We start from the raw sequence: 144,179 nt of genomic DNA on the forward strand, positions 1-144,179 counted from the left end.
TCATTATAAGGTATGTATGATACTTACAGTATTATTCATATTTATATTAGTCATTTATTACACACAAATGTTTTTACATGTCTACTAAGAATTCTGATATCCCTAATTTTTAAAATTGTAGATTATAGTAATCAATCAGTAGTCAATTGTATATAATAGTCCATCCTAAGTAAATATTACATGCTTGTAATTTATATTTAAAATAAAACGTTATTTTATTTTAGAGGCCATTAGGCATTTATAGGACATTGCATCTTTTTACAAGTCAATGAAAAAATCCTCTAGGAATGACAATAAAAACCATCATCTGTCTATGACTGCCCAAAAGGTTCACTTGACATAACCTGCAAATAAAAAGTTATTATACTATTAAACAGCTAAAACAGGATAAATCTAAAGACCTAACTCAAGAGATGGTGAGTGGTGCTTTTGTGGTTATCTTTTATTTAGACAAAATACAGTATATTCTTCATTTAGGGACAATGGCCTACAACTATGCAGGAAAAAGGTGAACATATACTTATCCTTTCAGGGTCAGCATACAGTACACCTTTAATAAGAACCTGTTCTGTTTGCGTCCTTGTTCTTGTCCAGAAAGTGATCATACTGTCTGCGAAAGGAAAAAAGGAAGCAAACAAGAGCCTTCGTTTTCACAAGCTTCTTCGTATCAGGGCCCAGTTGCAATAAACTGTCCTAACCACATGATAATCATTTGGGTAACTCTAGGGTTTTTACTCCTTAATTGTTTATACAGAAAGCTGAGCGTTTGAGATCAACCTTACAGCAGGCCAACTATAAATGTAGGTGTTCTGTCTCTAATCAAAGCCACATGTGAGAACCACCAGCCCTTCCTCGCAATCGTGAACTGAACTCATTTCAAACACTTTTCTCACGTGAAGTACTTGATTGTATATCCTTACACACCTCCAGCCCCAGCCCCCAGATCTTACATGAACGTCCTGGTAAATGTGACTACTGCTCTATGCATGGCATGCAATAAACCAATGGTAATTATGGTGGAGTATTACAGTTTTTAAAGTTCCCCATATCAATAAAAGCGAATCTAAAAACAAGTATCTTTGGTGTTTTCGAAGTCCCTAATGTGGTGACAATCGTTTCCAACCAAACTAGCCATTTCTAAAGCATGCTACTGTGAAAAATGATCTTACTTATTTACTTTGTTAGGTTAAGAAATCACCACAGTTAATGAATGCAACATTACGCCTGTGTGAAAACTGCATCCACACATTGTGTCCTATGGGGTATTCTGTGTGACTAGGCCTATTTGTGCTGGTTTTTTGGACTGACTTCTTTCATTACAGATGCACAGACACATTTGCGGTGGAGCCTGGTTTTGCTTTTGTACCTCTCTGCTTGTGAAATCTGTTGCCTTTCCCCAGAGTTAATCCCTGGCCATAATCTCAATCAGCTGTGAATTTCATCAGCATGCAAAGTCATGGTGCATGAAAGTTAGCTCTTTTTTTAAGATGCTTCTGTTTTTTTTCTGTATGGTACACTGTGGAGACATACATCTGCAAGAATAGAATTAACTTTCACCTGCGGTGGATTAGGAAAACTAATGATATTCATTTTTAAAACATATAAAAGAACAGAAAGGTCAATTACAGTACACCTAATGACTCATTTATTGGGTCTGATGTTCTACCATAGGATGGTACACATTTCCACGAAAGATTTAAAATTCACAAAAAGATTTAAATTGCATTTAAAAGATTAATAGAGATAATTCTGAGATCAATTTAAATACAGTTGCACAGGATGGAATAACCTCCTAAGAAGATAAACCTTAAAACCCCCTAGACAGTTTCTTTATTCAAACCACCTCAAGGCTTTTATTATTGAATTTTTAGGGATAAAAGTCTGTCTACATTTAAAACTGAAAAACCATTTCCTTCACTGTCATTCAATTACCTCATTTTTTATCCTTACTTAGGTGTGCTGTTATTTAGGATGATTAGAAATATTTGTATTACATCTGCCTGCTATTTAACCTAGACTGTCTCATATGAATAATAGTTTCTCTAACCTCAGTTCTGAAAAATACTGGATTTCAAACACACATACAGTAAGTTACATTTTCAAACTTGTGCAGAAATATACATATGTGGCTGATTCACATCCATAATTTTATTTTTCAATATGGCAAAGACAATGCTCTGTCTTCACAAATTAGAATTGCAGAGCCTTTTGTCTCTCTCACACAAGGGAATTATTTTAGATATTTGAAGAATCATAAAATGTTGACTTTTAAGTTCCAGCACTGTTGGTATCCTCATCACTTGCTACACAATGGAGAATTTATCATTTTAAAGCATTTTCAAAGAAAACCAGGATATATTTGGAAGTATGGGAGCTGTGTAAATCTTTTGATTTACAATTCTGCTTTTTTATCAAAAGACTTTCTGAGATGAGCGTCTATGGAACTGTATAATGAAGGATACAATGAACCAGACAGCAACGTTACCTTTGGAGAGGCACCCTGGACTCCTTAGACTGCTCGCCACAGAAGACCAAAGATCACATTGTTCTAAGAAGTGACCTTTTTCTAAGCTGGTGGACAGTAGTTATGGTGGTTCCTAAAAAACTAGGACAAGCACCTTAAAAAAACAATATGGACAGAATCAATCTTTGTGACATTGCCTTTTGTCTTTAATACATTTGTCTTTAAAAGTTTCAGAAGGAAAATTAATTGTTTTCCTTATTCACATAGAATGACCATGCACTACATTTAATATAGTAGCCCCAGTAGATGTCTGCAGCATTCGAGTATGATTTACAAGCAGACATTTTGTCATAGTTTTCTTTTTCCTTTATTCAGCTCTTACTAGTACAACATGCAAATGTGCCCACATTGTTTTGAATAGACTCCAGGGATCTTCTACAAATGAACTTTACATTGAAAGGATTAATCAGATTAAGCTTACTGTTCGGACTAGACAGAGGTTTCATTATTTTATTTATTATGCTCCCGCAAATAGGTCTATTTCTGATTGCTAATGACAGCTTACTTGGGATTTTATTGGTACAGTAAATGAGTTCTGTTCACATTTGGAATGACTTCCATCCTCAATGCTTGTTTACAAGAAGCCTTGTTGAAGCAGATCTTCAGGAATTGCTCTTTGTGGCCCTCTGTTGGATTAAGAAGAAAAGGAAAGTGCTTTGAGATTTAGGTTACCTTAAAGATTCTGTGTATAGAGGATAAGGTGTTGTCAAAATCTGCAAAACCATAAAAGCGAAAGAGGTTCTTGAGACCTTAGCAGAATAACAAATCATTCTAATCACTGATCATTCCAAGACATTTCAAAATTCTCACCTTTCAGTTTATGTTCTTCTGTGTTACGTCCCAGTGTGTGTTGTGTGTGTGTTTTTTCTATGTTCCACACTGCTGACCCTTGATTGTTCTCCCTTCCCCATTGGCCCACCATCACTCCACTGTTTCAGTATGATGTCATCATTAATTAGCCTCAGCCAATCAGAACACATCTTATTCACTATATAACATGGAGGCTTTCAGAAAGGAGAGGCCTTTCGTTTGACTTAGGTCCTGTTCGGTTTTGGTTATCGCTTCGGTCCTGGTTATTGCTTCGGCTTCGTTTGTTGGTTTGTTTTGCTTTGTGTGTGTGTATTTTCATATAGCTTTGGCTTTGTTGTTTTGTTGGTTTTACGTTAGTTTCTTTGTACTTTCGTTTTTTTGTGTGTTCATCCTTGTTTTGTCATTACCTTGCCCCAGTGTTACATGTTCAGCTTTTGTGTTCTTTTTGTACCCTGCTCCTATTTATTACTCTTGTTTTCCCTTATTTGTCTTCCTGGTTCACTTGTGTTTTTGTGTGAACTTTTGTATATAAGGTTAGTTTAGGTTGTTGGGTACACTTACACACTTAGTTGATTTTGTATTAGTACACTAGTTTAGTACGGGTGAGTGCCGTTTGTCTTGTATGGTTTTGGGTAGTCAGTGCAGGTTAGCTAGGGTGTTGAAGACGCCGAAGACCGTGTGTTTCGGGGTTTCTTTTGTAGTCAGATTAGCTTTCCCTCACTGTCCTAGCCAGCTCCATTTTTGTTTATTTTCTTTCCTTTGGCACCACTCTAATTCCTTACCCTTATCATGCTTCCTAGTCCCTCACCAAAACCCCCCCCTGCTTCCAAAAGAATTATCCTAAATGTTACACCCCTTTTCCCCTAGACACTTGGGGTCGTAACATTATTGGGGGCTCGTCCGGGATATCAAATTCCCGTCCTAAGGATTTTTTTTTGTGTTGCAGAATTTTGGTGTTGGTACAGGATTTTGATTTGTGGATTGTGTTTTGGCAAGGTAATGTAATTATGGCTACTTTTGATTTGCGAAAGTTTGTGGAGGAACCTTCCTTTGAGCAGCTGGATAAGTGTAGGAAGGATGAATTGCGCCAAATTGCTGATCACTTCCAGATTCAGATTTCGACGCAAGCTCTTAAAAGGGACATCAAGAGAGCTGTGGTGGATAGGTTGGTGGCGTTAGAGGTCATTGCATTAACGAGCAAGGACGCCGGTTCTCCTGGGGCTGGTGCTAAACCTGCTATGATGGTGGAAGAACAGGACGAGGTGCAGGGGGTGGCTGAAGACTTAGCGGGGGCTGAGGTCAAGGCCACCTTGCCTCCCTTTGAACCGTTCTCTCCGGTCTCCACCAGGTCAAAAAGCGATACTCGTCTGAAAGTTCGTTTGGCCCGCTTGCACATGGAGGCGCAGGAAAAAGCCCAAGTACGCCAGGCAGAATTTGACTTGCGCCTTGCAATTCGTAAGATGGAGATCGAGGCGGAGAAAGAGGTTAAGCTCCGAGGCCTCTAGTGTGTCTCCTTTGCAAGATCCACTCTCTACCACCTTTGATGTAAGTAAGCACATTGCTTTAGTTCCTCTGTTTAGGGAGACGGAAGTTGATTCATACTTTGGTGCATTCGAGCGAATTGCCACATCACTCCATTGGCCTAAGGAGGTTTGGTCACTGCTTTTGCAGTGTAGATTAGTGGGCAAAGCTCAGGAAGTTTGTTTAGAATTATCCTAAATGTTACACCCCTTTTCCCCTAGACACTTGGGGTCGTAACATTCTGGAATAAGGAAAGCCCACAGTCCATTTCTAAACATTTCATTTAAGCTCTGCGAACAGCCCCAGAGAGCTCTGCTGTTCATCTGTTCCTGGGTCTGTTTCCTTAGTGCACTCCTTATCTTGAAGTTCTCTAAAATGAAAACTGAAACCACAACAAACACAGGGTATGTTGCTTTTAATTAAAGTATCATTCGAATCAGCTGGAGGATGATTCATCTAGCATGTAAATTTGTTTACATTTTAAAAGCTTACCAGCTCCATTTAATTTAGATTTGTAATATGCAACATAAAACATTAAGAAAAAGCACTGGTCAGAAAACTGAAGAGGTAAGTTATTGAACAGTTCTATTTTGATCAGAAGTAAGAACTTTTTTTCAGTAAAGCTAGCAACGCAGGCAGTGAAGACACAGCCACAGAGATGGGAGGTGTCCCTCCTTATTACTGTAAAGCAGGGTTGTCGTGGGATAGAAAAGGAAATGCGACACAGATACGTTGCTGTTGGCGTCACAAAGGCATGCCTGTCTCTGCCTTCACAAAAATATCATTAAAAGTTTCTCAAACCCTTGGGAAAAGGAGTAACAAACAGTCATAATTCATAATAGTAAAGAACAATTTAGCTGAGAGAATGTCTTTGGTTTTAGCTACTAAAACACTTCTAGCATGATTCCATGTCATGCAAGATTGGTTTATATGAGGCCAACTCTGGTGTAAACAGCACATAATCTCTTTGGGGCTGATCAGCGGGCCAAAACTCATTAGAAACCTTCCTGGTCTTTATTAGTCGATAGCACGCCACTTTCCACCATACCCTTGAGCCACCACAGCAACGCAGTAGCTCAAAACCTCATAGGCTCGCATGCTGAGTAGGAGATCAATAAATAATTGTCAGGGCAGACAGACAGAGTTTTAAAGGGCCAAAGTATTCCCCAAGTGGAGAGTCTTTCTGGTATTTTGGCTCTGGCATCTAACAAGCTAAGCCTTTTCTCCAGGTTTCACCTTAATTGAAGACAAACATTAAACAAAGCCTAATAGACAGCCTTCTGACCCCAGTGCTCTAGGGTCAAGGTCATATAGCTCACATGAGAGTCAATCTTTAATGACAAAGTGGACTTTCTAGGTCCCTAGATGTCAAATTCCTAAGCAGCCCCTCTTGAAAGCTGCAATCTTTCAATTAAAAAAGAAATGGAGTTCTTACTTAACTATTTGGGCTCAAATTTCACACCGAGTTAACTGTGAGAACAGCAAAAGCAGATGCTGCAATTTAGGACCGATAGGTTTTCCCAGAAAGACCCTTTACTAGAGAGAGTCTCACACTATGACCCACAGTTCAACTTTCAAAGCATTCTGTTGCAAAGCAAAATTTACTACTCTGCTCATAAATCCAAATAAATGTCTAGCTAATTTTCCAAATCCATATTTACAAATGCAAATATTTAGTTATCTATACCTGAATAATGTCTTGCCAGATGTGCAATGTTTTTAAATATGAAGGGTGAAAATCTAGTCTAGTCCCTTAAAAATATGTTTTATTACACAACATCAAGTTTATAAATCTGAGCTGCCTTGAAATAATTCCTGAAAAGTAGAATCAAATACAAAATAAGGCAAGTAGAAAACTCAATGTTTTCAGTGAGAGGAATGAAAGTATTTCATGGAAAAGATAATTTGTGTAATTGTGTTCACAAGTTGGAAATCAAAGAGATTATTAATTGATTTAAATTATACTGCCTAGAAAGCCTTTTAATGAATCTCAATTGTATTGAAATAAAGAAGAGACCTACTGTATAGACATTCTTTACTGTCTCAGGTTATTGTGTTCAAAAGACAAATTAGAGACACATCCTCTAATTTGCAGTCATGCAAATATAACCTACAATATACTCAAATCATATGTTGTAGAGGAAGTTGTAAGGTAGCATAATAACTCAAAGGCTTCTCCCATGATCACAAAGTATTAAGTTATCAAGTGAGATACATTATGTTTACTAAGGCATTAATTTGAAGATGTATCTGATAAATACAATTTATGCCATCATTAAAAGAACCACAACTTTACTATAATTGCCACTTGGACAGATCCCCAAAATTTTGTAAAAAATGTATGGTAATTAAGATGCAGAGTTTACCATGCACTATTTTAAAAACCAATTTATGATGTAAATACATTTCAGCACCTAATTACATTTTTGTTCATATCTTCTTAATAACTTAATGTTGTTTTATTTTTCAATGGAAATTCTACCTGAACTTAACATCAGAGGCTAATGAGTTAAAAAGTTATAATCACGATGAAACATATACATTACTTTGCACAAAAGACATTGTTCAACTCAGCTTTGGTTCAATAAAGTAAAGCTGATGTTACTTTTGTTTGTGTTTGTTTTTCAAAATTCAAAATTTTTAATGGTTTCATACATGAATCTATAAGTAGCAAATTTAAGAATGGTGCACTATTACTAATGTCATAAAATGTAGTGTAATAAAAAGTATGTGTTTCATAAAACACCGATAACTGGAAATGGGAAATTCCAAGAATTACTAACCTTTTTACAAGAAAGTGTTAACATCTTTTTCTAAAATGACTAAGAAGATGAGAATATTGTACTTAAGGTTACCACTAAATAATTAAGGGTTATTATCTGCAATCTATTATTAAAAAGGTGGAGCTGTAAGTGTTAAAACAACAACTTCATAAAAAAAAAAACATCAGACTTTCTACAAAACAAATGTAACATGAGCACTTCAAGGAGAGGTGTGACTAGGCTTTGAAGAATTACAATAATCTCAACAAACTTCACCCATAGCAATTTCAACTGACCTTTTTTCAGTTATTGTTGGATGTCACAATTACACTGGATATCAACTTATTAAACCAAGAAGAAATATAATATTTGTTATAGAGAACTTCCTTTGTCTGTTTACCTGCTGTATATACTGTAAGTGTTTCAAAGAAAGTTTGAATTCCTCTCTACTGACAACTACTGAAAAAATCCACTCCTTCAGCCTTCAGTTAGTTTGTTTAGCCATCTATCATAAGAAATTCATATGCAAAACTTACAAGTCCTGTAGCTTCTCAGGGGTTAGAAACTGGAACTTCTGATCAAGAAATAATAGTAATAAATAATGCTCAAGTCACTATGCCCACATTGTGATTAAAGCCCTATTTATTACAGTGGAGTACAGAGAACTAGTATAATTCCCCACACACACTCAGAGTACCCATTCGATCACTGCCAGCCCTACTGAAGTTAAAGGGTCCAGTTCAAGGGAGACTGCCAACCATGCTCATATTATTAAAATTGCACACAAAATCTTAAAAAAGAGCCCTCTCATTCACTCCTTTTAGAATATACTCTCCTACCCTCTACAATGAGGTACCAAATCCCCTGGATAAAGACTAAGAGGGCATTTACAGTACTTCATTATACCTGAAAACATTCAATTGTTGAACAATGAAAATATTGTTTGGATATGGGAAAGGATCTTGTTGTTGTTTTAGACACTTTACCAGTTAATTGTTTGTTATGATACTGGATTGAGTTCTGTCTGAGCAATGTTGTTAACTGTTGTTGGTATAATGGTATTGTACTGATGCTGTATTGTATTATGTGTTGCGAGCTCTTTGTGTGCAAGACAAATTCCCTTTGTGGAAATAAATGTTAATTCAATTCAAATCATCTACAGGAAAATTACAAATACTGTACAGTAGGAACACAACCGGAACTGAACAGCAGCGAAGATGTAACAACAAGTGAGGAATGACAGTCAGTTTCTGTCTAAGCAAATAGTGGATTGTGGATCTGTATGATAAAAGTCCAGTCAACAATGACGAATGCTCCTGTCAACCAGCTGGCTCAGGTTTGCTTCAGGTTTGGCTCTCCACACCTTGGTCGTGGCCCTGGTCCTTATGCAGTTCTTCTGGAGCTGCCAGCTTAGAAGATGCATTGGCATAAGTGTGGTGGTTCTCCAATCAGGCAGCATCAAGTCCCTGGGCTCTTTTGTGAAGTAGTCCATGGCCATAAAGATGGATGAATTGCTGGCTTCCAAGGGGGCAAGGACTTCCACATGGAATAATTGCAGGGGCGTGTCATGCAAACATCACAGGTTCATTAAAACTTCCCTTGATTAACGTTCTGGAATTTTTGCTTTCCTTTAGTTTTTTTTTTGCCTTTTTTATAGTTTTATATCCCTTCAATGTCACATTGATGCAATATTATGCAGGATATTGGCAATTACATTGTAAGATGAACAAATATTTTACTGTAGTGTTTTTAAGGTAGTAATGCTCTGCACATACTGTACCAAGACTCTTTTATCCTCATCAGGATCAGTGGGGTAGACCAAGGGTACTCCCAGAGCTCAATCAATGCTGTACTGATTTCCATAATGAATGGTGAATGGTCTGCCCTACTCTGATGGATACACCTTGGCTTGGGTCTGGCCTGATCATCATCTCCTTCAGGGGTAAATGTCCAACCCCACCTCACTATCCTGCTATGTTCACTTTTCTCATTTGGCTCAAGGTCTTAAACCTAGTACTCCTATTGCCTTCTGAAGGCTGAGGAAAGCTCTGACTCAACTTTACTTATAAACTTTACAAACCCCGGCCACCTAATTTTTTTGTAAAAGCATTTTGTCTGTTATTTAAAATGAACCACCAGAATGCGGATGTCCACTTTTACTGAAATGTCTGGCCTAAAGTTTTGCTCTGATGCTGGTGATGGCTTCCTCACCTCCATTAAGTTAATTGGAAGATCTCTTACCTGTACTGTTACTATCAGAAGCCAAATTACAGTACGTGCAGATACTGAGGTTTGTATTTTTTGTAAAGCAGGTTATCTGAATTGCAACTTTATCAATTTCTGAATTGAGTCCATTGGTGTTTGCTCAGTGGTAACGGTTGTCTTGTGCAAATACTTTCACTGATCTAACATATGAGTAATCAGCTACTCACTGAAAATGTTTAAATGATGTACTGTATCAACTGAATCATACTGTCTAAGTCAGATAAGTTGGCTATGGATTCTGGGACAAAACATAATACTTACCTAGAAATGTATAAGCACAATCCTTTGGTTATTCTCCCAAATGTGTATAAATTAAAAAAGCATCCACCCAAGCTTTAACAATAATAAAAATACTCACACAAACTTGGACACACAGCGACCGTGGAGCTAGTGCCTATGGCAAAGCAGATATCCAAATTCCAGTGATGGCGCATTCTGCCAGGAAGATATTTCACCTCATCTCATTTTCTAACCACTTACACCTGGTGAGGCTCCAACGGTCTCCGAGACTGCAGACAGAAAAATCATTTTCACCGCTTGTACCCTTGATCTCATCCTTTCGGTCACTACCCATAGCTTGTGTGACCATAGGTGAAGAAAGAGACATAGATTGATCAGAAAACCAAGAGCTTTGTCTGAAAACTCAGCTCCCACTTCACCACAACAGTATGGTACAGCGGGTGTAGTAATGGGGGATCATGACCTTACTGTGGTGAAGGGGCTTGAGTGCTCCAAGGAGGCTTAGAGTTATAATGTCAGGAGCTTTGCTCTCCTGGTAAGGCTACCCTTGGCAAATTAGTCTAAGGTGAAGGGTCAGACAAAGAGCAATCCAAACTAGATTCGCATAATGATTCTGTTAAGAACTGCAAAGCGAAGGATAGGGATCGGGGGCAATACCAGTGTGATGATGGCCTTTGCCAGCCAGATATGTATAATGGAAAATTATCCAATCTCAGCAGGCTGTCATGGTGTTAAGAGATGAGGAGGATAACGTTTACCCTTCCACACTTCCTGTTCCAATCTTTCCTGACTCCTGAGGAAGCATCTCTGCTTGGGAACTCAGATTTGTATAGTATCTTGATGGGGGTTTGTGTGTGTAGGATGAACATTGTTGGAACTGGAGAGCAACGAAGATGCATCAAGAAATCATCTGTGCAAAACATATTACATATTACACAGACAAACTGTATGACTGTCAAACTATCATATTTATAATACATTCCTTTATACAGTTAATACAAACAAACATTCCTACATATATCTTGCAAAACAGTCTCTCCTTGCTATATATGTTGGAACGCTGATAAAGACAAAAAGCGTGGATATTTCCAGTTTTGAATGAAGCGTGTAAAACATTACAACTCCAGCAGCAGAGGCTCGATTAAGAGGTAAAAATGTATACAGTACCATCGTATCAAATCAATATGACAGGTTTCTAACACAAAAGGCGAGTCTTTGGTTCTCGTGTTTACTGATTTTGTTAAACACAATATGAAGAGTCAATATTCAGAAAATAAAGTTGCCGTCAGAGGCTTCAATTCGAGCAAGCTGTTCCAGCAGAGATCCACGACAGGTCTTGTCTCCAACACTCTGGCAAGCATTCCGGGGAGGTGGGACTTACAGCCTTATGCGCGCAGAGAAAGTGCGCTGGATGGCTTTAGAGGGCTGGATGCAAACTTCCTAAGGTTGGGACTAACTGCTTTGAGTTGGATGCTTTCCTGCACTAAAACTGGATTTATGTGGAAATTACTCTGAAATGATCACAGACAGCTTCCTTATAAATAAAGGCTTTTTAGATTAGATTAGAAAGGGGGATTACTCAGATAAAACCATAAATTGTAAAAGAGTTTTTTTGTTTCTTTGCTTAATTTTTGGCTATAAAATAGCGGCTTTACATTTATTATCATCATCATTATTATTATTATTTTAAGCAAACAATAACAACAATATTACACAAACATCTTTTCTTCTTAATCTTATTTGGAGGTGTTGTGTAGGAGGAGTTTGTTTAAACTCGGCGAGACAAGGACTTTTTTCTCCCCTATAAAAAGAACATTGGAACCACTCAATTCATTGAAAAGCATCGAATGAGCCTGACCGCACTGAACAGGTAGGCATCCAAATTAGTGGGCTGTGTGTTCTTATTCGTGTTCAAGATACTGTAAAGGGTGGTCTGCTAATATTCTATAATATTATAAGTTAATTGTTTTAAAAATGTTAAAACCGGCAAACAGCATAGCTCTACTTAATAATTCACATGATTGTATTTGTTATATATACAGTATTTTATAGTACAGTATAAACAAATAATTCTGTTTTTTCCTCGGTAGTATTACTGTATGTACAGTACATATTATGCAAATACACTGAAAAGGCGAGAAGATAAACGTTGTTTCATTACTTAATTATTTTCCATATATATATAAAGACTAGTGAGTGTTTTATTTTTGCGTTTATTTGATATAGTTTAATAAACGTATCAACTGATTTCTTCGCTGCTCTGGATGAAAAGAAAGCATTCTTAAAAATGGGTTGTACTAAGTCAGGTAGTCTAAATAAATACGATTTAAGCAAAGTAGCGCGTGATTTACGAGCTGTTTTAACGTGTTAATTGCGGTGGAGGCTGCTGCTCCATGATTTGTTTGAACCTGGTCGCTTACAACCATAACTGTACAATACACCAGAGCGCTAAACGATTTAAATAAAAAAAACCTGGTCTTGAATTATTATCGTTCTAAACTTTTAACTCAGAATCCTTTAAAACAAGCTTATGCAGAAATACATTCTGTTGACTTTTTAAAAGTTATGTTTAAGGGACTATGGAGTTTCCAAACTTTAGTTTTACAGTATAACGTGCACACTAGATATTTTGCAGTGGTTGAATATACTGTATGACCATTTAATGGTCAAATAGTTTTGAGGTTTAGTGTACTGATTAGAAGGTATTCAGTCTGAAATTGTCGTAATTTAGGTCTTAACTCTAAATTAAATGTTAATTAAGAAATATTTTTAACCTTTATAATAAAGTCATAATCATGCGTCCAGCGGCCACATAGGCCCTAGAGAGCTGGAAGGTTTTGTGAAAATTATTATTATAATATTTTTTCTCAGCTCTTTCCTTATAGGTGATCATTTATTGGAAAGGAACAAATAAAAAGTTAATTCCACATTGAAGAATAGAAAGGAGAAATGCAATTTTTCGGATGTAGAGTCCTCTTCAAGTGTAGTCTCTACAGCCAAAAGTTGTTTCTTCTTTCTTCTTTCTACTTTTCACTGGGTAATTAATCTCTACTTGTTGCTTTGCAGCCACCACATGCTGATGTACTGTAGTTCCACTTTCAAATTTCCTGCAATACTATGTATTTTCATATTTACAGAAATAAATCAGAGTCATTGGCATGACAATTTGAAAGTGCTTAGACCTAGAGAGGTACTTAGCTGTTAACAGAGAACATCATACTAGAAAAAGAAGTGTTGTAAGCTATTGACCTTCCTTGGAGATCATGCCATTGGTGACCCATACCTTTTTTAATCACTGAAATATGCAATATAGAAGAATATTGAATATGGAATATACTGTATAAGAACTGCATTTAACTAAGATACTTTGCATGATAACTGAACGTTTTGCATTTCGTAGTCTGTGAATCGAAGCATCGACATTAAATACAAGTCCGTAGGTGTACAGTACATCAAAACCATGACAAATCTGCTAGCTTTATCCATTTTTCCACAATTAAAATAAAGCACCTGACCAGTGAGTCTTTAGCCGCGGTATTGGCTAGATAATAAGTAACTAAACAGACTTGGGTCATCAGGCTTGCTGTTTTTAGTGCTCTCATGTTTAATCATTGCAATAATTCAATATACACAAGTTTCTATAGCACTTAGCATTTCTGGGAAAGTGATTATTATTGTTGAGAACAGCTGTGAAAACATGGCTTAACACTGGTGTCATACTGAGCTACATATCATCCACTGAAAAAGAAGCCACACAGCTTCATGCCACTTAAACTTAGACCACTCTAACCTGAAATTGAAGATCCGCAAATAAAGAAATGAGAGGCCTTCTGGACACCTCATTTCTAATTTCCTGATTTGTTTTCATTTTATCTATGATTACAGATGACATTTGACATTCTTCTAAATGAAAATGACATGAAAATGTGTAGCCTGTTGTTCAACATTTTCATTCATAATAAAAGTACTTTGCATTTGAAACTGCTGTTTCTTGAATGAAGCAGAAGGAAATGATGCTTCATGTGAAGTAAAAACCTAAGAAGGTTACAGACAAAGGGAGACCATTTCATTCATTCTTCTCATTAATTTGTTGTGAAGAGTTTTGCTGAGGGAGACTGGAATAAGGTACTTTCTTTAACGCATCTCTGAAGTAGTGACTTCTGGCCAATTAGCTACTAAAAAGCAAATGACATATGTGATGCAAATGGCTTCTCTCCTTTGTAGCCTTTCTTCCTAACTGTAAAAACTAAAATTATCCATCACCAAAGAAATTCTACAATTTTATAAAGCAGACAGATTTTTCTGCTTTATATCAACATACAGTGCTGCCAATTAAAATATTTTTTTAAACATTTTTTGTCAGTATACTGTACATCTAGAATTGTGGGACTTGGTTATGTTAGACTTTTATTCTAAATATTATTTTATATTATTGCCCTTAAAAGTAGCATCTCAAAGTGTTTTGCAGCAGGTGTGAAAGAAAAAACAAAAGGAAAAAACACTTACAAGAACAGTGAGTTACAAAATAAGCACAAATGAAAAAACCAAGCAGTTTGAAGTGCAGAAGATAAATGATCTTTACAAAATCGAACATACTGTACACAGACAGGAACTAAGTACTGTAAAAGCCTTTCTGAAAAGAAAGGTTTTGAGGCTGGATGCATTCAGGGTTGGTGATTCTCTGAAATATCATCATAGGACACAGTCTGGTGATATTTCTGAGATGGAAGATGTTTTTACAATTTTCTTCACATGAGAGTCAAAAGTCAAGACAGGATCAAATATTACTCCTAAATTCTTTTATTTTGATTTAAATTCACCACAGTGTCTTCCTAACAGTTAGGGTTACTGCATTGGGTTGCATTGGTGACAGGAGGTGCCGAGTAGCATGACCATAGTCTTGTCGCAGTTTAAATGAAGGACATTTTCAGTTATACAGGATTTTATATCAGAGATATATCAGAGAGTGCAGAGACAGCTACAGTACTTCAATTTCAAGTTTAGTTTGGGCATAGCTTTTAGTGTCATCACCATAGAAGTGATAATTCAGACCATGTGATTTTAATATCTGACCAAGTGAGCATCACATGTTAATGCTGACTAGCAGGGGGCCCAGTATCGAACCTTGGAGAACACCAGCCTTAATGAACCATAATCCCCACAAGAAACTAAGTGTAAGCAATCAGTTAGATAAGAGGTGAACCATTTAAGAACAATGTCAGAAGCTCCAAATTCCGTCTGAAGACGGGAGAGTAAAATGTGATGATTAACAATGTCAAAAGCAGCACTTAGGTTTAGGAGAATTAGGATAGAGATCCAGAATCAGCAACCAAAATAAGATAGTAACTTTAAGAAGGGCGGTCTATACTATAGTGTCTATACTGTGTAACTGCCTGAAACCAGATTGGAAGGATTTGAAGAAGAAATAGTATGTGTAATGAGGTGATTGTTAAATTGTATTGCAACAGCATTTTCTAAAATAAGATATATTGTAGGATGAAAATTGTTTAAGTTGTTATGAGCCGTGTTTGTTTTTTTAGGCAAAGGCATAACTGAAGCTGTTTTTAAAGCCCTGGGTGCCACTTTAGTGCTAAGGTACTTCTTTATTAAGTTGAGGACAATAGGACAGAGGGCTGGAAAAGAGAGATAGTGGGTTTCTTACGCAATACCAATTTTTTAAGGCATGCAGCATAAAGTAGAAAGAAACGAAAGAGGAGAACCTTAAAAAATATCAAATCAAGTTGCTTGCTTTGAAAATTGCTGTGCTAAAACAGTCCTCGCATTATATTCCAATTATGCAACAACAGGATTCAAATACACTGAAATGGAAAACCAAATTAGAGTGGTCTTGCTGTTAGAGAATAATGAAGGACAATCAAGTAAGGGTTGGTAGAAGAAAACAATACTCAAAGTGCAGAAAAACACTGACATGTTAGTATTCTAGTTTTGCTCACTGTCTTATTCTTTGAATCAGCTGTTAGTGATTTAGTTTATTAAAAATATCTACAGTTATGTTTCATTACATTCATACATACAGTTCTTTTCTTTACAGCCAGCAGTTACACAGTTGTGAGCCTGGTCAGTACCTGGATGGGAGTCCTCCTGGGAAAAGCTAAGGTTGCTGCTGGAAGAGGTGTTAGTGGGACCAGTAGGAAGTGCTCACCATGCAGTCTGTGTGGGTACTAATGCACTAGTATAGTGGTTAAGACACTATTCTGTTAAAAAATGCAGTGCCCTTTGGATGAGACCTAAAACCGAGGTCGTGACTCTCCAAAGTCATTAGAAATCCTAGGGTGTTTCTCTAGGATTCTCTGGGAAAAGATTAGGGGTGTAATCCTGGAGTCTTGGCCAAACATTCGCCTGGCCTTTACTGATCTTGACTTCCTAATAGTCCCCGTCTATGAGTAGGCTTCATTAATCTGTTCTCCTCCCCACTGATAGCTGATAGTGAACTGGGGCACTGTGGGTGCCGTCACATCGCCCACAATGGTGGTGGTGGAGGGGAGTGCTCTGAGTGTCTGTTCAGAGTGCCAGCCATAGAAGCACAGAAATCACTTGCCGATCTTTTTTTACATTCAGGTGATAAAACAGACAGGCAGCTCTCTCATCTTCATAGCTTCCACAACAAATTCCCACAAATTTGAAATCTGGGAAGATTTGGGAAGAAAAAAATGTTTTGAGCTACATATCGATGACACACTTGTTGTGCTGATTCTGCCAGAAAGAAAAGTGTTCTTAATTGTGCAGCTTTCAGCACTCAATTAAAATAAGACAATATAGTCAATATGTTGACTGTTAACAACTAAGAGCTATAAACTTCTAACAGTTGTAAGTAAACACACTTCTCAACCGCTGTCCTCAAATATATGAAGGCTAATTCAGCTGGAAGAAAAGAACCGCAGAATGAGCTCCATGAATTAATAGGAGTGCACATTTTGAACGCAGTCTGGGAATTAATTTTGTTGATTTTATGAGTTAAGGCACCTGCCAAAGCACATCTGCAAAATAGAAACATCTGGAAATGCATTGTATTACGACCAATAAGCTAGTAAATCTTCACTGGTATCTTAGGTCATTTGAAATTGTTAAATAACATTAGAAATATATTGGAAATTGGAATTGGATCATATATTATGTACATTTTATACTTTGTTCATTGCAAAGCGATTGAACATGCTTTCATTTTAGAAGATTAACTGTGGTTCTATGATAATGCGACTGGTGATTTCTTCTGAGGTTTGCAGGGACAGAACAACTCTTGGGACGCAAGAGGAAGTGAGTTTGAGAAGGTAAAAAGTCAGATAGTGAGGAGGGAAAGAGACAAGGAAAGGAGGTGTCATCTATTTAATACTAAACTTTCAAAAACTTATTTTAATTTTCCTTCTGTGTAGTAGAACATTAATGGCAAAACATTTTTTGCTCTCGTGTGACATTTATACTGTAAGCTGCATTCATCACGTCTTTTTTGTTTTAGTTTATAAGATTTCATACAGAAGAGAAAAATACAATTACAATTACATTGTCAAGTCATTTTTAATTTTAGATTTTTAAAATTTAAAACAGAATAGAAAAAACAGACAATTACAGATACTGTGAAAACACCTATAAGTATAAAAAGGAAGTCTGCAGTAACAGAAAGAAAGACAGGAATGGAGGAAAATGGTCTTATTAAAATGAAAAAAATGAGCTCATTCAGGAACAGCAGTTAGTATTATTTTAATCAGTAGGTACATTGTCTTCACAGCTGAAGCTGTGTGATAATGGCTGTGAATAACATGTGAATGGAAGAGGGCACCTTCCCCTTATGAATTCCTAAATGAAGCTGAATAGGAATCAGGTGTACCCATAACTAGTCAGAGTAATTGAAAAAGGATTTCCAGGTCATTTAGAGTTTCTCTCTGGAGCCACATGGTGTGAATTTTATTTTTTCTAAATTAAGGAAGTGCATCGTGTCTCTCTTCTCGGAGTAGAAAAGGTGGTGGCAGCGTTCAGCACGTTACCAGTGTAATAGGATCAGACCTCTGATCTGAAGGGCTGGAAATGCTAATATGGCAGATTGTGCTAAATGTCCCCTGGAACTGCCCTGAAGGGTGCAGCAACAGGAGTGCATGACTGCTGTAGATTAAAGAAAAGTACGTGCAAGATAGTTCAGATGCCCAGTCTTTATCTGTTAAATTCACATCCAACTCCTGTTCCTGTGAGGTTTTTAATAAAGGAAGTGTGAGAGGGTCCTGTGAGAGGATTATGGTGTTTTTTTTGCAAATCATACCCTAACTGCCAGAATTAAACTGAAGAATGGAATCAATATGGGTCTTTTTCAAGGGGAAGCAGAGAAAAAGCAGCGTACTTTATTGGGAACAGATATAAATAATGCAATTTGTTTTTGAAATTGTGTTTTTTTTTCTGGCAAGTGGGAAAAGTAGAAAGAAATATTATTTATGCATGTGTCATTAACAGATTTAATACTGTTATTTAGTAAATGTGATTATGTTGAACCTCGGTTCTTTAGACTCGTTGTTAAGCTGGTGTGATGTCTGAGATATCAAGGTCTTGAAAAAAGATTGAATCTTCAATTATATTGACCTACAGTACAGTAGGTACAATGGCCGATCTGCCCATGGAGCAGCTGGCTCTGCTTGTTAAAGCAGCTAACTGGCAGATGTGGTAATTGTGGATATACACTCTGATGTCAATTCCTCAGCAACTGATCTCAAAACATTGGCATCTCAAAACTGCACTTTGCCTTCAGGTGAACAAAAGGAAGAGACAAAGGTGTTGAATACACAGTGAAACAGTGCCGAGTTTGGAACTCAAGGCCCCTGTCCGGACTACCACTCTTGGCATAGTCTGTCTTCCAGAAGGATTTGAGCAAAATATTGACAGAAACACCAAAAGCTTTTTTCCCCACAATCAAAACCATTCTCCCTTCCCCTAACCCCGATGTTGATTCAACTCCAACCATCCCACAAAATTAACCTGAAACAGTGAATCAGGAGGTGAACGATGATGATGAGGGTGATGGTTGCTATGTTCCAGGATTGTGGTGCACCTTCCGTGGTGCCATGGATCTGAACAGTAGGGAGGTCTATGAGCGAAGATAGTGGAAAGCAAGGGTACACTGGGACTAAGGAAGAGAATTCAGCTTCTGCCAGCGGAGTGCCATCTGTCTTTCGGCAGCAATAATTTCTGCTGGTTTGTTAGGCTGAAAAGGAGTTGTTTCTCAATAGCTGGAATGTAAGAGAACAAGGAAATTTCTTCTTAAGAATTATGGGTCATGTTGCTTGTATTCTGCAGTATGAATGACCTGTGGAGGGAGCTTATCTCTGTCAAGCTTCAAGAAAATGCAAATGATTCATTGACCTTTTCTTAACAGAAAGTGAACTTGACCTCTTGTACATGGTGAAATCATATGAACTAGTTCCCTGTGTATGCTCTGTGTGTGGAGTGCATGCCCACATCCTGGGAGAATGTGGATGTGGTTGGATTTCAGAGATGTTTCTTCTCTGGTGCTCCTGTTGAATTATAACTCTGGTTGGACTGGATGGACTCGATTGCTTAAAATTACCATGGCAAACAAAATAGTTCTTTCTTGGGAACATCCCTATTTCCCTCCATGGCAGTTTGTTCCTGGATTTTCTAGATGTTATTTTTATGGATTCTGGCTGAATAGGAAATCAAGTTAACAGGAGGAACATTTGGACTATGATGCCTTCTTCTTTTTGCTAACATTTTTCCATCTCCATCCTAACTTAGATCTCTTCTGGTTTTCTAAGAGATAGGTCCCTACATCCAATCACAGCCCTTCCTCCTTTGATCCATGAATGGTCAATTTAAGTCAACTTTAAAAACCTTCTTGTTTTGTGTTATCATGGCTCCTTCAGGTGCAGGAATTCAGAGAAAGCGACTCCCTTATTTTCTCAGCCTTGAGCAATGAGACAAAAAAGACTGTCTGTTACTCAGTGAGATTACACAAATGAAAGTCTGTGCTGCTTGTTTTAAAGATGTGAGGCAATAAAAAGGGGAAAAACATGAACACAGAGTCGACTGAAGAGCAGAGAGTACAGACGAGCAGGAGACAGAGGCTTTCTTATGGGATACAGCAGGCTGTCTGATCTGACACAATCTGCAAGGAGGAGCAAAGAAGACAGAACTGGATATATGTTTTTTTAAAGGAAAGAGAAGGACAATTCAACTGGCACATGGACAAAGTGGAGGAAAGGTCAAGCTAAACCCCTTAATAGACCCTAGATTGTGTGGATTGGAATATGTGCATGGAGGTCACTTTGTCTAAGGACCTGCTGTACAGTATAACGACAATACCAGTCCAGGTACTCACATACTGTGCAGGAACATGGACCAGGTGCGGCAGTCTAGTGATAATTAAGCCAGACAGAAGAACTGGAGTCTCTCCAACACATGTGCTACATCTTATCATGGAGGAGAAAGAGTCTTGTGAGGGAAAACACAAAAACATGGAGATAGTTAACAGAGGGGTTACGGGAGGGAGAGATGAGAGTGACAAAGCGGAGAAAGGTGAATGTGACTGGAGAAAAAAGACAGAAGAAGGGGAATGTACAAGAAAAAGGAGAGGTGAGAGGGTAAAGGGGGTGAGTGAGGGCAGTGTGGAGCCGAGACGACAGAGTGACATGGGGGAAAGGGAGGAAAGAGGTTGGAGGAACAGAGGAGACGTTGGAGGAAATCCAAGTAGTCTGATCCAAACACTTATGCACCTGTGTGCCTCCTCCAGCATTGTTCTGTTTTCTGTTTGTTAGTCTGTCACAGACAGTCAGGAGCATAGGGAATCAGAGTAAACACAGAGCCAAACAAGCACACAGCTGGGGCAGGTAGCCAGTCCAGGTCTTGGAACGGCCAGACAGAGACACAGACCCAGGGAGAGCCAATGCAGTTTGAAAGCTCAGTACTGTACCAGGGTAGTGTACTAAGAGCTTGCAGGTCCTAGATTAACTATACTGTACTTCCTGATGGTGAGATATAATCCAGGCTAATAACAGATACAGTAGCATTCTATAATACAATTAAATTGTAATCTGTAACCAAAATGTAACTTCAACTAGATACTTAAACTATATTCTGTACTAATACTGATAATTGCCTAGACAACTACACTACTAACAACAGTAAGAAAACCAATTTGATCAACTACTGTATACAGTACTACAGTCTGCATTGATACACTAATCATAAAATACAGTCAACTGCAGTAATCATACTGTAAATCACTGTGGACATTACAGCCATAAACTACTGACAACTGCACTATATACTGTATAAATCAGTCAACACTAATAATAAGCTATAGTTCAATAATATGATCGATAATAAATCACTCTTCAGTAATCATAAACTACAGCCAACTGCTCTAATCATAAACTACAGTTAACTGTACAAATTCTAAATCACGGCACTACAGTCATAAACTACAGGCAACTGCATTAATAAACTACAGTCAATTGCATGAGGTATAAATCACAGTCTGCAGTAATCATAAAATGCATTACTGCTGTGATGTATACATAATTCATACAACACTGCTTCAACAGTAAAATTCTACCTGGAGGAGTAATAAATGACAGCCTGTAGCAATAAGAGTTCTGCAATATGTATTAATAACAAACTCAGCCTTTAAACTTTACAAAAATAAGTTAAACAGATTATGTTCACAGAAATGGAAAAAAATAATGAAGTCCAAAGTGCTGGTTTGTCTGATATTTGGCTGGTATTGAGAAGATATTTAAATTGTATTATTTTCTGTTTTAAATAAATTTATTTCAGTATTGTTAGTTATACTATCTAAATGTTTCTATTTAGGTTTATTGTGGGGGGGGGGACATTGTAAATTGAATTAAAATTAATACTTTTGTTTCTGGGTTTAGTAGTTTCAAGCATTACACATCTTGATGCCCTATGCTGTACAATAATGGTAGATCTTACCATTTTTTTAATATGGTGTGATGGAACCAGGTGGTGTTGCTGATATCAGATTTCCTACGTGTAGATAATGTATTAGAAACTGACCAACTAAAAAGGATGTTGTTTTGTAACAGACCTATTTGTCAAAATGTCCCAATATTATATAGGAAACAAGAAAAATGTATGGCTGATGTACTGTACCTAAAAGTTCATCTGGACACATTTATTTTCTTCTCCATCTCTTCAGGTGGTGCGGGTTTAAAGAGAAACCACAGTATACTGTAAAATCTGCAGACATACAGTACTGTCAGACCACCCTGCGGTAATGGAAAAACAAAATGTTAATGAGTATCATAATGGCTTGTTCACATTACAAAACAGTTTCTCACATGGCTGAATAGGAAATAGAGTGACTGTTTTTTACTGGAAAAGATAACAGGAGGCAAAAACTGCAAACCACATCTGTATTAGATCTTAGCTACTTATTATACCTCTTCCAGTTATGTGGTTTCACAGGAAATAATCGACCAGTCTCTTATTATTTCAAACTAGTGTAATCAGGTGTTTCACTACACTCTGATACAGTATTATTATTATCCTGTCTGCAGGGAATGCCCTGTCTGTGCTCACCTGCTAGATCAAATTGCCGACGGCAAAACAGGAGAGGTCACCTTGCATGTACTGTAGTTCTCAGAGGGTGTTGAAGTTGGAAGGGTATTTAATTGCCATCTGCCATGAAACTGTTTTTTTCTGTTTTTTTTGCATGACTGCAAGCTCTTAGTTTAGCTGTTTTGGTTATGTCTGTGTCCCCCACAGAGAGCTTGCAGGGCTAGCTAAGGATAGCTGGATGCACATCTCGTGTCTGTATAAAGAAAGCTGCTTCTTGTCCAAGGTGAAGCTTAATAAGTCAGAAAGCTTTTCAATACAGAGTGAATTCAGCCAGGATGCCAGATTATTTGTCTTCTTCCCCAGTGGGAAATTCATGTTTAGCTAACTTTCTCAGGGAGGGGGCCACTGCTGCCTCTGGAGAATCTAAGAAGAGAAGATATGTGGCCGAGTACTGGTTCTTTACAGTTTTCCACTGATAATGCATGGGCTCAAGTGTACTGTACCTTGAGGGTCCAACTTCCCAAAACATTTTGTTCAACAGGTGACACAGCTGGAATCACCTATGGAACTGGAATGAAACGGCCTACCAGGAAGATGAAAAACCGTATAGAGAATTTGTTTGGTGTAGGGAAAATTGTTTATGACAGACTGTGTTTATTGCGTGTTTACTGCTTTAAGTTTATGTTCTTGCTTGCACGCTGCTTTATGGACTTCAGACATTAGATGGGACAAGTGGTGCAGCTTGATGCGGGGGTGAAAAAAAAACAAATTAAACACAATTTTACTGGTGGTTTCCTTTCTTGTAATTAACTGTGCATTGAAACTTTTGCTGGCTTTTCATTTTTAAGTAATGGAATCACCACTGCTAAGAAGTATAAATCATAACAGCTATTTGTGAAAGATAACTCATTTTTGTGATGAGGGCTTTGTTTTTTTGTGTGAAAGCAAACCGCTCGAATTGTACGTTAACCCAAGCAACGGCATTTTAATCTCGTCAGTTTAGCTTTCACTCTTCTGCTAGCTGTTTGATACAACAATAGTCGTTTATCAGGACATGGTGCCCCATTTCCTGGTGCTTTTTCTCAGTATTTTTGCTTTGGAGAAAACTTTGCTTCTCATTTTCTCTAAGGCACTGTTAAAAGTTTGTAAAAATTCCTCCGAGAGACAATTTAGGTTCAGACAAAGAGATATAATAAATAATGCAATAATAAAGCTATAAAGGAATTTATTTGGAGAGGAACAATTGTAATATAAGAGCAAAACCTGTAACAGTGTTTTTTTGTTTGTCTTATGATTGATACAGTACCTAGGGGAAAACAGTCAGTTTATTTTTTACCAGCAGCATTGTTGGTGCCTGAAGGAACTCTTACACACAGTTTATCCCGTACTTCACATTTACTGACTCAATGTTGGTTTTATGTTTATAAAAAAAACTGTTTAAAAAGAATTATGCAGATCATTATGAAAATGGAAGCAGCACATGAGCCTACATAGAATGAGTGGATGTTACTATGGTGATTTTAAATTATGACCTTAAATACTGGCCTGCTGTCGTCTCAGTCATACAGCCGCCTGAATAATTAATAAATCAAACACTGTACAAAGCAAGGAATTTAATCTACTGACTATTTAATGAGGGAGCAACTAATGTCTGTTTCAGAGGTGAAAGAATCCATTAGTAAGAATGTGATATGTGTCCATCTTGTGTAGTTGCAAAAGCAGGACAGATCAACATGAAAAGCAAACAGGTGCAGCCACTTAAGATTTACTGTTTTCTTTTTTTGTTGCATGGCTGCAGTTGGTTTAAAACATGTTTAGGGTGCTGGTTGTATATTTTTTAGCAGAGTCCAAAACTACATAGAACACCCTCAAAGAGCAAAGACTACTGAAGATATGAAATGAAGGTAATTGGAATCCAGTGTAAAAGGTTTTCTTTCTAAAGTGACCCTTTGTCTGAATTTGGTATTCTTACAGAGGCAAAAGAGCCACATGTATGAAATCTTTACAATGTTGTACCAAACGGTATACATTGAATCAGAGTCTGGACTCATTGTAGAGTTTGTGTGTGTTCAAAATGTGCTTCATTACTCCGGAAGGAGAGAAGCAGGACAGAACCTTTTAAAAAGGTTTGTGTGCAAGGGACATCAGTGCTAAATAATAACATTTGATGATGATGATGATGATTGTTATTAATAATAACTTTATTTTACATAGCGGTTGATGGAAAGGAAAACAAATTAGGAGAAAACAGAGCTGGCACAATTAAAAACGAGGATTGGAGTGCAGTAGAAGATTCAAAGGGGCAGACATCAATCAAAGTGAAAGCCTTCTTCTGAAGGCTTCTGAAGAAGAAGGTTTTGAGTCTGGATTTGAAAGTGCTCAGGGAAGTTGACTCTCTGATATCCTCAGGTATAGAACTCTAGAGCTCTGGGGTATAACAAGAGAAGCCATTGCCACCCATAGAGTGTACACAGTGTGGTCTCCTGTTTGTCTTGGGGGAGTCAGAGAAACAGGGGTTTGCAGGTGGGGAGTACGGAGATAAGAAATCAGTTAGGTACTGAGGTGCTACGTCATGAAGAGCCTGATATGTGAGCATGAGGATTTTGTAGTAGACAAGACACCTGTTAGTTAGCCAGTGCAAGGGACCTACAGTAAGGACAGTAGTAATGTCATCACTTGCATGCTGCCAAATTGTGAATCTTCTGATACCCCAGCGAGTAGGGCTTTGCAGTAATCAGTTCTAGAGAAAACAAAATGCTTGTCCCTTATAGCTTTTCAGCTATAGTCAGAGCCCCTTCTTACCTGCTGTCCTTTGTTCTCCTGTGCCTTATTTATCTACTAATTTGCCTCTCTCCCTCACACATGAAGAAGGCTCCACAGCTGAAATGCGGTTTACCTGTTCCTTTGCAGCCTACACATGCTGACACAGCTACCTACTCGCACAAAGGATGTAGTCTGTCTAAATACTGCGTCGTTACCAAAAAAATAATGAAGTTTAAATAAAGGGTAAACTTTAAAGAACAGCAGAATCTTTTTATTTTCTTTCTTCAAGGAAACGCAGATACCCATTGGCAGTTTTAGAAGAGTTGTGAAACGATCTGACACATCCTTAGTACTACTGCAATTATGACTCATATGTGGAAATGTTAACATTTTCAAGCTGCTGTGCATGGCATGTTTTTAATGTTACCCCTGAAAAATATGCCATTAATTAGTTTGATGGGTCACAGAAACATAGGTCGGTTTGGGCTCGGCAATTGAATATTATGAGGTGTGAGGGAAATGTGACAGAATTTTCAAATGTCAAACCATCTTGGAAAGCCTGGAAAGCCGGCAGAGTAAATAAAAACTATTTGAGAATGTGTTTTGTGCTGTCTGTAGATTTGTAATCACCCCTCATTTCTATCATACTTTGCAAGTGACAGTGAGAGCATTTTGATATGATTACATAGTGCAGTGTGGGTAAAATATTTAGTATGGTGCAGCATTTTGTTCCAAAATTTTATGTGAGTTTTTACAAACTAGAACACAACAAATATATGTAAATAAACATCTTATTTAACCCCAAAAGGCATTTATGAGTTGTCCACCCTTGTTGTCTTCTTACAAAAAAGACAGAATTAGCTCCATGTCCACTATAGCACAGCAGTAGAGTAATGATTAGGGCTCTAAAGATTTAGCTGTGAATTTGTGGGTTCAGATCCCAGGTGGGGTGCTACTACTAAGCCCTTAAACTACAGTAGGCACTTTACTTAGATTGCATCAGTAAAATTTCCAGCTGGCTCAGTGGATACAAATGTAAGGTGCTTTGGGTAAATGATTCACCCAAATAAATTAATTGCAAAGAATGTGTGACTGGTAGTTTGCCATCACTTACAAAAGTGACCAACGTGCACCTATAATTCTGCTTTCTGCCTTACAAACTCCGAGCTCCAGACTGCCTGATGTACAGTACTTTCATATTCTCCTTAGCTCCTGTGAAATTGAATCCAGCAATGATATCTTCTCTTAACACGAAGGCTAGTACAGGTCTCCACTTCAAGTGCTGAAAGACTAATCATTAGGTCTACTGCACCCTTTAGATGACATACTGTAAGAGTTAGAAATGTACTCTGTGTAGCTGTATCATCATGGATAATGCCTTATTATTATGATCTATTAATTAGTGGTACTTTATCCCGCACCTCAGTCTGCTTTGCATTAAAGTGGTGGGTAGTGCTTCTTCATACAGTATGTTGTTGTTGTTAATAAATGGGTAACTGAAATTTTTCATCTAACACCTTTGAGAAACAATTTTTAAACAGTAGGAAAGCATTATTAGTAGCCTGGCTGTTGCTCTTCTCTGTTCACTATCTGAAACAAGATAGACTCCAACTCTTAACTGCCACTGCTGGGTAATTAATTGTTATTGTAAGTAGATTTGCATACACAGATGTGTGGAGCTGGAATAAAATTGAATTTGATTTATGCTTTCCAGTACATTTTTTCAAGAACAGCTAGGTTGATTCCAAAACTGTAATCCAACTTCTTGTTTCCATCTCTATTTGAAGTTCTGCTGAAATTAAGGGATGGGATTTGGTTTGGAGTATCGACTGACTGTGCTGGCAAGAATTTGCCTGGTTCATGGAGATTTTGTTATTTTTGCTACGAAAGCTGATGCCCTGAGTTCAGTTGACAGTCGCTGTCTTGCCTGTGAAGCGAAGGACAGACTTCTCCTCCTGCATTCAGTAATAGTTCTTTAATCATCTTGGAGGTGCCAGACGCAGTCTGACTCCTTGGAGTTTTTGGCAGATGTTCTGCGAGATTCTGCAGTTAGAAAGTGTTGTAGCCCCATTAATAATGTTTCACAATCGGAGTGTTGGAACTTCCCCTGTTTTTTTTTCTTCCGCCTTTTGTTTGTTCTTTCAGAAGATCTGTCTGGTTGATCTCATGAACGGGCCAAGCAATGTGGAATAATTTACCAGCATTACGATCCGTCTGATAATTAAGTTAAGCTGTTATTGTTTCATTCTTGTGCATGCAATGCTGTCGGAGGAAAATTTGTTTTTTAAATAAGTATTCCTTGTAGTAATTACATAGCTTTATGTTGAGGATCTCCTATTACCACCAGACAAGCAGATCTATAACAAAAAAGCTTTCTTCTTGTTTAACCACTTCAACCAACATCTTGACATTATTAAGTAGAAATAAATGCGTCTTTGTTCAAGACATTTGCTGCCAATACAATAGATCTTGTGTGATGTGTATTTTGCAATGGTTCAATAGGTGCACCCAAAGAGAAATCTACTGTACTGTGTTATATGAGTCCAAAATTAGACATTAATCTGAGATTTAGCTTTAAATTTATGAATTAGGACTGGAGGAAAACATACTGTTTATGAGGAAGATCTCTATATTTAAAATCATTTAGTTATATGTAAATATAGCAGATATGAATATAGAATATGTTTGTATTCTTCCAGGTGTTCTTTAAGCACCTACATACTGTATTTGAGAAATACTTGAAGTGCACTCATTAATATTAAATTTGTATTCATATACTCTTTTATATTCAACATGTTTTGGAAAGAAAAAGAAGGAAAGAATTTGCTGTGTTAGCAAATATCAAAGAAATGTTCTTTAATATTTGTTTAATCGCAGAGGAAAATTTTCTAGTGGAGGGTTTTAGGTCTTGTCATTGTTTTAGTCTGTCTCATTTCAAAATCCTTCAAAATGGCAGCACTCTGATCAAACAGAGTTAAAGACTCCACTGGTCTACTCTGCTTTCCTGTTTTTTGTGCTTGTGGTCTTAAGTTACTGACCTCCTAGCTCCCTGGCTCCTTTTTACCATATCATAATAATTTACTCTGAACAGCCTTTTCTTGTTGTTTCAGAAGTAGAGAATCCTCATGCTTTCCTAACCCGTACGTTACACTTGAACTTAACATCACTAGGAAACTGTCTCTTTTTCCTGACCTTTAGTTTTTGATATTATGCCTCCATGAATCAAGTGTTTGGCATTCCATTTACAGCCATACAGTCAACTAGTAAGGAATTTCCTCAAATCCAGTTGCCTGTTAGTCATCTCTACTAAAATGATGCGGGGAAAACAAGAGTAAATAAAAACATCATGGTAAAAGATAGTTGCTTTTTCCTTTCAGAGTACATCCCAAAGAAATGGTCATTTCATACCACAGGTTGTTTTGAATTAGCTTTAAGTTTGCAAAATGAATGTTTTTCATCAGTTAAAATAATTATAAAATCTGAAAAAAAATGTCAGACTTTAGAATCTGAAATGTGTTTGGCTTTTGTGCTTGTGTTAGCTAAAAAATGTGACAGTGAGACGCATCTAAACTTTGCAATACATTAGGAAATAGCTGTACATACTTAGTGCTTCATTTATCTCCTGGAAATTATCAATACAAACGTTAAGTATTATGAGGACTTAACTTAAGTGTTCAGAAGTGTTTAGAAAAGTTTCTTCTACAAATAGCCTCTTAATATCTGTGCTCTAACAATCATTAATTGTTTCTGTTGCTCCTTGGCAGGAACTCGCGCTGACAAATGCATTGTCGCATGTAGCGAAAGCATCAAGTTCAGATGGGTCTTTCCCAAACTCCTGGGATCTTCATGGGTTGAATGTGGAAGCACCATGCTTTTCACCTCCCAGTCCTTCCTGCCAGCGACTGTGGCTCGTGTCTCTGGACAAGTGTAAGGCATGTTTAGACTTGCACTTGGGATTGGACTCCGTGAGCAGTAAGCAGCCACCTGCAGCGTGGAAGGGAACTCCACCTATCAGCCTGCCTTTGGACCAGAGCGCTGGGCAGTTACTATGCAGTTTGGACTGGTTGTGGTGGTGGTTTTCCTAAGCTTAATGGATTATAGCAGCAGCCTCAAGGTCTTAAAGGGAAGGAGGCAGAGACGAAGTAAGTGAGCTCACGTTGACTTTTTATGTCTTCTTGCTTCATGTTCTACACATTAACATGAACATATTGTTACAAATACGTGTCATAAGGTAGATAATAGTATATGTATGATATATCTGTTGGTCCATGTATTATTAAACTATCCAGCATAAATCTACCTAAACCAACACAGATAGAACAATAAACAGACAAACCTGTTTTCAAAGGGCAAAGAAACTCTATGTATATACAGTAATTTAAATGATGGTTTATAACTTTCCAGTACAGGGTCACACATACATAAACTTTTGTTTTTCTATAACAACCTCTATTTTTAGTTCTGTTCCATTGTTTATATGTGTACGCCTTTGCAGTTCATGTGTAGCTTAATTGTTATAGAGAGTGTTTATGGAGTGTCTTAAAATGATAACAAGCCAGAATCTTTTGTGTGTATACTGTCCAGATTAAAACATTCTTGGTGCTGAAGCGATGGTCTACTTACTTAGCACCTTTTGGTGATTACTGTAACTTCATGTTTTATAAAACAATATACCATATAGATAGCACCTACTGTACCTCCACACACCTCTTGCAAGTATACTGTATAAGCTGCCTCTTTGCTGCTTGTGATCAGAGTGCATACCTGTATTTTACAAGATACAGTGACTCTCTTTTGCTATACAAAGGATTATGTGGGTTTTTTTATTTATTTATTAGGTTTTCTTGCTGTCTTGAGGCCACAACTGAAAACTGTGCTTACATTAATAAGGACTTGGCAGCAAAAAAATAATCTCTGTGATGGAAACAAGCGTGCTGTGCCGTATCAAATACCAAATAGAGCAGTAGAATAGGGAACACTTAACCAAAACGATTTTTATGAAAAAAATGTGGTGGTTTACTCTTTGATGCAAATTGGTTTTGTATCTGACCCCTTGTTCTACTTGTCATATGTTTGAGCACGAGAAGCTGTTTTGTGTGTCATACTCCCCCTGCAGGAGAAACACTAAAGTGTGGAAATGTGTGCTTTTGTCCTCTTTTCAATTACCAGCACAGCTTTGCAGTTGTAAGCGCTTAGAGGACATTTACTTGTCTATTTATCAATAAGTACTTTGCTTACTCCACATAAAATTTGGAATAATTATATTAAAGAATTGTTCTAATGTTTTTGTGTACTAATGTCTAATTATAAAAATCCTTTATTTTAAAAAATACTTTTATATTTTTCTGATGAAAATATGGTGTTTGTTGTGTCGGTTAGTTCTAAATGTTAACAAATCTACCTCAGTAGCCTGCACAATTGTGGTTCAGGTAGTCAGAGAATTTTTGTGAGACCTAGTAATGTGTTCAGTATGGAAACTGTTTGCTATGCAACGTGTTTTATAGTCTGACAACATAGCACAGGGATTTATTCTGTCTGAGATCACTTGTGCCATGAAGACTTCACAGAAAAGAGCAAGCTCATTCATTAATAAAAACACTGTTTACAATATGGTAATGTTACATATCTTCCCTTACAAATTAATAGCAGTTCCTCATAAAATGTACAATAAAGCAGACATTGCTTCAACATTGCATTATTTCTAAAACTGTCATGCTTATGCTGATGTCCAGTCTGTGTGGGCTGAACGAATTGCTGTGCAAAGGTTGACTTTGGATGGCAAAGACAAACACATTTGTGATAATTTTTAACTGAAAACTACTCTCTGGACAGGTGACGCCTTGCTTTCCTTAGTTGCTTGAAGGATCGCCCTCACTCAGAGCACATTAGGAAATTGGTCTAAACATGCCGGGAAGCTGAAAATCCAAGTCCCGTCTGGGCCCCGGATGACTGTAGCAGTGGCTCCAGCTCCTAAGCTCGATGAGCTATTTTTATTATGGAATATCAACAGGATAATACAGAGAAGTGGACTAGACTGCAAGGAGACAGATAAATTCTAAGATTTTACAATCAGCAGTCTCCTGTACTGTATATATTGTATTAATTTTTACAAGAGAAATGCATTTAATATTATTTTAATCTCACACAGAGCCTCTCTTTCCTACTTCTGGGAAGCCACAGGCATGTCTGGGTTTTAGGCTACCCAAGCTCCTAATGAGTTAATTTAATTATTAACTTATTTGATGTTATAATTTTAAAGAGGCATAAAAAGTTAGATATAGTAATGCAATTGTTCAGTATTTATTAGTCCTGATACCAAGGACTGAGCTTGAGCACAAGCAATTTTTATAAGTTAGATAACAGATAAGCACTTGTCAAGAGTGAAGTCAGCCAATCAACAGGTAATAGATTAAAAAGGTCAAATATTTATTACACAAGCCATAGACATAAGTGCACGATACATTAACTAATATTTACAACTGCTCTTTATGAGTAAAGTGAGGTCTTCAAAGCAAAACATCACACCAGCCTTCCCTGATCCCTTACATGATCCTAATGCATCTGAAGGGGGCTGCATTACTTGAAATAAATATATACTTAAATACAGCAATGTTCCCTCTAAGCTGTGCGCATGTGTGCGCGCATACAGGTTATGAAATCAGCGCAAAAAAAAATATGATTATAATAAAATAAACATGGTTGTCATTTGAAAAATGTTAAATTGACCACATGAGACTGACTGCGAGAGAACCAACTGGGCTGTGTGCGCTATTATTGCTACTCGATAATCGTAAGCTATACTCTATGACTGGACTCATTGAATCACTGTCCCGGTCTTTTGGATCTCTATGCTTCTATGAGAATGACTATATTAACAAAAAAATAATTTGGTAATGTGGTATGAAATTTACATACACTCAATTTAGTGCGCACAAGTTTTTGTCACTGGTGCACAACTTTGTTGCGCACAAAGGCCATTACAAATTAGAGGGACCATTGCTTATAAATATAAATAAGACTGTTTTCATAAACTAAACAATCCTCCTCAGATGCCTGCCCTCTAAACTGATACCAAGGCGACATTTAATCCCTAACAGAAAAAGCATCCAAATAAACAAGCCTGGTGGTCTTAAAGAGGAAACTGAAATAATTCCACAGCTATGAAAAACATATCTTCTTTACCTCCATTTCTAGTTTGAGTCCCTTCCACATTTAAGACCGGATACGTTTCAGTCTGTCAAGGAGGAATCCAGTGGCAAACATTAGTGGCAAAGTTGGACCTCGTTCTCTCTTGCCTCGTCACATCTTCCCTTCTGCAGAGAACTCCAAAAGGAGAGACACAGCAAAAGTCACAACCCTTAAATTGTAGTCAAGCAGTTGGGATCGTAGGATTAATATGATTAAAATGAATATGAAAGTACAAGAAAATATTTATTTTCTTGTACTTTCATATTCATACAATAACATTTGATCATACAATAACAGAAGCATACTTTGTGTTCACTCCAGTGATTTCAAGTGACACAAAACTGGTCCCCGTTCACTTTAAGTGAAATTGTAAAAGGCACTATTTGACTATGTGTCCCTTTCAGATAAAAAACTGCTTCCACTCCTTGAGCTCATTAGACTCTTTGTCTAATCATTACAGATGCTTTGAGTTCTTGCCTGTTCTTCAGATGTTGTATCTTCAATTATTTATTTAATATCACCCAAGAAATATGGAGGCATTTTCTACTACATAAGCAGGGAAAAAATGTTTTTGTAAACTTCAGAATTCTTTCTGTTGCTGCAAGCATTAGTTACATTAGTTATATTGTTAATAAAGATTATTGAGCAAGTTCCAGACATGACTGAAATACTGTACATATTCCTTAAAGCAAATCTGTTTTGACTTTTGTCCCAATACATTTTGAAGGCACTGCATATGCACTGCAAACTGCAAATATACACTGCAAACAACTGTTCCTTGTTGTTTGCCTTTTTAAAGACAAAGTTGGTGATTTTGACAGGCTGGGGGATTTCTGAGACTTTTATAGCCATATAAGGAGAGCAGAACTATCTGCTCTCCACTCATTTGCGAATGTTGTCTAGTTTGATGAGTTTGTGAGTTACATTTCTGATCAGATGGTTCAACTGGGACAACACATTGAAATAAATACACTCCCCCCACTGCAGCCAAAGTGGATGTACAAGATTATAATAATAATTAATAATTGCTGTTACTTATATAGCACTTTTCTGGACACTCCTCTCAAAGCACTTTACAGGTAATCGGGACTCCCCTCCACCACCACCCATGTGCAGCATCCACCTGGATGATGCGACGGCAGCCATAGTTCACCAGTATACTCACCACACACCAGCTATCAGTGGGGAGGAGAGCAGAGTAATGAAGTCAATTCATAGATGGAGATTATTAGGAGGCCATGACTGGTAAGGGCCAATGGGAAATTTGGCCAGGACGCTGGGGTTACACCCCTACTCTTTTCGAGAAACACCCTGGGATTTTTAATGACCAGAGAGAGTCAGGACCTCGGTTTTACATCTCATCCCAAGGATGGTGCTATAGTGTCCCTGTCACTATACTGGGGCATTAGGACCCACATGGACCACAGGGTGTGCCCCTGCCTGCCCCACTAACACCTCTTCCAGCAGCAAACTTTCCCAGTTTTTCCCAGGAGGTCTCCCATCCAGGTACTGACCAGGCTCACACCTGCTTAGCTTCTGTGGGCTGCCAGTTGTGAGTTGCAGAGTGATATGGCTGCTGGCCAAGATGAGGGACAAAAAGAAATTTCCAGCTTCCACATCCCTGGTAGACCCAACACACAACACTATTAACCAAAGCTGATTATACAGTAGGTTTTGATTAGTTTGTTTCCTCTGAACTATGCAAGGTTGTGGCTCTCCAGGACCAGGATTGGGGACAAAACAAAGTGTCCAGCACCTGGTTTTTGATCTAAGAGCCTGTAGCTATAAAATGCTTATTATTCAGTACCAGCTGTTTCTTTTTCAGATTTTGGTCTTTGAGACTGGGCATGATTTGTTTCACCTTTTTACATTTTTATTATTAAGATCAGAAGGGTAACAAGAAGAAGCCACTTGACCCATCCCGATTTTCTGCTTGTGGTGACTTCATGCCTAAATGATTTCAGAACCTCATCTAGCTTTTTCTCAAAAGATCCCTTAGAGTCACCTGTAACAGCACAACTCTGCAGTTTGTACCAGACCCCCGCTGCTCTTCTTGTGAAGAAGTGCCTGTTTCATTAGATTCCGGTGGCATCTGGTGTTCATTTCAGTCTTGTGACCTTATCCTTATTTTATTCTTGAGTTCCAAGCACTGAAGTTCCTGTTGCCCTTTTTTCACTTGGAATATGTTCTTTTCAATTTGAACAAACAAAACCACAAAAACATCAGCAGTCTTGGGTACAACGTGCTGGGAAAGAAAAAGGAAAGAAACGGGCCTGTTGAAAGAACAAGATCGTGGAGGTTAAGCTCTGCTGAATTTCTGACAAGAAAGAGCTTATTTAGTGGAATGTGGTAAAGCTCACTCTTACAAAAAAATGCAGAGGAATGTGGCATTAAGAGCATTTTAGATTTTATTTTGGTTTTAAAATAAGAGGCAATAAAAGAGGAGGGATGAATGTTACCATAGCAGACAAAAGTATTTAAGCATTTTATACACTGAAAAAAACCACAAAGACTCTGAGACTTTGTTGATGTTGTGTAGCATTCATGGATTCTTATATACTTCTTTTATTTAAAGACTATTTATTCAAATGCCTCTTTCCCACATATATTGATGTTTTCTTTATAAAAAATATAACACCTTTTTAAGTTTTAATGGAAAACACACCAATCGCTGTTTTGTGAATTATTTGTATCAGTGGTTCATATCTTAGCTTTCACCCATTAAACATTGGCTTGTGAAGGTATTGATGGATTGATTGTTTAAGAATGTCGTCACTATTTGTTCTTAATTCTTTTGCCAAATCTTTTGAACTAACCCGATTCCCCAAGGTGGTGGCAAGATTACTTTCTGAAGACACTGTATATTGAATATTTGGAAAAATGATCAGCACCTCTTGAACAATTGCAATATTGCTGTTAAAACCACATTTTGTAATGCATTGAAATGTTTTTCCCTTTGATACATGATACACACCTTTTAAAATTTAAAGGGGAAAATACATTTATTTGCATAATAAAAACTAATGAAAAATGAAGAATGGAAAAATCATGTTTTCTGAACTATTCACCCTTCAGTACTTTGTAGAACCACCTTTTGCTGAAATTACAGCTTTGAGTGTTCTTGGAAATGTCTGTATCATCCTTTTTTTTCTCTAGCTCTGTCAAGTTGGATGGGGAACATTGGTGAACCCCAAATTTCAATTTTTGCATATTTTGCCAGCAACTATACTATATCACCCTGCAACTCACAACTGGCAACTCATTAAAGCTAAGTAGGCGTGAGCCTGGTCAGTACCTGGATGGGAGAATTCCTGGGAAAAATAAGGTTGCTGCTGGAAGAGGTGTTAGTGGGGCCAGTAGGGGGCGCTCAACCTGAAATCTGTGTGGGTCCTAATGCCCCAGTATAGTGATAGGGACACTACACCGTAAAAGGGTACAGTCTTTCGGATGCAACGTAAAACCAAGGTTGTGACTCTCTGTGGTCATTAAACATCCCACGGCATTTCTTGAAAAGATTAGGGGTGTTATCTCAGCGCCCTGGCCAAATTACCCCCTGGCCTTTACCAATCAATAGCCTCCTAATAATCCCCATCTATGAATTTGCTTCTCCTCCCCACTGATAGCTGGTGAGTGGTGAGCATACTGGTGTACTATGGCTGCCGTCACATCATCAAGGTGGCTGCTGCACATTGGTAGTGGTGGAGGGGAGTCTCCATTACCTGTAGTGCGCTTTCAGTGGAGTATCCAGAAAAGCGCTATATAAGTGTTAGGAATTATTATTATTCTCCTGTGCTAATTTTTCTCTCTCCTTCATTGAGAATCCTTCCACAGATTCTCAATGGGATTCAAGTCTGGGTTTTGTTGGGCCACTCAAGGACATTCGCCTTCTTGTTCTGAAGCCAATTAGTGTCTCTTTGGCTGGGAGCTTGGGGTCATTGTCCTTCTGGAATGTGAATCTAAGCCTAAGGTCTTTTGCTGCCTGAAAACAGGTTGTGTGCCCCAGTCCTTGCTGCTGAAAAGTATGCCCATAAGATGATGCGGTGGGATGCAACCACCATGCCTCTTGGTTTGCACAGTGTTATGTGGGAGAGGCTGTGATCAATTTGCACCAGGCTTAACTCTTTGTGTTTAAGCCAAAGATCTTCAGATCTGAGAATCTTTTGCCACATGGTTTCATGGTCTGCCTTGTGCCTTCTTGCAAACTCCAGGCTTGCTATTAACTCTTGCCTAGCTATTCTCCCACTGAGACTAAATCTGTGCTGCAGAGATTCTTGTCTTTGGGTTATCACTGGTCTTTTTGATTACTTGTCTGACCAAGTTTTCATACCCCTCCCCTGATTATACCTCCTCATATTTCTATCGGTTTAATGCGGACAGCTGCTGGGTCTATATGGTAGGGTTCTTATTCTGACGTGCACTTTCATATGAGGAACCATATATAGATGGGTGTATTTCTTCTTAAATCATGCCAACCAATTGAACTGAGCACAAGTGGAATCCATTCAAATTTTAGAGTGATCTCACAAGGAAATTAGATGCATCTGTTTTTAATCTAGAGTTTCAAGCAGAGGGGGAGAACACTTATTAAACCAAGACACTTTCTTTTAAATTACCTGTGAGAAGTTTCCAAACCTTTCCGTCTTTTTATTTTTTACCTATATAATGTCAAATATAAGAGACCAACTTACCCTTGCAAGTTTAGATGGGTAGAACAATGAAACACCATCATCATGAACTCACCACCAGTCCATGATAATGTATAATTTCAGTGTAAACATGGCTGATCTTCTGCAGAATGTGGTCACTGATCTTATGATTCCAGTTCCATTTGTAAAAGGAATAACATGCAATTGATCACAATTTGGAGGTGTAAAGATCCCCTTTTCATGTCAGAACAACAGTTCTGGTGCAATGATTAATACAATGACAGTATGGACCTTCTTATGAGCTGCAACCAGGATGACCAAGCACACTCTTCACTAGCTCCACTCAAAGTATGGTTAGAGAAGATAAATGCGTCAAACGTGCTGTCACTGCAAGCATTTTTCTTCCAGTGTACAGTATTGTCCACGAGCTGAGTGTTTGCAGTGTATAGGTAGAATCTAGAAGTATTTTTCAATTGACACACCTAAAATGACAGGTGGGTTGCTTTCTTATGCAAATAATTTGCTAAATTCAGTAATTTAGAAATTTGAGGACCCTGTAGCTCTTGAATACTAGAATTGCTTGTCCCTGGTCCAACTAAACAAAAATAAAAACTTTAAAATATCCCTGGTTGTTCACAAGTTCTCCAAAACCAGTACCTGTATCTCCAAAACCAGTAATCCTGGTTTATGATCCATATCATCACATGTTTCTGTAGGTGTGTGAATTGGGAGTGAATCTATTTCCATATTTTTGTTGCCAGGGCAGATGTCAAACCATAGCCAAACAGACTCCCAGGTTTTCATGAGCCGTGTTTCTTAAAATGAGGTCCTAAAAAATGAGGTCTTTTGTGTAATTTTGTCGATCAAGTTGATAAAGGGTGCCTCTTTCAGAAGAACCATTGATCATGTGAGTCTTATGCTTGGACAAAAGAAGCAAGATGCAGACAAGCTGTTTTTAAATAAAAGTCCTAAATGATTTACACATTTTCAACATCAACCTTAACTACAGTATGGCCAGGTTTTAGTGAGTGTACAAAAGTAACATCTCACCTTAGAGGTCATGCTCTCATCTCCTCTGGAGCAGATAAGCAGGGGTAGATAAGACAGAAATAAATTACAAGAAAATAGTACCATAACATTAAATAAGAGGATGCCATTTAGTCAATTTAAACCTTGGGTTGAAGTATCTAGGAAGGTGGTAACTGATTCAGGGATCTTATCCAGTCTTAGCCAAGATTTCAGCTTGAACACCAACAGGTAGCCTATTGCAGAATTCTGCAGCTCTTTACCTAAAAATGTGCCATTTTTTCTCATTTTAAATGCAGTATCCAGAGTTCTCACATGCTGAAACACTATCTTTATTTGGTATTACACTGTCTCATTACATTTCTTTATGCCTTCGAGGATCTTGAATACTATTTAGTGAGTGCTTAACTAGAAGACTATTTATAAAATAGGAACTTCTGCAGATGTGGGCTCACTTAAATACCTATTTAAAAGTATGTCATACAAAGCATGTTATTTATTGTATTTATTGTATTATAGTAATTTCTTACATACTGTATGTCTCAGTTTATGTCTCACAGGCTCACAGAGCTCACACCTGAAGAAGGCTTCACAGCCGAAATGTTGTGTTTTCTCTCTTCTCTTTTCAGCATGGAAGAAACCTATTACTTGTTCCTTTGCAGACTATGCATGCTAATGCAGCTACCCCCCTGAACTAATTATAAAATAGTTAATTTATGACAAATACAACATGGGATTTAGAAAGTAAAGGTCTTTTTTTTAACTTAATACAGCTAACCTCCAGTTTAATGGATTAAAAGGAAAAGGGGTGTCTGTTATTGCCAAAAGTCTGATAAATCACGAATGTGTTAGTGGTTTTTTTTTAAATTTGCTAAATCATATGTAACATAAACAACACCCATCATAAGCAATTCACTTTTTTTCACCCCACAACACAATATACAATATACAATTGCTATCAACACAGTCAGTGAAAGTTTTCATTTTTATCATAGATATACAAGCTCTTTATTTCATGTTTTGTAAAAATACTATAAGATGCACTAAAGCCTACAAAACACAAACAATACCAACTCTAAGCAATTTACCTACCTTTGTAGGATACTGTTATAATTATTACCTTAAAACCTATGTAGTATTTATTTTTGCCCTCTTTAATTACTTGTGCATTTTACAGAACATTGTTAGATATTTTTAGTATTTTTCTGTATTTTTAAACATTTGCTAAATCATATGAAACATAAACAACACCCACCATAAGCAATCCGCCTGCCCCTTTGAAAAAAAGTATTTTAGACCTATTTAAAGGTGTGTCGAAAAAAGGATGTTATTTATCGTATTATTAGTTTTTATTTTTCTGGGATTTCTTACATATGTCTCCATTTAGTGTACTGTGCATTACTGCACTGTAATTGCTTTTTGTAAATGCATGTATACTATTGCATCATGTTACATGTAGTCTTTTATTCAAACAGTGTCAAACTGTGAGGCAGTACTCTTGTCCTGAGGTCAAAAAAAGGGGGTCTTCCTACAGGTCTCTGGGAACAATTAACAGTCTGTGCAGGGGAAACAATAGGGCTCTTCCCTGAAGGACTCTGGGAAAGAATAAACAGCCCCCGCTGGAGAAAAATAGCAGTTAGCAGAGGAGCTGCGCTTCACCCTGAGCTGGAGACAAATAGGACTCTTCCAGCAGAACATTGGGGAAAGATAAACAAGCAGTATTTCACTATAGCAACACATGGCTATACCGGCTGTGTAGTCGAGAAAATAAGCCATCACTGTAGAAGGGAGAAGGGGTTTGCCATCTCTCATGCCTTCAGCCTTCAGCCGTGTAAGATTCAGTCTCTCTGGGGCAGAGGCCAGGGCAATCTGGCAGAATTTGTCCTTGAACTTTGCTCCTGGTCATCACCCTCTCCTTCCCCACTCAGCACTCCATTTACCCCGTCTGGAGCAGAATGCTGATTCAGCGCTGCTGATGCTGTCCAGTGACTGCTGGCCTCCTGTCAAACGATTGTAAACTGCCTGCCACCATCTTGGGCAGAGGGAAGCTTTGACAAAGAAAGACATACTGTACTGTAAGCCACCGGAATAGCTACGCAACTTGAGGCACAACCCTACACAGCATCACATGTGATATTTATTAAGATGCTTTATCATATGTTTAAATTGAAAAATGTCTGTCTTAAAAAGATTAATTCTCTCATTCAGAGCAATAAATATGCAAGGTAATTTTTGGATCAAAAACCGGTTAGCAAACATGAAACAGTGCACTGTCTTAAAGGGCATAATTGTTCTTTGGGTAGAATACCGGTGTGTGTCTTAGCGGTGTGTGTTAGGGATATAATTTAGGACCATTGCTATTCCTGATTTATATAAATGATTTAGATTAGGAAATGCAATTAAAATAAGATGATACAAAACTAGGAGTGCCAAACACAGAAACAGAAGCAAGCAAATTATAGAACGACTTTGACAAAAGCATGAACTGGGCAATTTAAATTTAACATTGACAAATGCAAGGTAGAAATGTACTGTGCTTGTATGGCATGAATAATGCTAAAATGAGGAAAGTTACACACAAAAAAGATCTGTGTGTTTGTAGATTCCTCAAAGTCTATGTGGAAAAAGTGTGGAAATTAAATCCAGAGAAGTCATGTTTAAGATTTAAAATACATGAATAACATCTTATTTAGAATATAAATTGTTACAGTAAATACAGTACATACGTATACATATATATGTACAATATAATAAGCAAAAGGTGTATGTTTTGACCACCACAAAAAGGATAGAGTGGAGAAGAGGTCCAAGAATGATTCCTGGTCTCAGGGTATTGTTATAGACAGATTATTTAAATGAACTAAATCTCTTCTATCTAAAACAAGGGAAAGTTAGAGGGGAATTGAACCACGTACATAGAATAATACCATATAAGAGATAAGATAAGATCACTTTATTGGCCATATTCAATTTCAATTCAGTTTGTCTTTTTGCAGACCCCAACTTGCTCTCCATAAGACACACCAACAGGGAGAGAAGCTGGGGGTCAGAGGGCAGGGTCAGCAATTTATACGGTGCCATAAGTACAGTTGAGATTAAGGGCCTTGCTCAGGGGCCCAAAACAGTAGGATTCCTCTGCCGGCCATGGGATATGAACTGGCAACCTTCCAGTTACGGGGCACATCCGTAGCCACAGAGCCACTGCACCGCCCCGTAGTGGTAGGGCTACCCCAGAGGACTAATTTAAATTCAGTTGTGAAACGAGGACATGAACACACATTGGGAAAATGAAAACATTATTTAGATAGATTGGGCTTGAATACAATCATTTGTATTGTCCTACATTTTTCTAAATGTACTGTTAAAATATAATAGTGTGATTTTATTTTTAACAAACTTGCATTATTAAAATTTCTAATGTGGAAATTTCCATGTATTGTACTTTTACTCTTGTATACTTAGGATGAGCAGTGCTCCAACTTGTTTTGTTTTTAATAGGGCTATTGTACATGCTGTTTTATTGGGGTGTACTTTTTGTGCATTCTGTGAGCTCAGTGTTACTGAATCTTTGCTTGTGTGAGCCTTTGTGGCACTGGAAAAAAATGCAATTGATTTTTTAATATGGTGTTCTCTTTGTTAAATAACATTTTTTATCAAAACAGGCATCTTAAAACTGTATGGTATAAATACAGTATTTACCATAGCTCTTTTATTGAAGACACTCTTCAAGAAATGGTTGTTCTTGACTTTTATTCCAAAAGATAAAAATAAGAATCAATGCAAACCTTAGAGCAGCTGCACTGCTTCTAATTTCAGTCAGAACACGTAGCCGGGTGGAGAAAGCTATGAAGAGAATGAGTCTGGTTGTGCAACAGACTTGTTTGTATACTTGTTTACATGATTGATTCCAATTCAGTTTTAATACAATCCACTATATACTTATGAATAACAGAACCATTTGCCTCTATGAAGAACATCTCAAGCACACTGCCTTGTGATTTCAGGACTGAACATTGAAAAGTGAAGGTCAGAAATGGTAGCAATATTATAGCCCCCACTTGTGCAATTCATATAATGATACTGTCCTCACTAAGTAAAGATAGTGTGCATGTACCTTTTGTTGAACGCTTGTCTTCACATCTAAAATTTAAGGATTCCAGGAAGACAAATTGGATCTAAGAGCAGATGGCCTTAATGATCTGTTTTTCCTGTATGTTAGTCTTTACATTTCACACATTTTTGTGGTTTAGGAAGCATTTATAATTTCATAATGTTTTGTATTTACTGTATGTTTTCATGCTTTAATAATTTAGTAACTAACATCACGTTCCCTTCATCCCATTCATTTAGGAAAACTATAATAAAATTCCAATTTTAGATCACAATGTCTTTTATAGTACACATTCTTTTCAATGACTTAGCACACAGGGTATAAAACATGTTGTTTGGTTTATATTACATACTTTAGATACAAACATAAGTGTGTGTACTGTATATACACTGCTACAGTAAAAAAAAAAGCAGAGGTATCTCCAGAGGTAGATCCACCCAAATTAAATGTTACAATTTTAGTGGGTGTGTGTAAGACATCACATTCCTCCTACTATCCACAGATGCCAACAGCAGTTAATGCAGCTGAAAGACAATCATACCTTTTGTAAGGTCGTCCACATCTACCCATCTTTGCAATAGGACAACATGCTGTGAAAAGGTCTAGTCTGCTACTACTTTACAGGCCTCTGGAATAATGAGACATACCATATACTGTATAGTATATTAAAACATTACCACTACTTGTGACAGGAGATGTCACTCCTTAGGGAGAATTCGTTTTCTAACCATCTTATGCAATTCAGGATCGCTGGGGGGCGTAGTCTGTCCTGGCAAGAAGCACGCACGAGACAGGATACTCCCTGGGCAGGATACTACATCTGGGCTGGATGTGTGTCTGTGCAGGGTACACACAGACAGGCACATACTGTACCATATTCACATCACAATTTTCCCAGAAGATGAGTAACCTACCAGTTTGTCTTTGGACTGAGAGAGGAAGACGGAGCACCTGGAGAAACCCACATGAACACATTTTACTTCATTACAGAACATATAAGGAGAACATATGAACTGTACACACCCACCCCAAGAAGGTCCCAGCACTGTGAGGCAGCAGTGCTAACCACTGCACCATTGTGCTGCCTTCCTGGAACGTACCATTCTGTAACATTTTGGTATTGGTGTGTATACATCTATTGCACCTTTGCCATGCTCCTGTTTCTATCAGTCTGTCCTTGTTTTCCTTGAACAAGTTGTCCTTGTTCAGCTAAAGGCGCCCTTCTAGATGAAAAGACTATATTAAGGGGCTTTGCTTCTTTTAAACAGTAAAAACAGTGCTGTTCTGATGAACCCCAAATAAGGTGAGGTAAGGTCAGTGCAATCATGGATAGGGGAGCTAACAGCACAAACTTAAGCTTTGAAGATTCTTCTACCCCTCCATGAAAAAGTCAGGCAGTCTTTTTTATTTTCTGTTTTTCTGCTGTAAATAAGATTGCAGGGCAAGCATGATGCTCCTACAGTAGTTTGATCCTGAAATGGCCAGAGGGGCTTCAGAATATATTTTTGCGTGTCTTGCAGTGGCTTAGGTTACAGAAAAAGGTGCTGGTGTGGATATTGGCTGTGGGTGGTTAAGGGAACTGTGGGCAAAGAGTGGGGTGTGCATTAGGAGGTCAGTGGTATTCATTTCTGGGTGAAAAGGGTCCAGCTGAAGAATCGTTTTGTAAAACAGAGACATTGTATGTAATGGCCTTGGGAAAAGAAAGGGGAAGACCAGTGGAATGTGGTTCTGCTTGAGGGAATTCCTCTTGGGGCTGATGTTCTGAGGGCTGTTTCTTGCCCATTTGAAGGCCTTGTCGATGAAGTGTGAGGGATATCCCCTGTCGAAGAAAAACAAACAAGACCCCTAACTTCCAAAACCAAGCCCGTAAAATGCCACTTTTAACATTCTTTGTGCTTTGTACACATACTTTGGGTTTCTCTCTATTTAGGCAATATATAGAAATTGCACGAGAGGAAATGTTTGTTGTTTTTTGGGGCTGCTTGGACTTTAATGTGTAATTAAAAAAAACGTTCGAGTGGGGAGCTGCGTCAGAGTGTGTTGGCTGCAAAGGAGCAAGTAAAGGTTAATTCCGCACTGAAAAACATCTCGCCACGGAATTAACCTTAACATTTTCCTTTGCATAAAAAAATGCCACTCAAAGAATGCACTATATTTAGAATGGGCTATTTGTAATGTGTTTCATAAGACCTTCAATTAATGATTAGCTGTTATTTGTGAAACTTCGACCTTATTTTTGTGAAAATAGACCTTAACATACATTTTAGGAACTGGTAATCTGATAGTGTGCAAATGTCTGCTCAGGTTTGAATGTGCAGCTATTTTTAATGAGTGACTTATATTAGGTGGCATGAGGACTTACTGTATATCTGTTGAAAAACTGTTGAAAAAACCATATTATATTTGTTTTTTGATTGATTATTCAGTTTCATTTACTTATTTATATACAATATAGGCACTTTAGGTCTGTAGGAAATCACAAATTCTTAAATAAATTCATGTGCTGTGATTAACTGAAGTACATTGTATAAATCATTGTTCTGTGTAATTTCTAGGTATCTATGAAAGTGTTTTAAGTTCAGACGTTGTTATAATGTTATACAAATCATGTACATGTAGGAAGTTAATAATCTGACTTTAATCAGTGAATAGGCTTAGCTCAATGTAAAATTCTCATGACATTTGCCATACAAAGGGTCCTTCAGGCTGTTACCATGGCATAATAATGACACTAACAGTAAGCTAGGGGATATGGGATTTACCGCAATTCTGTAATTAAGTAAAATGTGTACAGTTTAGTACTGTGCATTGAATAGACCTGGTCTCATGCTTAGACATACAGTATGGTGTTATGCCTGGTTTACCTGCTGCTCTGATAATATAAATCTTTCCCCAAACCCTCCATGGTAATCACTCAAAACTGGAAAATTGTTCTGAGCATATTTCATTGTTTACCATACTGATTTTAGCAACAGTAGTGATTAGCTACATGATGTATTAATGTAATGCTGTCTACAACAATATATTGTCCTATTGCCAATCCATGATCAGTACCATTGTGCTCAAAGAACAGAGAGTTTGCATATACAGTAGACTTTGGTTTTATTGCCGCAAGTTTTAGTGTAACTTAACTACCACTGTTAACTTTAGGAACTAAACCACTTGTCAGTTCCTCATACCTGATATTTTGTCCTGGAATAATACAAATTTGCATGAATATTAAACACTGAATCTTTAACTGCACAAGTCTTAAAAGTTTCAACTGCAACACTGATGCAAAGCTTCACAGTGCAAAGCTATTTGAAATTGTGTTTTATGCTGTATTATGCGTTTTCTATCCGGTTACTTGTAAAATTTTTCCTGCCCACATTAATGTCATGCCAATTAAGTTGATCCTGCCAAAATGTCTTCCAGAACAACTGACTCATTCTGAGAGTGTCGTGGTAAACCAGTCTGGCACTCTGCTATACAGAGCAGAAACCTTTGTAAAACACTGTGCACTAATGATTGCTCAACACTTACTGTATATGCAAAATCAGTGATAGTGGGGTTACCTCAAAATAGCTGTTTCTGAATTACTCTTCACATTGTTTTAAACTGAGAGGTATCACGCGAGAAGAACCGTATTCAAGTGTGTTCTCTCATTAAAACTATTTCCTGCAGTTTTGGAAAAAAAACATGATCATTTCTTTTTTTCATAGCAATCATTGATTTAAAGATGTACAGTATCTGTATCTAAGGAGGAAATTTAACATTGACATCCAAGTTTCAATTTGGTAGACTACTGCTACAGTATCAGTGCAGTGTCAGTGCTTCATTGGCAAATGTAAAATAAGATAATTATGCCTTTTATGATTAACTGCCAGTATGATTAACTACATTATACAGTAGTTATACAGTAGTTTGCTAAGTGTGACTTTCATGCAGCTAATCTAATTGAAATGTTTGGTTGCAGTTATGATTATTTTTGATAAGGATGCTGTTACACGCTTTAACAGCTTTTAATGGGACTTCATACAAGGTATCTTAGAACTTTGCTTTGGATTATTGCTTTGGAAAGTAAATTACCATTTTAACACCCACCTTACCTTCAAGACTACATGACAGATGATTTCCTGGTTTCAATATATTTAGCATTTAAGTGAAATACAGCACTGATAAATCTTAATAAATGTCTCATCAGTACAAGACTGCCTAGAAACAAGATATGTATCTTCATTATGCATCATCATGTGCATGAAGGTCAGCTGTGATTGTCATTTATTATTTACTGTTTTGTAATGTACAGAGTACATTCTGTGGTGTTGTCTGTCGTGCTTTGCATGTCCCAAGAGAATGGAGTGAATAAGACACTAAATGTTCATGTATATATGACAAATAACCTATTCCTCACCTTTTCTGTTCTTCTCCCCTTTGTGTGTTTCCTTCAAATTTTATTGCTACAGGAGTTTTTTTTTTATTCAGTTTTGATTTCAGAAGGGGGTCTCACAGTAATCAATCATTCGTGTATGTGATCGTAAAATCTTCAGTAAGTTTTGTGTGTATGTTATATCACAAACCTTTTCGTCTTCTGGCGTCAAATATCACCAATTGCAAAGTCGAGCTTTGAGGTTCTGCAGTATTAGTCTCCTTCATTACGTGTTTTATGTTGATGCTTACGTACTCAGGCCTATACGTTTTCCTATTCCTCTTTTATGTGGAAAGGTTTGTCTGTGAGAATGTCTTCTGCCTCATCCAGCTTGATCCCGCAAACTCAGTGATTTCATCTCATCACATTTTCAGGCACTGTGAGACCCGTCCCTTGAGAATAGACTGAGGACTCCCCAGGTTGTGTGTAGGCTGTGGTGTGGGCACACACAAGATTAAGATTTATTATAAAAAGCAAAGCGGTAGAGTTTTTTTTTTAGAGAATGTCAAAATTATTCAAGCCAAAAACCATGACTAAATTAAATTTTAAATCGATTATTAAAACCAAAAACCATGACTAAATTTGATCCTACATGAGACCTTACAACTTACCACCTTAAAGCTTCCACCTCTCAAAATAATATACAGTATATACAGTACAATAATCTTGCACAGAATGTTTCTATTATTTGACCATTTCCTGCAAATTATCCTGGCAAAAAGCCTACTTTCCTTCTTCCTTAGGGTTTTAAGTTGTGGGGAATGACAGTCCTTGATTTACTACTGTATGAAATGCATTGGTACTGTCATATTCTCCTATTTTATTACTATTATTCTGTGTTGGCTTTCCTTGTAGCCTCCCTCAGAACCAGAGATGTCCTACACAAAGATCTAATTTCACTACACCTACAGTAAACCTGGGTTTTTGCACATGCTGTAGACAAACCTGTGGTTCACAAAAACCTCATTCCGTATAAAACTTAATACACAAGGAAGTGGTAGAGAGTACAGCAGCAGCCTACATCAAGAACATTCAAAAAGTCAAGCCTCTATATTTAATGTTGTATCTACTGAAAGTAAACCACAGTCAGTGCTGTATATCATCAAATAAACCAACTGATAACATCAGACTGGAGAATTCTGAACCAAAGGAAAAAGCCATCCATTTTCAGCTTTCACTTCCAAAGATAGAGTAGAAATGTAGAAGATCTAATCTACAGTAGGTTACATGTGAGGAAGTGTAATAGTTAAGATTTTTTTATGTTTAATGATTTGTTACTCTTGTAACCTTCAGAACCACCATCATGGGAGCATGAAATAAGAAAGGTTATGATGGGAAGCCATTCAGCCCATCTATGTTATTTGACTGCAAGTAGCTACTGTAATAGGTCCAAGATATCCTCCAGTCAGCTCTGGAAATAGCTTCAACAACATGGTTAAAAGGTGCTGATTTTTGTCTTCTGTACAATGTGAAATAATAAAATGACTAACAGAATGCCACAATGTATAGTTAAAGTACAGAATATAAATTAAAAGATGTTCCATTTAATTTGTACAATGCACCAGAGTAGCCTGATACATTTCTAGGATTGAAGGTACTGTATGTCCCAGAGCAGAAGGTTAAAAGAACTTAAATATTTTATGATTGCAGGGGGACCAAATTTGATTTCCTAAAAAGCAATGAAAAGTCAGCATGTCAATCACGTGAACCAGAGGATACAAGTGGAAACTACAGGGAAATGAGAACATGAAAAAAAATACTCTTTTTTGTTTTAAGAAATGTCTGAATGAGATTTACAGATCAGTTAGCTACCTGCAACCAAATCAAACTAGTACGGGCTAATTGTCTTCGTCTTGTCTTTTCTGCAAGAAACAGTTCAAAGAAGAAAATTAAAAATCTACTGTCATGTGAATTAACATTAAATCATAAAAATATTCACTTTAAAAAGCATATCCATCATTTGTTATTCAACACAATGAGACATCATTGAAAAAGGATAAATACCAATCTAAAGCTCAGTAAACCTAGGAGAGGGTTATTGATTAAAAAAAAAAAGAATAGTTTTGACTTAAATGTTAAACAGTGACCACGATGTGACTTTAGAAATCAAGCAACAGATTAAATATAAATGAAACCCTCCAAAATCTAAATTTCTAACATCATGAGCAGAGTTCTTTGACCAAAAATGGATTCAGATTTTTCTGGTCAGTTGTGGAGCCAGCTTCATTAAGGTAATAATTCTGGGTTATTGGATTTTAGTGTTTGAAGTACAGACAGAAAGTGAGAAACAAAGCTATATATGAGAGCCAGTGAGCTGAAGGACCTCAGTCTTTTTAATTAAGTTATATGATGGTACGCTGATATTTGTCCTCCTTTCTTTCAGTAAGTACTGAAGTGCCCCCTTCTTGTTCGAGGGGGTGTGAGCTATGCTCAGAATACAATGGGTGCCTGAAGTGTTTGCCCCGACTCTTCATTCTCCTGGAGCGAAATGACATCAGGCAAACAGGAGTTTGCTTAGCATCGTGTCCTGTGGGGTATTTTGGAGTTCGAAATCCAGATATGAACAAATGTACCAGTAAGTACCTTCACATTCTTTTCTTTGACTGATGGTTTATGTGTGAGCACACTCCATACCCTTGTTGTGTAAAGAGCTCAGGTCACACTCGAGAGAAAAAAATGGATCTACAGTATTTCACTGCTGGTGTGCATACAGTATGCGAGTGGAGTGGGCTCTTTTTTGTGTGAAGACGGTACCGTCAAAATAGACAGCTCAGGTAATGTCTACAAGATTCCCATTAAGTTTGTAACACTAGTCATTTAATGTGCTTTTTGTTTATGTGATATAGAAATGTAAAAATATTATATCATTATCACTGCAAATTGTTTTCTTAGTTACCTACTGTAACTTCCTAGCTCTCTCCCCAGCAAACCTGTTTTTTAAATGGTGATTTTGAATCACAATAAGGTTTTGGTATATTTGGTATATGCCAGCTTATCACAGGAAGGTTGTTTAAGCAACTAAATTTGTTTTTTTTTATTTAACCAAATAAAAGCTAACCAAGAAATTATTTCCCTTCATTTTTCCCCACTCCTTATTATTCAAAATGCAGAGTCACAGTGAAATATCTTTTTTTTTTTGCCTTAATGTAAAATGTCCTCATCTTTGTGTTTGCACTGTAGTGGTTATTCTGGCTATACTAAGTGGATTTCACTAGGAATCTGTTTCCAATGTCTGTTCCTTTAGAGCAAGACAAATATTGAGATTAAATGAAAACAGTTGTAAAAAAATAATTTATCTGAACTGGACCTCAGTTTTATTATTTTGGGTTGACATGACAAAATGCATACAAGCACTTGTGGTTAGTATGCATCTGTGGTTTTAACTTTAGAATCTAGGCCTGTGTGGAGGAGCCTCATAAGTGAAAAGATAAATAGATGGATCATTGCTCTGAACTCTCTCCTGCTTATTTGCTTTAGATATACTGTACCAACATACAAATTGGAGTATAATGACTCCAATGCAATACAATTCAATGCTTCTAATATACATTTCTTAGAAGTCATGTATACGCTGGTTGAAGACTTAATTTTAAGTCTGTTTTTAGCGTGGTGTTTGTTAGAGTGGTGTGAAGACCATCTTCCAGTCATTACATTATGCTTTAGCATGAAACTCCCCACCTGTGTATTGTAGATACATTTAATATTGATCAGATGCCTTAAAAAATCTCTTAATAAAATAAAACCACTTGAAAGCGATTTCAATTGAAGTATTTAATTAAGTAATTAACCTAAATAGCTGGCAGGTATCCTTGACGTTTTAGATGATCTTGTCTTAGAATCATTCTTGGTCTTTATTTTAAAAAAGTCAGGTACATTTCCTGTCTCATCATGCCATGTCATCACTGATGTTTTTTTTTTACTTTTTTAAATGTATAACTTCCCAGAGTTTTTACAAGTGTAGCACAAGTCTGGAACCAGCAAGGGTCAATGATGCAGGCTTTCTGTAGAAAAGCAGTCTGATCCTGAGTGCCTGGCAGGAGAGGGAGAGCATCAGCAGCAGGAACGATGCAGCTGTCACTGACAGCTCTGGAAAACCATCCTATTTTCATCATCCCTTGGTCACATGTCTAGAAATACAACACATACAGCAATACAACAGTGTCTTCACTATGGGGCTCAGCCTGTACCGCACCTGTGCCCTTGCTTGTTGATACACTGGGGAGCCCAGATATACTGTAGGTGGATTTTCATTGTTCGTACTGTGTTTGAGAGGCTGTGGACTGTCAGTTAATATATCAGTATCACAGCATATCCATTCAACCCTTATTTATGATAACCCAAGCTGTATATTACATGTAATATATTGTTTTATATATTCTAATCCAGTTCCCTTCTGCTCAAGAATACCCAGGCTTGGCTAAAATGACATTTATGAATGTAATCCCAGTACTGTACATGGAGTACAGTGTTGTACTCTGTACTCCATGTATCGTCTCTCCTTGTTCGGGAGAGGAATGTTTCAGGGCATCTTTTTAATGGTGGGATATATTGTATACAGTACTGCTCACAGACACCAAGCCCTTGTTAGGTGGTCTCTTGTGTTGGCCTCTGCACTTGTCCATTGGTTCTGTTAGGGTTTATTTCCTTTTTTTTCTTATTTCCTTTTTGAGTGCTGAGATTTCTGGGGTTTGTAATTCCCAAGTCACACTCATACCTAACCTTTTCTGCTGATATAAATTGTGCCTGCTCTCCAAGGTTCTGCACCTCACTGTGTCCTACTGTAGTTCTGTATGGAGTATATGTAACGGCTCTAGTTGCCTTATTTTTTATACAAAATAGTGATAATAACCCATAAATCTGAGCTATTGTAACATGCTGACAATATTTAACTTCATTACTATATTGCATCTATGCTTTGATCTGAAGTTTTCAAACTCTTAGTTATATGAGTTATGAAAGCTGGGGTAGATTTCGAACACCTTCTCCCACTGTGAGACCCAATACTATCTTTATGTGTGTCTAGAATGAGAAAGACTTTCCATTCCATCTCCATTGTTTTCGCTTTTTCGGAACAGTGACTAGACCAATTCCCAGATCTCAAATAAGGTGCAATACAATATTTGTTTGGGTTCCTAATGTTTTGGCCACTGAGTTTACAGAAAGAGAGATAATAATAGTGTAATCGGTTCCTGACTGACATTGCATTAATATCAATATGTGTTGACGTGCAGAAGTCAGATAGCACAATTACAGAGGGAAATGCTCTGTGGATCAGTAATGAATTTTTGAGAGCACTATACTGTCCCAGCAAAGCAATCCATATATCTAGAGTGTGATTATTTCAGAAAGTGTGCATAATATTACTATTTTGATCATAACAATGTCATAGAAATGTTTTGCAGGTCATACAGACTAGGTATAGTAATCAGGCACCAAATGTTTTGTGTTTGTTTTTGCCAATTGCCTCAGTGATCAAAATAGGTTGCCTTAACTTTTAATTGGTTTTATATTTATATTACGATAATCTATAAGTACAGCCTTAGACCTAGTCAGATACTCTGTTGGGTTTCCTCTTGGTTCTCTGGTTTCAGTTCAAAAACATGCTGGTAAGTTAATTGGCTTCTAGGAAAACTTTCCCCCTTGTGAGTGTTTGTGTTTGTATCTGTACGTGTGTCCTGCATTAGACTGGTGTCTGGTCCAAGGTGCATCCTGCCTTGCGCCCATTGCTTTCGGAGACTGACTCCAGCTCCCCCATGACCCTGTGTATGGCTAGGACAGATTTTACCTCATAATCAAGATTACCTCATAATCTTGAAAACCAATTGAAGAAATAAGATATGAGATTTTCTGTTAGTTATGCTACAGTCTTATGCACTGACTTTCAGAGATGAGAAAGCACTAAATCATGAAACAACATCGGGTAAAATATACATATTAAACTTCATGTCCCGTAGAAATGTTTTTGTTTTGAAAAGGTCAAAAGTTCTCACACCTCCCATTTTAAAGAGCAAACAGAAAGCCAGACTTTGCCCATGACTGTAAATATTGGCTGTGCTGAGTATTGACATTGTGCTGTCTTTTTCTCTTTCTTTCAGAATGTAAAATAGACAACTGTGAGGCATGCTTCAGTAGAAATTTTTGCACAAAATGTAAGGAAGGACTATATTTACATAGAGGGCGATGCTACTCCAGCTGCCCAGATGGGTTCACCACCCCAAATGGAACCATGGAGTGCACCAGTGTGGGTGAGTCTGCTGCAGCTCTCTGCTTCGACTCAAGGACTCACAAAACTACCTTCCCCAAAAACCTGTGCCTCACACATTTTCTGCCTGTGTTTCCCTGGCTACTTCCTCAGGTTTTGTCATACACAGGACATGAATAGGAAGAAAGTCCATCAATACTTGGAAGTTATGGAGATTGTTTCCCATAGTGATTGCTTGACTGATGAACTGTGATTGAATATCAGCCATAGCACCCTGAATATTGATCTAGTCAGATCATAGAAGTTTAGCAAGGGTCCTTGGATGGAAGATGGGAAAGCTGGAAAGCATGTTGCTGCTGAAAAGGAAGTGGAATTGGTGGATAAGTAGGTGGTGGTGTTGTTTCATCTCCAATGTTAGCTCCAGACTCAACATTTGCCAGCATAGGACACTTTCCAGCTGTTGAAGGGGTAGCTGTGTGACTGAGGCATTGAGTACATTACACACTGTGGGCACTAGTAACCCCACAGTGCTATTCTTAAAATCAGGGGTGTTATACTCCAGTGCTACTGTCAAATCCAAAATCTGCTTATAGAAGGCCTTGCTGAAGTCCTACCTTTACGTGAGTCATAAACTGTTCCACTCACAGACCCTAGCCTTCCTGAAAAACAGATCTTAATCTGAAATTGTCTTTATAGTTAAAGTATGGTGAATTTTAAATGAATAAATAAATCTTGTTTATTTTTTTAGCAACTTTTCTGGATTTAGGACTGCATCTTGCCAAGCAAGTGTTAGAGATGCATTTAAACATTTAAATGAGAAACATTTAATGTTTCAGTACAGTTTTCCGGCTGGTCCCATCTTGGATGGAAGCCCGTGGGAGTTAAAAAGTATTGATTTCTTTTAAAATATTTATGTCAGAAGTAAGCAAATACTGGACTAATAACATTAGTATTTGAAACCATATTTAAGTTTTCAGTCATTTGGCACAGTGGAAAATCTGCATTTGTATCTGACATACTTTGGCACTCCTCTCTCCCCATTTTACTGGATACCTCTGTAGTCTTATCACTTATTCTTTTCACATTTATATTGTTTTGGCACTGTCAACTTCTCCTTTTTAATCATAAAATTGATGTCTCACCAGAGCATTTTAGAAGAAATGTTCTAATTCCTTTTGATTAAAAAAACTTAGCCAGATACAATTATTTTGAATTGTGAAGAAAATCAGATGGGGCATGTACAGTATTTCTAAGTTGTAAATAAAATCAGGAACAAATGGAATGTTTTTTAGGGGGGGGGGGCTGACAGTGTTTTCCTATATTCTCCACAAACGAACCAGCTTTATTTGTTTTAAAACCTTAAGCTTGAACTGGCCCTTGGTAATTTGAAATTATTTCAGACTTGTTCTTCTCTTATTAATCTCTTTTCCATTGGGGAAAAATATTTGCTCTCTAATGTCTGTGAGCAGCTCAATTTAAACATTTAGTTAATTTACCTGTGAAATATTTCTTAACCTCCACTGTAGGAATGTTATAACACATACAGTACCTAGATTTTAAATGCCTCACATATATGGAAGAGAATAATATTATATTATTAAAATGCAAGGAATAAATTATAATATTCTCTGGTTGTCACTGTATTCATATTTATATTGATGCCCATGAATTTGTCCAAAAAGTCACAAAGTGATTTTCTCAAATGGTAAGATTTGAGACAACCCAATCTTATTAGACTTTCTACTCCTTCCATTTGCAGTTTTAAGCTTTTATGAGATACCTTCAAAAGCCTGAAAATGTAAATATACCCTTTTATATGCTCTGTGAATGTGTTTTTGATACTGTTGTTTCATGGTTAGAGAAGTCTAACAGGTCAATTATTAAAGACCTGCCTTTTCTAAATCTATGCTGACTGTTCCCTAGGATCTTATTCAAATTCTGATGATCCTCTAGTCTGATCCTATGCAATTCCATAATATTAAATATAATAGAATGCATCTCACTCATTCAGGTCATTCTCCCATTGGTGCAACTCACTCCAGCAGACCCTGCAGATCCAGAAGCCTCACCTTCTTGGCTCTTAAATGTCAGTCCTGACCATTCATCATCCTCTGGGAAAAGTAGCCGAGATGTCTTGCCTCCTCCTACTATTCAGCCCACTTCTTTTGACATCGGGCAAATGATGTTTTCTTGTTTGTAAATATAAATGTGAAACGAGATCTATGGCATTGTGCGCTGCATAAGATCGCCAACCAGTCTGTCTGTGTCTCTCCTGTGTCTGACAGCCCAGTGTGAGCTGGGGGAGTGGGGGCCCTGGGGATCCTGTACAAAGAAGGGCCGGAACTGTGGCTTCAGGAAGGGCACTCAGAGCAGAAGCAGGGAGCCACTGCAGCCAGCCAGCGCCGACCCGTCGATGTGCGCTCCGGAAACAGAAAGTCGGAAGTGCACGGTACAGAAGAAGCGTTGCACCAAAGGAGGTGAGTGTCTGCAAGTGCAGGCTTACAGCAGGCAATGAGTTGGCTTCTAAAAACTAAATCAGCAGCCTTATCACCCTGCAACTCACAACGGGCAGCCCACTGAAGCTCAGCAGGTGTGAGCCTGGCCAATAACTGGATGGGAGAAGAGGTATTAGTGCGGCCAGCAGAGGGCGCTTACCCTGCGGTATGTGTGGTCCTAATGCCACAGTTTACTGACAGGGACACTTTACTGTAAAAAGGGCGGTCCTTCGCTTGAGACATAAAACCAAGGTCCTGACTCTCTGTGGTCATTAAAAATCCTAGGGTGTTTCTCGAAAAAAGTAGGTGTGTAACCCCCGGTGTACTGGCCAAATTACCCCCTGACCAATCATGACCTCCTAATAATCCCCCTCTATGAACTGGCTTCATCACTCTGTTCCCCTCCCCACTGAGAGCTGGTGTGTGGGGAGTGTACTGGTGCACTATGGCTGCCGTCGCATCATCCAGGTGGGGCTGCGCATTGGTGGTGGTGGAGGGGAGACCCCATCACCTGTAAAGCACTTTGAGTGGAGTGTTCAGGAAAGCCCTATGTAAGTTTAAGGAATTATTATTATTAAACTGTGTTGCATATAAATGGAAGTCATTAGCTTCCTTTAGTTAGATAAAGTAAATACTCTAGTGTGGAATTGTTTGCAACAAGTAAGTACTAAAGATATCTGTGGAATGCAATACTGGCAGATGAAGTTTTCTGCTGAACACTACCCTCTACCAAAAATTAGAGAATGATCCATAAACATGACCCATCTTGTCTAAAGTAGAGAGATAGCTCAATATGTGTTATGTTGCATGCTAGTACTCACAGATTAGTAGCAGATCAGGCCTTTTCCTGTGTGTGTTGTGCTAGGGGAAAGAAAGCAGATCTACTGTAAGTAACCTTGCAAAACATGGGTGTTGGTACATATACCTCTGGGACAACACGGAAGGCAGCATGAGACAAGGTTCAGGAGTTTACAGGCAGTGTGTCGAGGATATAAAAACAGGAAGGGCAGTTCAGAAAGTGGCTATTGAAAGTGGGTACCTTTTTTCAATATTTAATTTAATAATATATTTGCCATCAGCATTTGTAAATATCTAGTAGAATAACGCATCAATTTGCAAGGTTTAAATACCACTAGAGGCAGACAGACCCACTGTTAAGCACACTCTGTAATATTTGGTAAGGCAGCAAATACAGTGATCACATTATGAGAGCAGTGTCCCCCGTATTAACAGACATATCTTTTGTTAAATGAAGCATCCCCATTGGTAAGAAGAGGATTACCTCTCCTTAAAAGAGCTGTAAATACATCATTATAAAAAAAACTTTGGAAGGAACAAAGATTGTTCAGTACCTTCCATAACCCAAAATGGATGATTATTCAAGGGAGGGGGCCACTCATCCCGCAGGTAAATTCATTCAAGACTCCCCCTAGGGTGCAGGTTTGCATTTGAACATCTACAGTATATAAATACAGATGTACAGCAAGAAATGCTTACATTCCCAAATGTAAGAAAAAAAAAACATTTGGTGATGCTGCTGAGACAAATCCTTTTTATATAAAAATATATTTATATTCTATTTGGTGCAACACTAACTGTGTTACATACAGTACAGTGAAAGACTAAAAAACCAGCATAGCAAAGTCGAGCACCGTTAGTGCATTAATGTTACGCTTTGGGTATTGTCAAAGTCTTGTACTTTTAGGACATGTAAGCATTTCATTTTAATTATTTTGATGTGCAGTGTAACAGTTGTGGAGAGGTGCAATGTTACCATATGTGTGCCACACATTCCAGCAGTTGCACGAGGAGATGACTCCTGGCAGGAGAATTTGACAAATGAGTCTTCCATTAATCAGCCTGAGAACAAAGTACTACTTTACGTGCGAATGAATAAGAGGACCTGACAGTCTTCAAGTAACGTTATCCTCATAGTGTCGTGGAGCAGCTGAGTTTTTTTTTTCTGTTTCTCTTTCATTCAGGGCAGCTCATGTAAACATGCATTGAAGTGCACTAGACATGTTAACAAGACCAGAGAAAAAGTGTATAGCAGCAAATTGAACCTCAACCCAAATCCTGGGAGCTCACATGGAAAATATGTTAGGCCTCTGGGAGCAGAAAGAGCAGCTCTACTAGCAAGTAGGCATAAATCAGTCAAATATGTAATGCCCAGTCTTATCATTGGTCATCCAACAGGGTCTCGTCAGATGCAACCCAATTCTATCTCATCCTTATAGCAGGAACACCCTCGTCTGCATGTAATTCTGGGGGGGGTGAACCACACATTTCACATTTTCCACCAGGTTTCAAAAGGATTGAGATCTGGGGATTGGTCTGTTCAGGGAAGGTGATGGAAGTCTGTCTCCACCTCCCCAAGTCAATCGTGCTTTGCCTGAAGCTGAGATCGGTTCTTTTGAATTGGGGTTCCTAATGTTTGGGAAACCTAGTGTGCTGTTTTGTTTCTTTTGTTATAGTAAGAATGTTCTCTTTTTCCACTGTACTGTTTTATAATCAGAGCTGAAGTGTGAGAAACACGGAGAAGAAAGATTATACTCAGCCTGTTTGTGCTGTTTGTGTAGTGGCATAAAGAGTCTTGTGTTATATAGGCTAATTTCTTGACTATTTATTTATATTGTGGTATTCAATCTCCAATTCACAGACTTAAGAAATGTGTAAAACAATACTGTGCATAAGTATAGTTGTAATATATAGGTTAATAGTAAATGCTATCTGTATTGACCATTTTTCTGCTTCTAATTTAACTTATGTTAAGGGATCTACAAGAATTTCAGCTGTAGTTAAAAACATGCACTTTTAAAGAGCAGACATACTGTATAAATGATGAGCTTTTTAGATTTTACCACATTAACAATGGAACATTTTGGTTCATTCAAAAATATACTAGCATGAGTTCTCCCTTTGTTCTTTAATTGTTTTTTTTTTGGTTGTTTTCTGACTTGGGTTAATTTTTTATGTGTTCTGTTTGCTTAGCTGATCATTATAGACTAGAAGTATGTTTTTATAATCCCAATAAGATTTTATTTGTCTACTAAATAAAAAAAACAAACTCCCTAGTTACAACATTTTACGAGGCTGTATTTTTGCTTTTTGATTTACTAGCGGACTGCTTTTAAGCCAAGGAAACAAGCAATATCCTGACTCTTCATTGAATCATGCAAATGTTTTTCATGTAGTCTAAGCCCTTGCCACACACCAAAAAATAAAATGTATGAAGTATGTATTTAGTTTAATCTATAACAATGAGAACATTTCTGAAATATTAAGAAGTAGACAATGTGTTACACATCTAGAGAGCACTACTGTATGTCTCCTTTTTAAACAGTTTTGCAATACTACTGTTGATGTTAATAATTCTAAAAATAATGGTAACATACAGTATGCTGACTGTACAGTATATAACAGGAATCAGCAGGTCATCTTAAGGAGCATAGCCACTAACTGGGCTGGTATAAGAAGTGATGTGCCACAAGAGTTCAACTGAGGCCATGTTTTTTGTCTGATCTGTATCAACAATTTAGATTCTGATATAGTTAGTGAATTGGTTAAATTTGTGAGTGATACACAAACAGGGGGAGTGAGTTTATGAAAAGAATCAATGTCATGCAGTGGGCAGACATGTAGCAAATGAAATTCAAATTAATCAGCGCAAGGTGATCCACCCTGGTAGTAGGAACAAATACACATACATTTCGCATGCATGTTCCAGAGCTGCAGCAAGCTTCTGTACACCGGAAACGTCTGGCTGTCTATGTACAGTAGTAAGTCTTCAATGACATCATCAAGACAATATGAATAAAAATACAATTAAAGAAAAATAGCCTTCTAAGACAAATTAAATTGATTTCTATAATTTTTTAATACAATATTCACTAGTTTGTCACCAACACATGTCAATGGTGGTTTGATTGGCCATTATGAGAACATTAAAACTACAGCTTTTGTGTATTCTGTGCTCCTGTGTTCCTAGTTGGTCTTTGTTACCAGGAGATTCTTCGGTCAAGCCCTGTTTCTCTAATCAACCGACTGCACAGCACCTTAACAAGTTTCTTAAATTCCTTGAGCTCCATTAATCAGATAAGACAAAAACTTAGGTCCTGAATCTACGTGTTAGTTCCTGATGCATGATTCATCCCCTTGTCTCTGTGGGTTCTGCTACATAACTAGTCTACTTCTTCTTTTTTATATTATTATTATCCCCTTGTGGCAGACACAGCCATAACTCTAAGAGGATGTATAACATTTTTATGTAATTTATTATAGGCTCGATAAAATATACTAGTGAGACCCTGTGTTGAAGCCTTAATAACATTTATTCTCTCTTAAGGGAATTTTTTGTCATGCTTTATTTCTGCCCTCCTAATATGATGCATCCAGATTTTGTCAAGAATTTATATACCTGTCTCCAGTGTAGAGATGTGTGTTTTTATGCGACACTCCAGCAATAGGTCATCCTCCTGTCAGGATCCAACTTATGTGCCACATTTCTAAGGGCAGCTAGTGGGGCTGGTAATCTTATAAAAAAGATAAAGTATATATTATATATATTATAAAAATAAATTAGGAGTGAGATCTAAACCTGTTTCAGCAGTTATTTGCTAATGCAAAATTTCACCAAAAAAATCTGATTCTTTCAATTGAAGAGCCCTAAAAAGTAACATTCTAAAAATAATGCTTGAAGAATGTTTTATTTCCCTGTTGAATAACCTCAATGTGAGAAGGCCTTGCTTGTAATTATTCAGAAAGGAGTGGGCTCGTGGCTTGACAGGCTATGACAGCACTGTTTGAGAAATGAGAAGTAAATTTACATAGCTTGACGCCTGCTTTCTGGAAAGAATTCTACTTAGGATTCAGAGGAATAATTAACAGTGAAATATTATAAACTGCCCCATAAAAATGTTATGAAGCTTGCCAGATTTCTAAACTTAGCAGCTTGAGGGGAATTTGAAACAGCACATGTCTGATTACCTACTTAAATTTCTTCCTTAGGAATTAGAGCACCATCACAAATCAATACTTGCTGAGATTATTCTTACTGAAGACAAGCCAGACAAGAAGGTTTATTTTTTGTCTGACACATACATTTTGTGCAAACATTTTGTTAAATTTTGCAGTAACATGATGTAGTGACAGTTTCATAAACTACTTAAGGTACATACGGTTTGTGCTTATGTGTATTTGGTTGTTCGTTTATAGTACGGGTATCCAAATCTCTTCATTTCTTTGAAAGGTTTATGTAGATTTTAGCTAACAAAAAGCTGTTACTGATTGATAGTGGTATTTAGCTGGATTACAATAATAAAAGAGCATGTATACATTTAAAAAACAACCAAATACAGTATTTCTAAGAAATGATTTCAGAAACTGCCTTTGTTGGATATTGCAAATAACTTGGCAAATAAGTCTTTGAACAGAAACGGAGAGTCAAATTGTGCCAGCAAGTGATATAAAGTAATTGACTTTATAATGTAAAATCTAATTTACTCAATATGCACCATCTTAAAACGTAATATGGCAATATACAAGCACAATGTACTGTATAGGATGGGGATGGAATGAGTGTCGCCGAGTTGGTGTCGACTCATGGGGACCCTATGGACAGTTCCACTGTCACTATCCATAGAGTTTTCATGGCAAGATACGCAAGTGGATGGCCAGGCCTTTCTTCCACGCAGATAGTGTGAGTGTTGTTGCCGTTGTCACGGAAACGTGATCCTCCACACCCACCACCTCCTCATATTGCTGCTGCCCAGTATGGGTTATTAGAGAACCTTGTGCCCAGTGGTTTACAGGTGGTCAGAAATATTCCAGCACTTTAATTCAGACCCCTATCGCTCCACCAGTTAGCACCGCTGTAATTCATCATGTTAGATGCAGCATTTAGCTCTTACTGCTGCTCGTTTTTGTAGAGAGTCCTAGTGTGCAAGTTCTTGGATTATATTAATGGGCTGAATTTTTTTTTTCCTTTGGCAGTTCCAGTTTGGTGAGGTTTGTAATAGATTAATGCACAGGCAAAAGCTTCTTGTGCACTCTAATGTTGTTTAATATATAACTTTAACATAGCTGTTACATCTCAGAGTGCGCAACGGTACTGTAAATATAAATATAAATGTCAATGTCGTTTGATCACTCCATAATAAAAAGAAAATAAGTGATGGTTTCAGACTTTTCAAAAGTAAAAAAAAAAATATATAGTGTTGGATGTCATAAACTGTTTTTGAAGGGGAAGACAGCATTCTCATTACAAAGCAATTTTCAGAACGATTAGAGTCATGGCAAAGCCCACGACACATACAGTGTCCCGTCTAGTTTTCCTATAAATTCCACCAATTATGTGCCTGAAGTTCAGCCTAAGCAAAGTTACCAGCATTATGTTTTAACTTTTTTGTCAATCTCTTCCTATATGAAGGTGCAGTACATGAAAGGGTTAAAGAGAAAGCACAAAGAATTCACTAGAAAAAAGTACTGTGTATAGGTGGCTACTTGCTTGACCCAAGCATACTTTGTGGTAGTTTCTTCTTTTCCCAGTCAAGCAAAATAAACTCACGTTCAGATGTTGAATTGCAGATCTCTCTAATAAATCCCTGTAATTGGCACACCAGTCTGTTTTAAAAGCATAGTGTGGCAATGCTTGTATAACACAAGTGATTTAGTTGCCTTTGCCTTTTTACAAATGCCCCATGCTTAGAACTTCAACATTTCTCCTTTTTTGTTTAAAAAAGGCGTTTGCTCAGAGATAGAATTTAACTCATCTGACTAAGTCCCATGACAAAAAAAAATGCTTAAGACTTATTTTAACCTATTATTAATTGAATTTGCTTAAAATGGCGTTTAGCATTTAATTTTGATTTGTACCATGTATTGAATAAAGATAAAGTAGAAGCGATAAATTTAATAATTTGTCCCTCATGACAAAAGCATCCCTTACTGAAGCACAGATATTTTAACACATTCATGCCACACATTTTAACACACATTTTCATTAACATTAAACTAATTTTCACATCTATAACAGGGCTCATTTGGTGTAGGCCCTGTTACAGTACCACTAACCCACTGGAGCATGAAAGGCATTGTGAACTTGAAGTGTCAGATGACATGCCTTTCCATGCACAGAGCTGGTTTGCCCGCCTGTGGGCTGTGTGACTTTCAGTGATGGGGAAATGCTGGGAGATGGCAGAGGCAAAGTACTCTCTTTCATTTTTACTGGCACAGTACATGATGTCGCCTGTCTTCTGACACACAAAAGCAAAGTAAGCGTCGATCAACACTGTCTAATCAGACTTCTCATATATGAATGGGAACCAATCTCTCTATTTTAACAAAGAGATAACAAATTAAGACATTTTTTGGCCTATAGTAAAGGAAATCAGAACTTCTAAATAAATAAGACACCAAGCTGTCTTCTATAATAAAAGGTTAGAGTCTGTTACTCTTTCAGATCAGATTACCCTGATAGAAATTTCTTTCAAGTCTTATTGAAAACAGGAGCTCTTTCACAGTATAGCTTCTGCTGGTAAGGTGATGACATCTGTACCTCATTTCTTCCTGTTCTTGCCTTACAGTTCTTCCATCTTTTCCTCTTTTCCTGTATTTATGCTATAGTCCATTCCTAAGGATGCTGGCACTAGGATTTGCCTGCCAGTGTTCACTCTGTGTTTTGTAATAAGTTGAGGTCATAATAATTTAACAGTAAAGTTAATTATGCTGCTTGTGGCAGGGGAACTTAGTAAGCTGAGCAGGTGGTTTGGTGCTGCAGCTAGTTAGGGACTCACTGACTAGGAGGAAATCTGATAAAACAAGGTCAAAGCAAGCCAGGGTTCAAACACCTTGTAGATGCCAAGGACCGATATTGGAATGAGGTTGATACAAAGCAGAAATTAGGAATCCAACAAAACACGGGTGAAAAACATACTAGAGACTTGTAGGAAAAAAGGTTGGCAAGTTCAGGAACAGATCTCTATAACAAAATCCTGAGCAGAGTCAAAGCAGCCCTTAAATATCCCTGAACCACCTGAACCAGGAGAGATAGTTAATAGTCTCCAGGTGATTCAGGTCTCCTGTCAAATCAGTGTCCATGACATCTGGTGCTGAGTAGCAGCTGGGTGAAGCAGTGGTAGGTGAATGGCCCACAGACTAGCAGTTGGGGCGAGCACCATACTAATACCATACAGTACTATTGTTCCAACACTTCCAAATAAGGTGATCAAGATCAAGGAAAAAAAGCCACTCTTATCTGAAATTTACTTGCTCCCATTTACTGCAGCTGTATAAAACAGAGAATAATTATTGTACGGTGGGGTCATGAATCAACAGTTTCTTTGATTTGTTATACTGTAAGTAGAATTTTGCGTTTTATATATAATACTAACAGGGGGCAATGTTAGTTAATGACCATTAGTTAGGGTGGAGTTGTGTGGCTCAAAGGTTGCTGGTTCAAATCCTGTGGCCGGCAGAGGAATCCTACTCCGTTGGGCCCCTGAGCAAAGCCCTTAACCCCAACTGCTCCAGGGGTGCCGTATAAATGGCTGACCCTGTGCTCTCTGACCCCAAGCTTCTCTCTCCCCACCTGTGTGCCTGTGTGTCTCAAGGAGAGCAAGCTGGGGTATGTGAAAAGACAGATTCCTAATGCAAGAATTTGCATATGGCTAATAAAGTGATCTTATCTTATTAGAATTAAAATAATAAAATAAAAATAAAAGTTAGGGTGTTCAAGTTTCGTGAGCTGTGTAGAAAATGAAATTCACAATATCAGTGATTTGCCTTTTACAGAAATCAATACATGAGTTTCCAGGAAGGGGAATGTGATGACTCTTGGTATGCAGTTATCATTATGTGAAGGAATCCCTATTTCCTTTTAAGACTTTGTTTAAAGAGTCTAAATTTTAACTTGAGTCCCTTGAGTACATACTATACATTGCCGATTGTCAGTGCAAGTAACTGGTAAAACAAAAACCCTTACCACCAAAATAAACCTCTTAGACTTATTACATTAAAACAAAATATATTCCACTTGTAAATATCAAGGGAGCCTAGATTTATCACAATGTGTGTGTTTGGTTTCATTATTCACAGCATGCTTGGTAATAAAAAACATTTTCACAGGGACAAGACTATCCTTCCAATTCATTTTAGGTTTTATAACCTGCTGATGCTGTCCAAATTGTAAAGACTATACTTTTGTACTTTTGCTGCCTTTCATATTTACAGCAATAATAATGCATTTCCACGTAGTCTCCACCTTTGGTTCTTCATTGTCAAGAGTGAAACACAAACCTGAGGGCACAAGAGGAAATTGAAGGAAGTGAATTTAAATCCGAAAACAAGAGGCTGGTTGGGAAGAATGGCCTCATTTGTAATCTTTCTTGTGTTCTTATAAAACATGCATGCAAGTGGACTCAAATGAGGTAGAAAGATTTAACTTTCAAAATGTTGATGTTATCTTAAATACAAGAAATATTTCCAACTGTTAAGCATTCTGTTCCTAGTAACGCAATAGCCAAGAACATGTTTTTCTGAAAATAAGAACATAAAAGTGATATGTTCGAGATCTGCATTATATCTACAGTAGATGGTCATGTCCACTCTGTCAGACAGCATAATTCATAATTATTGTGCAAGGTGGGAAATATTACCTAGGAGCTGATACTGGTGCTATCAGTGCTGTTGGTGTGCAGTACAAGAATGAGGTGATTAGGAGATTCTCCAGCTCATTCAGCTGTTGATTCTGTTTCCTAGGAACGCTAGCTATTGTAATTCACAACACTGAGGACATAAACCTTTTTCAGGGTGCACAGATTTTTAGTCTAAGCAAGTGGACCATAAGAAGTACCTATGGTTTTGTCACTGTTTTTTATCATGTTTCAGGCACTTGAGACCGTTCTAATGAGTGTTTGTGTTTTGCTGCCAAGCCAGTTAGCCACTTAAGAGTGTATAGACAACTGAGACAAAGGCAGAGCTGAAGAGAGCTGGGGCAGAATTGAGTTTTCACTAGCTGTGAATGCATAGAAAGCAGAAAGAAACCTAACTGCAGGGCTACATGTTTATTTAAAACCCAAATAAAGGACATAAGAGCTGCATACAAGGAGACCAAGGAGACAAGGAGACCTTGTTTAGTTGCTCGTAGCTCATTGATACCACATTGTCAGCTTCAACAACATGGCTGGGTAGTTGTTTTAGACACCCACTATTCCTTGTGCAAATAAATTACTCCAAGTTTCAATCCTATGTAATTTCCAAGGTGGTAAAACCAACAGATTACCAAGTTTGTTTCCTTTTTACGTGATTTATCTTTTACCTGTGAAAATTTACCTTAAAAAAGCAAACTCTAAAAATTGACTTCATTTCTGCTGCCTGATCTTCCCATTCTCTGCACTAAAGTTCAGGAAAGCAGGAAAGGGAATCATTTAGTGTCCTTTCTTAAGAAACATGGATATATGCGAAAAGAAAAATTCCTAATGCAAGAAATTGTTTATGTCCAATAGAGTGATCTTAATCTAAATATATTAGTGCTTCCGTTTGTTATAAACTGTGAACATAGTGCAGACGTACAGAATGTTGAGGGCAGGTCCTATTAAACAAGTATGCTGTAACTTTCATTGTTCAATAGGTGGTGCTGCAGTTTATATATAATTAGAGACGCCAGAAAAGGGACCAACAGCCTGATGAAGTTTCACTCTTATTAAAAAAAACTGGCAGCTGATGTTACCCATTTAACCTCATTTCTATAATTACTAAGGAAATGTTAAAATTTTTAAATGTGAACGCATGAAAACATTGAATGTTATTCCTTCTGGCCATCTTTTCTTTTAAAAAATGTGTAATTTCCAATGATTTTGATATTATATATAGTTTAAAACTCTCGGCACAGCTCCCTTACCCAGTCAGGAGATAGGCAGACACGCTCCTCTTACACCCCACTCGCAAGGCCACTTGCCATTTGGAAAGTTACCAGTGCCTCAGTGACTTATGCACAGGGAGGCTTCAGCAGATGAAGGAGTGGCAGTTTGCTGGCTGATTTCAATGCAAGCCTACCAACGGTGAAGCGTGGAACAATGCAGAAGAGAGGGTGTTACGGTGTTAATATTAAGTACATATTGGGCAAAACTTATGTCAGTGAAGATCAGATCTCTGTAAGGCTACCAACTGTCCTGATTTTCCTAGGGCAGACATGATTTTGGGTACAATCCTGTATTACTAATGCTTTGCCTACCCTGGAGATGCTCGACCAGTTGTGCATCGCCTCTTGGGGTATCCTTGATGTAGTCAGCTGGCAACACGATCCAGGCTGAAGCTAGCAATGTCCGGGTCTTAGGCTCAACCTGTATTTTGAGCAGGTGCCTATCCTCTTCAGTCTCCAGCCACATCAGTTCCCGCTGCAGGCCTGGGGACTGATAGTTGTTTGTACAGGAGGTCAAACCAGGTTGTTCCTGCAGTTCAGATGTCACCGCGTTCTGACGGGAGCGTTTCTTTGTGTTTTCAGACAGGGTAACGAACAAAAACGAGAAGAAGGACGAGCGGGGGAATAAAGACAATAAAGAAACTGGCAAAAGCAAAAGCAAAGAAGGCAAAGCTGGCAACAAAAAGAGGAAGAGCCAGCACCGAGGGACGGCTGCCCCAACGATCACCCCCAGCATCAGCCAGTAGCCTCATGACAGTGTGACCCAGTGGGGTGCTGCTATGCATTAAGATGCTTTCACTGAACTGGAGGATGGGCTGCAATAACGAACACTAGAACGACGGACAGAAGGGAGGAATATGCAAAGGACTTCAACGGTGAAGCGTGAAACAATGCAGAGGAAGAGAGTGTTACAGTATTAATATTAGGTACATATTGGGCAAAACTGATGTCAGTGAAGATCTCTTTATTGAAGGCTACCAACTGTCCTGATTTTCCTAGGGCAGACATGATTTTAGGTGACATGTCCTGGAATCCCCACCAGCGTGTGTTTGTCCTTTTGAATGGCTGCCTGTTTTTGTACCATTTTCAAGGCGCACGTGTGCTTGCCCACAGGCTGAGCAGTAATGAGGCACCACAACAACACCCTCGCAGTGTGGCGTCTGTACTCTTTATCAGGTGTGCGTATCTGCGTATGAACCGAGGAGTTCATAGAACAGGAGTCATCATTATAGAGAAATGGCCCCCTTCGTGCTGTCTTGTCACCCTCAACCAAATTACCCTAGACTGCCCCAACTCTTGAATACAGAACCTGGCCCTTCTGTATTCCTACACTCCCTACCCCACCCCCAGTGACATCCTGGTTTTAGGCCATACATAGTTGGTAGCCTTATTGTTGTGATGTGATAGAGAAGCAGAGGGATGAAAAAAATTCCTTTCACCCATTGCCTAGGCCTCATTCATAGATGGTTTCAGTTCAGACACTTAGCTCTTTTTAAAATATTGACACACAGTGCTTTTGAGATTCACCTAAAATAGAGGCAAAGTTCTGCTCAAGTTGTTTAAAGTTAATGTGAGATAAAAGTGATCAGTATTAAGATGTTTTTATTTTTTGATAAAAAAAAGAAAGGCACTGGAACTCATTTGTGGTTTGTTGACACAAAATCATATTATAATAAACAAAACATAAGGAATTGTTAAAAATTGTTACTGTTGTCAGAAAGAAAATACCATATAACTGCTTTACTGTTTATTTCCTACAACATATTGTACACAATTTAGTGGGTAAAAAAAACATAAAAGAAATGTAAATATGTACAGTTGTGCTCTTTGTTGAGCGTCCTGTATCTGATTCTGTTGAAAAAAATAGTTTTGGTATTTGAGGAGGAAACAAAAATTGTGATAAGACACAATTTTTAAGATAATAAAAGGCCTGTGATATTATCTGTAGTCCCACCAGCAGAGTGGAATGGGCAAGTTCAGACAAATTGAATGCCTTTTATTTTCTATACTCTACAAAACGTTATTGAAAATACAGTTCCTTTATTATACAGCCAGTGTCATGTTATGCGAATGTTTGCTTATGATTGAAAGGACCAAATCATTTTTGTACATTTTACAATGTTCTTTACCAGTATTTGTTCATCACATCATCTGCTTTTATCGGGATAATTTGCTTTACACCAAATATTAGTGTAAGATGGTATTATTTTTTTTTCCTAAATTGGATTGTGTCACCGAATGTCGTCTGGGCTCAGTGAGAAAATATCTAATATTACTCGCAAATGCTGTAGTAACAGTTAAAGAGGTTTCCATATTTACTTTATCTTAATAAAAGCTCAAATACAGTAAACACTTGGATCAGATGGGTTTCTACGTATTTTCTTCATGTTTCACTGGCATCTGTGTCGTGGTTCAATGACAACACAAAAAATTGAGCAAAACGATTTTCAGCTCTTGTGCTGCGATTCCGGTTCTAGAGTTACATTTGTTAATGACTGCTGTTCTCTTTCGCCCCAAATAGGCGTTCACAAGGAATAATGACAGCCACGAATTAGATACGTTTGAGAATGTGATGTGTATCGAGTGTTTAGGAATACTGTATAGGTATAGTTTAGGTAGTATACTGTAGCTATAGGTACAGTGTATAGGTATAGTCATTTGGCTTAAGCCCCTTGATGAGGGGGCTGGAACCCGAATTCAGAGCAAAAGGTTTATCACAAGGCAGGTCCAAAGGTGGAGATACAGTAGGATGGACAATTGTGATGTGTATATATAGCTTTCGGGAAATTATGTCAGGAATTATTATAATTTCAAACAGCTGGGGTAAAAGTGACTTAGTTGTTGTCACCCTTTTCAGGGAAAAAAAATTGCTTTTATGAGTATATAACTGAAGTGAGAGAGCAAAACCAAACCCTTAACTGTGTCCAGCAATGTATAAATCTGGGTTCTGCGTTCCCTTTTCTCAGTTAGGACTTCCTGACGTTCCAATTCAACATTCAGCAGCTCCTAAGGTGACTTGGTGTTCGAGGCTTTTCTCCTGAAGCTTCTCTTGGCCTGGATACTGACAGGAGGCAGCAACATGACTGCCCATTCATCGCTCGACCAGAAGCTATCTCTTGGCTCAGTGACTTTGCTCAATAAATTCAACAGCTGCTTGATTCTCCTCCTAGTGGAGGTGTGTAAAACTGTTACAATGGCCTCATCCTCAAGGCCAGGCTGTTGTTCCCTCAGCCAAGTGGCATGGCAACAAATTGGATTCTGAAATTGCTCACTCACAAAGCCACTTAATCCTAGGTCAGTCCAAAAATTTTAACTTAAATTTATTGGATGCAAACACCACATGGGCAAACAATGGTGTTTCTGTTGTCAGGTTGACCATACATATACAGTACTTCCCTCTAACGATGATTTGGTGGTGACCAGGTCAAGGAGAAATTACATATTTTGTTTCCTGTGGAGGATACAGTATGCTCTATGTGATGACTCTGCTATCATAGTGAATGATAGCATTCGCATATACATTTTTCATGTAAAAAATGTAATACAGTTGTGCTAAAATTCTTTTTTGCCCTCAATTCTAAAAGAACTCACATAATGGACTTCTTTGCACACAGGTGCTAAAATTGTCACAATTCTCAGCTAGAGCAATACATTTTATGACACTGAAACAGTCACAGAAAAGATTACAAATAACACAATGTGTGAATAGGGGATTTAAGTCACTATTCCACCATCAGGTCCAAAGATAACGACCTCAAAATGAACACTTTAGAAAGTTTTATAGTGGCCTAGAGGGGTGGGAAATGACTTGTGAGTTATTTCCTTGGTTCTTTTGTTAGATTTTGGAAATCACTGTCATTGAAAATCATAAAAACCTTTATGTTACATAGCTCATTTCATGACATTTCAAGGCACTTAGGAGAAAAAAAGGTATCCCAGCTAAGAAACACAAAATCTTACAACAACAGAAGTTTAACCATTCATCAATCGATTTTCCAATATACTGTATAGTTGTAATTAACAATAAACACGTAGATAGGGCATAAAAAAGCTATACTTTTTAGTTTTTGGCTGGAGTTTATACCGCACCAACCACAGGAGCCCTCCTGTAAAAAATATACTAAATGTTAATATAGTTTGGATGATATTGAAACTGTTCTGACCAAATTTAAAATTTAGTACAGTTAGTACGGTCGGCAGTGTGATCTGTAGGTTCAGATTTAGTATCGGTTATACTGCTGTTACTACTGGTACTTCTGGAGTTAGTAATGGTTTTACTATTGAGCAATGTCATCAAAGCTCAAAACTAAGATCAATTGGATCTTAAAAATGTTTTTACGTAAAAATCCATGTTTGTTTTTATAGAGAATCTTTCACAAAATCAATCACTTTGAAGATATAGAAATGAAAAGAATAGTGCAAAACATATAACAAAGTGTTCTGAAAGGAAAATATGCATATACAAACTACAGTATACATAAACATAAAAACATCTATATATATTAATATGTAGTACTAATCATTTAAGATAATAATTCTCAGTATTGTGAAATCCAGCCTGTAAAAATATGACTCTGGCTTTTTTTTAAACCGTACAAAGGGTGGTAGATTATTTTGTCACTGTGGGGGGTTAAATGTCAGTGCTCAGCTAAACACTGTTTTTCTGTGCACATTTGGACCCTGAGCAGGGAAGGATTCTGAAAGGCAGACTGAGAACACATTGGATCAATAGATTTTTAGGTATCAGTGTGTGGACCTGTAGAACTTAATATCTCACAAGCGGGATTGTACCCACGCCGCTGAACTGGAAGAAGTGGTTAGAAAATGGATGGAACCAGGATTTTAACACACTCCAGAATCAAGAAGGAAGCCAGTGGCAGTGTACCATTAACATGGTAATGCTCAATTGTTTTGGTTCTTATTAAATCTCTGGCAGCAAGCATTTTGCACAAGTTCCAATCGTGAAATAATATGACATATAATAATTCAGAGGTTCCAAAGAAAAGTACACTAAAATAGTCCAGCCCTTGCTATATCTGATGTGGGCACTGATATCTCAGTACAAAAATAGAGCAAAACTATTATTATAGCGTATTTGTAAATATCTGTTTAGCAGATTCGAGACCACTTTCTTTACACTGTACATTTAAATAGAAACTGAAGATCAGAAACAGGCCCAAGATTATTACATTAGGATGGAAGCCACTTTTTTAAGTTGTGGTTTAAAAACAGCAACCTTTAGAAAGCAGAGGCAGACCACAATGAGCCATTAATGATACTAAAACTGTTGTACTGATCTTTGGAAATATTTCCTCCAGAATTGCAGTTGGAACAGTGTTTGTAGAACTTGTGGTAAATTTCATCTCCAAGGCTAGATTAGAAGGAAAGACAAAAGTAAATACAAGTTACCTCAGTCTGGCCAACAGTAAAAATAGTGAATGTTTCAGAAATGGTTTTACTCATTAGCACTCCTAACAATTTTTGAAAATCAGGAGCTCTCTGTCTTGGGTTACAGTACCTCAACAGAACCTGCTAATGACTCATGTGTGGTGAGGTTTTTCCCTTTGCAGACCCTGGCTCTCAGTCCAGCCTTGGTGCTGCAGTGCTCCAGCTCTTTGCAGACCCTGGCTCTCAGTCCAGCCTTGGTGCTGCGGTGCTCCAGCAATTTTGCAGACCCTGGCTCTTAGTCCAGCCCTTGTTCTGTACACATATGGGCTACTGTGGCTGGTGTACAGTATATACTTCTACAGTTCCCCAAGGAAGTGGCCATGACTCATGGCTCTCGTATCTCACATAGAGGGGATTTATAGTTCTAGGAATGCTTTTAAAGTCTTGTTTATGAAATTAAGTGAATTAGAAAGTAAGAGATTGTGGGTAAATTCATTAAAAAAGCTCTTCTAGAAGCCTTTCCTTTTTAAATGAGTTTTTGATGCCCCAGCAGAACAATGCTTGCACATCGTATAAATATCTATGTGTGTGGCATTCACTGGAAGTGTTCTCAAGCCCTCTTGTTGGTTTGAAAAGGTAAATGTGAAATGAACAGGCCATGGGAGTTTGCAAAAAAATATACCACTGACTTGTAATTACTGCAGCTGGGTTTGCTGGAGCAGGTGATCACAGAGAAGTGTGGAATGGAAATGTAAATGCCTCAGTATTGGAATTTGTCTTCCTTTCCAAGCCTATGGATTCCTTTTGTTTGTGACACAACTTGCTTATTTCAAATCGACAACTATGTAATATTTGGCTGTTAAACGTGATTTCATTGTTGCTTCAAGATTGTTCACACTACACTTTATATTTTAGCAGTATGAATAATAAAAAGCTTAATTGATTATTGTATGAGACTTAACACACTCATTTCTCTTATTTAATGCCTACTGAGATGAATTACTGTATGTTACACTGTTGATCTTTTTAAGGTGTTTCTCTGTATTTATGGTCAGCCATTTATGGCTTTCAGTCCAGTATAAACTGCTGTAAGCACAAGAGCACCAAGATATACAGTAGATGCACAGTCCATGAAAACATCACACAAGCACCATACGCAACTCTACTAAACCATTATAAAATCATAGTATCACACATGAATAGAATGAAACAGTATGAAATGGAGTGCTGTGCCATGCCTAAAAGTGTGAAATTCGCAAGGAAACTATAGTTATCCACTAACAGATTTAATTTTGCTGTGAAAATCAATTTCTTATAATGGGATAAATAAAAGTCATAGACAGGGAATTTCTCCTTCAGAGAAAACTTCAGCAAACTATAGTTATCTACCTCCAGATTAAATTATAATGTTAACTCAAACTAATTAAACATTTGGCAGAATTATCTTCGGGATAATTCCCCTTTTACATCAATTTACAGTATTAAACATTGATCGTTTTATTGGGACTTGGGGTGTGGTTAGTTTAATCCTGATCCTCTGGCTCCACTACACAACTGGACAACTAGCAAGCACCTACAGTTTCTCTGCTCTTTAATGAACAAGAGAGTGAGAATGAGCATAGTTTGACAGTGGAATGTCATTCTATCAGACTCCAGCATACAAGTAGCTCTCGTCCATATATTAAGAAAGTATCCATCTTAAAAACAGCTGGTCAGTTCGGGATGTAACCTAAATCCCAAACTTCCAAAGCAAAATATTATGACTTAAAAACCCTGCAAGTTGTTGTATAGAAGAGTAACAGACAGTAGTTTAGAAACACAAACAGTAGAATGTCTGCATAAGCTTTGAGTTTCACACCTGATCCTGGAGAGATGCTGTATCGTCTGGTTTTCATTCCACCTTGGACACTTAATGACTTGATTCAGAACAGTCGTTCACTTAACAGGTCTATCTGACCACTGCTACTGGGTCTTTGCTCAGTGCAGATGTTTATTTGCATATAAAACCTGCTGTGCTCTCCAGGGCCAGGAGTGTTTATGAGTGATCTAGAAGGTCTTTTAAAACCTAGATAGATTCCCTACAGAGTTTCTATCACAAGCCCTTCACTTTGATGTATTTTCATATGGAAACATATTTTAGGTGTAAAGAAGAACTGGAAACATAGGAAGAATATGATGTTTTATACAAAAGGACACTTTTATTTTCTATGTGTTCTACAACACTACTAAAAGAATATGTTTTTATAAATGAAGATTGGTTAACCCTTCTGCACCGTGGAAAAGAAAGCACAAAAGAAATCAGGCATGACATGAACATAGAAGTACAGACATAAGTTTATCAATCAAGAAAACAATACTGTAGTCTGGGTCAACTGAAGAGCTTGATTTCTTTCATACCGTTTGATACGACAAGTTGTCACACCAACTTACTCCCTTCTGTAGCCTTGAAGTATCGGTTCTTCCTTCCCCATTGTTATCCTTAAAGAGCAACTGGCATGGTTTGTTGCTGGAGCAACACCAACAACAGTCTTTTCCATTGCGTTCAAGCCTGCAGTGTTTGTGTCTGTGGTGTTTAGCTCGCAGTACAGCATCCTCGAGGATCCATCCTCGTTGTACGGAATAGAAGCAGAGTCATCTTGACCTTGTCAACACGTACAGTGAATTACAAGTATCTAAACTTGTCAAGATTTATAAATCGTTAAAAAAGGTACAGACATAATACTCAGTCGAGACACTACACAGAGGTGTCTAGTGCAGCACCCTGGGTTCATTGGACGTCCCTCTTGTTTGCCAACCAAACATTCCTGGTTAAATTCCCAAACAATAAAAAAGATTGTGTTAAACACAAATAAGCAATCAAAATAAATGTAAAGCTTTTTAAATGTCTATGCAAATGCCAGTAGGCAATCATTATGACCAAAATACATTTGTGAATGAGGAAATTTGTGGATTATCTTCTCCCCAGTGTATACAGTATTTGGATTTATTGATCATCTACCACCAGATTAAATTTTGTTGTGAAAATCCATTTCTTATAATGTGATAAATAATAGTAATAGACACGGAATTTCTCCTTCAGAGCTTAACACTGGAGAGTACATACTGTACAAACACATCTGCACCTGGTGGCTTTCCCTCCTGCATGGCCTGACGCAAGACTGTCATGTAATACACTACAGACACAGAAGCACTGTGAGGTAATGAGTGAATTTTGCTGTTTTGAGTATTTGCTCATTTTCATATGGTGGGCTTCTTTAATACCGAGGTAGTAATTTGATGTTTCAGTCTTGGGCTTCTCTTCTCAGCTTGGATTTTGTGACTTAGGATATAATGGAAGTTAATTTGAGATAGGTTGAACCCTGGACTTCTAAGCACAGATCCAAAAACTGCCAAATACTGGCGCCTTGATGCTCTGTAAAGTCCAAAGCAAAATAAAAACTAATGATGTGTCATGGCCAGAGGGGAGTTTTATGAAGCTGCGTTTGTTACAAAAACAGAAGTTTCTCATTATCAGGGTACAAAACAGTAGAGAATCAACAGAAATGAAGCTTTCATCCTGTCCCTAGCCATAAATTCTCTTCAGACTCAATGGAACAGATCTGAATCCCAAACATTACAAAGCAAAAAGAGTCCAGAACTCTGAATTTTAAAACAGCTCTGTTCTAACGCTGCAAATGTACCATAGCCGACATCTGTTTCCAGGAAGACGCCATGAAGATCAACATGGCCTTTCGGCCAACACAAAGCAGTGTTTTTAAAAAGCCAGGCCCAGCAGACAAGTGAGGCTTCAAGGTAAGCCCTTTGCAAAGTCAGGCAATTATTCAGTGTCTGGTTGCGTAATTAATAGCCTACAGTTCTGTCTAGAGTGAATCGTAGGGTTCCAGAAAATACAGTTTATCTTAAATTGACATGGTTTTCTTCAACTGGTAAAGCAATCATACTGTACTAAGTGTAACGCTGAATATTTTAGTTTGTGTTCCAGTGTAACAGGGCATTGCCTGAACTTTTTACTCCAGATTCAGGCATCTCTGCCCTCATCAATGACTCCAATTCAGCTCGACCAGTCAAGGGGCTGTGTAGCTGTCACTTCCCATGTCAGACAAACTTTCTAGATTGGAGTAACATGGAATAATCCACTAGAAACGGCTTCCTCACTATTTACTGGATGTTGCTTTATCAACTAGAAAAGATACTGTTTGATCTTATCCTATCTTTCCTTTAGGAAAATGTAAACTTTTTCATCAGCTTTTCTTGTCATTTAATTACACAATAGAAAGCTAAATGTTTCTGATTAAATGGCAGCAACTATTACTTCAACAATATACATTTTTTTCTAGCATAAGAATAATGCAGAGGTGCTCGCCTCCAGTCCTCCAGTCTTTACATCTCCAGTTTCTTAAGAACAATTGAAAGACTTCAACTTGACCATGCAAGTGGGTTCCGTCAGGTAATTAAGGGGTCAAGTTAAAAAAAAAAACAGAAACATTCTGGCTTTCCACAGGGTATGGCTGAAGAAGGTTATTTACAAAACATATTTTACTGTGTGATGAATACATGTAAAAAAATATATGCAAAATAAGAATCTCTCATGGGGGTTTATGTTTTGCCAGCAGTAAGGTTTTACACAAATTGTTTCATATGCTAGGATTTTTATAAGAACTTTCAATATATACCAACTTTTGCAGAGCAACCACAACAATCTTGGCTACACATTTTCAGACCCCTTTTAACTTGCACAAACTCCCTCCTTAGGAAAGTGTTTTGTAAGTACTAACTAAATTAATTTTATTCAGAACAAAAGGTCTCATTAAAATATGTACATACAACACTGTAGGGAATCTTGTTATATTCTTTCTTAATACTCTGATAAAAATAAAAGATCAGTGGTACAAACTGACAGGTAACTAGGATGTGCACAGCAGATTAAGGGTGAAGAGGTCTAGGTGCGATGTTCTGGGCAGGAATGTCTGGTCACTAAAGAACTGCACTTGTAGAGATTGATGGCAACACTGCCTTTATCCTTACTGTGCTTGCTCCCAGGTCCTTACCTGCTGCCCTTCCTCTGTGCTCATTACTGCTGTACAGGGGCACATCAAGAGATGAGACAGTGATTGATGCCACAGATCCTGCTTGCACGAATTCAGCCCCACTGGGCATTTGTGGGATGACATGTGACATCTAGGGCTCAGAGACCAGAGAACAGAGGCACATGCTTATCCAGGATGTACAGGGACTGTATGAGAGGAACAGAACAAAATGCTACAAGACAGAACCTGTAACACAAAGCAGTACAGATGTACAGCTCACATTGTTTCCAGTGGTGATCACACATGCTACTAGGCTGTGAAATTCACACTAGAGCGCCTGTTGGTCCACCCTGAAGATGACAAATGTAAAACAACACAAGGAACATACTGTAGCACTATTCTGTATAACCAGTCTGAGCAATATAATGTCAGTGTACCTGCTACACACTACATTTTCTTGCTGGTAACTTTGTGAATGTGTTGCAATTACTGTATAAATAAGAACAGGAGGAAATGAGGAGGTAATTTGTCATATATATTGCATATTGCATATATAAGTTTCTTCTGATAACCACTAATTGGAATAGCAGACCCTTGAAACTCACAATGCAAAATTCGGAATCAGCAATTTTAATCAGTGAGTAAAGATGTTGACGTTTCTTTAGGCAAGAGACAAACTGCGTTTTGAAGCTTGCGAACTTGTGAATGTCTCTGTGGTGTTTCAAAGGACATTTTTCACGCCAACCAAAATCGTTAGTCAGAGTTTCTTAGTAGGTGATGACTTTTGATGGCCGTATGCAGTTAATTATTCTGAATAGAAAATTCCTAGGTGTTTAGCTGCTCTGTTCCTTCAGCTTTAATTTAAATTTAGCTTTTTCAGAAGTAGCTTTATGTATCACTTTTTTGGAGTTGCTAATTTTCCATGCAATATATTTACTATACAGTAATGAATCTAAAAGGATTGCAAACCTAAATCTTTGGCTTTGTGACTGAAAGACATTTCATGTCCAGATACTGCCTCTGCGTGACCTTATCTGCTTAGAAACGTTAAAATTGAGAGCACAGTTTTAGCCTCCTTAGAGGTGGGTCTTTTTGAACAGTTTGTCTGGATGAAATTAAAGCATGTTTTGTCATCTGTATACATGTGCTATATCTTAACTACACCATTTACAGTATTTTTTTTTCCAAAGATGCGTTAGGAATCAATTTCTTTGGGCTTCTCCAGATTTCATTCTGATGCCTTAAAATTAAATGTGATCAGCAAAAGGTTATACAGTAGAACGTCCTCTTTTCATCAAGTCAAAAACAATTTTGAGAGACTTACTTGATGACAAAACAGTGTCAGCTCTGTATGATTGTTTTCTTATGCCCTGCAGTAGCTTCGGTAACTGTTTATTGGTTTCGGAATGTCTTAAATCTGAAATGTACAACTGGTTTGGTTCAGGTTGGAACATTTGACTGGTTAGAACCAGATAACATGCAAACAAAGTTCTTTAATACTGTAGCTGTATTAGCTCCTAGATACTTTTCTTTTGATGTGACAAACTCTGCACAGAATTAAGTCTCCAGTGAAACGGCCAGTTGTGGGCAAGAATTGGTAAATCATGCAGGACAACACAATCAGTCAAATAGACAGAAATAACCGTAGTTTGCAAAATTGGAAAGCTTATGTATAAGGAACATTCACATCAGGGCTCTGCTACCAGTTTTAGTTTTAACAGTTTCTTCTTTCAAAACTCTGCAGTTGCCCTAAATAAATTCAAGCTTTCCTTAAACGAACCCCATGCTTTGTCTAGAGGTCTTTTTTTTTTCTTTTTGACATTGCAAGTCTTCATAATATCATGTGTATCGCGCCACACAAAGGCCTGGAACATGGCCAAAGTTGGCTGTTTATATTATGTGAAATTAGAAAATGCCAGGCCACTTCAAAATCATTGTTTACGTTGCAGACCTGAGCAAAATCTGTTTCAGCTGTTGAGGCACCAACAGCCAATCGCCACTTAAGATGAAAGCAGAGAACACGATGTCCCGTTTGTGATGTCTAAAAAACAACAAGTGACTGGAGATCGTGACATCTCAAAAGCACAACACTGCCACTAAATTTAATTTACACGCACCTCTGCAGGTGGGTCAGAAATTAGACCTGCACAAGCAATTGTGCTTTAGAAAATCATCCTGAGCTCTTGATGTCTGTAGCTTTTCAGAAAGACAATGCTGCCACCTAAAGGACAAACATGAAACACAATTCAGATGCCCATACTGTACAGTAAAAATGAAATACTCCTGTAGTCTACTTTAACTCAAAGGGTTCTTTGGACTGCCATCACAAAATAAGGAAATTTCTATTAATCACAGGCTTTGGTAGCCTTTAGCTGATATTACAGAAGTTTACTTTGGTGAGTCTTAAACACGGACTCTCCAGTATATGCTCTGTATTCAGCTTGTTCTATGAATCCATTACAGTCTGTCGAAAGACCAAAATCATTTCCTATCCTGTATTCTCCTGCTCTGGTTCTCATTAGCCTAAGGACTAAACTCCTGACTGTCTTGGGCAAATATTACGGTTATATCAGGAGTTAAGAACACTAGAGGTATTTCATTATCGTCAGTACTCTGGAGATGTAAACTTGGTTTGGCGTAACAGTCAACATCATCCAAAATGACAAAATAAGTTGTAGCACACAACGGAGACAGTTTTGCTTTTAGCATATTACATTAAAGTTCGTGGTCTACCCCCTGCACTCAATGTGGGCAAAGATCTCTCTCAGGATTTTCAGCTTCACAGCAATCACGATTTTCCATGATCCTGGATGACATAAAAAATTTAAAACCACAAGAACATTTTCTTCACGTCTGAAATTTTAATCAGTCTCAGAAGTAGAAATCAGTCAGAATGAACGTTTTGACCGCAAAACAGCTATCCTCAGCTTTTGAATGTGTTTTGTATGTGATACAGGAAAGAGCGTTTTGAACAGAGACTCTCCTCAGAGGCGGTTTCAGTCATGTTTAATTGGAATCTGGAGCCCTGTCACTGCTTCTTTTCCAGTCCACAATTCTACACAGTGGAAAACTAAGAAGAAGCACATTGAGTACTGAAATCACAAGGCCCTGGTTTACAAAGAGGGTGGTGAGTGTCTGGAACACAATGATCCCTCAAAAATCAGTTGGGCGAAATCTGTTGTTCTATAATCTTCTAACAACCAAAGGAACAAGATGGGCAGATGGAAGTCCCTTTGTTTATAGGTTTTCACATGTTTTTGTTTCCCGTGCTCCTCTAAATCATGGGATAATCCACTTGAATTTTGGAATCCCACTGTCATCTCACTGTGCAGAAATGTCAGGGGCCTCTCTGTGGATTCCTTCAAATACACCATTTATCCCCTTCTTCAGCTCACTTTCAATAGGAGTCCACAAAAAATGAAACCTTCATCAATGCATCTGAAAAGAATTAGAAGTACATTCTAATGTTAGATTCTCATATTAATCACAAAATTCTAATTGACATTGAACACCTCCTTTGGAATCTTATTTCAGGCTCAAAACTCATAGTTGTGCAGCAGTGTGCGAGCTCATTCAAATTCCAGATGTTATGGATCTTTGCACAGATATATCCTAAATAAAATATTTATTTTATTTATTTAGTTTTGAAAATTACTAACAACTATCAAAATCCCAGCTGGGACAGCAGGCTAAAATACTGTTCTACCAATATTGATCTGTAATTCATTTTTGTGCCCTGTGCCCATCTTAAAAAAGTGACTAACCTCATCATGCCTTTACCAGTTCTTTTTATGATTTTTATCTTATTTTTAAAAGAATTACATGTGGCACATTAAAGTCACTCAATAAAATTACAGTCTTTTTTTCCCCGATTCGAGAGAATCAACATTTTTGGTCAAAACAACTGCAGAAGCGATGGGGGTATTTCTCACTGTAGTGTGCAGTTCCTGAGTTGTCCATTGCAACGGAAATTTTATTTAACACAATTATTACCTGACACAAATCCCTCTCTGTCTGGTTGTGACAGTGCGCCCCAGGACTGGGAGATGGTCTGTAAGTCTGACGAGCTGTCAGGTTTTATAGATTGAAGAAACAATTTCCTCTTCAAGAACCTTTATAGATAGTTAAGGATCAGGCAAGCATTTATTTCCAGCTGTGAACATCACAAACTTAAGATTCTGACCAATAGCCAGCTTAAAGAATTTTCGCCATGTCTCAGATATTTGTCTGGAACAAATTGGATGCTCTCTCTACCTCTGCTGAAGCATCAGAAAATTCGCTTGCAATAAAAAAGCTCTAAGGACAGCTCATCCATTGGTTTAAATCTTTTCATTTTCTTGCTGAGCATAGCATGTTTGACATGAGGTCATCGCAATACACGTTAACTTAATTATCAACAGTAACTGCTTTATCTAATTCAGGATTGCAGGTGAGCCCAAGTCTACCCCAGTAAGCCATGGACACAAGGCAGGACACAACCCGAAAGGGATGTCAGCCAATTGAAGGGCAGACAGACACAAGCAGGAACACACTCACACCAGGGCCAGCACACTTTACAGGCCATGTAAACTATTACTTTAACAATATTTACAATGCCTTTAACTTGCAGTATCTGTTCAGGCACCTCACCGCTTGGAATGAAGTTTCCATATTAATGGTCTGTACTTATTTTTTTGTGACACCCCAGATTTTGATAATATATTTACTAGTAACTATTCCTGAAGGATATAAAAAGATCAGGACACTACTGCCCTGAGCTGAACAGGAGCATGTTCGCTGTTTGTTTTTTCGCAATAATTTAGAATCTAACCTTTAGCGTGAGTTTTAATGGTTTCAAACCATACTCAGCGTCCAGTGTTTAAGGTGGAGAAAAAACAGGAAAAAGGAAAAGCAGAATCGGGGAAGGATACTGGTCACGGTAGAACCTATCGATGTCCTGCAGCCACTCCAGCATGTCTGCGACCGAAGGAGAGAGAGCAGATCTCTCCACGCACGCCGCCAGACCCACTGCATCTCCGTTTTGTTCATACAGCTGGAACACCGCCATCACCTGGTTGCTGATGGCATCCCGCACTGACTGCAGCGCACTCCTGGAACGGTCAGGCAGAGAAATGAAATGAGGTAGAACTTTGAGCAAGATAGATACAGACAGATGCACAGCCTAGTCCTGTGAAAGCAAGCATTTACAAGCCCACAGGAACTGTCCATAGCTTCTCATGGTGCATTATGACATGTGGTTGATCACACATTGCACAGTGTCAAAACTCCAAGGTGCAGCAGGATATTCTGTCTGTTCTATTGTGTTCTCAGTGCTGGTGCTGCACCAGGATTTGCTCTGAGACTACACCCGTGTGAAGGGCTCTGTACGCCATGGACTGGGCGTGAATGGTGAATGGCTCTGCAGACTGGAGACTGGGCCCAAAGGGTTCTGGCCCCCTGCCTGTGTAGGCTGCAGTACACTACTGTAATGCAGACCTGTTTTTCCTTTCAGGTATCTGTTGTAACATCAACCAGCATGAGTCCTACAGACGCACACAGGTCAAACTAATGGCGGCTTCCATCTGCACTGAAGCCCTTCATAGTCCACAGAAAACTGCACAGCAATGCTTTCCCATGAATCACTACTCGAAAAGCACTGCTAAAAGATATCCAAACACCTGAACTAATGAAAGGAAACCATGAGCCTCCCCTGGCATAGCAGGTTCAAGGTTTCCAAGCTGCACTCTTTTACAAGCCAGCACCTGCTCAAATACATTTCAAGTAATAATGAAACATACTGCTAACGCCATTTCATAGTTATCAGTGTGAGCTCCGTCAACGGACGTCTATTAAGTCACCGCTTTCCTGTGAAGGGATTGTTTTGAGTTTTGAATAGAAAATGAAAAATAAAAATAAAGAGTGACTCGCACACAGGTTCTTACAGTTTCTCCCCCAGCTTTAGCAAGAGCGTGTCAGCCGCGCGGAGGAGCTTGTACTGCAGGCGGCGCTGCAGCCCGGGGAAGCGGCCCAGCGCGGTGCGGTTCAGACTGACGGCGTCCAGGGCGGCGAGCTGCTCCGCCAGGTTGTCCAGCGAGCCGAGCAGCGGCGCGCACTCTCCCAGCGCGGCGCTCCAAGCGCTCCGCTGCAGCTCGACCACCTTAAAGCATTTCTGTATCCCCTGCTGCAGCTGCGGCAGAGCGGACTTCGACATGGTCGAAAAGAGGTTATATTATACAGGCGGTCCACAAATTATCCTCCCTGATGAGCCACAGAAGCACAACAAGACAGAAAAGCGGAGTAATGGTGCGCCCATCCAACACTTATGTTAACTGTCAACACACGCAACCATCTTTGTCAAGATACGGTAGTCTTTGATTAGTTGCATGTCTGTATTTTAGCATCGCATGGATGTTCGCCGTTTCAGAACTGTAATAAGGTTTACAAAATAAAATGTGTGTTAATGGTTCACAGATACAGCTCCGAGAGAAGTATAAATGCATTTACTTATCTAGCGGAGACTAATGCAAAGTTTCACGAAAGTGAGAGGCTACACGAGTACTACTTTTTAAAAAAAAAACTTTGATCGGCAGAACCATAAAAATTCCAGTCAAAATCACCTCTCACACAGAGAAAAAAGGACAGAATTTATTTTGTGATTTAAAAAAAAAAGCTGAAATCGGAACAACCAAACACAACACTACCTTCCAGAAGAAGCTACACGCGATTTCCGGGACCTGGTGCCGAAAACGTCATAGGCTTCACCGTTTTTAAATTCTATTGGCCAAGAGCGCTCTGCTCGGATTCCATTGGTTGAAGAAAAGAAGGAGCCTCTCGCGGTATCTTGGGACAATTTCATTGGCTGAGCTGCTGGGGCCGGGTTTGAAAATTTCAGTTACAACAGCGGCGTCCTGGCGGTGCATTAATATTTTTTATTTTTTTAATCGTAAAGAAGAGGTAAGTGAACGTTAAAAGAAGAGTTTGGGCATTTATGTCTGCTAAGCGTCTGTGTTGACATTTAAGGGTTTAGTGCAATGCCGCTGGACTTTGAAAAGCTGTGGGATATGAGTTTCTCTAGAGTTTTTGTGCCGTTCGTGTCCTGGCGCAACTCCAAAACAACATTTTGTTACCGTAGTTTACCGTAGTTTAATTACTTTCTAAGTAATAATTAAGAATAATAAGTAAGAATAATTTCTAAGTGTTTTGTTTGTCGAGATAGGACTAAATCTATGTTCCAGTTCCCGACAGCGTTATTGTATGTGCAAACGTATGTAGATCTGAACCAGCCGTGCAGTGTACAGTCTTTTATCACCTCGCAGAGTGGGAGAACTGGGCGTCCCCTAGTGTTTTGGTCTGATGCTTTGCGAGTCACTTTTTTTGTCGTAGATTTTGATTACATACAGATTTTAAAATAGGCACTGATAGCCTGATGATTTCTGTTCGGTGAGAGACATCGGGAATGACCACGAGTTTGTGCACACGAGTCAGTGTTAATTGTACTGTTATTCTTTATTTTATTCAGGATTCGGGTTTGTCGCCATGGCCCCCAAGAGGAAAACCAACAAAAGCCGAATCAACAAAACGAAAATGGAGAAGATGGACGCGTTTATTCGCGACTTTGACAATGAAGGTACATTTCTTATCAGGACAATGTCAACGAAGCTGTTTTGTTCAGTTGTCTTGTAGCACGAAGAATGCAATTTGTTGTTTAGAGCGTTAAAAAAGATGTGAGTGGCATGCAGGCCTCTGTAAATATATAAATAGTTAAAGGACTCCAGAGAGTTGGGAAAATAATTAAATTGACCAACCACCACCACCCATTTTTTTAAAAATCTGTGCCAAACATGTTTTCAGAGAAAAACAAAATCAACAAGAAAACGAGAATCTTATTGTCATTGGCAATTATTCATTTTATAATTCACCTGTGATGTTTCTTTTCCAGTTAAAAGCATTGTTGGTAAACTGAAAGAAAAGACCAAGAGCCTGATGAAAGATGCAGATAACCTCTACAACCTGGCTATTATCAAACTCTCCACAGCAGAGCGCCAAATCAACTGGATTGAATACTCAGGTGTGCAATGCAGTATCTGAGTCATTGCTGAAAGAGGATTAAAAATAGTTCTTTGCTTGTCGCATGGGAAAATCAACATGTAAAAATGCTCTGTTTCAGTTTGAACAAATTGAAGCTTATTTGCAAAGTCTTTGGACATGCTTCAGTTTTGTAAAGACTCAAACTATTGGGTGAATTTTCCCTAGGTTGTTCATTCATTTCAGACTGACGTAGTAGTTTCAGCTCTTTGATATTTTTGAAGTGGGGGACATGTGTTGTATACTTGCAAATTTGATAACCAAATAACACAGTACTACAATAGAGATTGGGCATAGAGTATTGATTTTCAACTTGGTTGAAAGAATACTTCGACTCAGTTAAAAGAACGCTGAACGTATAAGAACACTAATATTGATATTAACTAGTTATTACTTTTTTACAGCTCCAGAGAGAAAACCTGTTGAAGATATTACAAAGGTATGCTTGCTTTTTTCTTTTTCATAAATGCTTCTTTCAAGATATCCAAGGTATTTTATTTCCAGGATTTAAGCCTTTTAATTCTTTAAATCTTATTTTGAAAGAACCTGGGGATTGCAGATGTAGACAACATAGTATCAGAAGTGCAGATGATATCACAGAAGCCACAAGCAAAAGGTGAGTCATCATTGTGATATACTTCTTGACACAAGTGAAGGCAGACAGACCAGAATTTAAGCTGGTGGAAAGATGGTTTTATACTTTTTGCAGGTTTTGTATAAGACACATCAAGTCCAATAGGACTGTCACCATGTCACGTTCTCCTTTGATTCACCCCTTCGTTGTCTTAAAGGCTACTGCATGGCATCTGATGATGACACACACTGTCTTTAGTTTCAGGCACAACATTTGTCCTCAAAGTCTGTAATTAAAATTTGGGACTCTAAAATCACTCAGAATGCAAGTGATTTATAATTTGAAGAATGTGATTTGCAATTCACATGACTGTAATGTGCATGACTGTCATATTATTTTAATCTACAAAGATTGAACTTCTTATAATTAGGGTTATTCTTTCATTTATTTCAGGGACTCATCGATTTTGTATTCAATTTCTTTGTGGTTTCCCGTTCTTTTGAAGCTTAGTACCTACCTGTATAAGTCTGTTCTGATTGCTTACTTTCTTTTCAGGAAGCAAAATGAAAGAAGGCAATGGAGCAAAGACTGAGGATGAAGAAAATAGGTTGAATAACCAGTCATCCACTAGGAAGGTTAGCATTGTGATGATATTCGAATAATACCGTTTCTTAGCATGCAAAAAAAGTAGCTACATTTTTACATGGCAAATTAAACATTGTTCCCTTTCCCCCCCTAATAGTTCAGGTCCTTTGCTCAGACTGTGCTAATTAAGTAGAAGGTTCAAGTTTCTATTTTTTATCTTAAGAAGCTGATTATTCACTTTACATACCCCTTATGATTTTGTGATACAGCATAGTACGTTAATGTACTTCTTTTGTGTTAAGTTATCCTTGTTTCCCTCAGGGAAGAAAATCGACAAAAAGGAACCCTACAACTAGCAAAAAGAACAGAGCTCTTTCGATCAACAAGCAAAATACTTCAATAAGAAAGTAAGAGTACACAATTTTTAGCAACTGCGTTTACTTGTGGCATCATCTGTGGTTTGTGATTAACCGGCCATGTTCATTTTTATGGTGCACCCTTTAGTATAGTAAAGCTGTTATTTGCACTGACTTTCTTTGTACACATTTTACACATTATTGCTTGTTGGTCATCGTAAATAGACCTTTTATCAATGCTGTAAAACCAGTGTTTTGTGAAAACGAAGGACTTTCTATGGCCCTCTTGGACATTTTTGCATGGTTAAGGAATAGTTTAAAAAGGATCTTTATTAATAGACGTTTTAATTATGGTAGAGGGAAAAAGCCAACATGGTGGATTGTTTTTTTAAATTGCGTCACAAAATCATTTTATTGATTTATAAGCTTTTAAAACAAAATCACTTTATAACTGATTAATGTGTAATAACACTATACATTATGTACATATCATTTAGGCAACAAAACAGCACAAATGAAATCCACAGGTTTATTTATTGGGGACACTTGACAACAGCTGGCAAAACTCCTAGCAGTGTCCTGCTCAGCTTTTCTTATCAAAGCAGCCTGTGCCCGTATGAGTTTTCCTTTTCCAAATATTCGGAAGATATTCTACCTAAATGCCATTAAAGACTGACCAATTAATATAACCAATGGGAAATCCTGTACAATAAAAGTTGTCAGGTGACATCCATCTACAAAAATTGTTGCCATACGCCAAAAATCATCACAGATACTGTGAAAATATCTTGCCCGTTAAAAAAACCTTAAACAAGGAAATTCAAATCTGGCTTCATCTTATTTAAAACTCACTCGTTTTTTTAAATAACTGGTAGGATTTAGTACATCACGTATAAATCAACATCATTTAGTTGTATGCACATCAGCAATGTCAGCATTTCATTTACCAAAAAGGCTACTAGTTTTCTTCTGTGTAGTTTAATACTTTGAATTTCATCTTGCATGTGCTTGGTTTGCACAGTGGTGTCAGTAGGAAAAGTAAAGGGAAAAGGCTGTCTGTATTATATATTTATAATTTTTCGTTTTCATGTGGATGCAGAATGTCGTTATCCGTTTACCTTCTTTGTGATCAGGTCTACAAGGAGACCTCTTAAAACTCCAGCCAGAACGATAGACTCTTCTATTCTGGGACCTACACCTCTCATCACTCCTAAGTTTGACTCAAGGTAAATGAACAAGCTCTTTTTCTGTTTGGGAAACAGTGCAATGTCCGTTAGTCATGAGTTTACTGTATAAACTTAAAACTTTGCTGTGACAGCATATTCCCCAGCTTTTTTTTACCACCAGCTTCATGAAATCACAAAGTTCAGAAACAGTCATGCAACCATCTTGCAATAAACGCCTCTAATGAATGATTTTAAACTTTATTGCACTTGGATATTTTCTGTGCTTCATGCTTCATGCTAAATCTCACTACAAGCTCCTAACTGGAACGGAGCCACAAAACTGAATGGAGGTAACCTGAGAAGACAGACATTTTTTTTATCCAGATTGTTCGGAAAATGAAATTCTGATAATGGTACACTGCCTTACTTGGAGTATGCCAGTGCCTGAATCCTATCTACATACTCTAGAAGGCATTGCAAACAAAACAATTGCACCATCCTGGTGTGCAAAGTTCAGAGGAACTTAAGTGAAAAATTCTCCTTTCACCAATTATTGGCTTTTTTGGGTTAATAATGATGCTGTGATTTTTAGTTTTTGATATTTCCATGTAGTTTTTGCAGACATTTTACTCAAAAAATTATTTATAAATGTATATACATTTTTTTAAGTGTACCATTTTGCTAAATGGTACATGCAAAAGAGAAGGGTGAATACTTTAGCATGTACCATTTAACAAAGATGGGAAGCTACCTGCTTAAATGTCTTGTCTTTTGTCCAGAGATGCATGTTTACTATAGAATGCGGCTCTGTTTCAAGGTTCATGGTTATTTCATTGACTTTCAAAATGCCAAATGGCTGTTTTGTCAGCAATAGAGCCACAAACTGAATACAGAATACAAGGATATTTTTATATTGACAATGAGTTACTATACCTTATGATGAAGTAATGTTACAGAAATGAGTAAAAAAAAAGCTTTTGATTTGATGCATTTTAATATCAGAACAATATTCATTAAGTAGTGATCTTTGTTGAATTTGCTGTAGACCTAACATTTGCTTTTATTTCAAATCTTTTGACGTTATTTGATGATGCTTTCTGAAATTAAAAATTGACTCCTTTGACAAGCATTTCCTAGCGGGCATACTCGTAGTAGTGACAGTTTGCATTGCACTTGGATATTTTTATCCTTTTTTTAAGTTTCTTAACCTTCCAAGAATAGTCTGCTAGCATTGCACCACAGTCCTGTGTCTTCCACTGAGTGAATGCAGCTGAATTTTGCATTTCTTTGCCCTGAAAGGTGATCCTACCCTTGGTTATATTCCTGAAAGCTTTTCTGTATTTCCACAGACTTCCAAAAACCCCCGCTTTGAGAGGCCCAAGGCACAAAGAGAGGGTGTACAGCATTTCGGTGAATGGCAGCCCCATTGGAGCCGGAAGTAGTGATATTATAATCAGTGTTCCATCTGGAAATGGAGAGGTAAGAATTTTAAGGAAATGGTGTGGATGCACACAAATTATTGTGATGCCTTTTCCTAATATCTGTGGACTAATCCTTTCCTCAAATTGTATTTTAATGGATTTGTTGTAACCATGGTTTGGTTTTAGTCTGCTGCTGTGGGAGATGGTTCTGTGGCATTCTATATTGAAATCTAACAATAGACTTAACTCATTAACTACCTTGGAATTCCAGATTACTGACCCCCCCCCCCCCCACCCCTCCCCTAGGCTGCTTATTCAATATGGCTGCCTGTATTCTAAAGGTTCAAAATCTCTGGCTTGAGTTAAATGTTGACAGTTTTTACTTTTTCTTTAATCGCATTTTTTGTTATTAATCACTACAGGTATCTAATACCTATGTTTTCTTAAATACCTCTCCGGCCAGTAGTAGCTGAAGAGGGGCTAGACATAGTGGAGACTATTGACAGGGGGCAATTTAGTCAAATGCATAAATGAATGTTGATGTTATTCATTAGCTCCTCCACCCCGCACTCCCACACACATTCACAAGCACTGTTAGCCTTCAGCACACAGTAGATTCACATACTAGAGAACTGTATATGAATAAATGACTCAAATTAGCAGGAATATTCTCAGTTTAAAGGGCTTAGTTACTTATAAAAACAAATGACAAATTGTAATTATCACCTTTACATTATAGTAAATTTAATTTTAATTCTTTTATATTCTTCTATTAACTCTTCTAGATTAAAGCTCCAAAAGTATTTATCATGAAAGCAAGATTAATGATGGATACATAATTTTAATATTTACAAAAGTGGGCCTAATGGTTATATTAGCATTCTAACCTTTAATGTACACCAACGTAGTGTGATAAATGTAAAAGCATTTTTGCCACAATGTTGATTTGCCATGAATGGATGTGCAGATAGTCTAATTTCTTTGTTTTTGCTGCCCTGTGTAACTCTTTCTGAATAAGCACACCTTGTAGTTCAGGTTTGATTTTTCAATCAGGGGTACACCCCTGCTCGTTTCAAGAAACGCCCTGGGAGTTTTAATGACCACAGAGAGTCAGGACCTCGGTTTTACATCTCATCCGAAGGACAGCGCCTGTTTACAGTATAGTGTCCCCGTCACTACACTGGGGCATTATGACCCACATGAGCCGCAGGGTGAGCGCCCCCTGCTGGCCCCACTAACACCTCTTCCAGCAGCAACCTTGCAGGGTGATATGGCTGCTGGCTATATATATGTATGTACTCTTCCTCACAGCCTCTCTGTTGCTCACTTGCTCCCTGAAGTCAGTTTGTGTCTAACCTGTCATGGTCTTGTTGAGTATAATTGTACTGACAAGGGTCACTTCTCTGATATGATGGAGAGGTCTGGGGAGGTGAAGTAATTATCAATATGCACTACATGGCCATTGATTAGAAAGCAACCTTCCTTTAAGTTTTTCTTTGCTGTAGCAATAGGCTCCACTGGTGTTTATGTTCAATATGTGTATATTTTATTGCACGAGGAGTCAACCAGGATGAAATTCTTGATTAAAATTTTTTTTTTTTGCTTTGCACATACTGGTGGAAGTAGTTTGCTGCTGGAAGAAACCATCTTCGGAAGAATGGAAAAATCACAATTGAAATAGTTTTTGTTTTGGAAATTTTGCAACACTGTCGAGAAGGTGGTGAATTTGAAATAGCTGCGTAAATGGATTGATGCCTCTCAATATGCAATGTGACTTAAACTGGGGGTCTGACTAATGTACTCCAGTAGTTGGGAATTTTATATTTGGCTCCAATACCTGTGGCTTTTTTGATTCCCAGAATTTCCTTGTGGTGTATGGGCTTCCAGTCATAGAAATGGGAGTGTGAGGCGAATGTTCTGGTTTGGACCAATTATTTTACATAACTGGTTCTAGAACAGTTGGCTCAATTACATCACTGGGGGGAAAAAAAGATAGAGGCACACAACTACTCTGTACCCTTTAAGGGGCATATTATGAATCATCAAAGTCTCTCCTGCTGTTGTAGAACTCGCTCTTTCTGCTTGATGGTTCCCTCTCACCTGCACACTCTCCTCCATTGCTATAGTGGCTCACTCCTCCTGTGCATTTTCAAACCTCTCTTAATCCTCACTAGTGCATCCAAGAAATTCATCACTGTCACTATCTAGTTGAATTCCAGCTCTTAATAATTAATACACACTTGTTAGTAATTTCCCTCATTTTATTTCTCTCAACTCTGTCTCTTAACATGGCATGCATTATAATTATTTTAGAAGACCTAGCTAATTTCTGTTTATTTCTATCAAAAAAAGGTAGAAAATATTTTCCCTAATGCATTGTCAACACATTTTCCTAGGTGTTCTAGAGTGTTAAGTCGCCCAAGGCAGTTTAGGGGTTAAAGTAAGGATTGCATGCAAATTTAATTCAGTAACATCTTAAGTGTAAGAGAAAAGGTCACTCCATTTATATGGTCTCTCAAAGTCTTTTGCCCTTTGATATCAGGGTTGTTGCATTTGAACAAAATCCTCAACTGCAGTCATTTGTAGGAAGTGTAGATACGAGTTTAGATTAAGCTTTTAATCTGAGTGATGTCAAAGGTATAATCATTCAATGTTTTTTTTTAATTTCATGGAATTGGGTCATTTTATAGAAGTAATATGACCACAGAGGTTAAAATGGGTTTAACAGCCTGTAGGACATGGACATATTCACTCATGCCTGATTTTTATTGTAGCTATTTCTCTCACATTGAGTTTCATTGCAAATGGGAGGTCAAGTCGAAACTGCCCTTTTATTGATTTTCATTTGTTATGGCACTTTAAAAATAAGTGTTTCAGCCCTTGTAGCTGCCTTAAGGCATTAGCTAATTTCTACCCATCTAATTATTTAAATGATTTTTCTCTTTTTACCAGAGCATTCAGCTGTTGGCAAGTCAAATGGATTCTGTAGATCTAAGTCAGTTCAATGAAGAGGCATTGAAAAGTATGAGATTGCTACAGGTAAGTTACTATTCCATTAAATTATTATACGTGTTAGAGCATTGCTCTCAATGCCCGTGTTGCATAGAAAGTAAGTTTTTATTAAGCTCTGTTAGGTACAGATAAATTGTGGCTGCATTAGTCATTGCAGTTTCATGGTTTAGGAGGATTAATTTAGGTAGTTCATTATCAGTCAAAAACTGCACAAACCTATTTCTCAACACCTACAATTCAGTATATTTTGCTAGTTTTCACCCTGTATGCTATTTTAATTATCATATTTGAACTAAATATTCACCTTTTTTAGTTAACATTGCATTTATACATTATTAACAAACTTCTGTTTTTTTTCTAGAATCGTCTTACAGCTGTACTTGAGAAGTAACCTAAAAAGTAACCATTGCTTAATTCTTGTATATTTTCACCATCTACAGCTTATTAATATTTTTATGTATTCAATTTCCTTTTAGAATTTACCTGTGTAACGTCTAGCATTGTTAAACATTTTGTATTTTAGAAAGCTGAACATATCATGAAAATATCTAATGAAACTCTAGTGTACAAAAGTTATAGACTTTAGAATTGTATAAATCACATGACTAACAGTAGGTTTGGAATATTTTCTGAATTGTTCATTGTGTGTCAAGTCTTTGATGGTTATTATACTGTGTGAACCTAAGCTGTGTGATGGTAATGTTTCAGCTGTTTTGTTTTTAAGTAGTTTTTAAATAGCAAAGCTGTTTAACTGCATTTATGGGATATTAAATACTGTACATATTTTTTCTAGTTCAGTTCTGAATGTAAACATCCAGTTAGTTTATCTATAATAAACTCATTACAGCCTCTTCCATTTTTAAACTAACTTGTGATTTTTTTTCATTTGCACCTGTGAAAGTAATTTTGAGCCATTTTCGACATTTATAGATGGATTGGAATAACAAGTTATACTTGAACCCAGTTGGATTACAGAATTGAGTCATAGTGTGAAATGTTTCATTAATAGTAATGACACACTGACTTTATATTTAATGAAAGTAAATTTGTGTTTAGAAAGCCTTTTGATTTCAAATCACTCTAATAAAATCTGATTAATGAAGAATGTAAACCATGAACATTGATTATTACCAGGCTCGTAAAGGTATTTACGATTGAATTGTCTGTTTAGTCAGTGAAAGCCACGTGAGTTGAAGTACATTAAAGTGGGATTCATTACTTGTATTGCGACTGTAATATGTATGATAGTGTGTTGTCTAATATCTGTTGTAGTGTGAACTGATGCCAGTACTGCACTGCTTCCTTTTTTATTTTTAATAGCAAAATTATAAATCAAGTTAGTCAGATCTGTGATTTTGTAGGGAAAGTCTCCTTAAATGCAGTTCTTATTGTAAAGGACAGTTGTGATTTCACAAGGAGCATTTCACTGCATGATGGATCAAAAGATTTTCTAAGAATTCTATTACGTTTCCGCTATTTATAATGAACAGATATACTGGTTTATCATTCTACATAGACTTCTGCTTTTTAATGTGAATAATTATGGAGCACCTTACAGTGATGTTCATTTTTTAAAATATACTAAGTATCAAAACATTTTATGCATGTATGTGCTTGAAAATACTGTTTATGGATTTAGGATATTGATTAGATTTAAGTTTGACATGTATTACCACTAAATCACCTCATTAGTGAGGGAGTTGGATGGGTATGAATGATGTGATTTACTAGGCTGCTCATTTGACAATTTAAAAGTAAGAGAACATAAAGCAACCAATATTTACCATATGAATATCATTTCTTAAGTATGTTGGCTGTTGGACTAAGCCTGCATACTGTTGTTTGCCATCTGGCATGTTCACATCTAGAACAAACAGCCAAAAAGAATGGGCCACAAGTCAGACGCTCACTGTGGCCAGTTAGTATGTCTAAATTTGGTGGTTTGGAGCGTGTAGTTATGGAACTCCACCTGTTGTTAGGGATCATAACTTACAGTAGTTCCATTGCACTACATTGCTGCTGGCCTGATCGTTGATTTATGGTACAAAAACCCATGGGTGATAATAGTGCAACATTCTAGCAAGACCGTGCATGTCCCATGCTGCTTCTGTAGCAATGGCTTTCTTGGGAGAGGCGAAAGTGTTGTAGAACATTTGGGGACAATCTTTAATCAAGTGCAAATGGTTACTTAAAGACATGCAACTTATATTCCATCCAGATGTGGCCATGGATGCTATTAGCCTAAAATTATAATTTTTTTCAATTTCTTTTCAAGATTAGTTTGTGCTCCAGATGGGAGCTCGGTTTGGGATTCTGTGGGACCAAGCCTAGTTGGTACATGTGCAGGACATTTTGTCTCTTGTGGATGTGTGTATTAGTAATACACAACATTCAACCTGAACACACTGCAGCTCAGTAGTGTGAGAGAATTGGATTCTGCCAAGAGAACACTATACAGAAATTGACATTCTGTTTACTCATGGAAATTGAAGTAAGCTAGTGGAGTGATTTCTTTTATTTTTGAGTTTACAGGTATATACATAATGCATTACCAAGAAGGCCTTTTTTGAGAGCTGCAATGGATCATTAAAACTGTCGAGGTTTAAATGTGCATTTGTTTATTAAATGTTCACATATTGCATACTTAGCTGTTTCATGTTCTTTTTGGTTAAATACACCTACAATACTGAAATAGTAAATATCACTCCTATTTTTAAAACTGAGTGAGGGTGGTATTGTGGGATGTGTGACAAAATTTAGTAGGAGTGAGAAGACATTATTTAGAGAAACTTGTCCAATGCATGGTCTATTCCTGATTTATCAATTAAGCTGCATGTTTGAATAGTACATTTCTTGTGCCTGTTGTTCACAGTGACAGTCCAATTTAAAACTGCGATGTTGAATAATTATCACAACTCCTGTGTCACAAACTGCATTTGTAGATCCGAAGACTGCTGCCGCAGATTAGCCATTTTTAGCCAATTCTACAGTGACAAATGCATACTGTAGTTCCTTCTTGCTTGTAGCAGAAGAGGGGATAAGTCCAGTTTCTTTCATATTTAGTGTAGGTGAGAGCAGAGTTTTACATGCAGGTTTAGTGGAAAATGTAAAAAAACATAACTTGTAAATACAAAATGGGAATGCTCTCAGACAACTGGAGAAGGGATATGATTCCATGTACATTATCCAGTTTGCAGTAGCTGCCAAGAATGAGGTGGTTCTCAACAGCGCTGCACTGCTTGTGGTTAAAGAGATTTTAAAACTAAAACAAAATAAGTCTGTGATTGCCCACCAGATCTCTTCTACCAATATGAGCACAAAACGCCCTACTGTAAATTTGAGGGAGGCTGATCCTCCTTCCATATCAAGTGGGTTCTGCAGCTGTCGATGTTGCCCTGGATTCAGTAGCCTTTCACAGTGCAGCTCCAGGCTCCGTCCCAGCTCTAAAGGAGAACAGCTCAGGCTATGCCATGGCTGCTGAACCACTGTCGTTGCTGGAGAGCGCAAGAGATGAAAAGAGAAAGCCTGGAAAAATGAAGAAGGAGGCCAAAAAGGTAAGCACAGGGATGAGCAGTGCAGATGTCAAACGCTTGGAGTGATTGTTTTTCTTTGCCCCTTGTGCACAAGCCATCCTTCAGATACAATAGGCTGTTCCTCAGAAAATTTATGATCTGACCTTTAAAAAGGACTATAACATCTTGTTGGCAGCATGTGGAGAAGCTGCAGACACAGTATAAAAAAGTTTTTTATAGTGAGGCTGAGGGCCACCAAGCAGGTGAGTCCCCCAGAAATGATAGCATGTTCCACCCGGTCATTTACAGATAAATGGAGATTGCTCATCATTCTATGGAATGTTCTCTTTTTGTTTAAAAATTGATGTCGTTATTGTGGAACTTATCAACACCATAACAACTGAATGAGTGAACTGATGTTTTTAAAGTGCATTAATGATTTTTTTATTTTCAGCATAAACACTCAAGCTTTCTATTGAGCACAATGTTAATATGGGAAAAATGTTCTGCTCTCTCTTTTCAGATTCTCCATCTCCTGCAGTGGAAACTAAAAAGTCCAAGAAGAAACGTCAAAACATCTTTAAATTATTCTCACAGGCAATGAGGAAACTGGTTTGTATGAAGCCAGTGTTGGATGATTGATCTTCACAAGAAGTCATATTTTAATATTTACAATATTTTAGCATTTTAAGGAAAAAAATTAAAATTTAATGTCACGGAATGAAAGAATGGGTGTGAGGCAGCAGGTGTCAATAGCCCAACATCATCAGCACGACCAGAGTGTCATTAAGGACAATCTTTCAACCAGATGTTTCAGCAGCTTAGAATGATCCATACATGGTGTATACTGTGTTGGGTAGGCACTAATAGATATTGTCATTGCTACGTAATAAAAAGGGAATTATAAAGTATGACTGTCTTGTCTGGTTTGTTGGTGCAGTCTTGGTTCTGGGAGATATATATCTATCCTTTTGCAGAAGAAAAGGGTCCTAACATCCTTTAAAATTCCTAGAAGGCATAGTTGGCTATAAAAGCAATCAAGGTTTCTGCATTGAAGGTTCACCATGTGTGACACTAAAGCATGCCTTCGTGTTGCGGTAGGAAAGTCATGTGAACACAGAGAGAACATGTAAAAGCCAGGCAGATAGCAGCCCAGGTGTGGAACAGTTTGAAACATAAAGAGAATGGTTCTGTCACCACTGATCGCAACTATATTAATGAGCAATTCTAACACAGGATTACTTACCTGTTATGCCGACATGCAGTGTTGGTTCATGTGACACTGTCGTGGTAATATGGGGATACCGGGGTCTGGCACAAAGGGGATCTTGATGGCTCACTCCCTTCCGGGTTCTCTGCACGACAAGACAGAAGTGCTCATGGGTGAGAGAGAGAGGTCTTAGCCTGCGTTTGGGCACATGAAAGGTGGGACATGTAACTGGCCATACAACCACCAGCCCCTTCCATCATGTTAAAGATGAGCTCTCCTGCTGGAATGAGTCGTGTGTCATTCGGGGCACCTGTGCTGTTATTCCTGCCTGCTTTTAGGTGCAAGTGTAGCAGATGGCACACGAGGGCCACTTGGGAATAGTCAAAGTCAAACAGCAGTGTCTGGATCTGGTTTCCTGGCCAGGAAATGACCGAGACATCGAAACACTTGTCAGGTACTGTGTAGCCTTCCTCCTGGGACAGTAGGAAGTAGGAAAACAGAGAGCCCCGCACCACATCCTCTCCAGCCCCCAGACTGGCCATCCGAGCCCTGGGATCTTCTCCAGCTGGACATCTGTGAGGAGCTGCATGGTGTCTTTCCCCCTTACAGTTTCCTCATTATTGTTTCTAATTTGCTCTTGAAATGGCTGGAAGTGGCCTCCACTAGATCGGTCACCACTCAGGCAGTCATTGACTTCCTGGATTCCCTCTCTGCCCACTCTGGTTTTCCAACCAACATCACCAACGACAATGGGCCGCCGTTTGTGTCCACTGAGTTTGGCTGACCAGGACATACGACACACTCGTAAGGGCCTTATACAACCCAACGTCAATCAGTGGGCTGAACGACTGAATCAGACAGTCAAAAATGGCATCAGGGCCCACCTGACAGAGGCCTGCTCCTTCCCAACTGTGTTCCTCCGCACCCTGCTGCACTATTGGACTACAGCCACAGAACTGGGCATCATACAATGTAAGAAGCCAAAAGTCTCTGGAAAAAAAAGTCCATATATGAGCAAATTTTCACTGTCTAAGAAGGTGTTCATCTTTTATTAGAGCTGCCTGGGAAGACTATCTCGATGTCAGTTTTTCAGATCGAGGCTGGACATCTGCACACTGTAAGTTACACACCTCCTGCATTAGTGCACATCGCTTATTAATACAATTTAAAATCATGCACCGACTCCATATGTCTAAAACCAATGGAATAGAATCTAATTTTGTAAAATAATCTAAAGGTAAAAGAATCAAAACAGCAAGAGGTTTTTACGTATTTGGTCACTTCTGTTTGTCTTTTTGTGAATGTCTGGCTTTTTTAAACAGAAAAGCAATTTTAACAAAAATAAGCGTACAGTGGTCCCTTTGATAACTTTTCGGTGGGTTTTTGATCGTACATGATTCATGCAGCCATTTCCTGAAAGATACTGATGCAGTCTTTAACAACAGGGCTGGGTACCTTGTTCCACGCTCTTATAATCTTTTGGGTAAGGAAGTGTCTTGGGCGTTTAAAACCGAGACCTTCTTCACAAGTTCTACTTGTGCCCTCTTAGTTCAAAAGACTTCCGCAGAGTTGACTTTGCCAATGGTATAATGTGATAGAGAATGCAAGGGAACCAACACTAAAGCACCTGTTTGTCTACCATTTTCTTAATGAACAGCATCTTCCAACAATCCAGTGGGATTGTTTGAAAGTGTTCTTTCTAACCTTGATCTTCAGTGTGTGTCAGTGCAGCCGTTATCAGTGCTGCTGCTCTTTTCTCTCTCTTCATGTTCTCAGCAGGTCTCTTGCCTCGTCTTCTTCAGTCCTGTACTGATTCAGAGCTCACCCTTCTGGTCACTCATGAGCCCTGGGTTTTTCCTCTGGCTGGTGGTGTTGGGAGCCAAGGGGGTGGGGTAGTTATTTTGAAATAACTTTCTTATTGGTTGTATCAGAAAGATAAAGTATATATACATGACCTATATACCTCGAGTGTGATGAGTGAAAAGGACATAGCTTTAATGTACAGTATGTATCCTCGTTAGTGGTGATGACGTAATCCCAACAAATGGCATGCAGTGTGTTACGTCACAAAGGTTGCCATAGTACAGAGGACCGTGGTTTTTTAAAATTACACTGCACCTGCAGCTAGCTTGGTGTAATTCCTCGCGTTTGCTCTGTGTAATTTAATATAATTAAATTAATATAAACAATTAACACACTGTATTCTGAGAAAGATGGGAAGAAGACGTCGTAGGAAAGCCCGCGGTAGAGCTCCTGCACCTGTTAAAACCGATCACATGGTTTCTGAGGTAATGCTCTCGAGGCTATGGCCGGGGCGCCGCCTCCTTCATATTACTTCAATTAAAGTAGCTTTTTACATCAAAGATTGACATTGTTTTATAGATGATGTACATATCTAGCCAGGCATGTATGAACCTGATAATCGCTGGTGAGCAGTTTTAAAACGTTAACATTTTTCCTTGCAATTCTGTTAAGCGGAGTTAATATCAGTCGCGTTCAAATAATCTTAAAAGGTTAAAATGGAAATCAAAATACTTTTAAACTAGTTTACGTCGTTTACTTTATATTGACGAAGTTGTTACGTTCAATTACGTTTTACTTATGTATTCTTGTAACGCTTTTAATTATTTTATCTAACACTCGGTTAATTTAATAATCAATCCTAGTCAGTCCTTTAAGAAACTGTTTTTCAAAATCATATATATTAAATAAATATTTAATTCAGTCCAAGCCTACTGGACAAAAGGAATAGCCTGGTTTGGTGCTCTTATGTGAACTGTTCTTTTTTCTGTTTAAAAAGTAATGTCACTACGGTCAGTCTTCAGCTGGAAGTGAAATGTGAATTTTTACTCAAAAACCGGCTTTTAACGAACGACTCGATCAAGTTAGTGAACGCATGCTGGGCCAGCAGACAATTTAAAGATATACATGTGTTTATTATATTTTAACCGTATGTGTTTTTTTGTTTTTGCTATCTTCATTAACACATCGCAGACATCGAGGACGGTGGGAAGTGTAATAAAGTTTGAAATAAGCCCTCGCGTGGCGTGTTCTCATTCAGGCTGTCTCTCCTCTTCCCCTAACAGCAGGCACTTCAGGAGACAGTGGCCCCCGAGCTCAAGGCTCACCTGCAAGCTGGCGATGAACCAGCAGATCATGGGAGCGTTTCCAAGACCGGACAGGTCAGAGAAATACCCCCAGGCGCTGACCAGGGTAAGCAATAACATCCCATCTCTTCACAAGCAGCTTGTGAAGCTTAGGAGTTCTAATTTTTTCACATTTTACTTATATTGTCAATAACAGCATTCATTCTCGATACAGTTGTTCACAGTCGCACTGTAGTTATTGCACTCATTTCTGTATTCTAAGATGAGGGCTATTATTTGAGAGAAATAGGCTATGTACTGGGAATAAGAAATTCAAGTAGGGAGATGCGTCAGCATGTGTAGTTTGCAAAGGAACAGGTAAAGGTTTATTCCATGTTGAAAGGAAAAGAAAAGAGGCACAGCGTTTCAGCTGTGGAGTCTTCTGTGATCAGGGGGAAGAGCACAGTCTCTCTTAGTATTTCTATGATTGCAGTTAATGAAAGGTTGTTGTTTTTTACAGCTGATAGCAGCCCTGATGTCAGTGTTCTCAGTCCACGTGAGGAGAACATCTCTTCAGTCTGCATACCCAGATCTCACCTGATGCCGAGCAACTTTTTATTTGTAAGTAAGACAGGGTGAAAACATTTTATGGACCTCAACTATCAAGGACTATTGTGGAATCCAGGGGTGGATTGTGTTTTATTGGAAAAGTGAGCATTCACAAAAGCATAATCGGTCTCTTTCTTTTGGTCCTTTCCTTAAGTCAAAACTTGGAATAACCTGTTCAATAATGTTCTTCGCTTTTGAAGTTCTATGTCACTTAAACTGATGACTGTACTTCCATACAACTTTGAACAGCTCTTCTTTCAGACTGATAGAATTGGGCCTTGTGGTTTTGTTATATTCAAACAATAACTGTGAACATGCAAGTGAATTTCTGAAATGTTGTTCATAGAAGCAGGTGCAAACAGTGATTTATTTGCTTGCTGTTTACAGTATCTTTCTACTTTATTTGTGTAATTGCAGAGGATTTTGGAAATTGAAAATGACATGGAGACAGAGAAAGAAGCCTCAGATGTTTTTGGCAATGAAACAAGTAAGACCAGCAGAGGCAAAGAAGGGTTCAGGGCAAACGCACACTGTTATACATCCATAAAGAAAATCTGTAACCATACAAATCTTTTCCAATAATCAAAAATCACAAGTGCTTTTAGACCAGGCTGGGATATGTTTGCCTTACTAACTGCCCTGTATTAACAGACATAGTGAACTGAAGCCATGGATATTTCTCCTCTCTCCAGGAACAGATTCTGGCCATCTCATGTTCTTGGGAAAGATGAGCCACACTTCATCTAAAGTAGAAAGTTCAGGAATCGTCACGAAGTTCAGGAATCAGAAGTGCTCTGCTTTGTGAGTCTTTCTTCTCTGATTTTGTATGTCATTTCAGTGGGCAGATATATGGTCACGTCATGTGTTTCAGATTTTCTGAAGCAGAGGTGGGATCCTGAGTATTACCATATCCCACCATGCAGTAAAACATCAGTAAAAATATTATTTATACTTCCTTGTAATTCATCTTTATTTTTAAATGTGCAGGACTCTCTGAAGAGTTTGTCAGATTTTAAAGTAATTTTGCACTGATCAAACTCCATTGCTTATGTTTTTACAGAGAAAGGAAGATAGTAAAGGACATAAGAGGAATAGTGAGTACATATGAGTATAAATTCTTTGGGGCAAAACAATCATAATGATGAGTAGTGTGCTTTGGATACTGCATCACTATCAGTATGATAAATACACCCAATATACTGAGGTTGTCTACTTAGTGTGGAGGATATGACATGATGTCAATCTCGTAGAGAATTTGCTGTACTGAGCACTAGTGACTGTGCTCTACAGGCAGCTTTTTGGCCAATGCCGCCATCTAGTGAAACAAGTACACAACAGCACCTGATACCTCCTTTCTGGGGGTATTTTGAGAGATTTTTTAAAGATATCTCATAAAACTAAGGGAGACTGGTCACCTCTGGTATGCCATACCTCTGGTATGCCATAGAGACTAACAGACCTGATTCAACTGTTTTTCAGATTTCAGAATGTATACAATTATACCGTAACAATGTATTCAAGTTGTTTTGCGTATCCTATAATAAAAAAGTGGGGACCCATTTAGTGTCTTTCTGTTCAATTAAGCACTTGTTTGTCTTGTATTTGTCTTTTTTTTAAATAGGTTACAAATGAGGGGCAGAACCTCATTTTGCAAATTATAACAACAAGAATGGAGAGAGTGAGCCACAGGCCGATCCATGCCATTCCACAGCTTGGAGAGGAACAGTGCTCCCAGAAAGTGCTGCATATGGAGGCGTCCCCATGCAGCTCCAAAGTCTTGTTTAGCCCCTTGCTGAGCAACTTGTTTCCCTGCAGTGAGTTCTCTCACTTCGATGCCTTGGGGCAGGCCAGGAAGAAGACACCTCTATGGCTGGATCCAGTCTCTAATTCCATAAAAAAACCCATGTGTCAAGACTCGTGTGAGAGAAAGGACAGGGAGGTAGCACTGCACCCATCCCACCAAGTCCAGCGCTATCTCACACACTGCAATTCAGTTTTGGAGCTGGATGAGCCCCTTTCCCATTCAATCACATCAGTCCTGCCTGCGAAATCTGAGGTGAGGGCTCAGAAAGTCAGAATGAACAAGAAACCAGTCAAAGCTCTCACCTTAGAGAATCTGGTGATCAAGCCTCAGTTCAGGTGCGTAGACATGGCTGTCCAAAAAATGGCTGTAGAGGAATTTTCCCTTGAAGGCCATGGGACTGGAAGAGAGATTCAGAAATGCTTCTCATCATCGCATTCTTCAATGATTGTAAGGGCAGTGACCACTAGCGTTGCCAATGAAAGGGACAGGACCTTTGCCTACAATCCAATAAATACTCCATGCTCTTCCAGAATAACCTTGATCACACTCAGCAGATCTCCTCAGATCTTCACCCTGAAAATTGAGAATTTGTATGGGAAGCCGACAGCGCAATTCCCTAACCACTCACAATACATCACTTTCAAGGTGAACAAGGGATGGAATTCTACTCCTCATAGCATGAGCGAAAGCAGATTGCTATATCTGAAATCCCTGCCTGATGAAGAGAACAGCCTGCTGGAGACAAAAAAACATCCATCCCCCAGTTCACTGGTGTACAATGACAGCCTGATGATGAAATCCTTCATAGGATCTCAGATGACTGTTATCACCTCTACAACTAAAGTGTTGTACATTGATCATCAAGGTGAGTATTCAGTTGCCTGCACATTCAATATTCTTGTCAGAGTATATGAATATTGGGTATTTCTTTTCTTGCTTAATTGGACCAACTTGTATTATTTATTTAATAGACTGTATGTTAATCAAAAGCAGGCCATTATTGTGAGGTTATTCATGGTAAAGTTACCCTGCTCATTGGTATAGTAGTAGTGTCCCATGTGGAAATAGCCCTTAATCACTATTATACACTTCTGGCTCTTGAAAAGTAGGCTTGTTTGTTTGTTTTTTACAGGATAGATAAATTGTATTATGGGAAAACATGTCAGCTGTGGTTTTGTGTTAGACACTTCAGCCTATTTTTTTTTCCACTTTAGCACCATTAAGTTAAAGCAATCTTAGGAGATATAAAGCTTCTGAATCTGACTTCTTGTTCTCACTCCAAATTGAACATCTTTTTGTGAACACAAACCATTTCTCTCTTACAGACCTCAGGCAGGCAGGCTTGCGCTCTATAGAAGGGGTGTCCGCCAAAGAGGACGCCTGTGCAAAAGGGGTTCAGTATGCAGAGAGTCCCCAAACCGTATGTGTCCAGGAGGAGGACTTCTCCGGAACCAGAATGTCTTGTGAAGTGGTCAACAGCAAACAGACATGCAGAAACCCCACTGAAACAGGAATGAGAGTTGCTGATAAAGAGAGCTCTTTTGAGATGGTGGTGAGACCCAAACTATTTTTGAAGGACTTGGGAGAATCAGCTAAGGGCCAGTCCAGATCAGGCAAAAGAATTCCAAATCATTTCCAAAATATATGTGTCCCACTTCTTCAGCAGCAACTGAAGTCTAACAATAGCAGGGAAAATTCTTCATCCTCCTGTTCCCCCACACATGAATTGGTCAGATTCAGTGGCCAAAGCTGTGCAGTGGCACCATCGGTGGCCTCTTCAGAGTGCCTCGCTGTGTGTTCTGAAACAGTGAAAGAAATTATCTCCACACTGCTCTTGGAGATAGTCCCAAATTTGTGTAGAGGAGGAAGCCCATGGTATGTGTCTGAACATACATTCCTGATCCACTCTCTGTTCAATAACGTGGTGAAGCGGCTGTTTGCTGTCCCAGGGGTGACGGTCTGCGAGAAGAGAGAAGAAAGCAATGTCTTCTGTCAATCCGGGACCATCAGTGAGATTGTACACAGTGTTCTCAGACAACTGGAGAAGGATTATGATTCCATGTACATTATCCAGTTTGCAGTAGCTGCCAAGAATGAGGTGGTTCTCAACAGCGCTGCACTGCTTGTGGTTAAAGAGATTTTAAAACTAAAACGAAATAAGTCTGTGATTGCCCACCAGAAGTCTTCTACCAATATGAGAGCAAAACACCCTACTGATCCTCCTTCCATATCCTTGCCCTTAGGTTTAGTCGAGGAAGTAGTATCGTGCCTTTTGCTGAAAATAGATCCTGAGTTTTCAAATTCACTGGATCCCTCTTCCAAGCCAGATGGGCTGCCAAGGTTTCAGTTTAGCCAGATGGCCTTGCATATGATTTACCAAACTTTGGCTGCACTGATGAATGCCCCTGGGGTGTCTGTAGTCCAAGAGGAGGGACACAACACCACCTTTCCACCACCTGACAAGATTAAAAATGCTGTGAGCTGCATTTACAGAGAACTTGTCCAGAGAATGGGCTCAAAGTTTGACCTTCAGTTAGCAGTGGCTTCCCAAAGCCCGGCTGTGATCAAAATGATGATAGCACATGTGACCCGCGAAGTCTTAAAAATGCTGGTTTCAGGGAGCGAATGTTCCAGTCCGTGTATCCTTTCCTCGGGGCCTGCTGGCACTTTTGACCTGGACCCAAAGGAATCTGAGATGAGCTGTGACAGAGGCACAGAAGAACTACCTTCTGAAAAAAGCTGCTGCACAGCTGTGAAGGAGGCTGTAGAAATACATGAAAGCTGTCTGCAACCTACCAGCCGTAGTGAACTTTCTAAATCAGACACCTTTTCCTCCACAAACCTGAAGAGTCATTCTGGCCAGAAAGCCTCCTGTCAAGTGGGTTCTGCAGCTGTCGATGTTGCCCTGGATTCAGTAGCCTTTCACAGTGCAGCTCCAGGCTCCGTCCCAGCTCTAAAGGAGAACAGCTCAGGCTATGCCATGGCTGCTGAACCACTGTCGTTGCTGGAGAGCGCAAGAGATGAAAAGAGAAAGCCTGGAAAAATGAAGGAGGAGGCCAAAAAGGTAAGCACAGGGATGAGCAGTGCAGATGTCAAACGCTTGGAGTGATTGTTTTTCTTTTCCCTTGTGCACAAGCCATCCTTCAGATACAATAGGCTGTTCCTCAAAACTTTAAAAAGGACTATAACATTTTGTTGGCAGCATGTGGAGAAGCTGCAGACACAGTATAAAAAAGTTTTTGAAGTTTTTACATTTCTCTACTTAACTACCCAAATGGCACACCCCAGTAACTGATGCATAGCCCCATAGTATTGAGGACTTTTGGGTAGGAACTTAATACAAAGAGCTTTTCCTGGTATTGCTTGTGTTGGAATAATCTAACCTCATGTTCTTTGTCTATACACAGGCCAGCCAGAAATCTCTGAGCCTTGATAAAGGAACACAATATAGTGAGGCTGAGGGCCACCAAGCAGGTGAGTCCCCCAGAAATGATAGTATGTTCCACCCGGTCATTAACAGATAAATGGAGATTGCTCATCATTCCACGGAATGTTCTCTTTTTGTTTAAAAATTGATGTCGTTATTGTGGAACTTATCAACACCATAACAACTGAATAAGTGAACTGACGTTTTAAAAGTGCATTAATGATTTTTTTATTTTCAGCGTAAAGACTCAAGCTTTCTATTGAGCACAATGTTGATATGGGAGAAATGTTCTGCTCTCTCTTTTCAGATTCTCCATCTCCTGCAGTGGAAACTAAAAAGTCCAAGAAGAAACGTAAAAACATCTGTAAATTATTCTCACAGGCAATGAGGAAACTGGTTTGTATGAAGCCAGTGTTGGATGATTGATCTTCACAAGAAGTCGTATTTTAATATTTACAATATTTTAGCATTTTAAGGAAAAAAACTCCATTTTTAAAATTTAATGTCACGGAATGAAAGAATGGGTGTGAGGCAGCAGGAGTCAATGGCCCAACGTCATCAGCATGACCAGAGTGTCATTAAGGACAATCTTTCAACCAGATGTTTCAGCAGCTTACAATGATCCGTACATGGTGTATACTGTGTTGGGTAGGCAGTAATATATATTGTAATTGCTACATAATAAAAAGGGAATTATAAAGTATGACTGTCTTGTCTGGTTTGTTGGTGCAGTCTTGGTTCTGGGAGATATATATCTATCCTTTTGCAGAAGAAAAGGGTCTTAACATCCTTTAAAATTGCTAGAAGGCGTAGTTGGCTATAAAGGCAATCAAGAATTCTGCATTGAAGGTTCACCATGTGTGACACTAAAGCATGCCTTTGTGTCGCGGTAGGAAAGTCATGTGAACACAGAGAGAACATGTAAAAGCCAGGCAGATAGCAGCCCAGGTGTGGAACAGTTTGAAACATAAAGAGAATGGTTCTGTCACCACTGATCGCAACTACATTAATGAGCAATTTAAACACAGGATTACTTTCCTGTGACTTCGACATGCAGTGTTGGTTCATGTGACACTGTCGTGGTAATATGGGGATACCGGGGTCTGGCACAAAGGGGATCTTGATGGCTCACTCCCTCCCGGGTTCTCTGCATGACAAGACAGAAGTGCTCATGGGTGAAAGAGAGAGGTCTTAGCCTGCGTTTGGGCACATGAAAGGTGGGACATATACCTGGCCATACATGCAGACAGACCACCAGGCACTTACAGCACTGCTCTCTACATCAGACACTGGCCACTCTAAGCCACAGCCTCTCTTCAGGAGCTTCAGCAGACCTCAGGACAGGACCCAGTGCTTTCCCAGCTCCACACTTCCATATACTCGGAGTGGCCCTCCAAGGTCTCCACTGACCTGAGCCCCTTCCATCATGTTAAAGATGAGCTCTCCTGCTGGAATGAGTCGTGTGTCATTCGGGGCACCTGTGCTTTTATTCCTGCCTGCCTTTAGGTGCGAGTGTTGCAGATGGCACACGAGGGCCACTTGGGAATAGTTAAAGTCAAACAGCAGTGTCTGGATCTGGTTTCGTGCCCAGGAAATGACCGAGACATCGAAACACTTGTCAGGTACTGTGAAGCCTTCCTCCTGGGACAGAAGGAAGTAGGAAAACAGAGAGCCCTGCACCACATCCTTTCCAGCCCCCAGACTGGCCATCCGAGCCCTGGGATCTTCTCCAGCTGGACATCTGTGAGGAGCTGCATGGTGTCTTTCCCCCTTACAGTTTCCTCATTATGGTTTCTAATTTGCTCTTGAAATGGCTGGAAGTGGCCTCCACTAGATCGGTCACCACTCAGGCAGTCATTGACTTCCTGGATTCCCTCTCTGCCCACTCTGGTTTTCCAACCAACATCACCAACGACAATGGGCCGCCGTTTGTGTCCACTGAGTTTGGCTGACCAGGACATACGACACACTTGTAAGGGCCTTATACACCCCAACGTCAATCAGTGGGCTGAACGACTGAATCAGACAGTCAAAAATGGCATCAGGGCCCACCTGACAGAGGCCTGCTCCTTCCCAACTGTGTTCCTCCGCACCCTGCTGCACTATTGGACTACAGCCACAGAACTGGCATTATACAATATAAGAAGCCAAAAGTCTCTGAAAAAAAAGTGCATATATGAGCAAATTTTGTGTTCATCTTTTATTTGAGCCGCCTGGGAAGACAATCTCGATGTCAGTTTTTCAGATCGAGGCTGGACATCTGTACACTGTAAGTTACACACCTCCTGCATTAGTGCACGTCGCTTATTAATACAATTTAAAATCATGCACCGACTCCATATGTCTAAAACCAATAGAATGGAATCTAATTCTGTAAAATAATCTAAAGGTAAAAGAATCAAAACAGCAAGAGATTTTTACGTATTTGGTCACTTCTGTTTTTCTTTTTGTGAATGTCTGTGATATGGCTTTTTTAAACAGAAAAGCAATTTTAACAAAAATAAGCATACAATGGTCCCTTTTGATAACTTTTCGGTGGCTTTTTGATCGTACATGATTCATGCAGCCATTTCCTGAAAGATACTGATGCAGTCTTTAACAACAGGGCTGGGTACCTTGTTCCATGCTCTTATAACCTTTTGGGTAAGGAAGTGTCTTGGGCGTTTAAAACCGAGACCTTCTTCACAAGTTCTACTTCTGCCCTCTTAGTTCAAAAGACTTCCGCAGAGTTGACTTTGCCAATGGTATAATGTGATAGAGAATGCAAGGGAACCAACACTAAAGCACCTGTTTTTCTACCATTTTCTTAATAAACAGCATCTTCAAACAATCTAGTGGGATTGTTTGAAAGTGTTCTTTCTAACCTTGATCTTCAGTGTGTGTCAGTGCTGCTGCTCTTTTCTCTCTCTTCATGTTCTCAGCAGGTCTCTTGCCTCGTCTTCTTCAGTCCTGTACTGATCCAGAGCTCACCCTTCTGGTCACTCATGAGCCCTGGGTGTTTCCTCTGGCTGGTGGCCGGGTGATGGGAGCCATGCGGGTGTGGGCAGGAGCCCAGACGCGTGCCTGGAGGGGCTGCTCTGCTCTCACCCGCTGTGTCCAGGACAACTTCACAGCCTACTGGCTTCCTGGGCCTGGTGCAGCACTGCCTGCTCCTCTCCTGAACCTCATGCAGGATAAGACACTTGGGAAGCTGCGATGGTGAACAGCCTTTCCTGTCAAACAGTAAGACCACAACAATTAGAAATCCCCACGCAGCTACATAGACATCGGCACTGGATCCCTTAGCTCTTGGTTCTCAGATCATTTCAGCCCAGTCTTGTAGTCTCCACACTGTTTCCTTCTCCCAGCCAAGAGCTGAGCAATCTTGTAGGACTTGGCTGACTCTATTAATTGACTTCTTTATCATCAGACCATGGAAGACGATTGTAAAGCATTTGCCAGAAAAAAATGTTGTGCAAGAAAACAATTGAGAGTTGTTGTTAAGCTATAAGGAACACTACAAACTTTTTCAAAACCTTTTTCAATTTCTTAATTTTTATCAAACACACTTCAACAGTGAGCCTTCCTATTCTTTATTTTCTATACAACTGCAGTGTGAGGAGATGGATGGTGTAGCCTTCATTTGACTTTGTTCCACGTAAATGACATTTGTTTCCAACAAGAGTATCATCCTATTCTTATACTGTAGTTGTTCTCCTTGTGTTTCTGAATTCCTGCTTTGTTCCCTTTCTTACAGTGGTTTAAATTAATCTCTGATCATTTCAAAGTTTTCACTCCTACCATGTGAATTCGTATATGGGAAATCTCATTCACTTTGCATTCAGAGGTGGCTCATGTTTATTTAAAAGGATGCATTTAGTTGAAAGAATGGATATATTTGAATTTGTAGCATTTATCATGTTAGTACAGTACTGTTTTATGGATGGATATTTAGAAACTATGTTGGCTTTCTAAACTCGTTACACAATATTATATTTTGTTATACAAGAATTTTTAACTTGATGACTGTCACAAATTATACGTTAAAATACGAAACTTTGTTGAAATAACTTTCTTATTGGTTGTATCAGAAAGATAAAGTATATATACATGGCCTATACCTCGAGTGTGATGAGTGAAAAGGACATAGCTTTAATGTACAGTATGTATTCCTCGTTAGTGGTGATGACGTAATCCCAACAAATGGCATGCAGTGTGTTACGTCACAAAGGTTGCCATAGTACAGAGGACCGTGGTTTTTTAAAATTACACTGCACCTGCAGCTAGCTTGGTGTAATTCCTCGCGTTTGCTCGGTGTAATTTAATATAATTAAATTAATATAAACAATTAACACACTGTATTCTGAGAAAGATGGGAAGAAGACGTCGTAGGAAAGCCCGCGGTAGAGCTCCTGCACCTGTTAAAACCGATCACATGGTTTCTGAGGTAATGCTCTCGAGGCTATGGCCGGGGTGCCGCCTCCTTCATATTACTTCAATTAAAGTAGCTTTTTACATCAAAGATTGACATTGTTTTATAGATGATGTACATATCTAGCCAGGCATGTATGAACCTGATAATCGCTGGTGAGCAGTTTTAAAACGTTAACATTTTCCCTTGCAATTCTGTTAAGCGGAGTTAATATCAGTTACGTTCAAATAATCTTAAAAGGTTAAAATGGAAATCAAAATACTTTTAAACTAGTTTACGTCGTTTACTTTATATTGACGAAGTTGTTACGTTCAATTACGTTTTACTTATGTATTCTTGTAACGCTTTTAATTATTTTATCTAACACTCGGTTAATTTAATAATCAATCCTAGTCAATCCTTTAAGACACTGTTTTTCAAAATCATATATTTAATACAGTCCACGCCTACTGGACAAAAGGAATAGCCTGGTTTGGTGCTCTTATGTGAACTGTTCTTTTTTCTGTTTAAAAAGTAATGTCACTACGGTCAGTCTTCAGCTGGAAGTGAAATGTGAATTTTTACTCAAAAACCGGCTTTTAACGAACGACTCGATCAAGTTAGTGAACGCATGCTGGGCCAACAGACAATTTAAAGATATACATGTATTTATTATATTTTAACCGTATGTGTTTTTTTGTTTTTGCTATCTTCATTAACACATCGCAGACATCGAGGACGGTGGGAAGTGTAATAAAGTTTGAAATAAGCCCTCGCGTGGCGTGTTCTCATTCAGGCTGTCTCTCCTCTTCCCCTAACAGCAGGCACTTCAGGAGACAGTGGCCCCCGAGCTCAAGGCTCACCTGCAAGCTGGCGATGAACCAGCAGATCATGGGAGCGTTTCCAAGACCGGACAGGTCAGAGAAATACCCCCAGGCGCTGACCAGGGTAAGCAATAACATCCCATCTCTTCACAAGCAGCTTGTGAAGCTTAGGAGTTCTAATTATTCACATTTTACTTATATTGTCAATAACAGCATTCATTCTCGATACAGTTGTTCACAGTCGCACTGTAGTTATTGCACTCATTTCTGTATTCTAAGATGAGGGCTATTATTTGAGAGAAATAGGCTATGTACTGGGAATAAGAAATTCAAGTAGGGAGATGCGTCAGCATGTGTAGTTTGCAAAGGAACAGGTAAAGGTTTATTCCATGCTGAAAGGAAAAGAAAAGAGGCACAGCGTTTCAGCTGTGGAGTCTTCTGTGATCAGGGGGAAGAGCACAGTCTCTCTTAGTATTTCTATGATTGCAGTTAATGAAAGGTTGTTGTTTTTTACAGCTGATAGCAGCCCTGATGTCAGTGTTCTCAGTCCACGTGAGGAGAACATCTCTTCAGTCTGCATACCCAGATCTCACCTGATGCCGAGCAACTTTTTATTTGTAAGTAAGACAGGGTGAAAACATTTTAAGGACCTCATCTATCAAGGACTATTGTGGAATCCAGGGGTGGATTGTGTTTTATTGGAAAAGTGAGCATTCACAAAAGCATAATCGGACTCTTTCTTTTGGTCCTTTCCTTAAGTCAAAACTTGGAATAACCTGTTCAACAATGTTCTTCGCTTTTGAAGTTCTATGTCACTTAAACTGATGACTGTACTTCCATACAACTTTGAACAGCTCTTCTTTCAGACTGATAGAATTGGGTCTTGTGGTTTTGTTATATTCAAACAATAACTGTGAACATGCAAGTGAATTTCTGAAATGTTGTTCATAGAAGCAGGTGCAAACAGTGATTTCTTTGCTTGCTGTTTACAGTATCTTTCTACTTTGTGTAATTGCAGAGGATTTTGGAAATTGAAAATGACATGGAGACAGAGAAAGAGGCCTCAGATGTTTTTGGCAATGAAACAAGTAAGACCAGCAGAGGCAAAGAAGGGTTCAGGGCAAACGCACACTGTTATACATCCATAAAGAAAATCTGTAACCATACAAATCTTTTCCAATAATCAAAAATCACAAGTGCTTTTAGACCAGGCTGGGATATGTTTGCCTTACTAACTGCCCTGTATTAACAGACATAGTGAACTGAAGCCATGGATATTTCTCCTCTCTCCAGGAACAGATTCTGGCCATCTCATGTTCTTGGGAAAGATGAGCCACACTTCATCTAAAGTAGAAAGTTCAGGAATCGTCATGAAGTTCAGGAATCAGAAGCGCTCTGCTTTGTGAGTCTATCTTCTCTGATTTTGTATGTCATTTCAGTGGTCAGATATATGGTCACATCATGTGTTTCAGATTTTCTGAAGCAGAGGTAGGATCCTGAGTATTACCATATCCCACCATGCAGTAAAACATCAGTAAAAATATTATTTATACTTCCTTGTAATTCATCTTTATTTTTAAATGTGCAGGACTCTCTGAAGAGTTTGTCAGATTTTAAAGTAATTTTGCACTGATCAAAATCCATTGCTTATGTTTTTACAGAGAAAGGAAGATAGTAAAGGACATAAGAGGAATAGTGAGTACATATGAGTATAAATTCTTTGGAGCAAAACAATCATAATGATGAGTAGTGTGCTTTGGATACTGCATCACTATCAGTATGATAAATACACCCAATATACTGAGGTTGTCTACTTAGTGTGGAGGATATGACATGATGTCAATCTCGTAGAGAATTTGCTGTACTGAGCACTAGTGACTGTGCTCTACAGGCAGCTTTTTGGCCAATGCCGCCATCTAGTGAAACAAGTACACAACAGCACCTGGTACCTCCTTTCTGGGGGTAACTTGAGAGATATCTCATAAAACTAAGGGAGACTGGTCACCTCTGGTATGCCATAGAGACTAACAGAACGGATTCAACTGTTTTTTAGATTTCAGAATGTATACAATTATACCGTAACAATGTATTAAAGTTGTTTTGTGTATCCTAATAATAAAAAAGTGGGGACCCATTTAGTGTCTTTCTGTTCAATTAAGGACTTGTTTGTCTTGTATTTGTCTTTTTTTTTTAAATAGGTTACAAATGAGGGGCATAACCTTATTTTGCAAATTATAACAACAAGAATGGAGAGAGTGAGCCACAGGCCGATCCATGCCATTCCACAGCTTGGAGAGGAACAGTGCTCCCAGAAAGTGCTGCATATGGAGGCGTCCCCATGCAGCTCCAAAGTCTTGTTTAGCCCCTTGCTGAGCAACTTGTTTCCCTGCAGGGAGTTCACTCACTTCGATGCCTTGGGGCAGGCCAGGAAGAAGACACCTCTATGGCTGGATCCAGTCTCTAATTCCATAAAAAAACCCATGTGTCAAGACTCGTGTGAGAGAAAGGACAGGGAGGTAGCACTGCACCCATCCCACCAAGTCCAGCGCTATCTCACACACTGCAATTCAGTTTTGGAGCTGGATGAGCCCCTTTCCCATTCAATCACATCAGTCCTGCCTGCGAAATCTGAGGTGAGGGCTCAGAAAGTCAGAATGAACAAGAAACCAGTCAAAGCTCTCACCTTAGAGAATCTGGTGATCAAGCCTCAGTTCAGGTGCGTAGACATGGCTGTCCAAAAAATGGCTGTAGAGGAATTTTCCCTTGAAGGCCATGGGACTGGAGGAGAGATTCAGAAATGCTTCTCATCATCGCCAGCATCATCAAAGTCAGCACAGACTTCAGGAGTGCATTCTTCAATGATTGTAAGGGCAGTGACCACTAGCGTTGCCAATGAAAGGGACAGGACCTTTGCCTACAATCCAATAAATACTCCATGCTCTTCCAGAATAACCTTGATCACACTCAGCAGATCTCCTCAGATCTTCACCCTGAAGATTGAGAATTTGGATGGGAAGCCGACAGCGCAATTCCCTAACCACTCACGATACATCACTTTCAAGGTGAACAAGGGATGGAATTGCACTCCTCATAGCACGAGCGAAAGCAGATTGCTATATCTGAAATCCCTGCCTGATGAAGAGAACAGCCTGCTGGAGACAAAAAAACATCCATCCCCCAGTTCACTGGTGTACAATGACAGCCTGATGATGAAATCCTTCATAGGATCTCAGATGACTGTTATCACCTCTACAACTAAAGTGTTGTACATTGATCATCAAGGTGAGTATTCAGTTGCCTGCACATTCAATATTCTTGTCAGAGTATATGAATATTGGGTATTTCTTTTCTTGCTTAACTGGACCAACTTGTATTATTTATTTAATAGACTGTATGTTAATCAAAAGCAGGCCATTATTGTGAGGTTATTCATGGTAAAGTTACCCTGCTCATTGGTATAGTAGTAGTGTCCCATGTAGAAATAGCCCTTAATCACTATTATACACTTCTGGCTCTTGAAAAGTAGGCTTGTTTGTTTGTTTTTTACAGGATAGATAAATTGTATTATGGGAAAACATGTCAGCTGTGGTTTTGTGTTAGACACTTCAGCCTATTTTTTTTTCCACTTTAGCACCATTAAGTTAAAGCAATCTTAGGAGATATAAAGCTTCTGAATCTGAGTTCTTGTTCTCACTCCAAATTGAACATCTTTTTGTGAACACAAACCATTTCTCTCTTACAGACCTCAGGCAGGCAGGCTTGCGCTCTATAGAAGGGGTGTCCGCCAAAGAGGACGCCTGTGCAAAAGGGGTTCAGTATGCAGAGAGTCCCCAAACCGTATGTGTCCAGGAGGAGGACTTCTCCGGAACCAGAATGTCTTGTGAAGTGGTCGACAGCAAACAGACATGCAGAGACCCCACTGAAACAGGAATGAGAGTTGCTGATAAAGAGAGCTCTTTTGAGATGGTGGTGAGACCCAAACTATTTTTGAAGGACTTGGGAGAATCAGCTAAGGGCCAGTCCAGATCAGGCAAAAGAATTCCAAATCATTTCCAAAATATATGTGTCCCACTTCTTCAGCAGCAACTGAAGTCTAACAATAGCAGGGAAAATTCTTCATCCTCCTGTTCCCCCACACATGAATTGGTCAGATTCAGTGGCCAAAGCTGTGCAGTGGCACCATCGGTGGCCTCTTCAGAGTGCCTCGCTGTGTGTTCTGAAACAGTGAAAGAAATTATCTCCACACTGCTCTTGGAGATAGTCCCAAATTTGTGTAGAGGAGGAAGCCCATGGTATGTGTCTGAACATACATTCCTGATCCACTCTCTGTTCAATAACGTGGTGAAGCGGCTGTTTGCTGTCCCAGGGGTGACGGTCTGCGAGAAGAGAGAAGAAAGCAATGTCTTCTGTCAATCCGGGACCATCAGTGAGATTGTACACAGTGTTCTCAGACAACTGGAGAAGGATTATGATTCCATGTACATTATCCAGTTTGCAGTAGCTGCCAAGAATGAGGTGGTTCTCAACAGCGCTGCACTGCTTGTGGTTAAAGAGATTTTAAAACTAAAACGAAATAAGTCTGTGATTGCCCACCAGAAGTCTTCTACCAATATGAGAGCAAAACACCCTACTGATCCTCCTTCCATATCCTTGCCCTTAGGTTTAGTCGAGGAAGTAGTATCGTGCCTTTTGCTGAAAATAGATCCTGAGTTTTCAAATTCACTGGATCCCTCTTCCAAGCCAGATGGGCTGCCAAGGTTTCAGTTTAGCCAGATGGCCTCGCATATGATTTACCAAACTTTGGCTGCACTGATGAATGCCCCTGGGGTGTCTGTAGTCCAAGAGGAGGGACACAACACCACCTTTCCACCACCTGACAAGATTAAAAATGCTGTGAGCTGCATTTACAGAGAACTTGTCCAGAGAATGGGCTCAAAGTTTGACCTTCAGTTAGCAGTGGCTTCCCAAAGCCCGGCTGTGATCAAAATGATGATAGCACATGTGACCCGCGAAGTCTTAAAAATGCTGGTTTCAGGGAGCGAATGTTCCAGTCCGTGTATCCTTTCCTCGGGGCCTGCTGGCACTTTTGACCTGGACCCAAAGGAATCTGAGATGAGCTGTGACAGAGGCACAGAAGAACTACCTTCTGAAAAAAGCTGCTGCACAGTTGTGAAGGAGGCTGTAGAAATACATGAAAGCTGTCTGCAACCTACCAGCCGTAGTGAACTTTCTAAATCAGACACCTTTTCCTCCACAAACCTGAAGAGTCATTCTGGCCAGAAAGCCTCCTGTCAAGTGGGTTCTGCAGCTGTCGATGTTGCCCTGGATTCAGTAGCCTTTCACAGTGCAGCTCCAGGCTCCGTCCCAGCTCTAAAGGAGAACAGCTCAGGCTATGCCATGGCTGCTGAACCACTGTCGTTGCTGGAGAGCGCAAGAGATGAAAAGAGAAAGCCTGGAAAAATGAAGGAGGAGGCCAAAAAGGTAAGCACAGGGATGAGCAGTGCAGATGTCAAACGCTTGGAGTGATTGTTTTTCTTTTCCCTTGTGCACAAGCCATCCTTCAGATACAATAGGCTGTTCCTCAAAACTTTAAAAAGGACTATAACATTTTGTTGGCAGCATGTGGAGAAGCTGCAGACACAGTATAAAAAAGTTTTTGAAGTTTTTACATTTCTCTACTTAACTACCCAAATGGCACACCCCAGTAACTGATGCATAGCCCCATAGTATTGAGGACTTTTGGGTAGGAACTTAATACAAAGAGCTTTTCCTGGTATTGCTTGTGTTGGAATAATCTAACCTCATGTTCTTTGTCTATACACAGGCCAGCCAGAAATCTCTGAGCCTTGATAAAGGAACACAATATAGTGAGGCTGAGGGCCACCAAGCAGGTGAGTCCCCCAGAAATGATAGTATGTTCCACCCGGTCATTAACAGATAAATGGAGATTGCTCATCATTCCACGGAATGTTCTCTTTTTGTTTAAAAATTGATGTCGTTATTGTGGAACTTATCAACACCATAACAACTGAATGAGTGAACTGACGTTTTAAAAGTGCATTAATGATTTTTTTATTTTCAGCGTAAAGACTCAAGCTTTCTATTGAGCACAATGTTAATATGGAAGAAATGTTCTGCTCTCTCTTTTCAGATTCTCCATCTCCTGCAGTGGAAACTAAAAAGTCCAAGAAGAAACGTAAAAACATCTGTAAATTATTCTCACAGGCAATGAGGAAACTGGTTTGTATGAAGCCAGTGTTGGATGATTGATCTTCACAAGAAGTCGTATTTTAATATTTACAATATTTTAGCATTTTAAGGAAAAAAACTCCATTTTTAAAATTTAATGTCACGGAATGAAAGAATGGGTGTGAGGCAGCAGGTGTCAATAGCCCAACGTCATCAGCATGACCAGAGTGTCATTAAGGACAATCTTTCAACCAGATGTTTCAGCAGCTTACAATGATCCGTATATGCTGTATACTGTGTTGGGTAGGCAGTAATAGATATTGTAATTGCTACATAATAAAAAGGGAATTATAAAGTATGACTGTCTTGTCTGGTTTGTTGGTGCAGTCTTGGTTCTGGGAGATATATATCTATCCTTTTGCAGAAGAAAAGGGTCTTAACATCCTTTAAAATTGCTAGAAGGCGTAGTTGGCTATAAAGGCAATCAAGGATTCTGCATTGAAGGTTCACCATGTGTGACACTAAAGCATGTCTTTGTGTCGCGGTAGGAAAGTCATGTGAACACAGAGAGAACATGTAAAAGCAAGGCAGATAGCAGCCCAGGTGTGGAACAGTTTGAAACATAAAGAGAATGGTTCTGTCACCACTGATCGCAACTACATTAATGAGCAATTTAAACACAGGATTACTTACCTGTGATGTCGACATGCAGTGTTGGTTCATGTGACACTGTCGTGGTAATATGGGGATACCGGGGTCTGGCACAAAGGGGATCTTGATGGCTCACTCCCTCCCGGGTTCTCTGCATGACAAGACAGAAGTGCTCATGGGTGAAAGAGAGAGGTCTTAGCCTGCGTTTGGGCACATGAAAGGTGGGACATGTACCTGGCCATACATGCAGACAGACCACCAGGCACTTACAGCACTGCTCTCTACATCAGACACTGGCCACTCTAAGCCACAGCCTCTCTTCAGGAGCTTCAGCAGACCTCAGGACAAGACCCAGTGCTTTCCCAGCTCCACACTTCCAAGTGGCCCTCCAAGGTCTACACTGACCTGAGCCCCTTCCATCATGTTAAAGATGAGCTCTCCTGCTGGAATGAGTCGTGTGTCATTCGGGGCACCTGTGCTTTTATTCCTGCCTGCCTTTAGGTGCGAGTGTTGCAGATGGCACACGAGGGCCACTTGGGAATAGTCAAAGTCAAACAGCAGTGTCTGGATCTGATTTCGTGCCCAGGAAATGACCGAGACATCGAAACACTTGTCAGGTACTGTGAAGCCTTCCTCCTGGGACAGAAGGAAGTAGGAAAACAGAGAGCCCTGCACCACATCCTCTCCAGCCCCCAGACTGGCCATCCGAGCCCTGGGATCTTCTCCAGCTGGACATCTGTGAGGAGCTGCATGGTGTCTTTCCCCCTTACAGTTTCCTCATTATGGTTTCTAATTTGCTCTTGAAATGGCTGGAAGTGGCCTCCATTAGATCGGTCACCACTCAGGCAGTCATTGACTTCCTGGATTCCCTCTCTGCCCACTCTGGTTTTCCAACCAACATCACCAACGACAATGGGCCGCCGTTTGTGTCCACTGAGTTTGGCTGACCAGGACATACGACACACTCGTAAGGGCCTTATACAACCCAACGCCAATCAGTGGGCTGAACGACTGAATCAGACAGTCAAAAATGGCATCAGGGCCCACCTGACAGAGGCCTGCTCCTTCCCAACTGTGTTCCTCCGCACCCTGCTGCACTATTGGACTACAGCCACAGAACTGGCATTATACAATATAAGAAGCCAAAAGTCTCTGAAAAAAAAGTGCATATATGAGCAAATTTTGTGTTCATCTTTTATTTGAGCCGCCTGGGAAGACAATCTCGATGTCAGTTTTTCAGATCGAGGCTGGACATCTGTACACTGTAAGTTACACACCTCCTGCATTAGTGCACCTCGCTTATTAATACAATTTAAAATCATGCACCTACTCCATAGGTCTGAAACCAATAGAATGGAATCTAATTCTGTAAAATAATCTAAAGGTAAAAGAATCAAAACAGCAAGAGATTTTTACGTATTTGGTCACTTCTGTTTTTCTTTTTGTGAATGTCTGTGATATGGCTTTTTTAAACAGAAAAGCAATTTTAACAAAAATAAGCATACAGTGGTCCCTTTTGATAACTTTCCGGTGGCTTTTTGATCGTACATGATTCATGCAGCCATTTCCTGAAAGATACTGATGCAGTCTTTAACAACAGGGCTGGGTACCTTGTTCCATGCTCTTATAACCTTTTGGGTAAGGAAGTGTCTTGGACGTTTAAAACCGAGACCTTCTTCACAAGTTCTACTTCTGCCCTCTTAGTTCAAAAGACTTCCGCAGAGTTGACTTTGCCAATGGTATAATGTGATAGAGAATGCAAGGGAACCAGCACTAAAGCACCTGTTTGTCTACCATTTTCTTAATAAACAGCATCTTCAAACAATCTAGTGGGATTGTTTGAAAGTGTTCTTTCTAACCTTGATCTTCAGTGTGTGTCAGTGCTGCTGCTCTTTTCTCTCTCTTCGTGTTCTCAGCAGGTCTCTTGCCTCGTCTTCTTCAGTCCTGTACTGATCCAGAGCTCACCCTTCTGGTCACTCATGAGCCCTGGGTGTTTCCTCTGGCTGGTGGCCGGGTGATGGGAGCCATGCGGGTGTGGGCAGGAGCCCAGACGCGTGCCTGGAGGGGCTGCTCTGCTGTCACCCGCTGTGTCCAGGACAACTTCACAGCCTACTGGCTTCCTGGGCCTGGTGCAGCACTGCCTGCTCCTCTCCTGAACCTCATGCAGGATAAGACACTTGGGAAGCTGCGATGGTGAACAGCCTTTCCTGTCAAACAGTAAGACCACAACAATTAGAAATCCCCACGCAGCTACATAGACATCGGCACTGGATCCCTTAGCTCTTGGTTCTCAGATCATTTCAGCCCAGTCTTGTAGTCTCCACACTGTTTCCTTCTCCCAGCCAAGAGCTGAGCAATCTTGCAGGACTTGGCTGACTCTATTAATTGACTTCTTTATCATCAGACCATGGAAGACGATTGTAAAGCATTTGCCAGAAAAAAATGTTGTGCAAGAAAACAATTGAGAGTTGTTGTTAAGCTATAAGGAACACTACAAACTTTTTCAAAACCTTTTTCAATTTCTTAATTTTTATCAAACACACTTCAACAGTGAGCCTTCCTATTCTTTATTTTCTATACAACTGCAGTGTGAGGAGATGGATGGTGTAGCCTTCATTTGACTTTGTTCCACGTAAATGACATTTGTTTCCAACAAGAGTATCATCCTATTCTTATACTGTAGTTGTTCTCCTTGTGTTTCTGAATTCCTGCTTTGTTCCCTTTCTTACAGTGGTTTAAATTAATCTCTGATCATTTCAAAGTTTTCACTCCTACCATGTGAATTTGTATATGGGAAATCTCATTCACTTTGCATTCAGAGGTGGCTCATGTTTATTTAAAAGGATGCATTTAGTTGAAAGAATGGATATATTTGAATTTGTAGCATTTATCATGTTAGTACAGTACTGTTTTATGGATGGATATTTAGAAACTATGTTGGCTTTCTAAACTCGTTACACAATATTATATTTTGTTATACAAGAATTTTTAACTTGATGACTGTCACAAATTATACGTTAAAATACGAAACTTTGTTGAAATAACTTTCTTATTGGTTGTATCAGAAAGATAAAGTATATATACATGGCCTATATACCTCGAGTGTGATGAGTGAAAAGGACATAGCTTTAATGTACAGTATGTATTCCTCGTTAGTGGTGATGACGTAATCCCAACAAATGGCATGCAGTGTGTTACGTCACAAAGGTTGCCATAGTACAGAGGACCGTGGTTTTTTAAAATTACACTGCACCTGCAGCTAGCTTGGTGTAATTCCTCGCGTTTGCTCTGTGTAATTTAATATAATTAAATTAATATAAACAATTAACACACTTTATTCTGAGAAAGATGGGAAGAAGACGTCGTAGGAAAGCCCGCGGTAGAGCTCCTGCACCTGTTAAAACCGATCACATGGTTTCTGAGGTAATGCTCTCGAGGCTATGGCCGGGGCGCCGCCTCCTTCATATTACTTCAATTAAAGTAGCTTTTTACATCAAAGATTGACATTGTTTTATAGATGATGTACATATCTAGCCAGGCATGTATGAACCTGATAATCGCTGGTGAGCAGTTTTAAAACGTTAACATTTTCCCTTGCAATTCTGTTAAGCGGAGTTAATATCAGTTACGTTCAAATAATCTTAAAAGGTTAAAATGGAAATCAAAATACTTTTAAACTAGTTTACGTCGTTTACTTTATATTGACGAAGTTGTTACGTTCAATTACGTTTTACTTATGTATTCTTGTAACGCTTTTAATTATTTTATCTAACACTCGGTTAATTTAATAATCAATCCTAGTCAATCCTTTAAGACACTGTTTTTCAAAATCATATATTTAATACAGTCCACGCCTACTGGACAAAAGGAATAGCCTGGTTTGGTGCTCTTATGTGAACTGTTCTTTTTTCTGTTTAAAAAGTAATGTCACTACGGTCAGTCTTCTGCTGGAAGTGAAATGTGAATTTTTACTCAAAAACCGGCTTTTAACGAACGACTCGATCAAGTTAGTGAACGCATGCTGGGCCAACAGACAATTTAAAGATATACATGTATTTATTATATTTTAACCGTATGTGTTTTTTGTTTTTGCTATCTTCATTAACACATCGCAGACATCGAGGACGGTGGGAAGTGTAATAAAGTTTGAAATAAGCCCTCGCGTGGCGTGTTCTCATTCAGGCTGTCTCTCCTCTTCCCCTAACAGCAGGCACTTCAGGAGACAGTGGCCCCCGAGCTCAAGGCTCACCTGCAAGCTGGCGATGAACCAGCAGATCATGGGAGCGTTTCCAAGACCGGACAGGTCAGAGAAATACCCCCAGGCGCTGACCAGGGTAAGCAATAACATCCCATCTCTTCACAAGCAGCTTGTGAAGCTTAGGAGTTCTAATTATTCACATTTTACTTATATTGTCAATAACAGCATTCATTCTCGATACAGTTGTTCACAGTCGCACTGTAGTTATTGCACTCATTTCTGTATTCTAAGATGAGGGCTATTATGTGAGAGAAATGGGCTATGTACTGGGAATAAGAAATTCAAGTAGGGAGATGCGTCAGCATGTGTAGTTTGCAAAGGAACAGGTAAAGGTTTATTCCATGTTGAAAGGAAAAGAAAAGAGGCACAGCGTTTCAGCTGTGGAGTCTTCTGTGATCAGGGGGAAGAGCACAGTCTCTCTTAGTATTTCTATGATTGCAGTTAATGAAAGGTTGTTGTTTTTTACAGCTGATAGCAGCCCTGATGTCAGTGTTCTCAGTCCACGTGAGGAGAACATCTCTTCAGTCTGCATACCCAGATCTCACCTGATGCCGAGCAACTTTTTATTTGTAAGTAAGACAGGGTGAAAACATTTTAAGGACCTCATCTATCAAGGACTATTGTGGAATCCAGGGGTGGATTGTGTTTTATTGGAAAAGTGAGCATTCACAAAAGCATAATCGGACTCTTTCTTTTGGTCCTTTCCTTAAGTCAAAACTTGGAATAACCTGTTCAACAATGTTCTTCGCTTTTGAAGTTCTATGTCACTTAAACTGATGACTGTACTTCCATACAACTTTGAACAGCTCTTCTTTCAGACTGATAGAATTGGGCCTTGTGGTTTTGTTATATTCAAACAATAACTGTGAACATGCAAGTGAATTTCTGAAATGTTGTTCGTAGAAGCAGGTGCAAACAGTGATTTCTTTGCTTGCTGTTTACAGTATCTTTCTACTTTATTTGTGTAATTGCAGAGGATTTTGGAAATTGAAAATGACATGGAGACAGAGAAAGAGGCCTCAGATGTTTTTGGCAATGAAACAAGTAAGACCAGCAGAGGCAAAGAAGGGTTCAGGGCAAACGCACACTGTTATACATCCATAAAGAAAATCTGTAACCATACAAATCTTTTCCAATAATCAAAAATCACAAGTGCTTTTAGACCAGGCTGGGATATGTTTGCCTTACTAACTGCCCTGTATTAACAGACATAGTGAACTGAAGCCATGGATATTTCTCCTCTCTCCAGGAACAGATTCTGGCCATCTCATGTTCTTGGGAAAGATGAGCCACACTTCATCTAAAGTAGAAAGTTCAGGAATCGTCATGAAGTTCAGGAATCAGAAGCGCTCTGCTTTGTGAGTCTATCTTCTCTGATTTTGTATGTCATTTCAGTGGGCAGATATATGGTCACGTCATGTGTTTCAAATTTTCTGAAGCAGAGGTAGGATCCTGAGTATTACCATATCCCACCATGCAGTAAAACATCAGTAAAAATATTATTTATACTTCCTTGTAATTCATCTTTATTTTTAAATGTGCAGGACTCTCTGAAGAGTTTGTCAGATTTTAAAGTAATTTTGCACTGATCAAAATCCATTGCTTATGTTTTTACAGAGAAAGGAAGATAGTAAAGGACATAAGAGGAATAGTGAGTACATATGAGTATAAATTCTTTGGAGCAAAACAATCATAATGATGAGTAGTGTGCTTTGGATACTGCATCACTATCAGTATGATAAATACACCCAATATACTGAGGTTGTCTACTTAGTGTGGAGGATATGACATGATGTCAATCTCGTAGAGAATTTGCTGTACTGAGCACTAGTGACTGTGCTCTACAGGCAGCTTTTTGGCCAATGCCGCCATCTAGTGAAACAAGTACACAACAGCACCTGGTACCTCCTTTCTGGGGGTAACTTGAGAGATATCTCATAAAACTAAGGGAAACTGGTCACCTCTGGTATGCCATACCTCTGGTATGCCATAGAGACTAACAGGCCAGATTCAACTGTTTTTCAGATTTCAGAATGTATACAATTATACCGTAACAATGTATTCAAGTTGTTTTGTGTATCCTAATAATAAAAAAGTGGGGACCCATTTAGTGTCTTTCTGTTCAATTAAGGACTTGTTTGTCTTGTATTTGTCTTTTTTTTAAATAGGTTACAAATGAGGGGCAGAACCTCATTTTGCAAATTATAACAACAAGAATGGAGAGAGTGAGCCACAGGCCGATCCATGCCATTCCACAGCTTGGAGAGGAACAGTGCTCCCAGAAAGTGCTGCATATGGAGGCGTCCCCATGCAGCTCCAAAGTCTTGTTTAGCCCCTTGCTGAGCAACTTGTTTCCCTGCAGGGAGTTCACTTACTTCGATGCCTTGGGGCAGGCCAGGAAGAAGACACCTCTATGGCTGGATCCAGTCTCTAATTCCATAAAAAACCCCATGTGTCAAGACTCGTGTGAGAGAAAGGACAGGGAGGTAGCACTGCACCCATCCCACCAAGTCCAGCGCTATCTCACACACTGCAATTCAGTTTTGGAGCTGGATGAGCCCCTTTCCCATTCAATCACATCAGTCCTGCCTGCGAAATCTGAGGTGAGGGCTCAGAAAGTCAGAATGAACAAGAAACCAGTCAAAGCTCTCACCTTAGAGAATTTGGTGATCAAGCCTCAGTTCAGGTGCGTAGACATGGCTGTCCAAAACATGGCTGTAGAGGAATTTTCCCTTGAAGGCCATGGGACTGGAAGAGAGATTCAGAAATGCTTCTCATCATCGCAAGCATCATCAAAGTCAGCACAGACTTCAGGAGTGCATTCTTCAATGATTGTAAGGGCAGTGACCACTAGCGTTGCCAATGAAAGGGACAGGACCTTTGCCTACAATCCAATAAATACTCCATGCTCTTCCAGAATAACCTTGATCACACTCAGCAGATCTCCTCAGATCTTCACCCTGAAGATTGAGAATTTGGATGGGAAGCCGACAGCGCAATTCCCTAACCACTCACGATACATCACTTTCAAGGTGAACAAGGGATGGAATTGCACTCCTCATAGCACAAGCGAAAGCAGATTGCTATATCTGAAATCCCTGCCTGATGAAGAGAACAGCCTGCTGGAGACAAAAAAACATCCATCCCCCAGTTCACTGGTGTACAATGACAGCCTGATGATGAAATATTTCATAGGATCTCAGATGACTGTTATCACCTCTACAACTAAAGTGTTGTACATTGATCATCAAGGTGAGTATTCAGTTGCCTGCACATTCAATATTCATGTCAGAGTATATGAATATTGGGTATTTCTTTTCTTGCTTAACTGGACCAACTTGTATTATTTATTTAATAGACTGTATGTTAATCAAAAGCAGGCCATTATTGTGAGGTTATTCATGGTAAAATTACCCTGCTCATTGGTATAGTAGTAGTGTCCCATGTGGAAATAGCCCTTAATCACTATTATACACTTCTGGCTCTTGAAAAGTAGGCTTGTTTGTTTGTTTTTTACAGGATAGATAAATTGTATTATGGGAAAACATGTCAGCTGTGGTTTTGTGTTAGACACTTCAGCCTATTTTTTTTTTCCACTTTAGCACCATTAAGTTAAAGCAATCTTAGGAGATATAAAGCTTCTGAATCTGAGTTCTTGTTCTCACTCCAAATTGAACATCTTTTTGTGAACACAAACCATTTCTCTCTTAAAGACCTCAGGCAGGCAGGCTTGCGGTCTATAGAAGGGGTGTCCGCCAAAGAGGACGCCTGTGCAAAAGGGGTTCAGTATGCAGAGAGTCCCCAAACCGTATGTGTCCAGGATGAGGACTTCTCCGGAACCAGAATGTCTTGTGAAGTGGTCAACAGCAAACAGACATGCAGAAACCCCACTGAAACAGGAATGAGAGTTGCTGATAAAGAGAGCTCTTTTGAGATGGTGGTGAGACCCAAACTATTTTTGAAGGACTTGGGAGAATCAGCTAAGGGCCAGTCCAGATCAGGCAAAAGCATTCCAAATCATTTCCAAAATATATGTGTCCCACTTCTTCAGCAGCAACTGAAGTCTAACAATAGCAGGGAAAATTCTTCATCCTCCTTTTCCCCCACACATGAATTGGTCAGATTCAGTGGCCAAAGCTGTGCAGTGGCACCATCGGTGGCCTCTTCAGAGTGCCTCGCTGTGTGTTCTGAAACAGTGAAAGAAATTATCTCCACACTGCTCTTGGAGATAGTCCCAAATTTGTGTAGAGGAGGAAGCCCATGGTATGTGTCTGAACATACATTCCTGATCCACTCTCTGTTCAATAACGTGGTGAAGCGGCTGTTTGCTGTCCCAGGGGTGACGGTCTGCGAGAAGAGAGAAGAAAGCAATGTCTTCTGTCAATCCGGGACCATCAGTGAGATTGTACACAGTGTTCTCAGACAACTGGAGAAGGATTATGATTCCATGTACATTATCCAGTTTGCAGTAGCTGCCAAGAATGAGGTGGTTCTCAACAGCGCTGCACTGCTTGTGGTTAAAGAGATTTTAAAACTAAAACAAAAAAAGTCTGTGATTGCCCACCAGAAGTCTTCTACCAATATGAGAGCAAAACACCCTACTGATCCTCCTTCCATATCCTTGCCCTTAGGTTTAGTAGAGGAAGTAGTATCGTGCCTTTTGCTGAAAATAGATCCCGAGTTTTCAAAATCACTGGATCCCTCTTCCAAGCCAGATGGGCTGCCAAGGTTTCAGTTTAACCAGATGGCCTCGCATATGATTTACCAAACTTTGGCTGCACTGATGAATGCCCCTGGGGTGTCTGTAGTCCAAGAGGAGGGACACAACACCACCTTTCCACCACCTGACAAGATTAAAAATGCTGTGAGCTGCATTTACAGAGAACTTGTCCAGAGAATGGGCTCAAAGTTTGACCTTCAGTTAGCAGTGGCTTCCCAAAGCCCGGCTGTGATCAAAATGATGATAGCACATGTGACCCGCGAAGTCTTAAAAATGCTGGTTTCAGGGAGCGAATGTTCCAGTCCGTGTATCCTTTCCTCGGGGCCTGCTGGCACTTTTGACCTGGACCCAAAGGAATCTGAGATGAGCTGTGACAGAGGCACAGAAGAACTACCTTCTGAAAAAAGCTGCTGCACAGCTGTGAAGGAGGCTGTAGAAATACATGAAAGCTGTCTGCAACCTACCAGCCGTAGTGAACTTTCTAAATCAGACACCTTTTCCTCCACAAACCTGAAGAGTCATTCTGGCCAGAAAGCCTCCTGTCAAGTGGGTTCTGCAGCTGTCGATGTTGCTCTGGATTCAGTAGCCTTTCACAGTGCAGCTCCAGGCTCCGTCCCAGCTCTAAAGGAGAACAGCTCAGGCTATGCCATGGCTGCTGAACCACTGTCGTTGCTGGAGAGCGCAAGAGATGAAAAGAGAAAGCCTGGAAAAATGAAGGAGGAGGCCAAAAAGGTAAGCACAGGGATGAGCAGTGCAGATGTCAAACGCTTGGAGTGATTGTTTTTCTTTTCCCTTGTGCACAAGCCATCCTTCAGATACAATAGGCTGTTCCTCAAAACTTTAAAAAGGACTATAACATTTTGTTGGCAGCATGTGGAGAAGCTGCAGACACAGTATAAAAACGTTTTTGAAGTTTTTACATTTCTCTACTTAACTACCCAAATGGCACACCCCAGTAACTGATGCATAGCCCCGTAGTATTGAGGACTTTTGGGTAGGAACTTAATACAAAGAGCTTTTCCTGGTATTGCTTGTGTTGGAATAATCTAACCTCATGTTCTTTGTCTATACACAGGCCAGCCAGAAATCTCTGAGCCTTGATAAAGGAACACAATATAGTGAGGCTGAGGGACACCAAGCAGGTGAGTCCCCCAGAAATGATAGCATGTTCCACCCGGTCATTAACAGATAAATGGAGATTGCTCATCATTCCACAGAATGTTCTCTTTTTGTTTAAAAATTGATGTCGTTATTGTGGAACTTATCAACACCATAACAACTGAATAAGTGAACTGACGTTTTAAAAGTGCATTAATGATTTTTTTATTTTCAGCGTAAAGACTCAAGCTTTCTATTGAGCACAATGTTAATATGGGTGAAATGTTCTGCTCTCTCTTTTCAGATTCTCCATCTCCTGCAGTGGAAACTAAAAAGTCCAAGAAGAAACGTAAAAACATCTGTAAATTATTCTCACAGGCAATGAGGAAACTGGTTTGTATGAAGCCAGTGTTGGATGATTGATCTTCACAAGAAGTCGTATTTTAATATTTACAATATTTTAGCATTTTAAGGAAAAAAACTCCATTTTTAAAATTTAATGTCACGGAATGAAAGAATGGGTGTGAGGCAGCAGGTGTCAATAGCCCAACGTCATCAGCATGACCAGAGTGTCATTAAGGACAATCTTTCAACCAGATGTTTCAGCAGCTTACAATGATCCGTATATGCTGTATACTGTGTTGGGTAGGCAGTAATAGATATTGTAATTGCTACATAATAAAAAGGGAATTATAAAGTATGACTGTCTTGTCTGGTTTGTTGGTGCAGTCTTGGTTCTGGGAGATATATATCTATCCTTTTGCAGAAGAAAAGGGTCTTAACAACCTTTAAAATTGCAAGAAGGCGTAGTTGGCTATAAAGGCAATCAAGGATTCTGCATTGAAGGTTCACCATGTGTGACACTAAAGCATGCCTTTGTGTCGCGGTAGGAAAGTCATGTGAACACAGAGAGAACATGTAAAAGCCAGGCAGATAGCAGCCCAGGTGTGGAACAGTTTGAAACATAAAGAGAATGGTTCTGTCACCACTGATCGCAACTACATTAATGAGCAATTTAAACACAGGATTACTTACCTGTGATGTCGACATGCAGTGTTGGTTCATGTTACACTGTCGTGGTAATATGGGGATACCGGGGTCTGGCACAAAGGGGATCTTGATGGCTCACTCCCTCCCGGGTTCTCTGCATGACAAGACAGAAGTGCTCATGGGTGAAAGAGAGAGGTCTTAGCCTGCGTTTGGGCACATGAAAGGTGGGACATGTACCTGGCCATACATGCAGACAGACCACCAGGCACTTACAGCACTGCTCTCTACATCAGACACTGGCCACTCTAAGCCACAGCCTCTCTTCAGGAGCTTCAGCAGACCTCAGGACAGGACCCAGTGCGTTCCCAGCTCCACACTTCCATATACTCGGAGTGGCCCTCCAAGGTCTCCACTGACCTGAGCCCCTTCCATCATGTTAAAGATGAGCTCTCCTGCTGGAATGAGTCGTGTGTCATTCGGGGCACCTGTGCTTTTATTCCTGCCTGCCTTTAGGTGCGAGTGTTGCAGATGGCACACGGGGGCCACTTGGAAATAGTCAAAGTCAAACAGCAGTGTCTGGATCTGGTTTCGTGGCCAGGAAATGACCGAGACATCGAAACACTTGTCAGGTACTGTGAAGCCTTCCTCCTGGGACAGTAGGAAGTAGGAAAACAGAGAGCCCTGCACCACATCCTCTCCTGCCCCCAGACTGGCCATCCGAGCCCTGGGATCTTCTCCAGCTGGACATCTGTGAGGAGCTGCATGGTGTCTTTCCCCCTTACAGTTTCCTCATTATGGTTTCTAATTTGCTCTTGAAATGGCTGGAAGTGGCCTCCACTAGATCGGTCACCACTCAGGCAGTCATTGACTTCCTGGATTCCCTCTCTGCCCACACTGGTTTTCCAACCAACATCACCAACGACAATGGGCCGCCGTTTGTGTCCACTGAGTTTGGCTGACCAGGACATACGACACACTCGTAAGGGCCTTATACAACCCAACGTCAATCAGTGGGCTGAACGACTGAATCAGACAGTCAAAAATGGCATCAGGGCCCACCTGACAGAGGCCTGCTCCTTCCCAACTGTGTTCCTCCGCACCCTGCTGCACTATTGGACTACAGCCACAGAACTGGCATTATACAATATAAGAAGCCAAAAGTCTCTGAAAAAAAAGTGCATATATGAGCAAATTTTGTGTTCATCTTTTATTTGAGCCGCCTGGGAAGACAATCTCGATGTCAGTTTTTCAGATCGAGGCTGGACATCTGTACACTGTAAGTTACACACCTCCTGCATTAGTGCACGTCGCTTATTAATACAATTTAAAATCATGCACCGACTCCATATGTCTAAAACCAATAGAATGGAATCTAATTCTGTAAAATAATCTAAAGGTAAAAGAATCAAAACAGCAAGAGATTTTTACGTATTTGGTCACTTCTGTTTTTCTTTTTGTGAATGTCTGTGATATGGCTTTTTTAAACAGAAAAGCAATTTTAACAAAAATAAGCATACAGTGGTCCCTTTTGATAACTTTTCGGTGGCTTTTTGATCGTACATGATTCATGCAGCCATTTCCTGAAGATACTGATGCAGTCTTTAACAACAGGGCTGGATACCTTGTTCCACGCTCTTATAACCTTTTGGGTAAGGAAGTGTCTTGGGCGTTTAAAACCGAGACCTTCTTCACAAGTTCTACTTCTGCCCTCTTAGTTCAAAAGACTTCCGCAGAGTTGACTTTGCCAATGGTATAATGTGATAGAGAATGCAAGGTAACCAACACTAAAGCACCTGTTTGTCTACCATTTTCTTAATAAACAGCATCTTCAAACAATCTAGTGGGATTGTTTGAAAGTGTTCTTTCTAACCTTGATCTTCAGTGTGTGTCAGTGCTGCTGCTCTTTTCTCTCTCTTCATGTTCTCAGCAGGTCTCTTGCCTCGTCTTCTTCAGTCCTGTACTGATCCAGAGCTCACCCTTCTGGTCACTCATGAGCCCTGGGTGTTTCCTCTGGCTGGTGGCCGGGTGATGGGAGCCATGCGGGTGTGGGCAGGAGCCCAGACGCGTGCCTGGAGGGGCTGCTCTGCTGTCACCCGCTGTGTCCAGGACAACTTCACAGCCTACTGGCTTCCTGGGCCTGGTGCAGCACTGCCTGCTCCTCTCCTGAACCTCATGCAGGATAAGACACTTGGGAAGCTGCGATGGTGAACAGCCTTTCCTGTCAAACAGTAAGACCACAACAATTAGAAATCCCCACGCAGCTACATAGACATCGGCACTGGATCCCTTAGCTCTTGGTTCTCAGATCATTTCAGCCCAGTCTTGTAGTCTCCACACTGTTTCCTTCTCCCAGCCAAGAGCTGAGCAATCTTGTAGGACTTGGCTGACTCTATTAATTGACTTCTTTATTATCAGACCATGGAAGACGATTGTAAAGCATTTGCCAGAAAAACAAATTGTGTTGTGCAAGAAAACAATTGAGAGCTGTTGTTAAGCTATAAGGAACACTACAAACTTTTTCAGAACCTTTTTCAATTTCTTAATTTTTATCGGTCTTCAAAAATGAGCCTTCCTATTTTTAATTTTCTATAAAACTGCAGTGTGAGGAGATGGGTGGTGTAGCCTTCATTTGACTTTGTTCCACGTAAATGACATTTGTTTCCATCAAGAGTATCATCCTATTCTTATACTGTAGTTGTTCTCCTTGTGTTTCTGAATTCCTGCTTTGTTCCCTTTCTTACACTGATTTAAATTAATCTCTGATCATTTCAAAGTTTTCACTCCTACCATGTGAATTCGTATATGGGAAATCTCATTCACTTTGCATTCAGAGGTGGCTCATGTTTATTTAAAAGGATGCATTTAGTTGAAAGAATGGATATATTGGAATTTGTAGCATTTATCATGTTAGTACAGTACTGTTTTATGGATGGATATTTAGAAACTATGTTGGCTTTCTAAACTCGTTACACAATATTATATTTTGTTATACAAGAATTTTTAACTTGATGACTGTCACAAATTATACGTTAAAATACGAAACTTTGTTGAAATAACTTTCTTATTGGTTGTATCAGAAAGATAAAGTATATATACATGGCCTATACCTCGCGTGTGATGAGTGAAAAGGACATAGCTTTAATGTACAGTATGTATTCCTCGTTAGTGGTGATGACGTAATCCCAACAAATGGCATGCAGTGTGTTACGTCACAAAGGTTGCCATAGTACAGAGGACCGTGGTTTTTTAAAATTACACTGCACCTGCAGCTAGCTTGGTGTAATTCCTCGCGTTTGCTCTGTGTAATTTAATATAATTAAATTAATATAAACAATTAACACACTTTATTCTGAGAAAGATGGGAAGAAGACGTCGTAGGAAAGCCCGCGGTAGAGCTCCTGCACCTGTTAAAACCGATCACATGGTTTCTGAGGTAATGCTCTCGAGGCTATGGCCGGGGCGCCGCCTCCTTCATATTACTTCAATTAAAGTAGCTTTTTACATCAAAGATTGACATTGTTTTATAGATGATGTACATATCTAGCCAGGCATGTATGAACCTGATAATCGCTGGTGAGCAGTTTTAAAACGTTAACATTTTCCCTTGCAATTCTGTTAAGCGGAGTTAATATCAGTTACGTTCAAATAATCTTAAAAGGTTAAAATGGAAATCAAAATACTTTTAAACTAGTTTACGTCGTTTACTTTATATTGACGAAGTTGTTACGTTCAATTACGTTTTACTTATGTATTCTTGTAACGCTTTTAATTATTTTATCTAACACTCGGTTAATTTAATAATCAATCCTAGTTAATCCTTTAAGAAACTGTTTTTCAAAATCATATATTTAATACAGTCCAAGCCTACTGGACAAAAGGAATAGCCTGGTTTGGTGCTCTTATGTCAACTGTTCTTTTTTCTGTTTAAAAAGTAATGTCACTACGGTCAGACTTCAGCTGGAAGTGAAATGTGAATTTTGACTCAAAAACCGGCTTTTAACGAACGACTCGATCAAGTTAGTGAACGCATGCTGGGCCAACAGACAATTTAAAGATATACATGTATTTATTATATTTTAACCGTATGTGTTTTTTTGTTTTTGCTATCTTCATTAACACATCGCAGACATCGAGGACGGTGGGAAGTGTAATAAAGTTTGAAATAAGGCCTCGCGTGGCGTGTTCTCATTCAGGCTGTCTCTCCTCTTCCCCTAACAGCAGGCACTTCAGGAGACAGTGGCCCCCGAGCTCAAGGCTCACCTGCAAGCTGGCGATGAACCAGCAGATCATGGGAGCGTTTCCAAGACCGGACAGGTCAGAGAAATACCCCCAGGCGCTGACCAGGGTAAGCAATAACATCCCATCTCTTCACAAGCAGCTTGTGAAGCTTAGGAGTTCTAATTATTCACATTTTACTTATATTGTCAATAACAGCATTCATTCTCGATACAGTTGTTCACAGTCACACTGTAGTTATTGCACTCATTTCTGTATTCTAAGATGAGGGCTATTATTTGAGAGAAATGGGCTATGTACTGGGAATAAGAAATTCAAGTAGGGAGATGCGTCAGCATGTGTAGTTTGCAAAGGAACAGGTAAAGGTTTATTCCATGTTGAAAGGAAAAGAAAAGAGGCACAGCGTTTCAGCTGTGGAGTCTTCTGTGATCAGGGGGAAGAGCACAGTCTCTCTTAGTATTTCTATGATTGCAGTTAATGAAAGGTTGTTGTTTTTTACAGCTGATAGCAGCCCTGATGTCAGTGTTCTCAGTCCACGTGAGGAGAACATCTCTTCAGTCTGCATACCCAGATCTCACCTGATGCCGAGCAACTTTTTATTTGTAAGTAAGACAGGGTGAAAACATTTTAAGGACCTCAACTATCAAGGACTATTGTGGAATCCAGGGGTGGATTGTGTTTTATTGGAAAAGTGAGCATTCACAAAAGCATAATCGGTCTCTTTCTTTTGGTCCTTTCCTTAAGTCAAAACTTGGAATAACCTGTTCAATAATGTTCTTCGCTTTTGAAGTTCTATGTCACTTAAACTGATGACTGTACTTCCATACAACTTTGAACAGCTCTTCTTTCAGACTGATAGAACTGGGCCTTGTGGTTTTGTTATATTCAAACAATAACTGTGAACATGCAAGTGAATTTCTGAAATGTTGTTCATAGAAGCAGGTGCAAACAGTGATTTCTTTGCTTGCTGTTTACAGTATCTTTCTACTTTATTTGTGTAATTGCAGAGGATTTTGGAAATTGAAAATGACATGGAGACAGAGAAAGAGGCCTCAGATGTTTTTGGCAATGAAACAAGTAAGACCAGCAGAGGCAAAGAAGGGTTCAGGGCAAACGCACACTGTTATACATCCATAAAGAAAATCTGTAACCATACAAATCTTTTCGAATAATCAAAAATCACAAGTGCTTTTAGACCAGGCTGGGATATGTTTGCCTTACTAACTGCCCTGTATTAACAGACATAGTGAACTGAAGCCATGGATATTTCTCCTCTCTCCAGGAACAGATTCTGGCCATCTCATGTTCTTGGGAAAGATGAGCCACACTTCATCTAAAGTAGAAAGTTCAGGAATCGTCACGAAGTTCAGGAATCAGAAGCGCTCTGCTTTGTGAGTCTTTCTTCTCTGATTTTGTATGTCATTTCAGTGGGCAGATATATGGTCACGTCATGTGTTTCAGATTTTCTGAAGCAGAGGTGGGATCCTGAGTATTACCATATCCCACCATGCAGTAAAACATCAGTAAAAATATTATTTATACTTCCTTGTAATTCATCTTTATTTTTAAATGTGCAGGACTCTCTGAAGAGTTTGTCAGATTTTAAAGTAATTTTGCACTGATCAAAATCCATTGCTTATGTTTTTACAGAGAAAGGAAGATAGTAAAGGACATAAGAGGAATAGTGAGTACATATGAGTATAAATTCTTTGGGGCAAAATAATTATAATGATGAGTAGTGTGCTTTGGATACTGCATCACTATCAGTATGATAAATACACCCAATATACTGAGGTTGTCTACTTAGTGTGGAGGATATGACATGATGTCAATCTCGTAGAGAATTTGCTGTACTGAGCACTAGTGACTGTGCTCTACAGGCAGCTTTTTGGCCAATGCCGCCATCTAGTGAAACAAGTACACAACAGCACCTGGTACCTCCTTTCTGGGGGTAACTTGAGAGATATCTCATAAAACTAAGGGAAACTGGTCACCTCTGGTATGCCATACCTCTGGTATGCCATAGAGACTAACAGACCAGATTCAACTGTTTTTCAGATTTCAGAATGTATACAATTATACCGTAACAATGTATTCAAGTTGTTTTGTGTATCCTAATAATAAAAAAGTGGGGACCCATTTAGTGTCTTTCTGTTCAATTAAGGACTTGTTTGTCTTGTATTTGTCTTTTTTTTAAATAGGTTACAAATGAGGGGCAGAACCTCATTTTGCAAATTATAACAACAAGAATGGAGAGAGTGAGCCACAGGCCGATCCATGCCATTCCACAGCTTGGAGAGGAACAGTGCTCCCAGAAAGTGCTGCATATGGAGGCGTCCCCATGCAGCTCCAAAGTCTTGTTTAGCCCCTTGCTGAGCAACTTGTTTCCCTGCAGGGAGTTCACTTACTTCGATGCCTTGGGGCAGGCCAGGAAGAAGACACCTCTATGGCTGGATCCAGTCTCTAATTCCATAAAAAACCCCATGTGTCAAGACTCGTGTGAGAGAAAGGACAGGGAGGTAGCACTGCACCCATCCCACCAAGTCCAGCGCTATCTCACACACTGCAATTCAGTTTTGGAGCTGGATGAGCCCCTTTCCCATTCAATCACATCAGTCCTGCCTGCGAAATCTGAGGTGAGGGCTCAGAAAGTCAGAATGAACAAGAAACCAGTCAAAGCTCTCACCTTAGAGAATTTGGTGATCAAGCCTCAGTTCAGGTGCGTAGACATGGCTGTCCAAAACATGGCTGTAGAGGAATTTTCCCTTGAAGGCCATGGGACTGGAAGAGAGATTCAGAAATGCTTCTCATCATCGCAAGCATCATCAAAGTCAGCACAGACTTCAGGAGTGCATTCTTCAATGATTGTAAGGGCAGTGACCACTAGCGTTGCCAATGAAAGGGACAGGACCTTTGCCTACAATCCAATAAATACTCCATGCTCTTCCAGAATAACCTTGATCACACTCAGCAGATCTCCTCAGATCTTCACCCTGAAGATTGAGAATTTGGATGGGAAGCCGACAGCGCAATTCCCTAACAACTCACGATACATCACTTTCAAGGTGAACAAGGGATGGAATTGCACTCCTCATAGCACGAGCGAAAGCAGATTGCTATATCTGAAATCCCTGCCTGATGAAGAGAACAGCCTGCTGGAGACAAAAAAACATCCATCCCCCAGTTCACTGGTGTACAATGACAGCCTGATGATGAAATCCTTCATAGGATCTCAGATGACTGTTATCACCTCTACAACTAAAGTGTTGTACATTGATCATCAAGGTGAGTATTCAGTTGCCTGCACATTCAATATTCTTGTCAGAGTATGTGAACATTTGGATATTTCTTTTCTTGCTTAATTGGACCAACATGTATTATTTATTTAATAGACTGTATGTTAATCAAAAGCAGGCCATTATTGTGAGGTTATTCATGGTAAAGTTACCCTGCTCATTGGTATAGTAGTAGTGTCCCATGTGGAAATAGCCCTTAATCACTATTATACACTTCTGGCTCTTGAAAAGTAGGCTTGTTTGTTTGTTTTTTACAGGATAGATAAATTGTATTATGGGAAAACATGTCAGCTGTGGTTTTGTGTTAGACACTTCAGCCTATTTTTTTTTTCCACTTTAGCACCATTAAGTTAAAGCAATCTTAGGAGATATAAATCTTCTGAATCTGACTTCTTGTTCTCACTCCAAATTGAACATCTTTTTGTGAACACAAACCATTTCTCTCTTACAGACCTCAGGCAGGCAGGCTTGCGCTCTATAGAAGGGGTGTCCGCCAAAGAGGACGCCTGTGCAAAAGGGGTTCAGTATGCAGAGAGTCCCCAAACCGTATGTGTCCAGGATGAGGACTTCTCCAGAACCAGAATGTCTTGTGAAGTGGTCGACAGCAAACAGACATGCAGAAACCCCACTGAAACAGGAATGAGAGTTGCTGATAAAGAGAGCTCTTTTGAGATGGTGGTGAGACCCAAACTATTTTTGAAGGACTTGGGAGAATCAGCTAAGGGCCAGTCCAGATCAGGCAAAAGAATTCCAAATCATTTCCAAAATATATGTGTCCCACTTCTTCAGCAGCAACTGAAGTCTAACAATAGCAGGGAAAATTCTTCATCCTCCTGTTCCCCCACACATGAATTGGTCAGATTCAGTGGCCAAAGCTGTGCAGTGGCACCATCGGTGGCCTCTTCAGAGTGCCTCGCTGTGTGTTCTGAAACAGTGAAAGAAATTATCTCCACACTGCTCTTGGAGATAGTCCCAAATTTGTGTAGAGGAGGAAGCCCATGGTATGTGTCTGAACATACATTCCTGATCCACTCTCTGTTCAATAACGTGGTGAAGCGGCTGTCTGCTGTCCCAGGGGTGACGGTCTGCGAGAAGAGAGAAGAAAGCAATGTCTTCTGTCAATCCGGGACCATCAGTGAGATTGTACACAGTGTTCTCAGACAACTGGAGAAGGATTATGATTCCATGTACATTATCCAGTTTGCAGTAGCTGCCAAGAATCAGGTGGTTCTCAACAGCGCTGCACTGCTTGTGGTTAAAGAGATTTTAAAACTAAAACAAAAAAAGTCTGTGAATGCCCACCAGAAGTCTTCTACCAATATGAGAGCAAAACACCCTACTGATCCTCCTTCCATATCCTTGCCCTTAGGTTTAGTAGAGGAAGTAGTATCGTGCCTTTTGCTGAAAATAGATCCCGAGTTTTCAAATTCATTGGATCCCTCTTCCAAGCCAGATGGGCTGCCAAGGTTTCAGTTTAGCCAGATGGCCTTGCATATGATTTACCAAACTTTGGCTGCACTGATGAATGCCCCTGGGGTGTCTGTAGTCCAAGAGGAGGGACACAACACCACCTTTCCACCACCTGACAAGATTAAAAATGCTGTGAGCTGCATTTACAGAGAACTTGTCCAGAGAATGGGCTCAAAGTTTGACCTTCAGTTAGCAGTGGCTTCCCAAAGCCCGGCTGTGATCAAAATGATGATAGCACATGTGACCCGCGAAGTCTTAAAAATGCTGGTTTCAGGGAGCGAATGTTCCAGTCCGTGTATCCTTTCCTCGGGGCCTGCTGGCACTTTTGACCTGGACCCAAAGGAATCTGAGATGAGCTGTGACAGAGGCACAGAAGAACTACCTTCTGAAAAAAGCTGCTGCACAGTTGTGAAGGAGGCTGTAGAAATACATGAAAGCTGTCTGCAACCTACCAGCCGTAGTGAACTTTCTAAATCAGACACCTTTTCCTCCACAAACCTGAAGAGTCATTCTGGCCAGAAAGCCTCCTGTCAAGTGGGTTCTGCAGCTGTCGATGTTGCCCTGGATTCAGTAGCCTTTCACAGTGCAGCTCCAGGCTCCGTCCCTGCTCTAGAGGAGAACAGCTCAGGCTATGCCATGGCTGCTGAACCACTGTCGTTGCTGGAGAGCGCAAGAGATGAAAAGAGAAAGCCTGGAAAAATGAAGGAGGAGGCCAAAAAGGTAAGCACAGGGATGAGCAGTGCAGATGTCAAACGCTTGGGTAATTGTTTTCCTTTGCCCTTGTGCACAAGCCATCCTTCTGATACAATAGGCTGTTCCTCAGAAAGTTTATGATGATCTGAACTTTAAAAAGGACTATAACATTTTGTTGGCAGCATGTGGAGAAGCTGCAGACACAGTATAAAAAAGTTTTTGAAGTTTTTACATTTCTCTAACTACCCAAATTGCACACCCCAGTAACTGATGCATAGCCCCATAGTATTGAGGACTTTTGGGTAGGAACTTAATACAAAGAGCTTTTCCTGGTATTGCTTGTGTTGGAATAATCTAACCTCATGTTCTTTGTCTATACACAGGCCAGCCAGAAATCTCTGAGCCTTGATAAAGGAACACAATATAGTGAGGCTGAGGGCCACCAAGCAGGTGAGTCCCCCAGAAATGATAGCATGTTCCACCCGGTCATTTACAGATAAATAGAGATTGCTCATCATTCCATGGAATGTTCTCTTTTTGTTTAAAAATTGATGTCGTTATTGTGGAACTTATCAACACCATAACAACTGAATAAGTGAACTGACATTTTTAAAGTGCATTAATGATTTTTTTATTTTCAGCGTAAACACTCAAGCTTTCTATTGAGCATAATGTTAATATGGGAGAAATGTTCTGCTCTCTCTTTTCAGATTCTCCATCTCCTGCAGTGGAAACTAAAAAGTCCAAGAAGAAACGTAAAAACATCTGTAAATTATTCTCACAGGCAATGAGGAAACTGGTTTGTATGAAGCCAGTGTTGGATGATTGATCTTCACAAGAAGTCGTATTTTAATATTTACAATATTTTAGCATTTTAAGGAAAAAAACTCAATTTTTAAAATTTAATGTCACGGAATGAAAGAATGGATGTGAGGCAGCAGGTGTCAATAGCCCAACATCATCAGCATGACCAGAGTGTCATTAAGGACAATCTTTCAACCAGATGTTTCAGCAGCTTAGAATGATCCATACATGCTGTATACTGTGTTGGGTAGTCAGTAATAGATATTGTAAATGCTACGTAATAAAAAGGAAATTATAAAGTATGACTGTCTTGTCTGGTTTGTTGGTGCAGTCTTGGTTCTGGGAGATATATATCTATCCTTTTGCAGACGAAAAGGGTTCTAACATCCTTTAAAATTGCTAGAAGGCATAGTTGGCTATAAAAGCAATCAAGGTTTCTGCATTAAACGATTGTTGACGGAAGCCAGAGTATCAGCCCTAACAATGTGGCAGTGAAGATTGGTCCAGACCCCCACCACCCTTTGTGTGATGATGTGCTGCATGTTCTAAGTCTCCTATGCACTCCCTATTAGTTTTAAAGACTGCTGGGCTTTGTTGTTGCTTTTTTTAATCTTTTTTAGCATCATAAAATAGTCATTCACTGTAGAATGTGTTCCCTAAACGAATTAACAAGACTTATTGCTCTGAAGCATTTAGTACCCTGTTTGCGTGGTTAACTAGATTAAAGGTGGCCTAAAAAATAAGAAGAATTGAAAGAATTGAAGTAGCTTCCTTATGTTTGCACAGGTCTTTGTACTTTATGCTGCATGGCTAAATCCCTTGGACAAATAGTTTTTCGGGTCCTGATAAATCTGAAGCTAATTTGCAGGAATCACACCTTTTGTTAAAGACCAAGTGGTCTTCCAGTGACATTTGCCAATAATGGACTTAAAGCAGGTCACTTTGGTAGCATGTTTTTTGCTTGTTGTAGCTTTTTTAGACTGCTTTTGATTGGCCATATAACAACAGCACCATACCAGTACAAAGATATCATTTAGTGAAAATATTGGACAGTGTGTATGTAGCTGGAGACAGAGTGCACATTGATCAGGAAGTGGCGAATTAAGATAAAATAGTGCTGCAAATGTAGCACGGTATTTTAGATGTAAAGATTTGCTGCTTATCTGTCCAGAAATAATATACTGTAGACACAGAGAGCTATCTGAAATTGCAAAACCCACGGGTTTTAACAGATAAATACTTCTTGGCATTACATAAATTATTCTGTTTAAATGTTTCTTGACACTGATACATTTTTGCCCCTCTCTGTGGCTTCTGGTTAATCAATTCTTAGCCCCAGTGGCTCACGATAATTCATTTTGGTGTTGTGTGATATTAGTGTATATCTACTCACCTGTGTCTCCTTGCATTTCCCAGGTTGATAGTTAAACTGTAAATCACTTCATCTCTCTGTCATACTGTAGATCACTGCTATTTAAGTAGACTGTGGTCTCACAGATACTGAAAGGTACTTTTTGTAGTCATTCTTCTTTAGGTCCAGTAAGCCTTTTTATATCACAATTTTCAAAGTTTAAAGAGTTTAAAGGTTATTTGTAATCCTGACCTGCAGCTGGCCCAAAATGTTGATTTTTGCTTGCCTTTCAAGAAGCAGGTAACACGAAAAAGAAAGACTGGAAAATGAAAGCAGATTCACAGCAGTTACTTTACAAAAGGTCATGAAACTGGCACTTTAAGCATTTTGGACTACTTTAGAGTCATTTGGGTACCTTTTGAACACGGCTTTTCAAGGCAAGGTTTTTGATATACAGTAGGTTGCCGAAGTGCCCGAAACTAGGGTTAGGGTTATTTGAAATCCTGACCTGCAGACGACACCACACTTGTTGATTTTTATTTGTCATTCCAGCAGCAGGTAACGAGAAAAAGAAATACTGAAATATTCTAACCTGACATGACTGTGACTGTCATTGAGTGATGGCAGTTTAAAAAGGACAAAGACTGTGGTCAATTCAGGTTGTATAAAATAACCTCAATGTTGGCTTAGGTGTGTTATCTTTTTTTTCACACAGTAGACACTCACTCTTTTGACTTTGCGTGACTAGGTGACTGTCAAATAAGGGATGGAATGTGGTTTTGAGCCTGTGGGTGATCACACCAGGACACTCCCATCTCTCATTTCAAGTCCTGAAGTCCCTCATCAGACTTGTAAGCCTTAGTGAGGAGGACTCAGAAGAAAAAAAAAAATGGGAGGACACTAGTTCCTCCATTGGACCAACGGTAGGAGAGGACTTGGACACCAGAGCAGGATTCTACAGAGAGCAGCAGAGGAAGGCGGAGGCAACATCCTAATATTGGATTTGGAGAAAAATGGGGGAGGACCACAATGTTGGGGATGGCCATGTCTGGAGTGAATGCTTTGGTGGAACTGAAGGACATGGAGATTAATTATTTTCTTTGCTGTGTCAATAAGAGGCACATCTGGTTACCATCTGGTTTTGTGTGAATGGGGATGTTGGACATTGGTTTTGTGCAAGTGGGGACTAAGGGATTCCTGTGTTTTTGAGAGAACATGTGTTCCTAATAGATAGTCTCTTTGTGTGCAATTCTATGATAAAGGTAGAGGTATCTGAGTGTAGGTGTTAGTGAATCAAAATTATTTGTGTTGGATAACTGACTTACTGTATCTGCTCTGTGCGTGCACTAGTGACACTGGAAAACATAAAGAACCTATTGCAGTGACCTAGCACCTTAAATTCCTGGATGGCATTGTCAGCTACAAAAGCTACATGTAGAATTCAAAGAACCTGCATATTGGGGTCACAAGAGTTCCTGCATTTTGGGATCACTATGCGTGACGCGTCAGGACTTTAACCTTAGTTTAAGAAGCCAGGGTGAGAGAGAGTCCATGCATAAACAGAATCCTACCCAACACACAAAATAATGTGTCTCACAAACCAACTGTGAATTTTGCTTAGTTAACAAAATGAATATCAGAGCATATTCAGTAATTGCTCTAATGCCCGAGATGTGCCAAGGTCTTCCCATCCATCTTGTTTGCAGCACGTTCACTTCTAAAACTGAAGTTCAGCAAAATGCGAACTTCTCAGAGGAACTGACTTCAGCACCAGTCTATGAAAGGTTCCCCGTCACAGAGCCAACCAGCTGAAGGAGTTTGGGAGAATCCTGGACAGCAGTGATAAACAAAGTCCAGCTCCATCTTCAGCATGAAATTAAATTCTGCAAGAATACTTGGAATATGAATTTCAATATTTGCATTGTAACTAAACAACGGGAAACTAAAACATTTATCAGAATCACGTTTGATAAAGCTTAGTTCATGACAAGTAAATTAATATTTGTCTTTGGGTTTGCATTAGATTTGGACCTTCTTTGAGGGGACCAGTATTCCAAACAAGGAGGGGCTTGGTCCACATATATACAATGTGAAGTCCTGGGAATGTTGAGGAGCCTAGAATGAGAACTCTTGAAGGTACACAGGAGACAACCGAAGAAGAGCCTGGTTCATAAACAAGAGAATTTGAAAGATTATCCTGTAAGCTACTGGTAGCCAGTACAGGTTTTCAGCATAAGGGACGTACGTTTAGCTTTTTAGATTTCTTTAGAATCAACAAGTTTAATAAAGGACAATTCCAATGTGAGTAAGTGATGTTAGAAACATATTCTCCACTTATAGCAGTCTCATAACCTGCTTTCCAGGGAAGCTGCACTCTGATAATGTGTGATTGATTATATATTAGGAGTCACTGTTTGTCTGTGTCAGTCATGTCATATCTTCTGCCTGCAAATGAAGAGAGTGGGCAGACACGTGGACAAAGGCAGAGCAACAGAGAAACTGTAATCAGTTTGCACAGAGCAACATGCTGTCTGTGCTCTGCTGTTAACGTTCTCTTAATCTCTCAAGACCAGAGCCAATTAATTCAAGAATAATAAATCTGACTTTGATTACATCTAAGGTTATGAACGCTGTTATTAGAAATTAACTAGAGCATTTAGTAGAGGATTTAGAAAAGTTAGTCTTGGTAACGTACTGAAACTTGTTAAAGTTCTTTAAACAAGCAAAACAACAAATGGATAAAGCAGATAAGAATTTCAGAGGGCTTTTCATAAAGTTCCTTATAAAGGATTAATTCTTACATTACAGGTTTCATAACTGGCCCACATTACTGGTGGTAGGCATTCAGTGAAATGTGTTGCTTGAAATAAGGAGTGGTTAATGGACAGAATGTTCAAATTGTGGTGATTTAATTAGTGGAGAACTGCTAACATGAGCTAGTAGTACTATTCTTAATTTATTTTAATGTTCTGCACCCTCTTATACAATAGTTAGTAAGCTACTCATGTTTGCAGAGTCTGTAGAGGATATTTTCAAAACATATTTTTCTTCTATCCTACGATTTTAACTCCAAAGATTGTTGCTATAGAAAAAAATACATCACATGTCAAATTTAAAAAGCAACGTTATCAGAAAGAAACAATGAGAACATCTGGGTCTGCAAGCAATATTTCTCATACAGAAAAGTAGTTGTAACACTAAGACCATAATGATTACAAAATGAAAATATTCAATTTAACCCTTGGCATTAATTCCCAAATTGGCTAATACAAAGAAGAAACTCACTGCTCTACAGGTGTGTGCATCCTGATTTTCCATGTGAAAAAATCGGGGGGATACAGTAAAGTATATCAAATAATTTGTGATTAACAGGAATGTCTAAAATATTTTTTATCTAACAACAGCTGCATGAAAGTGCCAAGGATGGAGCTCATATGATCCAAATGTGAAGGAGCACTGTGGCTTGTCCATGATTTTTTGAAGCTCTCATTGGTAATTTTCATTTATTCCTGAAATGCATCATTACCTAAAAAATCATCATAAGACAAT

At 39.1% G+C, this 144,179-nt stretch overlaps 7 protein-coding genes and 1 long non-coding RNA gene across 8 annotated transcripts; 6 read left to right on the forward strand and 2 right to left on the reverse strand.

The window, feature by feature from the left end:
- Positions 1-11,557: 11,557 nt before the first annotated feature.
- Positions 11,558-68,775, forward strand: rspo1 (R-spondin 1). Its single transcript, XM_006631524.3, has 6 exons — positions 11,558-11,992; positions 29,190-29,567; positions 49,188-49,379; positions 52,900-53,049; positions 55,292-55,483; positions 67,002-68,775. Exons 2-6 carry the CDS (start codon positions 29,474-29,476, stop codon positions 67,163-67,165), a joined length of 792 nt encoding a protein of 263 aa, XP_006631587.1. The 5' UTR covers positions 11,558-11,992; positions 29,190-29,473; the 3' UTR covers positions 67,166-68,775.
- Positions 68,776-79,675: 10,900 nt separating this feature from the next.
- On the reverse strand, positions 79,676-83,562 carry airim (AFG2 interacting ribosome maturation factor; the record flags this gene model as incomplete). Its single annotated transcript, XM_015349260.2, has 5 exons — positions 79,676-80,272; positions 80,828-80,946; positions 81,745-81,924; positions 82,756-83,015; positions 83,515-83,562. Coding segments are annotated over 5 exons (648 nt in total), but the record flags the coding sequence as incomplete, so codon positions are not given.
- On the forward strand, positions 83,009-92,876 carry cdca8 (cell division cycle associated 8). Its single transcript, XM_015349259.2, has 11 exons — positions 83,009-83,767; positions 84,333-84,440; positions 84,753-84,881; positions 85,303-85,337; positions 85,442-85,514; positions 86,028-86,107; positions 86,379-86,464; positions 87,547-87,639; positions 88,929-89,058; positions 91,953-92,039; positions 92,374-92,876. The coding sequence occupies exons 2-11, from the start codon at positions 84,350-84,352 to the stop codon at positions 92,401-92,403; spliced, it is 834 nt and encodes a 277-aa protein (XP_015204745.1). The 5' UTR covers positions 83,009-83,767; positions 84,333-84,349; the 3' UTR covers positions 92,404-92,876.
- Positions 92,877-95,957: 3,081 nt separating this feature from the next.
- LOC138241810 (uncharacterized) lies at positions 95,958-98,694 on the reverse strand. Its single transcript, XR_011191075.1, has 3 exons — positions 98,439-98,694; positions 97,619-97,724; positions 95,958-96,879 (listed from the first exon to the last, which is right to left on the reverse strand). It is a non-coding gene; the product is annotated as an uncharacterized lncRNA (long non-coding RNA).
- Positions 98,695-98,840: 146 nt separating this feature from the next.
- On the forward strand, positions 98,841-106,321 carry LOC138241859 (uncharacterized). The gene is made up of 10 exons (XM_069195852.1): positions 98,841-99,022; positions 99,821-99,947; positions 100,341-100,441; positions 100,847-100,916; positions 101,122-101,230; positions 101,490-101,523; positions 102,051-103,098; positions 103,559-105,297; positions 105,641-105,707; positions 105,968-106,321. Exons 1-10 carry the CDS (start codon positions 98,948-98,950, stop codon positions 106,084-106,086), a joined length of 3,489 nt encoding a protein of 1,162 aa, XP_069051953.1. The 5' UTR covers positions 98,841-98,947; the 3' UTR covers positions 106,087-106,321.
- A 3,601-nt stretch (positions 106,322-109,922) lies between these two features.
- LOC138241856 (uncharacterized) lies at positions 109,923-117,421 on the forward strand. The gene is made up of 10 exons (XM_069195832.1): positions 109,923-110,086; positions 110,872-110,998; positions 111,391-111,491; positions 111,893-111,962; positions 112,168-112,276; positions 112,536-112,569; positions 113,073-114,156; positions 114,617-116,355; positions 116,699-116,765; positions 117,026-117,421. Exons 1-10 carry the CDS (start codon positions 110,012-110,014, stop codon positions 117,142-117,144), a joined length of 3,525 nt encoding a protein of 1,174 aa, XP_069051933.1. The 5' UTR covers positions 109,923-110,011; the 3' UTR covers positions 117,145-117,421.
- A 3,548-nt stretch (positions 117,422-120,969) lies between these two features.
- Positions 120,970-128,490, forward strand: LOC138241863 (uncharacterized). Its single transcript, XM_069195874.1, has 10 exons — positions 120,970-121,137; positions 121,922-122,048; positions 122,441-122,541; positions 122,947-123,016; positions 123,222-123,330; positions 123,590-123,623; positions 124,141-125,224; positions 125,686-127,424; positions 127,768-127,834; positions 128,095-128,490. The coding sequence occupies exons 1-10, from the start codon at positions 121,063-121,065 to the stop codon at positions 128,211-128,213; spliced, it is 3,525 nt and encodes a 1,174-aa protein (XP_069051975.1). The 5' UTR covers positions 120,970-121,062; the 3' UTR covers positions 128,214-128,490.
- Positions 128,491-132,045: 3,555 nt separating this feature from the next.
- On the forward strand, positions 132,046-139,581 carry LOC138241861 (uncharacterized). Its single transcript, XM_069195857.1, has 10 exons — positions 132,046-132,213; positions 132,999-133,125; positions 133,518-133,618; positions 134,024-134,093; positions 134,299-134,407; positions 134,667-134,700; positions 135,218-136,301; positions 136,764-138,502; positions 138,859-138,925; positions 139,186-139,581. The coding sequence occupies exons 1-10, from the start codon at positions 132,139-132,141 to the stop codon at positions 139,302-139,304; spliced, it is 3,525 nt and encodes a 1,174-aa protein (XP_069051958.1). The 5' UTR covers positions 132,046-132,138; the 3' UTR covers positions 139,305-139,581.
- The last annotated feature ends 4,598 nt before the right edge of the window (positions 139,582-144,179 follow it).

This window comes from Lepisosteus oculatus, chromosome 11, assembly GCF_040954835.1.
Source record: "Lepisosteus oculatus isolate fLepOcu1 chromosome 11, fLepOcu1.hap2, whole genome shotgun sequence".
NCBI classification, from domain to species: Eukaryota; Metazoa; Chordata; class Actinopteri; order Semionotiformes; family Lepisosteidae; genus Lepisosteus; species Lepisosteus oculatus.

Coding starts and splice junctions, on each gene's coding strand:
- rspo1 (XM_006631524.3), top strand. CDS start 29,474: ATGCAGTTTGGACTGGTTGTGGTGGTGGTTTTCCTAAGCTTAATGGAT. Junction 49,380..52,899: donor AGATATGAACAAATGTACCA/GTAAGTACCTTC, acceptor TCTTTCTTTCAG/AATGTAAAATAGACAACTGT. Junction 53,050..55,291: donor CATGGAGTGCACCAGTGTGG/GTGAGTCTGCTG, acceptor TGTGTCTGACAG/CCCAGTGTGAGCTGGGGGAG.
- LOC138241863 (XM_069195874.1), top strand. CDS start 121,063: ATGGGAAGAAGACGTCGTAGGAAAGCCCGCGGTAGAGCTCCTGCACCT. Junction 123,017..123,221: donor TGTTTTTGGCAATGAAACAA/GTAAGACCAGCA, acceptor TCCTCTCTCCAG/GAACAGATTCTGGCCATCTC. Junction 123,331..123,589: donor AATCAGAAGCGCTCTGCTTT/GTGAGTCTATCT, acceptor ATGTTTTTACAG/AGAAAGGAAGATAGTAAAGG.
- cdca8 (XM_015349259.2), top strand. CDS start 84,350: ATGGCCCCCAAGAGGAAAACCAACAAAAGCCGAATCAACAAAACGAAA. Junction 86,465..87,546: donor CAAAATACTTCAATAAGAAA/GTAAGAGTACAC, acceptor CTTTGTGATCAG/GTCTACAAGGAGACCTCTTA. Junction 87,640..88,928: donor ACTCCTAAGTTTGACTCAAG/GTAAATGAACAA, acceptor GTATTTCCACAG/ACTTCCAAAAACCCCCGCTT.
- LOC138241856 (XM_069195832.1), top strand. CDS start 110,012: ATGGGAAGAAGACGTCGTAGGAAAGCCCGCGGTAGAGCTCCTGCACCT. Junction 110,087..110,871: donor CCGATCACATGGTTTCTGAG/GTAATGCTCTCG, acceptor TTCCCCTAACAG/CAGGCACTTCAGGAGACAGT. Junction 111,492..111,892: donor TGCCGAGCAACTTTTTATTT/GTAAGTAAGACA, acceptor GTGTAATTGCAG/AGGATTTTGGAAATTGAAAA.
- LOC138241861 (XM_069195857.1), top strand. CDS start 132,139: ATGGGAAGAAGACGTCGTAGGAAAGCCCGCGGTAGAGCTCCTGCACCT. Junction 133,126..133,517: donor ACCCCCAGGCGCTGACCAGG/GTAAGCAATAAC, acceptor TGTTTTTTACAG/CTGATAGCAGCCCTGATGTC. Junction 136,302..136,763: donor GTTGTACATTGATCATCAAG/GTGAGTATTCAG, acceptor TCTCTCTTACAG/ACCTCAGGCAGGCAGGCTTG.
- LOC138241859 (XM_069195852.1), top strand. CDS start 98,948: ATGGGAAGAAGACGTCGTAGGAAAGCCCGCGGTAGAGCTCCTGCACCT. Junction 99,948..100,340: donor ACCCCCAGGCGCTGACCAGG/GTAAGCAATAAC, acceptor TGTTTTTTACAG/CTGATAGCAGCCCTGATGTC. Junction 105,708..105,967: donor GGCTGAGGGCCACCAAGCAG/GTGAGTCCCCCA, acceptor CTCTCTTTTCAG/ATTCTCCATCTCCTGCAGTG.